Source organism: Cygnus atratus, chromosome 2 (genome assembly GCF_013377495.2).
Source record: "Cygnus atratus isolate AKBS03 ecotype Queensland, Australia chromosome 2, CAtr_DNAZoo_HiC_assembly, whole genome shotgun sequence".
Lineage (NCBI taxonomy): Eukaryota > Metazoa > Chordata > Aves > Anseriformes > Anatidae > Cygnus > Cygnus atratus.
The window spans coordinates 86,834,927-86,979,105 of record NC_066363.1 but is presented as its reverse complement, the minus strand read 5'-3'; the positions used below and the strand labels follow the sequence as shown (position 1 = coordinate 86,979,105).

Genomic DNA, 144,179 nt, shown 5'->3' with positions numbered 1-144,179 from the left:
TAAAAATGACATGATGTCCGACATGAATGTCCCATATAGAAGTGAATTGGTATAGTCTGACCCCAATTTCCAGGAATAACCTCTCTGCTCTTCACCTTTCCACTATAGTCTAGCTTGACCTGTGACGACTAAAATTAACAGGACTTTTATCACTTATTTTACAAAGGGAAAATATCAAATGTTAAGTATCTCTGTCTTATGGGCATCACTAAATAATGTTGGGGTGGGGGAGAGGGAGGGAGATTCCCAGCATCTGTAATACTTTTACAAAGCAGTTTCACAGAGTGATATAATCCTCCACCTTAAGTCAGTGAACACTATCGTACTCCCAAAGTAGCTGCAGAGAAAGTAAAAAATGTCTGTTGCAATTTTCCAGCCAGGGGTACTAATTTCAGGAGAAGGTGCCATTCAGCTCAGAAAGAGTGTGGTAAAAGCTGGTCTGCAGTTTCTGGGTGTGACCTTCAAAAAAGTCAGAGGATTCTGTCCTGGTTCTAGAAAGACTCCATTAGCACAAAACAAGAACCCTACTCTTCCTCTCCACCAAAAACTAACAAAATTCATCCACTTTGAACAACACCCACAGTAACACCTGTAGAAAGTAAAATGAAGTAACAGATGTGTTTTCCTTTCTTAGATCGCACTGGCATCTGTCTTTTTGCTCTTGAAATCTGGTATCTGTCTGAAGCCTGTCAATGATCCTTGCTGAGATGCCTTTGCCTTTTTATTGTCTGACATTTACAAGCAAGTTACTCTTGCATCGAGCTGCTCTGAGTTCAGCTTTATTAGGCTATACAGTCTCGAGACTGTTGCGTATTTTCATTCCCTGTCAACAGGGACTGTGACTACAGGTGACTGCCTATTTTCTAAGTCTAACCACAAGAGAAAAAGAGCTGAAGTGAATGCATGATGGATAGCAGAAATGGAAGTCAGTGCATTGCATTTTGCACAACAATGGAATAGTTGACAAGGTGAAATTCTTCAAAAGCCAGGCAGCTCCCTAAAGCTTCTCAAGCCTTTTCTGGACACTTTTCGCTGGCAGTGTTAAAAAGAATTGAAATGTGTTGTGAACAGAATCCTAAGGCCAATTAAACCGTTTAATGGAAGATAAATTTATCAGGAATACATGGAAACTTGGATAGTGTCTCCATGTCCTAGATCATTCTGGAAAATAAGAAATCAGAATCTAAAGAGAAAATACAATATCATAAAAGAGGGAGGGGACACAAATAGTTACTAAACTATTCTGAAGCTGGGAGAAAAGCTGGTTTGGACCTATGACTATGCTAGGAGCTCTTTGTTCTCATCAAAGGACTAGGGTTTTTCACCTGTTCTGAAGTGTCCATCTCTGTTTAAATTAAGAGGAGTTAGACACTTACAAACTTCGGAAATGTGGCCCATAGTTTTAACAGGCCTTGAGCAGGCCAAGAAAGAGTAAAGATTATTAATTCAGTTCATGAAGTAGTCACAAAAGTGATGTGAGGGAACAATGATTTTATAGTCACAGGGTTCTGGGCTGCCTAAATGTGGAGGTATGGCATGATGGCATCTCACTGCCTTCTGAGTAAATCCAGCCATTTTTCACAACTATTTTTGTATAGCAAATGCCCATTTCATGAGAGTCTGGTGACACCATTGTGGAAATGCCATACCACACAGTTTTATTTTGGGAATTTTTAGTTTGGCATTCATGGGCATCTTCCAGAACACACAGACCAATCAAAAAAAAAAAAAAATAATGTCCCTTAAGCCATGACTTAGCCACCACAGGTAGGCAAAATACATCTCAATGTAGAAACATTTAGAAATCATGATTTACCTTATTAAGATACCTTCCCCATACATACTTTATGACATTCCATAAAAATTAAAAAATCTCAAGATGCTTTCAGATTACCACGTCAATAATGTGGTGGGATCCAATGCCAACTGTTCTGCATTTTTTAAGCCAAGGGAATGTCATACTTAACACTTAATTGTTCTTTAACTAAATAAATGCAATTAGGATTTTCCCTGTAATCTTTATGAACAAGCTGAGAAATATACCTCATACCTACCCATGCATTTGTGCAATTATTGATGGGGATGTTGATGGAAGATTAGAATTTGCAAGGTGGGTTGCTGACCAATGAACCTTGCCAGTGTATCCAGGGATATTTGGAGTGCTAAAGAAAAAAAAAAAGTTAAAAAGCGGGAGGCAAGAAAGAGTAAATTAAATGACTACAGGCTTGGAATATGACTTACAGATCAGTTTTAAAATAACTAGTGTTTCTCTATCAAAGATGGATAGGGTAAAAATTCATCATAATATAATGAGTAATCCTTAAAATGTATAAACTGGCATAGCTTCTTCAAGATAAGTAAAACAACATTATTCTGATCTCATTGATTGATCCCAAACCCTTGTGTTAGATATGGCAATATCTTTTTTTTTTTTTTCAAATTTTTTAAGTACTTGGAGTATCTGTATGATCATTCATTATCATAAGCCACATTTCATCACTTCATGTCAAAGAAAATATGGGGTCATGTGGTTCACAGAAAAGCAAGGAAATATATATATATTTTTAAATGTGATACAGATTTAGCTGATATTACATTCCCCATTAAAAAAGGAATTGAGATAGTAGGCTTTAGGCCAACAGGTATGATTTCTTGTGCCCTAAAACACAAATGATTTCCCCAATGATTCTAAAGTTCTCTAAATTTCCTCTAGAATTTATTTACATGTATGTGCAACATCACTAACACTGCTAAGACACATCAACTTAAAATTTAGCTTGAGTGCACTAGAGGACTAAGTATGTTCAAAATTCTGGAAAACTAAACCCTTTTGTTAATTCCGAACCTAAGTTTTAATGTGAAATCTAAAAAGAAAGTTTCTTAAAGAGGCTAAGGAAAGTATTCTACTTATCTGAGGTATAACAACAGAAAATTTTACTAGAAATTGGAAGATGAAACAGAGATGGACCAATACCAAATAAATAAATAAATAAATAAATAAAGTATGAATACAGAATGATAATCCATGAAGATTAAAAATAAAACAATCTAATACTCCAATACGACAGCTTTTTTGCAGCACAGTTATTCAGAGAGTACCATCAGTACTGTTCTATACTGACAGCTCAAAATAGGACTCCACTGAATTATAAACACATTCAGCCTCCCCATATGGGGGTAAGTGCCCATGGCAAGCTGTTTCATCCACTGAATCAAGAAAATAGTTGGGATTGTAAACCTCACCTGTATTACTTTTTGTGGGTTATTTGACTACGTGAATGGTAAATAATCTTAGATATTTTTGGTTCTGCTGTATTCTGGGCAAAAATAAACAGTTCATTTAATTATAAAGTGCATAGAGCTATTTGTTCCAGTACAGCTGATTATCTGCTTCTCTGCAACTAAATTCAGCACAGGATGCAAAACTGGACATATGTGGGAGATGCAGTTTATCAGATACTTCTTTGACTTGTGTACTACAAATCCTGGCTTTGAAATTCCTCACCAGAATAGCGGAGGTAATGACAAAATGCTGTATTGACCTACCACAGTTACAAGGGACTACACTTGTCACAGGAGCATTGGCAGTAGATGTTGTAGTCTGCACCCATAGCTGGCAGAAGGACAATCTAGTTTTTATTATTATTATTATTATTATTAATTTTGGAGTAACCTTGCATAAACCCATATATCCACACACTGCTACATTCTCTGCATCACACTGCATGTGTGCACACTGTGTGTGACCCTCCAGAGAAGATGGCTTTGTAGTATCAGTACAGCAGTTCTGTAGCACTTAGGAAACTGTTCCCGATAGGGAATCCCCAAGTAGTTGGCTGAGCAAGTAACAGACCTGCTGTCTGTCTTGACAGCAGCCACACAGTGGCAAAAAACAGGCCTGAAAATCTGGTACAGAAGTGAAACATATTTTCAGAATTAGCCAAAATGGCTTGCAGACAGAGTTGCCTTTTCATGTCAAAGTAGACAGGTTATGTGCAGATGAAGTAACGTTGTGTAGAAAAATTCATTTCCATACACAGGGATCCCACTGAGGTACTCAATGGACATTTAGTGTGTGTGAGTATAAGGCCATGCATTCAGCCAAGCCAAACTTGAAAATGTGGTATCATTCTGAGGGAGTCAGGGTGTAAATAGTTTTACTACTCTGGCAATGCATTATAATAAAGATATATCTCTCACATGTAATAAAGAAATTCCATTGATTTCTTTGAAATTGTGTGAGCATTGCAAAGAATAGATCACAACAAGAAGCCCCATATTATCTTGCAACATTTTATGAGCCTATTAGGAGTTAACTCACATAATAACTATACAACTGTGGAGATATTCAAATACATTAAGCACTGTGAGGCATCTGACTGATAAAATCTTCTGACGTTTAAAGCTTGAAAAACAAGAAGAATAGAGAAAAGTATAATAAATGACAAAATGTGACCCAAAAATCAAGCCTGAGAGATGACCAAAGGGGAAGATTTGTTCTAGACTCTCTGTTTAGAAAGGTTTCACAGAAGTTGTTGGCTTCACGACATGTGGAAAGAATGTAGCTCTGAAAGAGAAGAGAGATGTGCAGAGAGAAGCCAAAAGTACCAGGATAGTAAGAAAGCTTAGACTACAGTAAAGCAGCTGCTGTCCTGGGAACCTGCAAAGAAGATGCAAAAATGTGCTGCGGTTATGTATGTGATAAAGCAGAAGAAACTGAGGTTAAAAAAATACCCCTTTGGTTTTTTGTTTTTGGATCATGCTGTCTAGCTCTTGTGTGTCTTCTCCGATGAGCTGCTAAACTAGATTGTTGCTGCTAAAGAAAACAACTAAGTGCCAGGCTACCACTGGGCAACATACAAAACTCCTCTGTGGTTATGCTGTCGTCATCAAGCTTTCTTTCTGTAACCATGACATCTCTCTTGTTCATATACTTCCTTGTTATCATCCTAGCAGCTTAGTCCTGATGGTGGGAAACATACTATGCTAACAGCTGAATAAGCTGTAAGACTTTTCAAGTGAAATGTAGTGATTCTGAATGTCCTCTGCTTTGGTGTATTTCTGTTTTGTATGTCCAACTCTGGATGTCTTTGAAGATTATTTCCTAGTAGTCTTTAGGAAAAACATTGTGGATCTAATTTAGTTACCTGCTTGCACTGACAGAAACACTTGAGATGCCTTAGGGTATCTGAGATATCCCTCTACAGTACAGGACCCACAGAAGACCCATACTGTTATGAAGCAGCAGCTGAAAGAGATGTTGTAAGGTCCACGGGGTTTAGATGCCCAGGTTTGCCACATAAATTGCAACCCAGCTGTCTTTAGGGGAGCAAAATCAAGATTGCCTCAAATCATTTTTAATTCTTGAAAACCTTGGATCTAGAACTTCAACCTGAGCAACTGAGTGAGGCATGCAAATTTGTTGTGCAAAATTTCTGTCTCGTGAAAGCAGCCCTGAAGATTCGTATCTTGCACTCAAGAGCAAAGAGTTCCTAACATCCTACTCTTTCTTAGAAACATTGTTTCATAAATCCTAAAGAACAAAATCACCAGATAAAATCATTGATTAGCTTTTCTGGTCAGTGCAATTACAAAACGGGCGAGTCTCACAATACGTAAGACTTGCAACTGGTTTCCACCTCAAATTCCCTGGCAGGAAAATCTACATGTCACTCATTTGTGGTTCCTCTTTCTCTCCATGATCCTATTTGCCAAGTAGAATAACCCATGGTAAAAATACCTCTGATGTGATGTTATGTCAAGAAACTCAATGCATACAGACCCGGTGTTGGGAAAGAATATACCTGAGAGAATTTGTGAAGTCAAAACAAGGTGATCCACGTAGAGTGAAGAATGGGACCAACAGGATTTTTGAACAGTGCACTCTTGGCTGCATTTCGTACCCTTCTCCCTCAGCCATCAAAGCAGTATAGGGAATTTACAAAAGGATTTGAGATTTCTAAAAGGATTAAAACACCCAAATGGTGATTTCCCAGAAATATTTTGGACCAGGTTGAGCTAGACCATTTTGTTTCTACAATTTTGGACAATTTTAATTGTTTTTCAACATTTTCAAGCCCTTTTTTTCCCTTTTTTTAGTATAAATATATCTATTTTTCAGAAACAAGAAATCAATTCCAGCCAGCAATAAAATCTAATTTGGAAAATGTCAAATGAGGATATTTAAGCATCCCGCCCTTGCACCACCCCCACCCCCACCCCCCATTCCTGCCACCCCCTGAATGACTCAAATTGGAAAACCACTAAAAATACGTACATGGTGGACAAGCTGTCAGTTTCTGAAGAACAGACACATTGTGGGAAAGCTCTTAGGCAGTTCATGTAAATGACTTTGCAAGGTGCAAGGCAGCAGAGGGTCCTGTCCCCAGCTAATTGTGGCCTGTGAGGTTTCTGTGGTAACTTGAAATGATAAGGGATGCATGCACACAGTCAGTTGGAAGCTGACTGTACACTGAAGAAATATGACTGAAGTCACTACAGATACACTGGTGTGATAGTAGCATTTTGCCCAATGTGCTTGGGAAACTGAGAATAAAGGATAGTTTCAGAGAACAGCTTTGCGCAAGAACCAGGACTTGAAACACTTAGGACTTTATCTTCCTGGAAACTGTGTGTATTAAGTTCACATTTCAAACAACCGCTCCCAGAAATGGACTTTGGTCAGATCCTAGTCTCTCTCCAATATAGAGAACCTCCACGGCCTTGGCCAAGTCGCTTCAGCTTCCTCAGCCTTCATCTTTCAGAAGTAAGTGGCATAATCTGCTTTATCAGTGTTAAAAGCATGAACCAGCTGATGCTTCAAAAGTACTGCTGAGAAAACAGCGCTCTGGTAGATCGCACATGTATTGTGTAAGCACTGCCCTCTACTGAGTATTATGAAAGCCGATGAATTATAAGTAGCAAGTTTTAAAATGCAAATAACGGCCAGATTTTTGTTTAACTCTGGAGGCAGAGGCTTTTAACGTGGAACAAGAAAATGTAATCTCTGTTCTAACTGCTTCTGTCAAATTTCAAGAGGTTGCAGTAAGTACCACAGTGGGAAATCAAGCAGTGGTTGTACTGTAATAGAAGAGACACACAAAAGAGAAGAGCACGAGGCAGATATAATGATCGATAGGAATTGTTGCTGTGTATGCTGGAATGCACTACGTGTACTGCACTATTACTATACTAAGTACTGCTAACACATAGAGGGTGTAAGGGAGTACTAACAACGCCAAGAAGGAGAGTTATTTGTGTCTGTCAGGCTGAGCACTTACCAGAGCCCTGCCCATGAATGCTGCAGAGGAAATCCCCATCACCAGCGTGGGAGGCTTTTTTTCCATTGACCCTTAAAACACCTGCAGAACTAAAATACCACATCGAGCATAACCTTGCTTCAGCAGTTGAATGGGGAAGAGGTCAACTGAAGGAAAAAGCTGGTGACTATGGACTGGAGGAGGATTATACAAAATTACATACTGATGAGGATATTTAAGAAAAAGAGAAGAGCAGAGATTACGTTGGGAATCCATATGATGCAGTAAACCCAAGTTCTGTGTGGTTTTCAAAATTACTGATTTAAAAATGCACTTCTGAATAAGAAAGATTTTTTTTTTTCGAAGTAGTTGTTAATAACAAGAAAGAATGATTGGGTCACTGCTTATTTTCACTTATTAATAAGATGAAGTCAAAAGTGCGCAGAGAATTTAGCCATCTGAGCCCTCCTGAAAGTCACTGTAGCTGTGCTGCAAAGTCTCCTCTCCTGTGCAACTTGCCCAAGTGAGCTGAAAATACAGTGTTTCCTCTGAATTCTGACTATCCTCCTTTTCCTTGATACAAATTTGGGTTGAAGCAGCAGTTACATACCAGATTTTTCAAGCGCTCAGTATCTAAAAGTTTCATTGTGGTGTTTGTGGCCAGATTTACACAGGAGCTTAGCAATCAACATACACCCAGAATGTGAGCTCCTTCTGAGTTCTGGTTTTCAAGTGTGATTGCTGAGCTATTTTCAAAAGCTTGGCTGCACAAAACATACTCTTTAGCTCTCAGTTGCTTCCCTACCTGGTATATGGTTAGCTATGTGACATACAAAATCAAGTGTGCTTTTCATTTCCTACAAATGAATAAATAGTATAAGCAAATAATTAATAATCAAATCAGTAAGAAACAACAACAGACCAAGGAAAATAGGAATAATCATTTCAGATTCCAGAGTCTTCTAAAACAAAATAGCAGAGGTCTCAGTTCTGCAAAGTATATGAACACATACTTAATTCCATCCTGTTCAGGAAATCTTGTTAAGCAAATATCTTCAACTCATTAATTCCAGTGGAATTTATACTTCAGGGGTTTGAAGGAAAAGAAAGCAAATACAAGGAGAGAGTTTAAAGTGGGCAGACAAGAAGAGAAAGTAGGAAATAAAAAACATGTGAGAAAAAGAAACTATGCAAAAAAAATAGTAAGTTCAAAAATACAACAAAAAATGCCACTTAAGCCTCTGGAAGTATGTTGGCCAGTATGCCTGTAAAAAATTGCGCAAGGAACATTCAATGCAAATACATGAAAGTATAGAAGTATTCATTTTGAAAGCTTGCTAGTTAGTGGCATGAAAAGACAAGATTCAAGCCTGCAACTCCTGTACTTTACCAGTGTAGATCGGTTGATGCAGCTTTGAGCAGTAAAATGAGATCATGATATGCTTTATAAGAGATTTTTGGAGATCTACTGGTGAAAAAGACTTTATTAGAGTCGGAATATGTTTAAAAGATATTTTCAGAGGATTCCTTCTTAATTTCCTTATTTTTTTTGACTAGCTTTTTATTTAAAATGTTTGTGTGACATCCTTGGCAAAGAAGTGATACAGAACTGGAGATTTAATAAAACTATCAAAAATGTGAAATAAAGATGAAAACCAGTAAAGTATGTATTTGAAATTATTTATTTATTTATTTATTTATTTATTTTTGTGGTAATAAAGCCAGATCCATGTGCTGCTATAGAAATGTGGAGGTCAACTGAGGTGATTGTGCCCCTCTGCTCTGCCCTTGTGAGGCCCCACTTGGAGTCCTGCATCCAGGTCTGGGGCCCCCAGCACAAGAAAGATGTGGGGCTGTTAGAGAGGGTCCAGAGGAGGGCCACAAGGTTGATCAGAGGGCTGGAGCACCTCTCCTATGGAGAAAGGCTGAGAGAGCTGGGGATATTCAGCCTGGAGAAGAGAAGACTCCAGAGAGACCCCATTGCAGCTTTTCAATACTTAAAGGGTGCTTATAAAAAAGACGGAGAGCAGCTTTTTACTTGGTCAGATAATGTAGGACAAGGAGGAATGGTTTTAAATTAAAAGAGGGGAGATTTAGATCAAATGTTAGGGGGAAATTCATCACTCAGAGGGTGTTGAGGCACTGGCACAGGTTGCCCAGAGAATCTGCGGATGCCCCGTCCCTGGAGGTGTTCAAGGCCAGGTTGGATGGGGCCCTCAGCAACCTGATCTGGTGGGTGGCATCCCTGCCCATGGCAGGGGGATTGTAGCTAGGTGATCTTTAAGGTCCCTTCCAACCCAAGCTGTTCTATGATTACGAATTGTGATTGTGAATGATTGCAGCTTTTAGACACACATTACAAGATTATGAAGGATGGAAGAGACAAACAAGTTCATTCTAATGCAAATTTAGGAGTCAATACACAAACCAAAGATATTAAGAATGATGCTGCATTCCAGAGCTGGAACAAACCTCAAGAGATGATACAATCAATCCCTTTCCCCAAGACAGGCTTTAATGAAAGCCTGAGAAAGAATGAGAAGAAATAAATTACCATCCAGGATCTTTGATTAAGTATGAAGATGATGAGCCTGACCTGAGAAAAGTATTTCCACAGCTCCCTTATGGAAATTCCCACTGATCACCCTAGACTGCCACCAGATCATAAACAGTTTTGATTAGTAAGTCCAGATTTATAAATTTAGCCTTTCCAGCTGAGTCACAACACTTATGACATGGCTTTTTACATGTGATGAAGGCTCCAGCCATTCTGTTTCTGAATCACAGAGATAAAAGGCTGGATAAAAGATAACTTAAATTCCTAAGTCTTCACTTGTGTGTCAGTCTAACTTTTAAGAACTGTGGTCAATATTTTCTGCTAATTATTATTTTTTCTAATGAAGTTTAAGCAAAGCACTGTTTCAGTTTAAAGATCAGAGTTTTAAAAAAAAAAGCCACAACCAAACAACAACAAAAAAACGCACAGGCTGGGACTCTGGATATATGAAGTTTAAATCCTAAGTGTGCTATAAATTCTCAGTGGCATTTGGCAAGCCACTTAATCCCACCTAGATTCCCATCTGTAAAAGTTCCAAATTGTACAGTAAGGACTTCAGTGTATTATCCGGAGCACTGTGTATATGCACAAGGCCTTTAAACAGGGTTGATCTTATCCTGGAGGCTCTTAGGCTCAACTGCGGCATAAGTCATGACTTTTATCTTTTTTTCTAATTCCTTAAAAAAAAATGAAAAAGAAAAAAAAAGAAGAAAAACAGAAGATGGTTTCCTGTTCTGCCAAAAGGAAGAGAGGGTGGGCACAAGGGTAACATACAAAACATGCCCAGGTTCACCACTCTTCCTGTTTGTCTGTGCAAAATAACATGACAGATGACTCTTAGCAAGTTTCAGCTTTGCTAATTATTTGACTGGCAACCACTTTCTTGCATGGTCTGAGGAAGAAGAGTGTCTCCCTCCTGAGTACTGCCTGAGTGCTGTTGCCTAAGTGCTAGAGGCAGGAAGTGCAACTGCTAGTCCATGAAAGAGCGAAAGTGACTATCTCCAAAGAGATTTTTACAATTCACAGATTTACAAAGCATACTTATGCTTCTAAATCCAAATCATGTATCTAACATATGTCTAAGATTTCAGTGGGAGTCTAGTAGCCTTTAAGCCTTTTATATATCTGTCCAGAACTACTGTCGAACACAAAAAGCAAAACAATATAAATATATATCACAGGAATCACTTTTATGTCTTCTTTCTAACTTTTTTCTTCCTTCTGCTTAAAATCATAGCAATCTTGATATCTTACAGTCATAGACGTAGTGAACAAATATACTTTATGAAGACCTTTCAGGAATAGAATTTTTCAGGTGGAGTTGAGTTTTTCACACCTTTGAGATTTCTGAATCTTTAAGGTGCTCTTGGTCTCAGTGCTCTTGGTCTCCTTCTTGCCAGAAATCAATGAAACTCATTGCCTCACTCACTAAAAACGAAGAAAATGACATGGAGAATACTGGAGATAGTAATACAGAACCTGTTGCTCAAACGTATAGATCCATTATGATACTATATGCTGAAAATAGCTCCAGCCAAGATGTCTGTCTGTTTGCAGCCCAGCATACACATCAGCTTCTATTCTCCGAAGCTCAACAGCAACAACTGCATGATCTGGCAGAACTAAGGGTTAATATCTCTGCTCACTTCAGAAATCTCTGTTCAGTACTATGGTGTGTGCTATGCGTGCTGTATTTCAAAGCACATTTCTGAGGAATCATTTTCTACTATTTTCTGTTCTAGTTCAAGCAGAAGTTGCAAGTTAGATGAAGCCTGTGAGAAACCATGCCTTGTGCAGGAGGTGAGATAAAACAATCAGAAGGGTGCATTAGGTACATTCACAGCTTGGTATTAATAGTTTTGGTTGCAGTAATATGGGTCAAATTTGGCTATCTTACAATGCTCAACACCTTACATTGCCTGTGAATCTACTGCCATAATGTGTAGGGCTGTATGAAGGATGATGAAGTTCTTTTCAAAAAAGTGTGGCAGCATGTAAGGCATTGCAAAAGGATAGGTATTCTCCTTGAAACTGACGTGAGAAGGAAGTGAACAGACCCAAGATGGAGCTCAGAAATTGCAGTCACATCCAAGCCAGTTCCCAGCAACTGGGACGTTTAGCACATACAATGCCATATGTGAATAAGGCCCAGCATTCTGCCTTTTCTTCAGAACTGAGAGGGAAATATTTTTGCAGCTTCTCTCCCTCTGCTTTCTCCAATGACATATCTCCTTTGTTGTTTTTACGCAAACGTGGGCTATGCAAGATCACTGAAAGGAAAAAAAAGGAAAGTCCTATGCAAAGAGAAAATCTGATAAGGTAAACAGAACAGTCTCTTTCCTCTTTTGTTTCACCATATTTAGCTCTTACCATTATGTTGTTACTTTCACCATTTTGCTGTCTCAAAAGTTTGCAAATAAATGCTTCATATCATCTCAAGCTACTAAGAATACTTTAGGAAAGGCTTAAAATGAAAATCTTTCAATATCAAAGTTTGTGGTATAACTAATACTAATGTGGTGTTCCTAACGGCATTCAGAGAACTTTTGCAAACTAGAAGGCCATCTAGTGGCTGAAGTTAAAAATCACATTTTTATCGTTCCAAAAGTCATACTGCCCATCAAAGAATGCTGTAGTCCCTTATTCATAAATACAAAAAAAAATAAAAAAAAAATAAAAAAGGTGTTTGAAATATCAAAATATCCCATAGTTTGAAAATAAACACAGCTTTTTGGAAGTAAGAACTTTGTTCATAATGGTGTCAGCAGAAGTTCCTGGGACCCACTGAGCTCAGAACATTCTCTTCCATGTCCTCAGAACGTGAGCCTTGGATGTAACACAAATCTCTTTTCTGCTGCTGGGCAGTTATAGGAATGCCTGTGTTCAGTTGTCTGAGCATCAGTAGGAAACACAGGTTGGGTGTTTTTGGGTGTGATCTAGAAGATGTGTTCAGAGTTGCTTCACATACATCCTTTCTAGAATGAGAACAAGGGAAAGATATCTGCCCAGTTCTTAAACCTCGATTGTGCAATTAGTCTACCAAGGTTAACAGCAAAAGTGAGAGAATACTCCAATTTTCATCCCAGCCTACGTCAGAGCCTGCTGATCATGATGAGTTCATTTGACCAAGACAGTATATTGCACTGGTGTTACCACAGATAGCCTGTACTTCCCAGGATAATGCAGACTGAGGACAGATTTTCATCTGGCAGTCAATTACTGTCAGGCCATTATGACCATGCTGTACTAGATGAATGTCAGGGCCACTTGGGCCACAGCGCAGCTACCAGATTTTGAAACTCTAGCCTCAACATCAGAAAAATAGCACTGATGGAAGGATATGTGAACATACAAGTTTCATTAACTACTGCCAATATGTTCCTGTGACAAGGACATTTCCCTGAAAGCCAGGGGGAGACAAAAAAAAAAAAAAAAAGTTTTGAATTTCTGAAAAAATTGAAGAAAAACCTAATCAACATTTTTGGTTAGAAAGCATGATGCTGGGTGTTAGGATTGTGATTTCCTTGAAACTGTAACACTAATGCAATGCAGTATAGAATCAGGTCTTAATGTTCTATGAAAAATTCATATAGAGTCAGAATAGGTTGCATTTAAGTTTACCATAATACAAGTAGATGTATAAAACTGGTTATACCATCATTAGTAGACATCTCTCTGCTCATTTTGTAAGAGCTGCCTTGGGCAATTTTGTGTATCTAGACTGAATAGGTCCCTTAGATTTATATAGACCTACATTGATCACTGTAAGAAGTTACCACTGTAGGCCATTTACTATTGACTCAGTTATTAAAAAGGACTTTCAAGCTCAGTCTTGAACCTGAAAATCCACTGTGCTTCCTGCATTAACAGAACCTCATTCAAATTATTCAAAACTATAAGGAGTGTTCCTCCCAAGTTTTTAAATTCTTTTGAACTCAGGCTAAATCAGAACTCAAGACACAGTATCAAAATCATGATAATAAGAGAAACATACTGTGCAGTGCTTGTGTAGCAAGGCTTTGAAGTTCGCACACAGTTAAACATGATTAAGTCTACGTTGGCATTGTCAGTGTCTTCAAAATGTACTGCACCAACACAGCTACTGTTTGGATAGAAAGGAAATCAAAGATATGTACATTATTCATAAAACAGATGGTGGAGGCAGCTGAACCTTATACTGCATACTCCAAAATTCTAGTTATTTATTAAAATGGTCCACAAGAAAAAAATGTGGAGATGAATTGCCCTGTGTGTTTGGCATATCCCAAGATGAAAGCAATCATTTGCTGAATTTGCAGCACATAACAAATGACAGCACATAGTACATATGTGCAGAGAAGAGGATTGTGAAGAGCAGAAACAACATTGAAATCTGTCATTCCCTGTGCTTTTGGCTATGCCAATGATCAGACTGGGATATTCTTTCAAAGAGGACATAATGGGTCCTACTTCACACTTTACAGGTAAAAGGCTGGAGTCACCCACAAGCAGAGGAGACTCAGCACACCCTCCCCCTTGGCACCAGAAAACACCTTAAGAATAGAACCCACAGTCTATATCTTGCTTCTTGCATCATCTACAATTGTTGCTTGGGCTAAATCAAAAATATAGAAAGTAGAAAGAACCCGAGGACATTGCACTCACATATACAAAGGGATATGACAGATTCGAGAGCTTCGGCTTACACTGTTAAAAGACAAAACACATCAATCACCTTTTTTTACACCAGGCAGAATATTCTGACAGAATATTTATGAGGTCCCAAAAGAGATGTGGTGACAAGCCAAAGTTTTGCTCTTGGAGTGATGCAATGCTCATTTGAATTGTGGTAGAAGACTGGTAAATGATTATGTTGGCATATATGCTAAACGACTTAGTTTAGCATACAGAATTTTGCCTTTTAACCCTCATCCTCAGATGCTGGGGCTTCAGGCAATTTCCTACATCTGTATATGCAAGTTTTATTTAAACATGAATTGCTTTTCTACTTGTAACACTTTAATCAGTTCTTGAGAACATAGGAAACCTTAACATCAGGTCTGAATTACTCTCTTGCTTTGTCTCTGAAAGCTGCTCTCACTGGCCACATCTATGCTCTCTGAAAGAGCAACTTCCAAGAAGCCAGTGATAGTATGCTATCTCTTTTCCACTCTGGAGAGGTGCCTGCTTGACTTTGTATGCCTGACTGCCTAGCAGTGCACCCGTCCATTGAGTTTGGCCAAGCAAAACTGCTTGCCATGGCCTTGAAAGCAGGCAAGTTCTAGCTTTCCTGCCTTGCTTTGACCACACTTTTCATCCCCATCTCTACTTGGCTCACTATCTGAGTAAGCCCTTCTGAACTTCCTGTCAGCCTTTTATTGGCCTCATTTAAAACTCTGAGGTTGTTTGGGATTCCACTCAGCAGATAAAACTTCAAGTTTGTAAATGTGTATGATTACTGTGGGATTTTCGTAAATGTCAAATCTCGATGAAAACATCAGATGTGTGCAATCATGACACTCATTTACATTGCAGAATTCTTCTGTTCTGCTTTTTCTACTTAACTCTCTCACAGGAAAAACATGTTGGAGGGTACATTTAATATAGGTATTGACTGAATATCTTTACTTCCCTAGTTATAGAATGCTGCTGAATTTAGTCTTAAGAATTAATTAACTGTACACAGACTTCCTAAAGGAAATGTTCAGAGGACACTGATATTCACACACACAAAACAAAAAGAAACTTACAGACAAACTGGTTTCTGTGGAGAGGTAAAAGATCTTGTCTGAAATCTGTCCCAAAGGTTTCCAATAACCTAAAATCATAAATAGAGGCTTCTTGTAAGGCATCATTACCTAATTAATTTGGCTTAATAAATTCTTATGCAGCAATACACCAGTGAAATAAACTAGGGAAAGGATGACCTGTGCAGAACCAATTGCAGGACTGAATTTTAATTTAGTAAAAATAATAATTATTACAGATAGTAATTACAAATAATCTAACTTAAGACTTCCTGTGCTACAGCATCATTCCTATCAACCAATTTATAATCAATACCATTGTCCTCTTTTTTGGTAATATGTATGAGTATCTTCTTCTGTGCCAATTTACAGAGGGAAAAAGGGAAAACATATGAAACAATTTGAGGAAATTACTTGAGAGTGATGTTGACCATAAATGCTCACTTGGGACTGTTTTTACTTGAAATCATTATTGTAGGTTTGACTGCATGACCTATACAATATATAGGCTACATTTCACTAGCAAAACCAAAAAAAGAATTGGCAAGAAGTTGTTCACTGACTTGGCTTATTTCAGATTCAGGATTGTATCTCCTTTTTGTGAAACACTGGGAAACAGGATCAGCCATCACTTCCACAGTTGATTCTGGAAGCTGGATTTTGGATGGTAACATATTATCCCAAGGAACTTCTTCATATGCTCTGGATAACAATAAAAAGGAGGTAAAAATCCTCTAATATAATCATTACTGAATGAAATCTGTAGCTAGATAATAAGGAATTCTGTGACAAAGAAGAATGTGGTAAAAAACAAAGGTGTATATTTCTATTTTAAAGGGACATGTAAAGACTGGAATTCTATGTTGCCTGTTGGGGAACATGCAGCTATGGCAGAGTTTCACAGGCTTCTGCTCTTTAAAGATTTCTCATTTACTAATTGAAAGAAAATGTTTATCTTCCAAAAAGCTTATGGTGATGATAGGATTTATTTTGTCTAAGCTTGAAAAATCAGTTAAGTGATATAAACAGAGATTAGACACCATGCCTGTGGCAGTTGTTCAAGACAGATGTACAGCATGTCCTTTAGGAAGCTCCAGTTTCTCTTCACTGCCTATAGAGGAACTGGAGATGAATGGCAGTCTGGGTGCAAACTTTTAGATAACTACAGGTAATGAGATGAGTCCTATGATAAGCAATTGCTGTTGCAAGACAAGAAGTCCTGAGTGATGGAAAAAATGTTTGTCGTCTCATAGGCTCTGCTACCTAAAGGTGCAACAAAGCAAAAAGAACATGAAAAAAATGAAGCAAAACACAAACAAAAATATTTTTAAAAGAAATGGTGCCTCACTTTTGAATACGTGACCTGTAGAAATAGTTCCTTGCTTTTTCTTCTCTCCAGCTCACAGAAGGATCATTTAATTCCTAAGAGAAATCAAAGAAATGGCAGAAAGCAATAGTATATGATAATATGATTTCTTGTTTAAAAAGTGAATTGAATGTATCTGTATTTTCCTAGTTTAATATTTTCTTTCATGTAAGAAAGTGAAACATGCAATCTCATATTCTTCACCAGCCAGCACTGGAGATTTATTTGGAGAGTGGATATACTTCTGAAAAGTTTTACTTAGGAAGGAAAATTTAATAAAGTGGATGTAAGCTTAAAAACTAGTAGAATGTCCTTGCCTCTCTACCCCTCAGGAATGTAGCTTTCCATTTGTTATGTTATTTATAAAATGGCATAGCAAATGTACTTTGTAGTCCTTCACACTTGCCTGATATATTTGTATGATATTCATAGCTATTAGAGGGGGTCCAACTTAAAGACCTATTTAAGCATGTGCAACACTTTAAGGGCTACGAATACTCTTATCAGTGTAGAAGGATGAAAGATACCATTACGTTTTCAGTACAGGAAAGACTTAATTAGACTTGTGCTATGGACAGATTGATGTCTTTTTATTTACTTTTTTCTTCGGGTCTTGCACCAAATAAGGTAGAATCATAGAATCATCAAATGGTTTCGGTTGGAAAGGACCTCAAAGATCACCCAGTTCCAACCACCCTGCTGTGGGCAGGGACACCTTCCACTAGATCTGGTTGCTCAAAGCCCCATCCAACCTGGCCTTGAACACTTCCAAGGATTGGGCATCCACAACTTTTGTGGGCAACTGGTTCCAGTGCCTCACCACCTCATGGAGAGGAGTTCCTTATATCTTACCTAAATCTCCCCTCTTTTAGTTAAAAGCCATTCCTCTTTGTCCTGTCACTACAATCCCTGACACAGAGTCCGCCACCCCCCCCACCTTTCCTGTAGCTCCCATTTAGGCAGTGAATGGCTGCTATAAGGTCTCCCCAGAGCCTTCTCTTGTCAAGACTGAACAACCCCAACTCCCCCAGGCTGTCTTCATAGGAGAGGTGCTCCAGCCCCCTGATCATCCTTGTGGCCATTCTCAGGTCTCACTCTAATAGGTTGATGGGGGTTGATTTCCTGCCTAGGCTGGGGGTCCTGGAGCTGAACGCAGTGCTCCAGGTGGTGTCTCAGGAGAGCAGAGTAGAGGGAGAGAATCACCTCCCTCAACCTGCTGGCCATGCTGCTTCTGATACAGCCCGGGATATGGTTGGTTTTCTGGGCAGCGAGTGCACATTGCCAGCTCATGTTGAGCTTCTCATCCACCAACACTCCCAGGTCCTTCTCCTCAGGGCTGCACTCATAGGTAGTGCTTATGTATTAAATATATGAGTATTTATAGCAAATATGAGCTGGCCTAATTTTTAAAGTAATAATATAATTTCAATTGTAGTTTTGGTATCTTTTGTATGTTCTGGTATTTTTGCTCTCAGTCTGTCTTTAGTTACACACATATGACATGAGTAATATCAGTCTCACATTACAGTCTAAATGAATATTTACATACAAAAATGAATATTATTGGAACAATGGCTCCCATTAAAATTTGATCATGCTACAGGCATGCACTTATTTGCTCTAATTAGATGAAGAAATGAATAAGTCCAGTTTCACTACACTACCATAATTACTGCTAAAAGTACGTCACATGGAAATCAGGGTTAGGAATGAAATGATTTGGCTATGTTTTCCTTTATTACAACAAGAGCACCAGATACTTGCCTTGAGATTGGGATCCATACAAAATGCAAAAATATGGTTTTGGTCAGGTAAAGCAGGAACAACTTTCACTGGAGCTGTCCAACCTGAAAGAAAGGGCTTCCTGTTGTGTTAATCCCTTTGCAGCAATCCTATTGTTCTACACTGGATGAAAATAACTCAAACAATTTCCCATAAAAATTGATGCACCGATGTTCAGGTACCTGTTAGTGCTCTGAAAGGAATTACAAATGTCCATAAAAATGCATTTTCATGTATACATATTCTACATTCTTAATACATGTAAGACATAAAACTATTAGGGAGTGTTCAAAGGAGGGCTACAAAGATGGTGCAGGGTCTAGAGGGCAAGACGTTTGAGGAGTGGCTGAAGCACCTTGGTTTGTTCAGCACAGAGCAGAGCAGGCTGAGGGGAGGCCTCATGGCAGCCTGCAGCTCCCTCACGAGGGGCGCGGAGGGGCAGGCGCTGAGCTCTGCTCTCTGGGGACAGCAACAGGACCCGAGGGAACGGCATGGAGCTGGGACAGGGGAGGGTCAGGCTGGGTGTTAGGGAAAGGTTCTGCACCCGGGGGGTGGTCAGCCACTGGGACAAGTTCCCCAGGGCAGTGGTCACGGAACCGAGCCTGCTGGAGTTCAAGAAGCATCTGGACAAGGCTCTCAGACACATAGTCTGATTTTTGGGTGGTCCTGTGTGGAGACAGGAGTTGTACTCAGTGATCCTTGTGGGTTCCTTCCAATTCAGGATCTTACAAGATTCTATGATTCTATGATTCTACATTAAATTAATTACATGGAAGCTGAAAGTAAAAGATAGATAATATCACAACATACTTTGCTGTGGTTTGGCCAACTTCACATATTGTCATGTACAGAATTAAATGTACAGAATTAAATTTGTGGGACGGTTGGACCAGATGATCTTAGAGCTCTTTTCAAACCCTGGTGGTTCTATGGTTCTATGAAATGTATAGAGAAAAATATCCAAACTCACAACTATTATAATAAAAGCTTGCTAATGCAACCCAAACTAGTAATTACATATTGCATTTCTACAATTACATAGTGTTTGCCAACCTTGTTAGTAATAGACAAGCTATTCCATTAGCAGTAGGTGAATGATTTCCTGAAGGTATTTCCCTCCCTCCCATCATCCTCCCAGCTTCATATTCCAATAACCTGAGCTCTCCCTGACCAGGTCCTGTAAATTAGGCTTACTCATCAAGAGGCCATAGTCTGCAGTTAGCAGTTAGTATTGAGTCACATATGTACTGACTAGTAAGCCAGCATACACTTGCTGGAAACCAAGAGAGTTGCAGCCAAACAGAAAGATGGTATAATGCCATAGTTTCAGCTCCCTTAAGAGGAACACTTACTTATGCCTTCCTTTTCAACTTGCTTTTCACTTCCAGACCCCCTAAAAATTTCCGATGCATGTGAAGCTCTAAGTAGCAAGTGTAAGCTAAACCAGAATAGAGATACTTCTCCTATAAAGGTATACTTTGGAGAAGATTGTTCAAAGTCTAAAAGTTAGAAACCACTGTACAGAATGAAAAGTTAGCTCTTGCAGAACTAGTCACTAAAAGTATAAAAGAAAATCACAGTCACAGGCAAAAGTCACTAGGTTTAGTGTCAAAATGTTGTATGTAGATAGTGAAATAATACAACCTGCTTTTTGAAAGAGCTTTTTGCCCAGTATGCTATAAATTTAAGTTGCTGTTTTTGAGAAGCTTGAAAGAATTTATGGATATTTGTACTGTGAAGAGAGCTTTTGAACTGAAATCCTCTCCAATTAAAACAATTCAATTGAAAAATGTCTCTTAAATAGGCAAAGTGCTTGCAGTAAAGATGGCGTCTGCATCTTCACTGCATCGGCCTGGTGTAAACTTTAAATGTTATCTGCAAATATATGACTTGCACTCATATGGGAATGCTTCCATTATGTTTTATGTCTGAAATTTTGTAATTACTTCATGGATATGTGTGTACTAGTGCCCTCTACAGTAAATAGATAGACTGCTCACATATATGCGTATATTTTAGTAATTCCATAAAAGTAGTCTTCCTCTTGTTCATTGATTAAAGAGCTAAAGGTTGCAACTGTTGTTCCTTGCGCTGTATGTGTAAAACTCATTTCAGCTATAGTGTCCTTAGGAGGATCTGTATATATTTTTACATTTGCTTTGGTAATTCTACATATGAATCTCTACAGATCTCTGCTCTTGGCACTGTATCCTGTAATTAGCTGTCTTGATTCTACTGTCCTGCTGCTGAGATGATTAGTTGTCTGACATTTACTTCTCTTTTTGCTTTCAGTGGAAAACTCTAGCATAAAAGCTGCAGTAGTTATTTTCTTTAAGTTAACTTTCAGGAGGTTTCTGTGCCCTAGTGATTTGCTTAGTCCACATTTTAGATTTTTAGTCCACATTTTTAGTTTTTAGATTGAAAACAGCATGATTTGTTCTTGTCCAAATTGGGCCATCAATGTCTTGGCTTTGTCACTTTTAACTATCAAGATCATAATAATGTTGCCAGTGTCAATTTATTACTTAGACTAGTCTCTAATCTGGCAAAGCAGGATTCAGTGATAGATAAAGAATGTTGATATTTTCTGGTTTGGATTCTGAGTGATTCTGAGTGAACTGAAGATATACTCATTCACTTTTCTAAGCCATTTTCCCCAAACCATGAAAACTAGATTTTTTTTTCTTGTTTGTTAAAGGAAAAGCTTCATTGCACTTCACTGTCAATTGAAAACTGTTCACTTTTTGACTTTTTGTATTTTAAAATTAGTAGTAATAATGACTTCAGAGGGTCTAGCAAGAGACAATAATGCCATCTGAAGGGTGTACAGATAACTCTTGCAGATGCTTTTGCTAAATTCTTTGGTGAATTATTCTACTTCTCTTTATGTATGAAAAATAAATATGACTAATTAACATCACTTCTTCTCTTTTCTTTTACTCCTGTGAAAGAAAAGGCTCAAACCACCCACTGAAAACTGATTTTATGTAAGCATAAAAACAACAGTGTAGATTGGAAAGACGTGTGACAAAAGAAGCAAGAGATAAAGAACAAAGTTGTCAAATAAACAAACATCTCTGCTATTGGACATGTGAAAAACAAATGTGCAGTGAAATACATGATTGCAGAGACAGAAAGTAATAAAATCCTTAGCAAAACCAAAGTTACCATTTACACAATGGCAGTCAGTCCTCAAGAGTTTGTTTGGGCTTTTTATGCAGTATTTTCTGGATAACCTACCAGTTTATTAGGCAGTATGCTATTATTTGGCTGTGTTATGGAAAATTATTTAATAGAACTTCTTACCACAGGCAGATATTTTTCAGCCTACTTGCAGGCCAGTTTGCATTCTTAGTTGACTTTGTTTATATGCTGCAGTAGTTATGAGCTATGCATGTTGGTTATGAGTACTCTGAATTGTCACTTTTATGGTTTTTATGTTGCACTTTTTTTTTGCTCTTTGCTTATCATGTTGTAGCCTCCGACTAGCTTTTCTTCCTTCTGCAGGCAGGTAAAAGGTCCTGTCTCACTAAGTACCTACGTTACACACTAAGGCAGCACCAACATTGGTTACACTCATTTTTTAACACCATTTGAAAGGTGGGCGAGGCTGATGTGCCTCATACTCAATGCGTGGCTTAGTCTTGGATGATCAGTGCTCTGGAGAAAATGCTTCTTGCTTCTGGGCTGGAAGCACTGTGAACTCTTCCTAGTAAAAGGCCATTGGGAAGGAGTTTAACATGACCACAATTATTTCAACAAGCTCTGCATAAAATTCTCGAACAGAGCATCTTAAAGCAACACCAGAATGAGGATAATTCTTTAGATCAGAGAAAGAGGGAACAGGTAAATGGCCAGTTTTCGAGGGGGATGGAGATATCTGAGAGAGACCTGGAGGTAACCCATCTGGTCTTAGGATTCTGTTGCTTAACATAGTCACAAATTATCTGGAAATAGAGGGTTGGGAGTTAAGTTATGGATTCAAAAAGCAACTGGATAAATCAATGAAGACAAATTATGAATCCACAACTACTAACTACAAGGATACCACCTCCTGGTCAGGAATCCCTGGTGCACAAATCATCATGATAGGAAAATACACCAGGGAAGAACAATGGCATGCTTGCTTGGTTATAGAATCACAGAATGTTTGGGTTGGAAGGGACCTTAAAGATCACCCAGTTGCAACCCCCCTGCCAAGGGCAGGGACACCTCCCACTAGACCACGTTGCTCAAAGACCCATCCAACCTGGCCTTGAGCACCTCCAGGAATGGGTCCTGGGTTCTTAAGTTATTTCCTTTCATTGGTAGGCTTAGGTCTTAAAATGACCTTCTTTGTCAGCTTCTCTTCATGCTTTGATACTACAGAGCCTCACTGCTCCATAAACTTGCTTTGCTCAGTAGATGCAAAAAGGCTGGTGGGGAAATTCAAAGTAACAGTGCTGACTGCCAAAGTCAAAGCTCTACATTTTCTCACTATAGAAAACCTCTTGCATATTGCAGATGTTCTATATACCTCAGCTCATCTGTCCCAAAGGCTGCTTCTGTCTCTGTTTTTTTTTTTTTTTTTTTTCCTTTCATCACCAAGACAGTGCAGAAACTGACTGTACCATTTGCTTGCAAAATGCCTGACTGATCTCTCTTTCAGTGCAACTTCCCTAAATGACTTAGCAATGGAATGTCTCAGGACTGATGTCTAGAGAGATTAGCAACTTTTAAAGCATCATGTGCCTGTGGGTTGGTATCTAGGCTCTGAATTGAGTAGCTGAAATCTGGAATTTTTTTATGCAGTATCATTAGGAATAGTAATTTAAAACACATCTACTTTTTAATCTCTATTTACACATTTGTAGTCAATACCTCAGCATCACAGGAAAACTTGTAAATGAATATTAGCTTTGGTAGAACACTTGCAGAGCTTTCCCTGATACATTTATGGTGGACTCTATCTGTTTCAAGGTTTTGTACCTGAGTTAAGTTTGACTTTTGTAGACAACTTCAGTGCAGTCAGTATTTCACTCTAATAGTTAACTTTACCCAATGACAAATCAACAGAAAGTCACAGGCAGTTTCTATCTGTTTTCCGGAACTACTCTACATTCTGGGCCACCTTCTTGATAGTAACCCATATCACTGGTTTGATGACATTCAGTTTCAGATTTTGTCTGTGTTCATTTCAGGAGTGTCTCTACATCTGCCACAGTATCTCTACCTCTGTGTCTGTCTGCTTTTCTTTGAATTGGAAAAATTAATGACCAGATAGAAACACATATCTCAAACCTTCCTTCCACTTCACTTTTCCAGAGGCTTGAAGAAAAAAACCTGATCAGTTCTGACTGATGTCTGAGATCTAATTTCTTAAGTAAATAGAAATCACAGAAACTGAGAAACCAGAGCAAAAATGATATGGAATGATTAAGAAAAAAAAAATGAACAAGAAAAAAGAAAGAAAGTTACAGGCTCTTATTTTTCTATCCTCTGTGCTTTACTGGACTGCAATAGGCTTCAAGCAATTTAAAGTGAAAACTTCTTAGACAGAAACAAGAAACCAAAAACAGTGCCTGAATTTATTGTATTTAGAGACTTCATAGTGACAATAATAGGAACAAAGTACAGTTAACTATGAAGTTTGTGTGTTATCTCTGTATGGTAAAATGGAGCCAAACAGTTTATTTACATTTCTTTGTCATGTTCTAAGAAATGCCTACCCCATCTATGAGATGTAAGCATGTTGTCTGAGTTCTCTTAAACTTTTGTTCTAGCTGTAATAACCATTTCTCTGTGAAAATTGTGGGAATTGGCCTAATCTTCAGAAAAATTCAACCACATTGCTTACTACTACTGATGTCTGCCTTTAGAAGCCCCGGATAGATATACAAGCTTTCCAGAATTTTCATCAGAGCATGGTTTTGAGTATTAACCATCAACCCAATTTTGTTTCACATTAGAAACAGTAGATGTCCACGTTGATGTTGTAATTAATATGAAATGATCAGACCCACCTTGACATTGAAATAAAGTAAGAAGGTAATATGTACTTTGACCAAGTTGTGATGGTCAAAGAAGTCCTAAAGGATTTCTGTTCTCCCATCAACTAGACATTGAACAACGTCTTAAATACTCTGCACTGCTATTTGTCAGGAAATGCCGGAAGTATTCAGGGGATTTCCTGACACTTTGCAGCGACTTGTTATTTCAGGTTAAAACTCATTATGGCTACTGTGCCTAGCTTCACAATTTACACACATTCTTTAAAACGTTATATAGCTTCAAAGATTTTTTTTCTGGAAACGCTCATTAGAATTTGCTGACTTGTACCTCTTTGCTACAGCCATGACAGAGAATCAAACATTCTACAGCAGTTACTGAATTGAGTTCAAATATCCAGCACAAATATATTTCATAATGGTGTTCTTTCAGAACCTCAGGGATGGTGTCCAGAAACTAATTTTATTTATTTGTTAAACATCACCGATTTGTTATACATCACCAATTTTTTTAGTGATTAAGAAAATAGCAGCCTACTTTACCTTCAAGTCGTGCCCTGACCAAAGCAGCTGGCACAGCCTTGGAGTTCCACCGTCTGTCCTGGCTGGTTTCCTCCTGGAGGATCATGTGCCTCCTGTGGGCAGTCTGTGCCCCCTTTCCTGCAACGGGAACCCACTGCTGAGGTTTCACATCGACGTAGTCCACCAGGGATTCAATAGCTCTTCCAGTATGGGGCTGCAGATCAGCATCCCCTCCCACACTCACAAAACCTGAGCAGGGATTTACTAAAGGCACATCATCTCGGTGTGGGAATAAGGGGTAATTTGGCCTGACTGGAGGGGAGTGTGGATGGAATTTAAGGAAGGAATTGCTGTCTTTCTCTTCGAAGCTGGCAAAGTCATGTCTGTTCTCAGGACCTCTCTCAAGAGGCATGCACTTCTTCTTTGACAAGTTTTGGTACTGTTGGTGACCTATCCTGTGAAGTGGTTCAGCTGACATGGCGAAATTCTTAGACAGTTGCCTGTCTTTCAGATCCATGGGACACCGTGGTCATTCTCCTCTATCTCCCTTTATGTGGCAGTAAGTTTAACAGACTCCACTTGCTCTGTTTCTCTAAGTTTCTCAAGTCCTAGCCAACAAACCACAGTAAAACTAGAGGTTATCATCCAGTGTATCAGCAAAAAACAACTTCAAAGAGCAAGGCAGTGGCTTAAGTAGGGAATTCTTTCCTGGAAAGGGATTTATCAAGTAAGGTGCAAAAAGAATGGAGCTGCTGAATTAGCAGCGAGTCCTCTTGTTGCTCAGTAACAACAGAAACAGACTCACGATTAAATGTCTCCTGGTGTGTAACGTGGCTCAGGTGTCCCACAGCTATCCCGTCCCTCACAGGGATGCAGATAGCATCTTGAAATGACAATACCAATCACTTATTCATCTAGGAGAGGCAAAATTAAGGAGCTTTCAATTTTACTACAGATTAGCTGGAGTTTTCATTGATTTATTTTAAAATAAACTGTTCTGTCCATATCTAGACCACAAATATGAATTACACTGAAACACAGATTTAACACAAAATTTATCAAATGCTACTGCAGATAAATGCAAATACAGGAAACTTATAACTTAGAATAAGTCAGATGGACATCACAATATTCTGTGCAGCTTAATTTCTTGCAGTTTTGCCAATTGTTCCATCATTTGTCAAACCCACTAATATTCCAGGACAGAAAATGCAGCACTCATTGCCTAATCCCAAACTCAATAGTCTTCATCTAGCAATCAAAATAAAGCAGTCTGATTTATAGGGGCCCTCTCTGCATAAATTCAATGCTCTCTGAAAAGGTCTGGCACTTAAGAAAGATCCAACTACGTTTATTTGGACAGCTCCTTTCACACTATGGAGCCTTTATTTTATGGGCTTGTCAGGATAAATTAGGGCACAGACTCTGATCACTCTCTCATTTATGTTAGTGTCCCAAGGACATAACTTCCTGGAATTCCTAACTTGCTCTTGATTAACATGAAATCAGAAATGGGCCTAACATTTACTACGCTACAAGTTTATAGCAATAAGAAGTTGTGTTCCGTAATGCAGAATTAAGGTAGTTTTCTTTTGATTTTTTTTTGCTGATGGAGGGAAAAAAAAAAAGGCTCCTTGATGACTATGACAGCTTTCATATACTGATCACAAGAACTAAAATGTGTAAAAAGTCACAGCTGAGATCATTCTATGTGCAGCAGTGGCACTGTAAGGCTCAGATAACTATGAAAAAAAAAACAAACACAAAAGACCAGAACTCTTGGTCTGACCCAACTTGTGTCCATTTTCTATAATAATTGTACATTCCAGTTAGTTACGTGATACTTCCAAAATTCGACTTTTGCCTGTAACAAGCCTTTAAAATGCTATACTAGTGTCTGTTACTTACAAAGTATCTTACTGATACTTTGTAATCTCTGTACCAAATATATTTAGTTTATATACTAGAGATAACACGCAGGGTTGCAAACTGACCTGTTTCCCCATTGCTTCCTTTTTTTTTTCCGGAAAGTTTAGCAAGAGATGGCAGGAGAGGCGAAGACACAGGACCCAGGGAAGGCACGGGATGGAAGCCATTCCAAGGATACCTCATGTTTTGTTGCAGAGTGAAGTGCAATTAAGGCTTTACTCTGGATTTTGATGACAGAGTTTCTGTCCAGATTATCCTGGGAAATGAATTTGACAACTAAGGAGGCTGAACGATTTCTACTGTACATTTTCAGGAGTAATCCGTGATGGAAGAAAGGACATGTAGGAGGCGGTGAGATGTTTGTGCAGATGTTCTTTACTGGCTGTCTGCCTTTTACCGTACTCTAAGATTCCTATGGAGCAGTCTTTTTCTTTCTTTCTTTGACGTGAACAGCTGTATTTCTTCCCTGGCACAGTACCAACATGCCAAATTTCCCAGTCCAGTGACATTTTCCTGCCAGACTTCACCTCCTTCCTAGATAACCCCCACAACGAGGCAGTCCTGTCACAGCACCGCTACCGACGCCCACCACACCGCCTAGACCAGCGCCGCCCGGGGTTCATCCTGCACACCCCGGCGGTTGGCGCTGGAGCTGCAGCCGCGGCAGATGTTTCCCCGGGCTTTGAGGATGTGAAAGCCTCCCCCCTTCCCTCGCCTCGACGGAGCTCGGGGAGCCCCCGGGGAAGCCCCCGCCGCCACGGCAGGGGAGGAAGGGCCGGGGGGAGGCGGGGGCCGCGCGGCCGTTGGGGGCCGCTAACGGCCGCCGGGCAGCGGCACCGGGGCAGCGGCCATGGGCGGCGAGGGGCGCCCGGGGGCCCGGGGCCGCCTCCGCCTCGGGCTCCTCCTCGTCCTGCTGCAGGCGGCCCCCGCAGGTACCGCGGGGCCAGGCCCCGTGTGGGGAGGCGGTGCGGGTTACGGGTGCCATAACCATAGGCAACACCATAGGCAAGCTGGCAAGGCGGTGAATAGTTGGTAGCCTCGGTACTGAGCCGAGAGAGCTGCATCTCCGTGCCGAAAGCTCTGAGGAACTGAAATAGCTCTGCAGGGGGATGCCAAGACGGCACATCTCTGGTGTAATACTGCAGCTGTCAGCTGGTGCAGACTGGGAAATTCGGTTGTACAGCCTCGACCCTAGGGCTGGGATTGCCCCAAAATGCCAGTCTCTGGTTCTTTGTGAGGTTTGGAAATTTGAACGTAGTAAATCACTTAGGCTTCCTGCTAGTATTACATTAGCTTATTTAATTTGTACATTATTATGCATACGTGCCAGATCTTTTTATTTGCCAATCTAGTTATGATCAAGTTTCACTAATGCCTTTATAAGGCCTTTTCCATAAGCAAGATTAAGGGTGAAGTTCAAAGTTGTGCTCAAAAAAAAAAAAAGGGGGGGGGAAACCATTTGCAGGATTTCAGTATATACTCACTGCAACATTGTTGTCATATTATTTCTTCTGTCCTAGATCACTGAAACACTGCTGTCATATTATTTCTTCTGCCCATGGTTTTAATAAGCATAATAGATATTATCAACTCCAAAACAGACATTTAATTTTGTTGCATTGGGGAGTTATTAATACAGTCTGAGTATAGTTTGATGTAAAGAATATACACCTTTTCAACTATTTTTCTTTTGTTTTGTTTGCTAATGCTTGCAGTTTGGGCTGGTGTGTTTTTCCATAAGTGAATAATTAAACTCTTGGAGGACAACGTGGAGCACGTTTCCTAAAATGCCTAAATTACATTTGACTTGCCTGAGTCTTCTGAAGGGATAGAATATTTAACTTTTGCTAGCTCCACAATAAGAGAAACTTCACTTAAAATTAGTTAAAAAATGACTTTTTGTTCTAAATTATAAAATGCTTTAGTGGTGTAACTGTCAGAGGGGAAATATAAAGGCCAACTTGAAAAACTTAGTATAGTTCATGCAAAAACATTGTATACTTTATGTATTACAGGCTTTTTTCAAAAGGTTTCAACACACTGAGACAGATTGAAAACCGAAGTTCAGTTTTTCCTATATAACTTTCATATTTCTAGTAATAGAAATGGTAATATTTCTGCATAGCACTCACTATCAATAGGCTGCTTGGAAATGCCAGCTGTAATTAAAATACTTGGAAAACACTTGAGTATTAGCATGATTGAGCAAAAATAACTTAAGTAAGTAGCACTGCTATTTATATAGTCTTTTGGTGCAGAAACCTCTTTACAAAAATTATCTTAAAACATAATTACTTTGAAAAAACTTTTAGCAATCACCATAACTTAAATAAACCTTTTTTTTTCTATCGCATTGTAGAATTTTCATTTCTAAATAAATGAATTGAAAATATGCCAATTGAACATTCTAGCAATACAGTCTTTTATTCATTAGCAAATTGATTAATTAATTCCTTGAGTCTCATTTTAAACTCTAATTCCTGTGCTTTTCAGACCAAATTTAATTTTCTGACAAATTAACTTAGAAGATGACAAATTTTGATTCCGTAGCATTCGTTTGAAGGCTAAAAGGTTTGGAATAAAATATGTTACAGAACGCAGAATTACTGTATGTGACACTCAGCGCTGGGGAGCGGCATTCTCTTTGGGTGTGCTGGGCGTATGAGTTGTTGCTCGTGCAGTCTGTGTTAACCAAACCAGCCTCTGTAACGCCCCTGGGGCAGGGGCTCAGGGTCTGCAAGTGTAGTCGCCCACTGCTTCCAACCCGGTGCAGAGACTTTTCCCCCTATAGGCTTTATTGCTATTTCCCCCTTACCAATATGTGAGCTTCATTTCTCTCTTGCTTTGGGTAGTAGCTACTTCTTTGGGTCAACTTCATACTCTAGCCAAGGAGATTTTAAATGCATCAGAACAGGTTAGCATTTTACACTTAAATTGAACTCCCTGTGGAATCTTTGGCCTACTTCCGTGGCATAAGTTAGCAGTAAAGCTGTTGAATTTAACTCCAGAAGATCTTAAAATTGCCTGATGAATCCTCAAGTAACATAGATACTTCATGTGGCAAATACATCCTTGAATTCCAATAATAACCAGTCATTTGGAATGGCTCTTCTGGCAGCTGAGAGGCTTTAATCACCCTGGACTTGTGGGTGAATTGTCCCATTTCCCTGTGTCAGATAGTGACAGAAAACTATTTTTCATCATCTGTTTTCATCTGCAAAAGGATCCATTGCTCGCCCATTGCACACTCCTGTAAGAAGTACAGTACAAGGAAGAATCACATGCTATGCTATGCATTTCTAGTGCATTGGGATGCTTAAAAAACTTACATGGGGAATTAATTAAGAAGCCACATTTATTTTTCTCTCTTGAAAAAAACCCAAAAACAAAACCCCCAAACCTTAGCTTTTCCCACTGCTTGTTAAGTGCAGTTGCAATTTGAAGAGATTTGGTTGTGCATTTAATGTCTTTAAAATGCAGTAGAAACACTTCTTTGGTCCTTTATTGTTTTGCTGCTCTTTCTGTGGAACATAATGACCTCTTAATACTTCTTTTCTATGATAAGCATCTGTTTAAACTGATCATAGCACTCTTAAAATAGAGTGAGAATGAGAATATCTTTTATGCTATAGACTGGTGCAGGAAGTGCAATTTAAACCAAAGTGATTAGGAGAAGAGCAAAGGAATTCAAGTAGGTTAACCTGAAAAACGGTTTGAAAAATGTTTAAAGGCATTTTCAGTATCAGAAAGTGAGGGAAAGGATGTTGAGGATTCAGATTCATATGTGGACAGAAACATTATTGACTGAAAGGACTGCTCTGCAAATGAAACGTATACACATGAAAGAGCAGGTAAGTTGACTATCTCAGAATCTAGCATGTGATGTCATTAAAGATACCAAAAAATTATTTCAGTAGTTTTACATTATCTTCCTCCAGTAACTAACTCTGTTCCTTTAGCTTTTTCTAGTTCTTCTCATATAAGCAGTTCAAGAGCTCCATCTTTGGGTGTAAATTATTATTGTAAAAAAATATGTATATATATACTACTTGCCTCTTCTGCTTAGTGCCTAAACATCCCATAAAAAGCGTTGTCAGTTTGCAGTGCTTGACTTAACTTTTCTAGATACGTAGATTTCATGTGGACAGTTAATAGTGGCAGAATTTAAAAACAGGCTGTGTTTCAGGTAGGATTTATAATTGGATATAAATCAGTATGCTTTTATTGAAATAAAAGCACCTGCTGATATTTGCCCATGGAGAATCAGATCACGTTCTTTTGTGAGCTGAATTTTAGTGAAAACTTAGTTTAGTTTTTGCCAGTGTAGCAGAATTCAGGAAGACAGTATAAATATTCCAGTGAGAAAATTTTAATCCACTTTGTTTTTTAACAAAAACCCCTCTAATCTTTCTTGGAGGTCTTTGGAGAAAGCGAAGTTAATTAAAAATTTTTTGCTCCTCAAAAAAGTTGAAAAGTGGTACTTAGTGAAGAAATATTATGAAGTAAATTAAACCGTTAATCGCAGTAATCCATCATATATGAGACTACTCATGATGATCTTCTCTCGATTTTTTTTTCCTCCAGCAAGGTTTTATTTCTTCCTGCTCCCTAAGTTTTTTGAATAGAATATTCTGCTTATGTTCTCAAAGATGAGTATAGGCAGTTCTTTTAACTTACCTTGATTATCTCCACGTGCCAGCTAGAGAGCCTGCCTTGCTTCTGTTTTCTATAGCAACACTGTATGGTAGAGGAGTAGAATTACCAGCTTTATAATAGATGGGGTGAATTGATAATTTACTGTTATTGCTCAAGTCAAGGTAAATCAAATCATCTTTCTTGTGCCTCAACAAATGCCTTAATCTAAAATGAGTTTACCCGACTATTTGTTGCCTGGTGACTGTTGAAACTAAGTTAGCAGCAAGCACTGATTTGGTGCCACATAACTATTTAGCCCATCTTTGTAAAATAGTGGCTACTAATTACATGTTCGGTATTTTATTGCCATTTTTTGTGTTCAAGACTTTAGAGTCCTATGTTATTTACTTTCTTTCACAGATTTCTAAAGAACTAGAAACCACAAGCATACCTTAATTTACAGTAACCCATGTTCTTTCCAAACGGGAGGTGGAGACAAAGAACGCAAAATGTTGAGATGTCTGCTAGCCACTGGTCTCTCTGCTGCTTTAAATTCAGTGTATCTGGAAAATCTGTAAAAGAAACTCAGATCTGACTTGCACGAGAACGTCCACCTGATACTGCCCACTGAAAGATCCTTCTTTACAGTTTTCTTTTGGAAGACTTGTGTGCCTTGTAAAGCTTCTCAGTTGTTATGGAAGTTTTTGAAATCTCTATTTAAAATAGAAGAAATGCAAATTAAAGTAGCCATAAAACCCTTTGTATTTTAATTTCATGGGGAAATTAGGAAAATCACAATAATATCAAAACCCAAGCTCATTACTTCGTTAATGGTCAGTATACAGATTGATTGACTTCCTGATGGTGTGCATGATAACAATGCAGTTAAGTTTTATCCCTGTTTTGGACAGCACCTAACCCCACTATCCTCATTATGGACAGCCTTAATTTAAATCGTGATAGTTCTTTTGTAAAACTTACAAATATGGTTAAAGCTAAGCCTAAACTTAAGTGTTGTTCAGAATGCTTTTCTATATCAAACCTTGGTAATTTCTTTTTCTTGCCTATGTAAGGAACAGGCCTTGCATAAGACATTAGACAGTTACTAAATCTGTTGAAGAGCAAGTCTAATAAAGGGTTTAGATTGCCTGAAGTATGCTGTTGGCTTTTGAGAGAAATTGTGTTGTATTAATGTCATTGTTTTATCTTTTAACAGTTCAACCCTCACAGGGATTTTTAAGAAGTGCAGTGCCAAGACACAATAGCTTAAAAATAGTGGGATCCATCATATTTCCAGGTACTTTTCTTTAAACATAATGTAACAAATTTCAATTAAAATATACCAGTTTTGTTTTTACCACAGAAATGCCCTTCTCCATCATATTACTTGTTATTTAATTGTTTTAAATGTTTTAATTATTTACAATTCTGAACTGACAAGTATATTTAATAATAGGTCATAAAAGCACATATTTCTACCATTGAAATGTATTTTTATTATAGTCATTTTATAATTTTATGAGACCAAGATAGATAATTATTTTCCATAATTGTTATAAAAATAACAATGTTCTTCGTATTCTTCATCCTGGCTGTAAGACTTTTGCCCTGAAATACTGCTTTCTTGCACTGTATGCATTCCCACTTCATTTTACTTTTTCTGTACACAGAACCTGAGACTTGAAGCTTATGTTATGTTCTGCAATAAAAATGAAGAAGTGTTAAGAATTAATTGTTCATTAAATTAAACCCATCTAACTCCAGAATATAGTATAATCACTTTCTTTTCTTAATAAATTAAACAATTATTGGAAAATATGAAAATTAGATTAAAGAGGCAGTTCCTCATGCCATATGCTTATTTGTGTTGCTGTCTCTGTAATGCACATTGCCTGATTTTAATAAGGCTCTTCCCCGTAGTTTTCTCTATCTGTGTTTTACACTTACAGCTTTACTAGTAGCATACCAAGAAATTATGTGCTCTAGTCAGTATAAAATATATAAAAAAGTAACAAAAAACCCCACCACCAACAAAAAAACACTTTTCTACTGTGAGTACGAGAATAGTAATATGTTTGTTTCAACAGGGCTATTACTGTATAAGAAAGAAGAACAAAACTGAGACAAAACAAAGTCCAATTCTAGAAAATGTACATTGGTCTTTGCAGGACATTCCTCCAAACTTGAGTATCATACAGGAAGTTAACACAAGTAATTTTTTCAGACTGAGCCATACAAAAAAAAGCAGAATAACTTTTGTCAGACAGGGAGATCAAACAAACTTAAAATTGGGAATTTAGCGATGAAGTGTCTTTAGACAAATACTTTTTTTTTTTTTTCTTTTTTGAAAAGCAAACTTCTGTGTCTATTTCTTCAGATTCAGGAAAGAACTTCTGGATGGAGAAAAAGCTATCCTTAATGGAGGCAGTTGCCTGGTGATTATAGCGCTCAAATGTAAATTGAGAGATACATTTTCAAACTGGTGGTTAAAACTTTGAAAATTCTTGTTCTCACTCAATGCAAATGTAGACGAACTCAGAAACCTGTGTAATTTTTTTCCTGTCTGTGAGTTCCACCTACAGAAAGTATAGTCCTTTAATTTCCCACCTGTTTCTTTCATCATACTGCTGGTAGTTAGGAAACATGCATAGTTTCTGGAATATTTTCCTAATTTCTGTTCCTTTCTCACATCTGGAACAAACATGTCAAAAACAAATGAAAGCACGCCTTTCAAAGGTAAACAAAATAAAATGTACTGTAAGGCAAAGCATTTTTCATGTATTTAGAGCTAGAAAAATTAGCTTCTGCTCTCCCTCTCCCTCTCCGTTTCCCTCTCCTTCTCCATCTCCTTCCTCCATTCTTCCCTCTTTTTCCACTATTGCATTTAAATTCCAGATGGAGAAAGGGTCAAGTTTCTTCTATTTGAACTAGCACCAGAACGAAAGACAATATATTAATATCAGGGAGATGTTGTACTATAGCTGGGCAGCAACATACTGGATAATCAAACTTACCTGACTGAGATAACATCGTTGTACCTGTACCACTGGCTAGCTCTTGGAGTTCTGCACCTGTTTGTGTAAACAAGTTCAGCAGTGTGAATACCCACAAATAATCTCCAAAACTTTTGTTTTATAAGGAGAATGTAAAAGATTACATTTTTTGATATTGTTTTGGATGCGCAGATTCTTAGATGTATTAGCTTTTGTCGAAAGGTAAAAGATTTCTGGAAAATAATTTCTTCTTAAAGGTTTCTGATAGTAGCTTACATTATGAAATTATTTAAAGATTAATATTAAAGATTAATATTAAATAGTATTTTTTTGAGTGGTATGAAGGTTTCATCCTTTTTGTCTAGTTTTTCTGTCTTCTGATTCTGACTTCTGATTCTGTAAACTTGGCTATAATGTGACTGCAAAAGGGAAATTTGAAAGTTAAGAAGCAAGATTAAAATGTTTTTCTCAACTCTGTTTCTAAACCATTTTGTATTAATAAAGACTGTTTACACCTTCCCTTTGATACCCATTGTGAGTACACGTGACTTGGCTCCAGTGTTGCTATGAGATACTTGGCATTATCTCGTATTTTGAGTTTTGACTACCAAAATGTGGTTAAATACAGTGCTACACTATTCAAATCCTGAACTGTGGAAATACCTGACATAAATTCCCTTTTTTTGATCAGTTTCTAAAGTGATCTATTTCTATTTTTATAACAGAAAGAATATGAACAATTAAGAAAAAAAGCAAAGAACTTTAATTAAAAATATAAGATTTATTTTAAAAGCAAGAAGGCTAAATTCATACCTGGTAGATATTTTATCAGTCATTGTTTTCTATCAGATCCCCTACTGCTATATTGTTCCTACAACATATGTTTACAAAGCTGTCATGGAAATTTACAGTGGTGGGGAAAAAAATTACCATTTGGCAAGTCACAGTAATAATGACACCACAAGTTTGTTACTTTTTATTATGGATATATAAATATTTTTTAGATTGCTATAAGACAAAGCAAAATGAACATGAGGAAATCAAAAACAAAATACAAGGTGGAAGAGATATGCAATCTATATAATTTTTCTGCAGTATGTTAGTAAATTTTGAGAAAAAGTATTAAGGATTTACAATGAAAAATGCTCAGCACACCTGCAATTGCATTGATATGTAGAGTTCATATTAATTTACATGCTTCTGGGTTAAAACCTGAAATTGCACCTGTAAATGATATTTATTTCCATGATATGCTATTGGAAATTAAAAAGATATTCTTCTGTTTTCTGCAACAGAAGCTACTGTAACAAGCGAATTATTAGCTGGGATGGAAATACCTCCTGTTCTTAAGACTATCAAAATTCTAAATTTATTTTTTTCTGTATTAAATGATAATATCTAAGTCTGTATTCTGTTTAAGCAACTTAATGTTGTGAATGTAAGTGGCTCTTCATTCTTCAATGAAAGGAAACAACCATACTTGAAGGGGAGAGAAAACTGGTGCCATCGCTGCCACTTGCCATAATGGAAAAGTGGAAACTGTTTTTCTGAACGTTAATCCCTTCCTGCAACAAATAGCTAAACTGCTTTCCACCACCTGCGGGGAATCTGAAATAGTCAGTGGTAAAATAAGCAGTAATTTGTTTATTTGATTCTGTTTCACTTATTAGTCAGATTCTCTAAACCACAGCGGAGAAAATGGTAGTGATTTTATACTAATTGTAGCTTTTCGATGGCTTTAGGATAGCCTGATACATTCAAGTTCAGAATACTATAGAGCATAAATATCTAGCATGCTTCTGAAGAACACAAATGCTTTGCAGAATGTCAGTAGGAAAGGATAAAACAAATTGTACACTGAAATCATGTATATTATGGGAGTGATTATGACCACACCGATCTTGAAATTTTTAGAAGCAATTAAAGATCTGGAAGCACCTGTACACTGCAAATCTCAGGTGACATGCACACCTGCTTTACTGGGGGAAAAGACTAAGTACATCCTTACTTTACTCAGTTTTCTTCCTAAATCGTCATCTCTGAATTGAAAAATAGCTCACCATTTATTGAGGTACAGCACTAAAACCTTTTTTTTTTTTTTTTTTTTTTAAATATGTAAGCATATATATATATATGTGTATGTATGTAGTGCATTGGTAAAAGGCAATTGAGAATAGAAAGTAAACAGCAAGCTTCCAAGTCTGAGAGTTCTGGATTAACATGCTGCATCTTTACTCTCTCTGTGTGTGTTAGACACCAAGTGAGACAGTAAACTGCAGAAGCCCATGCTTATGAGAGCCTACTAAGAGACATACTCCACTCAGGAGGAGTGCACTGTGGTTCTCGTTTACAGAACCATATAAACCTAGAGCTAGAAAGAATTATCTTAATGTTATTGTCCGGAGGAAAAAAACAAAACAAAACAAAACAACAACAACAACAAAAAACTGCTCTCTATTTTTATATCTTATTTTGATGTAGATATAACAGGACCAGTGCCAAAATTAGAACTCCATTCAAGATCATCTGTGAACTACTGTGTTAAAATTGCATAGCTCACTGTTAGGATAGCATTGGTAAATATCTGATGCTAATGATAAACTTCTTTCAGTGAAAGTTTATGTCAAGCTGGATCACAACAGTCCACGTATTTTATGTGTTACAAATCATTTGAGAAACTCAGAATTGATTGATCCGATATTCCGGTGGAATGGACCAAGTGGTTATCTTTCTTCGGGTAAGGACTTATGTTCTTACATGGCCCCTGCACCCTCTCTCTTCTCTTCCTCTTCACCTGAAAAGAAGCATGATGTCTACAAAAGTGGGAATGTAAATGGAGGAGACCTAACTGAGGATACTTGGTGCTTGTATGTGTATGATACATTAACTTTCTATTTTCAGAATTCAGGATAACCAAAATAAAACAGATCTGCAGATCTCTGTAGAAGATGTTGCCTTCTCTAAAGAGTACAAGGCAGAGCAGGGCATGCTGGATACAACAGATGCTGAGGATGACATCCTTTGCTGCCTTGAGAGACAGCTGGGAGTGTTCTGTAAGGACACAGCAATAGGGTCATGGCCTGTGAGACTGAGCCTGACCTCCTGCTCAATGACAGGCTGCCTTCAGATATGAAGTTGCTTATGGGCTTGACCTCTATCCATGGAGACTTTTGTCCTGCCTGTGCAACTTGTTCCATTTTTTTCTTATTTTCACTCATAATCTCCTGTATTGCAACTTGTCATCATTGCTACTTATCCTTTTGTGATGTACCTCTTAAAAGGTACAGCTTATTTTTCTTGTAACTCCCCTTAGGTAGTGAAGCACTGCAATTGCCTCCTTATACTTCTCTAGGATAAAAATCCCAGTTTCCTCTGCCTCTTGTCCTCTAACTCCTGAACAATGTCCCGGGCTTTCTGCTTGACTTGCTCCACCTTGTTAGTATCTATCTTGTCTTGAGGAGTCCAAACAAGATACAGTGTTCGGTAGTGCCCAAATAAGTGCTGAGTAGGGAGAGAATAATCACTTAATTTAAACTGCTGATTATACTCTTGCTGATGCATCTAATGAAGTCATTGTCCTAATCTGCTAGTATGGCATGAAAACTACTAATCACTGTTTCTCCATGGAGTGTGCTGGGCTACTTGTACATTTACTACTTTTCTCACATAATAATGATTCCTTAGAGGTTATGACCTGTTCTGAGTTATGTTTTTTATTTCCTTCCATATATATCTCATTTATTCTTTAGTACAAATTCCATGTAGTTTTAAAGTATATTGTACATTATGATGAATTTATTAATCTGTTTAATCTCCTATCCTAGTTTATTGTTTAGGTTATGAACTATTCACTCTTTTACAATGGCAGTGCTACCAAATCCTGTTTGCTTTCCTGTTAGTCTATATTGTTGTCTATCAGAACTCTGTCCCTGTTTTTCATATGTTTTCAAGTAACTTTTCGTGTTACACAATCTGAAGTACCATTTGTACCATAGTGATTCTTCATTCTTAATCCTCTACATGCCAGCCTTCACAGTTGAGCATTTCACATTTTGTAACATCTGATACTACACTGTGTTTTCGCTCTGAATCTGACAACGGGCTTAGCCCTCAGTATGAATTTCTAGCATTCTTTTTTTCAGTGAGGTATAGATGTTTCTGCTTATAATTAAACCTGTGGTCTATGTCATTTTAAGTGGAACTGTTCATCTCCCTTGGGATAGATATATCCTGGTTAGCTGTGTCCTGCATTGTAAATGATATATCTTGATGCCCAGTCTGTGATGCATGGCAGACGCAGTATCAGGTATATTGTCGTGTATAAGTACTGAGCTTACTGTCTCTGACCAGACAGAGGGCAGCCTCCTGATTCACAATTAACAAAAATTGCCCTTTTGACTCCTTTGGCTTACCCAAACCACAATTTCAACAGCATTAACTATGTAGAAAATGTTTAAACCATGGAGACCTCAGACTTTCATTGGACAGATTTAAATCTCTTTCTGCAGATTGCTTCAGTAATAAATATCCCAAGTTGCTGTGCCAACCCTGGTTGACTAGTAAAAAAGTTACAGTGACAGGGGTTCTCGGCTCAGCAGAAACTTTAGGTGTACTAGAATCAGCAGCAGGAGGGCGAAAAACATTTCTATAAGAGAAGAAAACTTGTTTTCCTGACATAGCTTTCTATAGAGGTGGGAGAGGTTTTAGAAAAAAAGTGTTTAAAAAAGTGGTAATGAGAGAACTTAGCCTTCAGCCACCACAATTTTGGGTAAATGTCACAAAGAGAGTTCTTAGTCTCCTAGGGATGTCACATTCATTTTCTTTCAATTCAAGGAAAGTTTAAACAGACAAAAAGCTATCTTAAGTTTCTAACTTATGAAGTATTTGTTGTATAAAATAATTTGATTGCTTGGATGCCTTTTAGAATAGGTCCAATCCCATTAAGTGGTGAAAATTATATGGGTTTTGGTGTGACTAGTTAGTCTTCTAGTATCTAGCATAGTGAATCTCCATAATAGTAGGAAATTAGGATTCATAAACATTGCATGATATTTTATTTCATAATTTTTCAGTGTCCACAGAAAAGTGGGAATGTGGAATTGTGAATCCAGTCTTAGGAAAGACTAACAAAATCATGCTTTTCAGAATGCTTCAAAATAAATACAATTATTTAAGCATAAAATCTACAGGCAAAGAGCCTATTTTTTCATTGTACTAACTGTCATAGTTAGAAAAATTCTAACTAAAAGATTCTTTTTCAGGCAGACAAGCCCTTGACACACACCCTAAGAAGGTGTTTGGCGCCACAAAAGTTTGTCTGACTATATAAATCGAACATCATGACTAAAATAAAAAACTCACAAAGAGCAGTAAACACTCTTTTCTTTCTGTGGCCATTAACAAACAGTTCTATTTTTTGAACAAGTCGCTTTGGTTACAGATAGTTCTAGTCTAGTTATGTGTTGTTGAAACAGTAATGAAAAATTAAATACTACACGATGTTTAATTTAAAATCATTACAATTTTGAAATTAACATGCTATTTTTCTTCAATTAGTGTAGTGACTCCTCTGTATTAAGGTCTGGAAATTGTACTTTGAAGTTTTTAAACATCAGCTGTTGGGCTGGCTGACATTAAGAGTATTTCAAAATACACTTTAAGTGGATGAAAAAGATTAAAAATAATTGCTTCTTATGTTCTGCATCCTAAAGTTTCACTGCATAAAACATCACTTTTGGTGGTGTCCTGAACAATTAAATAGAACAGAAAAGATGAGAAAGCATCTCATTCTTAGACTATTTGCTAATGCAAATTAGCATTGAAAGCTTGTTCTAGTTTTGTGAAAATGAACCTAGGAATTTGGACTTAAACATCAGTTTTTTATACACATTGCTACCTAATGTACTCAAAGAAGTTTGGGAAGACTGCGACTATGTCCTTTGACAGGCCAAAAAAGAAGTAAAAAAAAAAAGTGTGTACTATATTTTTTTAAAACAGAGAACCTCAAAAGCAACCCCCCCAAAAAAAAAACACAAAAGCAAAAACAACAACAACAAAACCAACCAAACAAAAAAAACCCACAGGCTTTTGATTTTGTGATCCAATAGGAGATCCTTTACACACAGACATACAATTAAAATAATTGTATTATAAATTGTAAATATTTAAAAAATCTTTTTTTTTTTTATGTGAAGCATTCATTCTTCAAGGTACAATAAAATTCTAAAATAAAATCAGTGAAGACTTCTAAGAAGTCTTTACTATTTCTGCTGATGCATTTTCAAAAAATACTTGTGACCAAATCTCTTCGCTGAATTTCCAAACTTTGTCTTTTGTGAACTTCTTGACGTCTTTTTAATTTAGTAATAGATTTTGTAAGTATAGCAAAACTGTGATATATCTTAAAAGTGCTCCTGCTATCCAGTCAATTAAAGGTGATGCTGCTTTTGGCCCACACAGGGCAGGTGAACATGCCAACAATTAGAACTACAGTTCTTAAATCTGTGATGGTTTTCTGACAATATTAATCTGTTAGCTATTTCAGCCTACAGTAGCAAATGTTATCCTAGTTTAGAGACACATCAACTACATCCTGAGTAATTCATCAAGGATTAAAAACCTCTTCATCACCCAAAAAAATGAAAGACAGTGTCTCAGTAGTGTGAAAACCTAATATGGAATCCCAAACCTTTCTTGTCAAAGAATTTGCACTTCCAGTCTTTTTAATAGTACTCTTTTTTTTTTTTTTACCAGTGCTTAAATTTTATTTTAAACATAGTTATATATGCAGCAAAACTAAGTTGATTAAAAGCTTAAATAGATTCTTGAGGAACAAAGTTGTCCCACAGCCTGCTGCCAAGTGTGTAAAAAGATCAGGGTTGCTTTTTTTTTTCTTCTTTTTTTCTCTCTCTCTTTTTTTTTTTTTTCCCTCAGTATCTTTCTTAACATTGCGTCCCAGGAAAATCAGTGTGCATCCACACTAACATGTTAGTTTGAATAGGATTGTGGCTTTGAAGTGAATTGCTTGACCTCTTACATTTTGTTTGGATTGTGGACTGGTTGTTGATTGCACAGACTGTATTCCTATTGGATGAAGCTAATTGGAAAGGTTTGCTTTGAGTGATAACGCGTGGTCAGTTTGTAAAATCAGACTAGGACTGATCTGAAGCAAAAAACTAAGATGTCTGTAGTATAGATCTCAAGTCCTTAGCATTGATTTTTTTCAGTCTAAAAATATGTTTTTCATACCACACTAATTCCATGCACTAGATAAAGGTCTAAGTTACTCAAGATACTAAATATAGCGGGTTTTTTGTTTGTTTGTTTGTTTGTTTTTTACTCCAAAAATAGAACAAAAAATCCATTCTCAAAATATTTTATCAAAGTGAGTATTTTACCTTTAAGTCTATTCTAATCTGCTCTAATCCCAAGGTTTACTTTGACAGCTGCCAGCAAGATAGGCTGCATGCTATTATTTGAGAGACCCTTATCTGTATTGGCACTACCTGAGGACTCTTAAGTCAGGAAAGGGCTCATCAGCTGTCATCATGTAACCTACAAGCCGACTACATAGGACAAGTGCATGGCTCAACATCAGTGCCCAAAGTCTGACCTCAAATATTGCTTTTCTTTTTCCTTAAAAAATTGTAGCAGAGTCATGTTTATAATATGTCCTTTAAAGAAGGATTCCACTTCTCTGTCTTGAGCTAAGGAGTGGTGTTAAGACTTAGGCCACTATAACTGTGCATATCTTTCCATGCAGAAAGATTACTTTACAATCTTAAGCATATATTATTCTAATTTTGGCATATAAATACGATGTTTTTTTGGAACGTCTGTCATACACTACTTGCTTAACTTGAACTTCCTGTCCTGCTTACTTACTTTCAAGTTTACTGCATGCTAAACATTGCCAGCTGGTAATTAGTTGATTGGTTGAGACTGAAGACTGAGAGGCTACTACTCCCTTTAACTATATAAAGGTAAAATTACTAAAAACAAACAAACAAACAAACAAACAAAAAAACACGACAACAAAAAACACCTTTATTTGACCACTTTGTCTTTTTTTTTTTTTTTATCTGGGAGTTTTTTGCTCTTGGAAGTGGATATTGTAGAGAATATAATAGATGCTGTAGGTCAAATAAAAACAGGTTTCTAGGACTGCTTCATGAACCAATACTTAAAAACACAGTAGCAATAAGGAATATTTGTGTAAAGCTGAAGTAAATGACACCCTCTAAGCTCCAGTTTCTGATTCCCATGCCTTCAGCTGAATCCATGTTATTATACGGTTTAAGAGTAAATAACCATTTGGACTGTTACTTTCTGCATTTTCTCATGACAGCTAAAGTTATTTTATTACTATGTTTACTAGAAAATAGCAGTGTGCAAATATCACCAACGGGAACTTTAATATTGAGACACTTCAAATCTCATCTGAGTGGAGTTTACAATTGTTCTCTTCTTTATAAGTTAACAGCAACGCAACCTGATAAAAAACTCATTTTAAAATATCTTATTTATGGTAAGTTATCAACCTTGGTAAGTGTGCTTTTACACTGAAAAAGATTTTATTTTAAAATGTGTTGCTATTTATAAATAAGTAGTGCTTACTTAGAACTTAACTTGGGGAGGTAAAGATGTTCTGTTTCTTTGGATAAACTGTTTTTATTAGCATTTGCTACCAGGCAGTTCATTTAATGGCATTTACAGAGCCTTACATGAAGCTCACTGGTGTACTGAGAAATTTATGAACACAATTCTTTTTAAAAAAGAAACATAAAACATAATGAAATGCAACAAATTGAACAGGCAGTAATCTTTAACAACATAAAAATACTCTGATTTTAAATTGAATTATTCTTTAGGAGATTAACTTTAGCACAGACATATGGATTTATTTCACACCAGATTAATGTCTTAATTATTACCCAATTGTGTTTTTAAAATATAAAGTATGTACCATTTAATTATATAATATTCGTAGCTCATTCTTTCTTGTTCTGATTACATAGTTGTCTGTCAGGAGGTAAAGTCTTTGATGAAGTGAAAGTGAAATATTATAAAGGCAATGTCATTCATTACTAGCTCTCTCTTTCTTCCCTGAAGTATAGAAATTTTTTCTTGTGGAGATGTAGGCAAGAGTTCCTATTGCCTTAAACAGAATGGTGTCTGATCTTAAATTTGAAATGCATACCAGTGCTCATTTAAAGGCTTGGTAGAGCACAATAACCTAAATTAACCTCCAATGTAAATTAGAGTTTGGCCTCAGTAGACTTAATGTAGAATACCTATGTCTTTTAGCAATTAGCTTGCTTGACAGAATTGGATAGAAAGCAATTTATTTGAAGCAGTTTTGATGGAAAAGTTTATTGTTTTCAGTAATGCAGTCTTACATTTTTCAATAAGGATCCAAATCTAAATATTAGCATACAAAACTCAAGTTTCATACAAATACAAAAAAGTCTAGAACATGCAGCAGCAAAGGAAAGGAAAAGGAGGACGCAAAAGCAAAGTGGAGGATCTTCTGAGCTGTCTTAATTGGATGTTCTGCAGCTATCCTAGTATTCGAAGGGATTCTGTAGGAAAGCTGGGGAGGGACTCTTTGTCAGGGAGTGTAGCGATAGGAGAAGGAGTAATGGCTTTTAAAAGAGGGGAGATGTATATTAGATGTAAGGAAGGAATTCTTCATGATGAAGGTGACGAGGCACTGGAACAGGTTGTCCAGAGAGGCTGTGGATGCCTCATTCCTGGAAGTGTTCAAGGCCAGGTTGGATGGGGCTTTGGGCAACCTGATCTGGTGGGTGGCATCCCTGCCCATAGCAGTGGGGTTGGAACTAGATGATCCGTAAGGTCCCTTCCAACCCAAGCCATCCTGTGATTTTCTCTTTTGTTTCGGCTGGTTTGGTTTCTCTTCCTCCATTCTTTCTTCCTTGCACCTCTCCCTGCTTTCTTATTTCTATGATTCTACCCACACCTTGACCTCTCTTCTTCATTCTTTCACTCCTGTTTTTAATTTAACAACTTAGCATTTTGTTCTGTTGGTCTTAAGCTTTGTGTAAGTAGAGTGGTTACCATGAATAAAATATGCATTTTATGGTACATCAATATATTTGTAAAAGATGTCTGGGTATGCATTTAGCTTCACAGTAAAGTTGAAATAACTGATTCTTCCTTAAAAGTAAATTTCATACCTGTATGGTAGCTTGTTCAGGTACTTACATTGATAGAGAAGGAATTTCTGTTCAGTTTTTACTTCTTTTAATATACTTAGGTGATAGCTGACTAAGAAATGTAAGATACACTACTATAACTAATGATAATGGATGAGATGAAATACTGCACAACAAACTACAGGATATTTTGTAACATGCTTCTTAACCTTAACTTTCATATTCTTGATGCCTCTACTGTAGTTTCCTGTTGGTTTAAAAAAAAATTACAGTAATAAACAGTAAGACTTACCTATGGATATAATTAAGAATGTGGACTTGCATAACTCTCTCAAGTGTTTCTAAATAGCCCAGTATATGTTATGTATCATTAAAAAATCTTTGGGTGTTCAAAGTAGGTTTTGCTTATAAATTAAGGATTTCAATTAATAATTTAATTTTCAAGTATATAAATTACTTTTCTTTCTTCTTACTTCATACATTTTCCTCATCATCTTTCGTATTTTTTTCCTGCAGCTTACTCTGATCCTCAATATTACTATGAATTGACAGTACGGTATCACGCAGCCCCCTGCAATAGTTTTCATAATATTTCTTTCAAGAAGGCCTTGATTCAGATACTAAACAAGCTTGTTGCTGAACTTTCTTGTGAGGTTATGTTAATTAAGTCAGAATGCCATCATGTAAAAATGCAGAGAGGAGGTCTACAGAATGAAATGTTCTTTACATTTTCAGGTAAAAATCTGCCTTACTTTTAAATAATAGTTAGATTTTTTTATAGCTAGTGGAATTTACTGCTTATATGCTGAAAGTATTGTAAGTATTTAAAATTAAAGTTTTTCGATTGTTCAAAGTATTGTATGTGAAATTAATGTCAAAAAAGATAGTTATGTACTCAAAAATGTGTCTTTTACATTATTTCATAACAGCTTCAGAACTTTTTATGGTTCTGGATAGATCAATATGTTTTTTATTTTTTATCATAAAACTTTATCATGCTCCTTAATGCACACTAACATGGGAAGAAAAGTGATACAGTGTATTCCATAACTCCCTAGATGACCTTCCTCTAGGCACCTATTATAGGTATGTAAATTCTTCCATGGATGTGCTGTGGGGTTGAATGAGATGAATCTCAGTATCTTTCCTTCTTTAAGTGGCAATAATACAAGTGCGAAATTTAGTGTTTTTTTTTTTTTTTTCTAAAACAAAAACAGAAAAACAGTAGGAGTGTAAAGGAGATCCAGGTAAGAATAAGTTACCAAATATACTGGGTTGACTTTGGTATTTTCGGTTTCCTTTAGTCACGATTCAAAGCAAATAATTAGGTGGCTTAGAATCAGAATCACTGAATGGTTTGTGTCAAAAAGGACTTGAAAAATCCCTTCCCCGCCCCCACCGTGGGCAGGGACACCTCCCACCAGATCAGGTTGCCCAAAGCCCCATCGAACCTGGCCTTGAACACCTCCAGGGATGGGGCATCCACAGCTTCTCTGGGCAACCTGCTCCAGTGCCTCACGACTGGCGGTGGTAAATATTGTAAATAATTTTCAAATTATAGTAAATAATATGCATAGTAAATAATTTTCTCCTTACATCTAATTTTAATCTCTCCTCTTTTAGTTTAAAGCCATTACTTCTTGTGAGTTGGGGAGGGCAGATGTCACTAAATTATGGAGGATTTATTTAAGGCTTCTTACTGAGTGTCATTATATATTGTAATAATTATAAAATGTTATAACTGATATTTGAGTGTCTTTATACATAAATGACCTTACAGTGTGTTAGTTACTTATCATCCCTGCATAAAGTTCATGTATTAAAAATACATTTTCACTTTAATATAAACTTTTTTTATTGAGGTTTGTTTTCAGAATATTCCTTCCGAACACTGAAACCATATGAAAAGAAAGTCTCAGCTCCTTTATGCTGTGAATGAGGTCTGAAAGAACATGTGATGCAGTCCCTATATATGTGTAGTTCACCTGAATTACTTTATTTTATTAAAAGAGATCTCTAAAACCCAAAGAGATGCAGTTGGTAATTGCTGAGCTGAATATATGTAAGAGCATATGTAAAATTTTTGTGAGCTTACTCTAATTATTTCAACTCTAAAAAGGCTATTCTTTCATTGTTTTCATATATTGTATTAGATTAGTCACTATGTAGACTGCAGACATGCAGTTTGAGGAGATACCTTTCTGAAAAAGAATACCAATTGCATGTTTTCCACTTTCCACTTTACGATTTAAATTTTCTCAAAAATTAAATATAACTACTTACAAAAATAATGAAACTATTAGTTAGCTGTGTTTGCCTGAAGACTGTATTTGTAGTAAATAGCACTGACGTGAAGAGTGTAGCTAGTTTAGGTTAATTATTTATTGAGATGACATAAGTGAGATTTAAACAATGTGCAAGCTTTATAGAATGTTTGCACAATGCTTTGAAACATTTCTACAATCAAGGAGGAGAAATTCTCCAGTTAGAGATTTTGGTCAATTTAAACTTTGATACAACCCAGAGGTAAACTACACATTCTTTATTAGCTGGAGGTATTAGCACTTTTTGATTTCTAAGCAGCTTTTGGCATTCAGAATTACTTCTGTGACAGAGGTAGGTAAAGCTTATAATATAAGGAGTGAAATTAACATGTTAACAGATAATTTTCTTCTTACTATGGCAGGTTAATCTAATGCGAGTTCTGGAGAGTAGGCCAGCAGCTTCTAAACTATTTCTTGGGCCTTTAATGTAACATGTTAGTCAGTTGACAAGGAACGTGGACCCATGCAAATGGATTACTAAAATGTAACTACAGTTTTCATTCAGTCTATACTTCCAGGTTTTCCTTCTGTTCAATGTCCCATAGGGATTCCTATGAGGATGGACAGGGTTGAGTGGGTGAAGATATGGAATTAAGATGTGTGCAGGGGAGAAGACCAGTGGGGGGAATCTTTAAAACACTAGATATTGCTGTAGTTGTTCTTGAGACAAAACTTGAGTCCATTGTTTGGACAGTCAGAAGCTTGAACTGTTAGGGTTCCTAGCTAACTGTTTCAAAACTTGTCTTCATAAATGCATAATAATAGCTAAGTAATTAGGGAAGAAGTAGATTATTTCTTCTGAAAGGATTCAGATGCATATAAATCTGGGAAGCATCTAGGATTACACATTTCCTTGCCATCAGAATTCACAAATAAATGGCAGTTCCCGTGAAATATTTAAGTATATGGAAAACTAGACATAGACATATTGATAATGTCTGGAAGAGGAAAGACTGTATGGTTTCGCTAAAATGTTGCAAGTCAGACATCTGAAATGTGGATATGTTTCAACATTCTTGCATCAGAAATTACTAGAATCTTAAACCAGTAAATAAAAAAATGTTGATTTCATTTACTGTTCTTCTGTAAATAGATTGTATTTTGTTACAGTTACTTGCTTAGACAGAGAAGAAAACAACAGACTATGTAAGCGAAGTGCTTGTGATGCATCTCACAGATTAAACAAGGTACAGTAGATGGAGGAATAAAATGGCAACTAACATAATAAGCTACTCTAATGAAGTATAATATCAACATAAAATATGAAGCATAATTTGTTTAATGAAGAAATCAATGTAAAAGTTTTAGTGGATATAAATTTCATTAAAAATACAAATTTGGTTAAAATTGTCAATATTCTGTTGCCCTTGTTGCTAAGGCAGATCACACTATTGGTCTGTATTAAGTCTGTTAAACAGAGTATGAGAAGTAGCAAGACAATCAGGAACCTTTGAACATACACTGTCTTATAAATACTAAACATGTTATTTGTAATGGAGTGCCTTTCCATAACTTCAAAGTGATCTTACCACTAATCTGGTAAAATTTTAGCTGCTTGCAGATTTTTTTATTTTTTTTATTTTTTTTTTTAAGAATTTCGTCTCTTCCAGCAGTGAACCAGAAGCCAGCCTTTTGCTTACCAGGTTAACTGTTAATTCAGAGGTTCTTAATGGGGAAAGGAAAAAGAGAACGGGAAGTACAGGAGGAAGATATGCCTTCTGCCATAGGAGGGGAAGGGAGCACCTCTCCTATGAAGACAGAAGAGGCTGAGGGAGTTGCGGTTGTTCAGCCTGGAGAAGAGAAGGCTCCAGGGAGACACCACAGCAACCTTCCAGTACCTAAAGGGAGCCTACAGGAAAACTGGGAAGGGACTCTGTCAGGGAGTATAGTGACAGGACAAGGGGCGATGGCTTTAAACTAAAAGAGGGTAGGTTTATATTAGATATAAGGAAGAAATTCTCCACTCAGAGGGTGCTGAGGCACTGGAACAGGATGCCCAGGGAAACTGTGGATGGATGCCCCATCCCTGTAGGTGCTCAAGGCCAGGCTGGATGGGGCTTTGGGCAGCCTGGTCTGGTGGCAGGTGTCCCTGCCCATGGCAGGTGAGTTGGAACTGGTTGGTCTTTAAAGGCCCTTCTAATCCAAGCCATTCTATGGTTCTGTGGTTCTACGATAAGCAAAGAGAAAGGAGTTGGAAGGAAGGGCATGAAAAGGTGTATGTTTGCTGAAGGTATCTTGGAGAGGAGAAATGAGTTGTTAGGAAACTAACAACTCATGCTGTGAGGAACCTGTTGTAACATAGGAGATAAACACATGCTGTCACACTGAGCTTCTGTTGCAGTACTTAGGCCGCTGCATCTTTATACTGGCAGTCATTTTCCTGCCTCGTTTCCATATTTAGCTGCTCCATAACACCCATCCATAGAAATTTGATACTGGTTTCATCTCAGAAACATGCTGATGAAGTCCCCTACTGTTCATGGATTTAGGGTCTGATAGGTCATGTTTTCAAAGAAATGATGGGGTGGATAAAAGAGCTTTTTTATTTGCCCACATTTTGAAGAAAATTTTGTGGATCATGAGTATATTCACCTACAATGTGGATTAAAGTACTGTCAGGACATATAAAGGAGAGCTCAAGGCAATCTTGACCAGTGTTTTTCTAAGCAAATCCTTCACAGTATGCCAATTATAGGTGCTCCCTCTATTCAGTATAGTGTTGATTTGAATGTTGTTCTGAAGCATCTGCCTCTACCTCCCCATTGTGAAGAATATGCATGCAAATCGTCCTTTGGGATTCCACTAAAGGGGCAAGGGAGGCTAAAATATGCAGTCCTTGTTAAGCAGCTTTTTCCACTGGAAGGAAAAAAAATGAATCTGTGGGGAAAGCTCATGGTCAAAGCTAATTTTTTTTGTGCAGACAAGAAGATCAAAATAAGAGTGTATAAATAAATTTGGTTTTGCCTTTTTTGTAATCTGTGTGTGTACTGAACTTTGCAAGTCTATTAAAGTTTTTTCACTTTTTCTGTTCAGCTTTCTATATATATGATTAATCCCTGTATACAAATGAATTGCTGTCTGGACATGAAACATTGAGACTTCTTACTTTGTCAGGTTGCTAATCAGTCTATTTTTTGTTACAGATTTTATATCATTTATTCAGTTTAACTACTATGAACTAAAATCTTTGATATTCCAATGTCATGCACCTATTAAGAAAGTAAAAAAATGAGAGAAAATAAGGATTTTTAAAAAATACACATTTCTTTTGTCTAGGGAGTTGGAGCAGATGAGACATAACAGAGCTCTCTTGTACCCTAATATTTCTGTGACTCTATGCTGCTGGTTCTGCACTGATTGAAACAAATATTTATGCTATATAGGATTCTATTTGTACAAATCTTTTTGAGTAACAGAATTATTCTTGTATGGTTATGTTTGATTGATTTAATAATCTCTTTATCTAACTTGGTTGCAGGAGACCTTTGGCATTTTTTTTTTTAATTGAAGAGAGATATCTAATATGGATGGAAAGTATGAAATCTAATTGGACCTAAATAATAGTACCTGTGTAGGAGGGAAAGCTGCAAAACTATTGATGCTGAGCTACAGATGTTTAATGCTGGCAAAATTGCCATGGATTAGCTTTAAAAGTTGTATTTATATAATCCTGAAAACTTTCAGAGATATTGCATTAATTGATCACGGTTTACCTAAAATAAAAACAATGTATTCAAGAATATCAGATTATCCTGTTACCATTCCACCTCCCTGCTACAAACAAAGGGTTTAGTAATATGTCCTTTAAATCCTAAATCATACCCACATTCCTCAGTCTTTCTATTCTTGCCTCTTTGCATCAAAGACTCTGAAAAAATATTATTTGTTTCAATTTAGGCAAAATACCTCATAGAGAGATTTTTTAAGCAAGAAGTAGAAGTTAGGAAGAAGACTGCTGAACCGTTGCCTGAAATATACTACATTGAAGGTACTCTGCAAATGGTGTGGATTGATCGCTGCTATCCAGGATACGGAATGAATGCTCTAAGACATCCAGGCTGTCCAGAGTGTTGTGGTAAGTGACAAATTCATTTATCATACAAACATTAAATACAGTTACAATGCTTTTTGCTCCGATTGAACAGAATATTGGCTGTGATCCTGACAAGTCTGTCAAGGTAGCCAATACTGGGTCAGATTGGTACTTGGGTAAAACATTTGTAAAATCTTACGAATTTAGACTTTAAGACAGACTCACAATTTCTGTAGACTGATTTAAATTAAAATTAATCAAATTAATTTCAGACCTCTAGATACCAGTGTTTTGTTTTTTTTTTTTATGAGTTAGTGTAGAAAATCTGCAATCTTACAAGGTATGTTTCAAGTATTGTTTTTCAGGTCAGGCAAAGAAGACAATTATGTTTATCCTTAAAAGCAGGAATATTAGTTAATGCTTTAATGTAATTACAAACTTAAATGCTTTGTTCCAGATCTGAGATACGGAGATCTCAGTGAGAATAAAGTGAGATTAAAATAATGAATTAGTAAATATCTGTGATCCATTTGGTATAAAGAAAAGGGAGGACTGATTGAATTCTGTTGATTTTATTCATAGGAGTCCTCATATTAAAACAAGTGATAAACCTTTATCCTAGATGTTCAGGATCATTGTTTTGAAAAGTGGCTTTGCCAGATTACATTTCCCCTGGCAAAAGGTTATTCATATGATTCCCAGATATTGAGACTGAAGTCTCAAGGGAACATCGGAAGACAGACATGTAGAGAATAAATCTGTTGTGATGCTTTTGACACGGATAATTCCCTATAGAGCTAGAAATGGTGAAAGAAACACTGGATTACATATCAAAGACAGTTTACAGTATGGACTACACTTTAAAAAGAAATATTAAGAACATGGAAGAAATTAGAAAACAGAAGGAGACAATTCTAAAATTGCAGGATATGGCAAATGCTTCCATGTGCTATTGCTTTTTCCAGTTTGTTGTCTTCATGAGAGAGACGAATTTTTAGTCCATTTATTCCAGAAAAAAAATATAAATAAATATATATATATATATATATGGAAGGGCAAGATATATATCAATTTAGTACATTTATTGCAATACAAGGCCCTGTTGCACAAAGCACCATTGATTTCAAGGAAAGGTACATGAGAATCAATTTTAGAAAAGCATATCTTCTTTTTAGGATGATTTGTTATGTACAGACTGCAGTTTTGTTTTCGGCTTTCTAAATCCATTCTTTCTTTAGTCCATACTAAACTAATTTATATTTCTTTTCTCTTCAAAATGGAATTTTTGTCTTATCTCTGATGGCCGTTTAACACCAGCAGTGAAAAATAATAGTGTTTTCCTAGCTGACATCCTTTTTTATACCCCCCTGCACTAGACAGAAATATTACATAGCTCTACAACAATTTTAGCCCAAGAAGCTGATTCCTGTTCAGCTGGGATCATAACAGACGTATCTTTGGCTGATACAGAGGCAAGATTTCACATCTGAGGTACACAAGAATCTGAAACAGCCAGTCCTGAAACATGCCTACTTACTACTTCCCATAGTTGCACATGTCATTCTACCAGCATACTCAAACATATATTCTTTTCCTTTCTTGACCTCTTGGTAAAATTCATCTTTTCCTTTCCCAGAATCCAAAACACCCTATCATAGGCAGTATAACTGAAAGGGTCCTCTGCTATTGACCAGTCTATCATTCTACCTCAAAGCAAGATACCAGCTTCAATTATTCCTGACAGATGTGTCCTGCGTGATCTTGAAAACCTCAGAGGACAGACTTCAGACTCCAAAGGACACACAACTCAGTACTCAAAATCATTGCTACCGGAAAGCTTTTCTCTCAGAAACGTTTGTAGTTTCCCTTGATATAGTTTATACCTGCTACTTCTTGTTATGTCTCAGTGAATCTGGAAACAATTCTGTCAACTCTATCTTTGCAACAGCTTCTGTACATCCTTAGAAGACTGACCGTTTTCTTTTTCTGATACTGTCTTCACTGAACTAAGTTCAGTCTCTTGGGTCATATTTTGGGTCATGTTTTGGATCATGACCTCTGTTCAACAATTTATTAAATTTATTAAAAATTATTAAAATTATATAAATTTATTAAATTTATTAAATAAATTATTATCTACTACAGGTTCTCTATGTTTCTTTTCTATACCTCAGACTTCATGAGTAGTTCTCTAAAGACCATGCTAACATGGGAGAATTACTTTGTGTATCTTACATACATGGCTAGTACTACTCATTATGACTTTTTTTTTTTCAGCAATATGAAATGGATTCATAATCAACCGTGATTTGCTACAATCCCTAAATCTGTTACAAAAAGAGAAAACAAAATATTTTCCCATTATTTTTCTTAGTGGGAAAGCTTTTTCTAAAACATGCACTTACTCATGGAAACATTTTGATAAATACATTTTCATGAAAAAAAACAGCAGAGTTATCCAGTAATTTCCTGTGTTGTTGCAGGGACCAGCTCATATAATCCAGTTAAAACAGTTTTAAGATCCATTTTAGAACATTTTGGGAGCTTTAATCTCTGTTGTTACTCTTGCTTTGTAGTTAAGACGATTCAGCTTTTAATCTAAATTCATGGAAAGTTTATATTCATTTGCTCTGATGTAGAGACTGCCCTTTAGCTTACATAGATTTTTCTTCTTCTCCTATTTTATAATTGGAACATGTCAACCACTTTCTATCTGCTTTCGTAAGAATCTGCATTTGACAAACCTTCATCTCCCATGCCCCATTTTAAGTTTAATTTTCTTGCACAGGGATGACTAGAATTTAACAGGGTATTTCAGATGAGCTCTCCCGAGTGCCTTTTACGTCATCAGTGCTTTTATTTGGTCCAAAGAACTTCTGATAATCTTTTTAGTGAAAAAAATTACTAAAATTTGTCTAAGAGCAAGCTAATGAGTAATCCCTTTACCAGTTCCTCTCCAACTCTTATTTCCCTTTTAAGCATCATTCAGTACTCCTTTTTTAATTTTCCTTCGAATCGTAGTTTTCTGCAGTTTATTGAATTTGCATGTGCTGCCATATCAGGTGCTTTCAAATTAATTAGGTATTTATCTTCACGGTAAAACAATCTCAGATTGTATTATTTTCTGCTTACTTGCATGTATTTCAGAGTTCATGAAGTCTTTACATTGCATTTAAGTCTGATCAGCTACTCTATAGTTTCTATGATTCTTTTTCCCCTTTCTGACAATTTTATAATACTTTCTTACCTACCAGTCATAGGTTAGCACCAGTGATATTTTACCCCCACAGATACATTGAAAACCTCAGATAATTGTGTTACCCTTTCATATGCCAATTCTATTTTGGAATATGAAACCAGATGTTTCTAGTCTCCTGGTCTCAATATGGATGTGACAGAATTGGAAACATTACGGCATAGGCTCATGAACATGGAGAAATAAAAAAATATATATGTATATCCTCTGCAGGATTCATAAGGAAAAACCTACTGGAGTTCTGATACATCAAAATAACTGGATTTTAGTTTCATTGTTCTGTAGCCTTTATTATTTTTATAATACCTAATTTCATGTCATACTTTACTAGTCCTGGTTCCTCCATGTCATTGCGTAGTGCTCTGTGCACAATGCATCATTTATTTTACACTGCCATCACAGAATTTATGCACTAAACATAACCCTTTCACTTAACTGCATCATCTACCAATCCAAATCTCCTGTATTAGAACTTGCTTTCATCTTCTTCCCCATACTCCACTCTAACATTCTTTTATACAACATTATGTCATCATTCTTTTTTTTCCCCATTTGCTTTTATATTAAAATGACATTAAATCAAGACATTGCTTTACCTTCTGTACCGTTTTTCTAGTCTAAATCTCATTCTGATTTATTTCAATTATTATTCTGATATATTTCAATTAAACATGTTAACCTGATTAGTCACTGGGTGATGCATCTATCTCTAGAGAAATCTGTTTGGCAAAACACACTGGTGGTGAAACATATCAAAACCTTGCTCATCAGGTACCAAACAAGTGATTTCGTAGAGGCAATGACTTAGAGAGGAGTTTCTACTGATTACTAATTCCATTTAGTCTCCTGCCTTTTGTAAAAGTGCCTTGAATATACAGAACTGGTGAATACAAACACCTTAGAAATTTTCATATAATTTCATCTTGATTTTACTGTTTTTCTGCTTTTAAAGCCCATTTTACATTAAATATTCCACAGTATTACAGGACAATTGAATTAAATATTTAGTTATCAGATACATGAGGTATCAGTTTATAGGATATAAGAACAAATTAAGATGTTACGGGTTTTTCAGTTTGTGTGAAATGGCAAGTATATAAATTATGCTGTAAGGATAGAATATTTTGCTCGGATGTTTATACTTTCAAAGCAATGGTATACTGATAGGAGTTTTTTGTCACTGAAAAAGATTGAAAGTTTACCAATTAGTTTTCAGCAGCTGGCTAAGTAAGCTACAGACCTCCTTGCTAAGGTTCCTTTCTCCTTTTCATGCTTTCCCCTAGGTAGCAGGTTACAGTACTGAGAAATTATAGAAGTAATAGTAACTGCAATAGAATTCCACCTTGCTCCCATTAAACTGAAAATTTGGAAGAATTTACTAGAAGCATACTTATAATCTTAACTAAAAAGCATATAGTTATTCCTCTGGTACACATGCAGAGGAATGTGCTTACATGTATTTGTAAAGCTTTCTCTTTGCTGTAAAGCCATCTTGGTCTGCCTGTACTCATGTACTAAAGATGCAAGGTGTTGATGTCATCTGCAAAGGAACCTTTCTTGCTTACATTTCATAAGACCTCTAAAGCCCTCTCCAGTCAATAACAGTGGCAAAGAATGCTAGGCAAGATAATAACAGCCCACTGAGGATCAAGTGAATCCTGCCAGCCTCAACAAACGAAGGTAAACCAAATACTGAAAATCCTGCTGAAGGTTTGTGCATTAGTGACTAAGAATTCGTTATTAAGCCAGGCAAAACCAAATACCCAGGTAAACACAGACTCCGCAAAAAGAAGGAAGGTCTTAAATACCTTTGCATACTGAATACTAATGCTGTTCATTTAAGATCTTTCCTGAAGAACGGCTAACATTGCTAAATTGACCTATGATTCACGATAGTTGTAGCCAAATAGCTCAAATTCTGCTTTCATCAACTAGCAGAATGCTGGGTAAAAAAATAAATAAAATTATTTTTTTCAAATAGGTAAAGATACATCTTTAATTTATCATTTCAAATGTAAACAATTGTGTATTAATGCCATTTAAATTCCTTCTTTTTTTTTTTGGTGTCCATATAGTTATCTGCAGCCCAGGATCATACAATCCTAGCAATGGAATTCACTGTCTTCAGTGTGACAGCAGTTTGAAATATGGAGCAACAAAGTGCTAGTGGTTGAGGGATTTGCAGTGTTGCAATAGCTCTTATGTATTTTAATGTGGTAATATTAATAAATATTTTTACATGTGTACAGTTTGTCGTGGTTACATTAATAGGATACACTTGTTTTTAAGAAATAATGATTAATCTGCATATTGTTAAAATATTTTTGGTCATATCACTTAGGTCTACTTCATTTTTAAGGTCTTTGTAATTATCTACCAGCTTAATATCAGTAAAGACAATTAACTATTTAAATCACAAGAGGAAAATATAAAAAGTAGAGCTATTTTTCATAGTTAGTCCTTTGCTGGTAGGCCTCACCTCCTTTTGACACAGCCTAGCGTAAGGATTCTGTGCTGTAGCTTTGTCTGTCCATCCATTCAGTTTTTGGTTAGCAGGATTGTAGTGAACAGCTCAGGGTGTGCATTCACACTCGGAGGTCTGGAAAGTTGCAGTGTAGCCCCAAGTGCAAAAACATCTTCCAGACTTTCTTTCCATCTGATATATAATATTAGTAGTGACCTCTTGGTAACTTCACCCCAAAGAAAGTAAATTTTTACTTAGGTCATTCATCTGTTCTGCCTTTAAGGGCACCACTCTGAGCATAACACTTTTGCTCTGACCTGAAGAAAACAAACAGTAACGTAAAATACCATGATGCTTTTTATGACACTCATTCATTACTTTTGCATGATTGTCAAGAATTAGTAAGTGGTTCACTCAATGCGTTTCTTGTCATTGTCATTCATTAGTAGCTTCATTTAAATTGGTATTCTGTAACAGAACTCTGTTAAAAATCCCATTTATACCTGTTTCCTTTTATGTCTGAAAATGAGCTAGATCTGTAGGTCATTTTTAGCTCTTTGTCATCTAAAAAATGGGATTTGCAGGTATTCGTGTTTTCAAGAACAAGTATGAACCACAAGTTTAAATATGTACATCTTCAGGTATTGTATTCTCAAAAAAGGACTAAAAAATTCTGTGATACTATTAAGAAGTAATTTTTAAATATGGCATATCATGTAAAGATGCTAAAAAGATATAAAGATATTAAAGATGTAAAGCATCCCACTAATAAACTGTTTATGTGACAGCGTGAAGCTCCACGTATATTTTGATGTGGACATGAAAAACGAAACCGACACATTTAAAGTAACTAATATGACTATGATTTGCTTTTCCAGTTTGAGTGAACTACAGTAAATTTTATATAAAACAGACACAACTAAGGCATTTGGAAAAATGGAAAAAAAACATTACTAGGATTCTACAGTGACACTGTTTACTGCTTGAACATTAGTATAAACAGCATAACTAGCAGAATATATAAAATAGCTATTTTTATCAAATGTCATTTGAAAACAAATAGCTGGGAAAAAGCACGTTAAAAAAAAAACATTTAGCAGTTAGTTAGGAAATTAAACTCTATTTAACTGTAATCCACAGAATGACTGAAGGCCACCCATTCCTTATTTTCATTTGGTAATTAGAAATAAACAGGCCGCAAATGGGAAGGGTCATTACATTAGATTGAAGCACTGCACATCCATCCGTATGTTATCTCCATAATTTCCCAATCATGGCAGCACTAAATTAGTTAGCATTAGTTTGAATTACTAATGGCTAGAGAGAAAGCATGTTATGCAGTATTGTCTTTGCAAAAATAGGGACTTCGTTTTCATAAAAAAAACCCCACAACATAACAAGTAATAAAAGCACATGGAGCTTCCTACAGTATGGGCAGCAAATTAATTTGAGAACTACCTTCTCAAATGAATGCAGATTTTTTAAGGCAATAGAAATATAAATTAAGCAGCATTTTGACATTTTTATATATTTACCTTTCTATTGCACATCAGAAACAGAAAGCTCTGGTTGGCTTTCCAGCAATCTTCAACCATTCCAACAATTAAAGGCATTCATAGAATTGTATCTGTACTTTGAGGGAGAATAATAAAAATGATGTGCTTTTTAATTGGGGCAATATACATACTAAATTTGACTTTCTTCACTAAGCATACATTTATGCATTTTAGCAGAGCACAGAAACAATATCTTTTGGTCCTCCCAATAAGTGAAATTCACTTTAATTCCCAAAGTTCACACACCCTTTATGACTTGCTGGAAAAAGTAAAATAAGTGGTGATATGGGTTTGCCTTTAACTCTGCCTGTTACAAAGAAAAGCACTTGAAATGATCTTCGTGAATGTTCTCTCTCATTCACTGATTGCAGCCAAGTTCAGATGCTTTATTATACCTGTATTCTGTGGAACAAATCCTGATCTCAGTTGACAGTATTGACCCAGATGTCTAAATTACTCTTGATTTATGCTGTCTTAAGAAAAGAATTTTCATTTGTCAATGTATACATGCTGTATATATACAAATATACATCTCTCATTGCTAAAATATTTTAGGTTTACCCTCCTGTATGGTTGGAGACAGAAGAAAGAAATTTCTTTGCATATAAAGCCATGGAAAAAAAGTTGTACTTGTTTTTCTATTCTCAAAATTATTGAATGTAAAACCTACTTTCATTCATCACGTTACATCTGCCATATGTTTGCTGTTTTTCCATACTGTCTATGAACTGATATATGCATTCCTATTTTAAAAGCTTTCCATTAATTCACCTCTTTCCAACAAGGTAAAATCCGTGCATGCAGAAATACTTGGCATACTCCACTTTTGGAGATGTTCCTGCAGTTTGTACAAAATCTGCAGCAGTGCTCTATAATTTGCGGAAACTGGGGTGTTTACTGTTATATGTGATATTTTTCCCCTTTTGCCAAAGAAACATGAAGTGGGCTATCATCCTGAGCTCTAAATTGACAAGAAGATTGCTGACCTGATATAAGCAGCAAACAACATTTACCATGGATACATTGTGGACATTTACTTCAAGAAGACTAACTTGCTATTCCATTACTATATTCTGCCTATTCTTTTCAACAATAGCTTTTTTATGCAGCGTATTTCTTAAAAATAAAGGTCTTTTTAAAATTAGAAAACTTACATGTTACAGAAATAGCATTACTATTAGCTAATAGCACAAAAATAACCTAATATGAATATAACAACATTTCTGGTAAGTTGACAGTTGATTGTTTTTAAACATTAGCTTTTGTGCTGCTAATTATGTAAATATTTTTCTATTACTGATTAATTAATAAAAATTTTTGACTTCTCTGTAACTGATAAATGACGTGCATGTTTGGATTTTTCCTCTACATATTTTTAAAAGGATATAAAATGAAAGAGTCATAAAATATACAAGCGATTGGAAAGACATAGTAGGTTGTATTTATTTTCTCTCTGTTATGATTCCTGAGAGGAAGGGGGGCTCTGAGGAGTGGCTGTCTTCTAAAAACTGAACAAATTCAAAAAGTGATGAATAATTTGAATTCTTGGATAGCCAGGAAAATAGTCTGTGATACTCAGTTCAATGCTGTCTCCCCAGTTTGTATTTTGTTTCTAAATGCAGCAGGAATACAGGGCAGAATGTGTATTTTTGTAGACAGAAATCCTGTGGTAATGTAGGCTGTGAAAAAAAAATCATTGGCTGATAAGGAAAATAAATGGGGTGTTCAGCTGGATTATATTAGATCATTAAATAATATGTGTCTTTAAAAGCCTCCTATGTATTATGGATTATATGTATTATAGTTTAGATACAAAAGTTACTATAAAAAGTAGTATCAAATACTTTACAAATCTTGACAGTATAGTTTAGCCCTGGAGTGTGTCCAGAGCAGGGCTACGAAGCTGGTGAAGGCCCTGTAACACAAGTCCTGTGAGGAGCAGCAGAGGGAACTGGGGTTGTTTAGTCTGGAGAAGAGGAGGCTCAGGGGAGACCTTATTGCTCTCTGCAACTACCTGAAAGGAAGGTGTGGAGAGCTGGGGATTGGACTTCTCACAGATAACCAGTGATAGGACTAGAGGGAATGGCCTCAAGTTGCGCCAGGGGAAGTTCAGGTTGGAAATGAGGACACATTTCTTCTCAGAAGGAGCAGTCAGGCATTGAACGGGTTGCCCAGGGAGGTGGTGGAGTCATCGTCCCTGGGGGTGTTCAAGGAAAGGTTGGACCTGGTGCTTAGGGACATGGTTTAGTGGGTGACAATGGTGAGAAGGTGATGGTTGGACCAGATGATTTTGGAGGTCTTCTCCAACTTTAATGGTTCTATGGTTCTATTAGGCCATATGTGAACAGAAGAGACTGTTTTCCAAGGTGGAACCTTTCATCATACTTTTTTTTTTTTTTGTATTAAAGAGCTAAATTAAATTTCATTTTAATCTGGCTTTCAATTTTGCACCTCTGGAGATCACCTACTCCAATTCTTTGCTCAGTGAAGGACCAGCTACAGCAGGCTGCTCAGGGCTGCGTCCACTTGGGTTTTGAACATTTTCACAGGGGGAGACTCCACAACCCATCTGTGCAACATCTTTCAGTATCAGGCTCCTTTACACTAAGATTTTCTTTCTCATTTCCAAATTGAATTTTCTATATTTCAATTTATGCCCAGCTACATTTCTTATTTACTTTCCTTAAGATATGCTTTGAAAATCTCCCTGTAAAACACGTTTATGACATTGTAGTTAGGTTTTTCCCTCTCTTACATTCCCACTGTCATGTTCAGTTTCTCTGTTTCATATCTCACGTCTTTTCTCATTTTCCCTATAAAATCTTGCCCAAGTTTTTAGGTGATTGCCTGCACTTCCTTTTTGTGGTTTAAATGAGTAGTATAAATACTATCGTTGCACACTACCTGCAATTTTATAATTACTTGAAACCATCTAGAATATCATCTCTTCAGGCACCTACTTACTCAGGTTTGAAGCCAAATTCATGTTTAGTACACTCCTACAAAAATGGCCAGAGCCAAAAAAGAATACTTTGGCATGATTTCAACTGGGAAATAAGCAGAAGCAAGTGAAGCGGAAGCAGAAATCTCATACTCATGTCAATGCAGCCACATAAGTACATCTGAGAAGAATATTCATTTTTCAGGCAACAGACCTTCAAATACAAAATTATTCATGAGCTATCAGTGTGTCCTGGAATTCAGCTTTTATGGACACAACCACCTGCAAAGTGGAAAAATTCAGATACATAATCCTCGTATGTCTGCACTGAAACAAAAAAATGTCTGAGTTCCTGGGCTTCAGGTGTGGCTCCTTTTGGACAATATACTCAAAAGCCAGAAAACTTAGCTTTATTTTGTAACAACTGTTTATTTATAACAGCTTTTTATTTCACTAACATGCACCGTACTTGCTTAACTTTATAAATAAATGTAAAATTTCCAATAATTATTTTCATTTTGATTTTTTTTTCATTTTACTCTGTTGTCAGAGGAATGTCTCAGTAGGTCTGCCAGTGTTGTCTGCAATTTGGCTCACTGGAAACAGTGTTCTGATGCAGATGGCTTTACTCATTTTTTAGGGTTAAATATGAGTAGCTATATTACTTGACCAAGCCATAACATTTAGATAAATACACATGGCCACCACAACATCTGTTTTTTTCACTTGGAGATCAAATGAGTTTAAAGGTGGATGGTCTCTAACTGCATCCTATATTGGCTATTTTTCAAATTTAAATCTTTTCCATATTTTCACTTTCCACTCCTACAAAGAGAGAGGAAGGTTTCTGTTTCAAGTGTCTGTCTCTGTGAAGTAACAGTATGAAATGGGTTGCAAATCGCTCTCCAACACCATTGCCAAAGGCCCACAAGCTGCTTGGTGCAGCCACCTGTTGGGAGCTTGGCTCTTTGCGTCATTTGGGGTCTGTGTGCTGGGGTTGCTGACAGTATCACTGGTCTGGCTGGGATGGGGTTATCCTGCACAGTAGCTTGTATGGTGCTGTGTTTTAGATATGTGACCAAAACAATGTTGGTAACATGCTATGTTTTAGGTATTGCTGAAAAGATCTTGCAGAGTGTCAGGGCCTGCTCTGTTTCTCACTCTGCTCCCCCAGTGAATGAGATAGGGAGCGCGCAAGAGTTTGTGAAGGGTCGCAGCCAGGCAGGTACCCAAACTAACCAAAGAGATATTCCATACCATACAACACCACACTGGGCAATGAAAACGGGGAGGAGCGAGGTTTAGACAGGTTTTGTTCAGGAGCTGGTTGGGCATCAGTCTGCCTCTGGGAGGTGGTGAGTGATTGCCTTTGCATCACTTGCTTTGTTTTCTGCCTTTTTTTCTTCTACTTCTCCTTCACTTATTAAATGATTTTTATCTTGCTCCATGACGTACCTTGTTTTTGCTCTTCCTTTCCTCTTCCCCCATCCCACTGGGGGCAGTGGGTGGGTGGCTGTGCGGTGCTTACCTGCCTGCCGGGGTTAACCTGTAGCACAGAGTGGGTTATTCACTGAGCTTACTGCATGCAAACTCTGGTTCCACATTTGGGTGAGCCTGGTCACATCTGTCCACGAAGAGCCACTCAGCCCATTTCCTCATCATCAGGAATGGCCAAAAGGCTCTTGTTGTAATACTACAGGCCAAAGCGGGATGTGGCCAATGACCTTAGCATACAGAAGGTCCAAAGCTCATTACGGCTTTTATCTTGCTACATCTTAAAAAAAATAAAAAAATCTGAATCTCAAAAGACTTGAAGATTATACCTTAAAAAGAAAGATTGATTGATTATATCTCAAAATATCTCTTCAAGAAATCACCCACAGAGCTGGCTCTGAACATGAATTTGCCTAAGAAATTCCGTATCAAATGGGAAAGGATCAACACTAAAGATGATATGAATATGCTGGTATCAGGACTGAAAGATGGAAAAATCCTTTGGAAAAATATGCAATAGAAAAGTTATAAAAGTTACACAAGAAACACACACTAAAATATCCTTTAACCTTGTACTCACTACTTCAGTAAAGACAGAACTTCCCAAAAGGACATCAATTCAAGCATAGAGGCACAGTATAAAGCCTAAGAAGAGCTTCAGTGAAGGAGAAGAAAAGTGTAACTAGTCCAAGGTGAGATTAATAAAAAGTTAAACATTATTGGCTATACATTGAAAGACAGGCAATTTCAAGTTTCTCATAGTTTCACTGAAAACATGTGTCTCTTAAGGAGACACTAACCAGCCTACTTCGGAAAGGAATCCCACCCTGAGCTGCAAGTCCACCTCTGCTCTCACCCATGTTGCACTGTGGCTTCCTACATGGGTACCTCCGCTCGTCTCAAGGAGATCTCCATGGAAGAAAATCGTTGCTCTTGGCACCTTCTCAGCACCGTGCGGATACTCGACTTCAGTAGGCGATGAAGACATGTTAGACACACACTAAAAACACAGACTTGAGGAGAGAACTGGGATCAACTGAAGTCCCTGGCAACGCTCCCATGGTCTTCAGTAGTAACAGAAATTGACACTGGGTATGGATGCAAACATGGAAAATAGGTTACAGCATGGCAGTAAGTCGCAAGGGGTAAATGGGAATTCAAGCAACATTATTCATTTTACAGTATTGAATCATTAAGTCTTCCCTCTAGCAAAAGCTTAAAAGTAAGCACCCATGCTTGTGTTTTCTTGAGCCGTTGTCTTAACAGGTATTCAAAGCAGATGCAGTCCAGGAGTTGGAGATAAACTAAATTAAAACCAACATGAATCCAAACAAGGGCTGTTAATGGCTGAAGTGGGGAGATGTGATTCACTTCACATGTTGTCAGGGTCAGCCTCTGCACTACAACTCCTGTGATGGATTCAAAGAGCTGGCTCAAAACCTCTCTCTTCAACATACAGTGTCACACACCCTGTACAGACGGACAGACAGACTGACATTGAATCAAAATACTGAACAAGCACCAGCAAGGTATCAAGAGCAGGGTCTAGGGGATGGTGCAACTCCGAACCAGCTCTCCTGCAAATCCAAGGATTTGCAATGTGCAGCCATGCCAGTGCTTGGCTGCCATAGCCCATCCAAGCTGCACTTTGCCACATCCATTATGCATGACATTAACGATGCCACCTGCTTACTTACCTCATTTCCACCAGCTCGGCGAGGCTGTTTTGTTTATGTCACAGAGCAATGTGCCCTGCTGTAATGTCTTATGTCTGAACTTAGTATTAGAAAATGATTTTGTCTGATTAAATTTTTATAGCAACAGCTATAAGAAACCAGTTCATATAACCCACTGCTCCGAGTTATCTCAACTGTGGATCAGGAAATACGTACCACTTGAACAAGGCCGGCCATCTTTCATACTACAGCAGTACTCATATGTGAGCATATATTCTCTAAAAGCATATTTTAAGACATTTTTTTCAAGAGTGAGAATGTCAAAACTTTGTTGCAAACTGGCTCTTTCCTGGCCCACTGAAACAAGCAAACAAAAACCAAAACAAAATGAGAAAAGAAAAAAAATTATAAAACTAGAACAAAAGTGTAATGTTTTAGCCATGGTGCATGTATACAACAGGACAGGCAATGATACAGTACTTTAATCTGTATTGTCTATATAAAACATTTATTTTAAGCTCTATAATGGCATTATAGAAATACATAGAATAATTTATAGAGTGTATTTTAGTGTACTCACTGTGAAAATAACACATTTATTAAGACAAGTATTCTTATGTCCAAACTTTTTAAATATATGCACTTCCTTCTCTTGCAGTATTATGTTACTTTGAAAAGCAAAATATCAATAGTCTAATCTTTGTTCCTCACCAGAATCTTCTCATTCAGATTTCCCTGGGTCGCTTAGGGTGCTCACTGCTGTGAGACAGTTTATAAAAACCACGAAAGTACTTTGACTGGTAGATTTCCTATATTTGTTTGCATTCATGTCTAGTGCACATAGCTTGTCGTTCAATTCTCCAAGTGCCTTCTTCGTAAGTACAGTGACATATAGTGCATTCATCAGTTTTCACCTCTCGGCCTGCTGGAATGACAATGGTTTCTGCAAAGCAGTTCGGGCCTAAAAAAAGGAAAGAGTTTATTATGTGATGCCCATAGCATACTGCAATCCAGCAAATCCAGCCCAGCTTAGTTTGTCTCAAGTCCTGAAAATCTTAACACAAAGTCAGTAACACTGGACACATTAAACAAACGTGAGCATCGTGCACAGAGAATAAGGAAACCCTGCCTTCTGAGTTGGCTACATTCTGATTTTCCTCTGGTTTTCAGCACGGGCTGTCCTGCCTTCTGCAAGTGAAGGTGCAATAAATCTCTCGTACAAAACACCCATGTACGACAGCACCTGGGCACAGACTGGCCAGATAGCTGAATACACGTTTAAGCGACAGAAAAATCTGGCTGTCAACAATGAAGTAGTGCTACTGTAGGCTATTAGGGAGCGGATTATAAATGTTATTACTTTTTCCCCATTCAAAATATACACTGCATTTCATGTAGTAGTCAAAGTATCAGATTAGTTTATTTTCCATTTCATGAGAAAATTGGCTTTTTTTCCACCAGAACTGAATAGCTCCGGCCTCTTCTGAATAAAGTCTCTTTTCAGGTATAAAATGAAGCATTCATTTTATATAAGTCAGCAAGTCTACAAACACTTATTTTCATAGTACACCAAAATAACTTCATTTCCAAGGACCAGGAGGGAGAACAAGCCACCGGCACAGTGTTCACAAGACAAATCTGATTCCTTCAAAAGGTGACATCCTCACATCGCTGCTGATGGCTGCACATGCTGTATTACCTACAGTTCTCCTAAAAAAAAAAGGTATTTCTGCCTTGAATATCAACACACGCTTGTAAAGCATAACTAAACCCCATAAATTGCCTCGTATCCATGCATGTTCTCAGAGGAACTGGTCCTGCTGTTCCCCAAATACAGATCAGGCTTGGGCAGAGCCTGGCTATCTAGCAGCACTTTGGCACCACCAACCACCAGGACAGGACACGCAGCATGGGCTAGCGTATACTGACGTGATACAGCTGAAACTCTTGACAGAATATGGGTGTGCCAAAAGCCTGTCAACTGTCTAGCTGCTTGCCATGCTAGTAAATAAATCATAGATGAGGTTCAGCCTTCCGCTGCCAGGGATCTGCTGTCAGAACTAAGCCAAACAGCGTGGTTGCAGCTTCTAAAGCTTTTTTGTTTTTAAGTGTTTTCTCTGAAAACCAAAGGTAGGTGCAAGCTGTACATTTTAAAGCAGAAACTACACAGCTCAAAAATCAATTATAATAGTTTTCTCTTCGGATCAGATGGCGTGTTTGTGCACTGATGAAGCTGCCTGAGAGGCAGATGCGAACTGACAGCAGCGAAGGCCCTTCCTCACCGAAGAGTTACCCCTCTACGGAAGAGACCTGCAAGGCTTGCAGAAGTTTGGTTCACCTGATTGTACCCAAGAATTCTCTGAATATCTAAGGCAGCATTTTGTTTTAGAACTGAATGTTGAGGAATACCTCTAACATGTGGCTTGTCCTGTAATTTTGGGTGGCTTCTCATCTGTTCGAGGTTTTGGAAGCAGAACGGATAGCAAATACAGATTTCAACACAGCACATCTCAGGTAAAGTTACCTGCTTTACTCCCCTACCCTTACTGTGGTGCTTTTCTGTTTGTGGCCCCTCTGTCTGCCCGTGCAAAGCGTCACTGGGCTGGACAAAACAGGGAGGAGGACTTCAGCAGGGCAGGGGGAAAGACACATGTCTGGGCCCCTCTGCGCACCAGGAGGTGCCGAATCCTTCAACTGAGGTAAAGCAGAACTATTAATTAACTACACTGTACTCAGTGGAGTTTAATGAGATCCTACTCTAATCTTACTCTAATCTAATCTATATAATGCTGTTTCAGCTAACTACGGTACCTTCTTGTGCATAATAAGCTTTCTTCCATCCGTAGATGGGTTCGCCCTCCCATTAGAAAAAGATACCTGAGTGTTTTGCAAACTGGCCTGCGATAGCCTCCTGGTGTACAAAGCTGTACAGCACAAAGAGTTAAAACACTAAAAGTGGAATCCATTTTCCATGGAGAATTTGTCCGAGACCTACAAGACCGCTTGAAATTTAAACACTATTTAAAAGGCACAAGAGGAACGTAAGTGATGTCAATGCCATGTGCAGGATTTATTTCATTCTGGGAAAGTAAATGTTACAGGCTATACTTGGTTATAAAAATCAGACAGGGAATGAAGTAAAAACCGTGCAACACACGTAATATAAATCACGAGGATTCAATATGCAAATGCCTCCACTCACTACTAGCAGTACTTTAATGCTGTGCGTGACAGTCTTTCCTAAATCAAAAAGTTATTAAATGTAAAGATAAAACAAGTTAGCCCTGAATTGCTAAACTATTTAATATGTGTTGGGAAATGTATTCAGAAATGTAAAAAAGGGCAATAACTACCTACTTGAGAAGGGGACCCTACAAAGCCAAACGACAGCAACAAAGTACATTAAATCCAGCAAACTGGATTTTTTTAGTCTCATGCAACTGTTCCACAGAAAACTGGCAATTTTCTGGTTCTGCACTTGCACCCATCATTACTGTACCTGCAAATCCTGTCTAGTGCTCAGATTGGCAATAGTCAACTGGCATCCTTGCCTCATCTCTTTCTTTGCAATATTGTGCATGCATGATGTTGTGGTTAACGTTACAGAAAAGGGCATCAACGAAGAGGCTGAACCAACCGTGTTACAGCAACCCCATGCACATAATGCCAGTACAACACAGTGCCCAAACACTGAAACAGAATTCCACAGCTCTCCTTGTACCATTCCTCCAAACCCGAAGACTTCTTCTTCTGCCCCAGCTGTTCCTGTGCCTGCCTCAGCCCTTCCCTGGCTCCATCCCAGGAAAGGCAGCAGGGCCAGGCAGGAGCTGCCAGTCAGAGGGACAACGTCAATGAAGCAGCTAATGATGCCATTCTCCATCTGCCTAAGAGGACTGTGGGGAAGCCAAGAAATTGAAGATTTTAAGCAGGCAGTGGGATGAGGAGGCAGAGTGGGCACAAGAGGGCTAGTTTTAGATCAAAAAGTGCCATTTGCTCACTCTCCTTTAGGAGGGAGAGACAGAAGAAACAGAAGCAGGTGTCTCCTCCAAACTCTTATCCAAGTGGATAAGCTGCCCCGAAGGCATGGCATTTGCTGAAACTTCTGCTTTACTTAAAACTGGGCAGTTTATATTGATTTAGCAAGAGTTACAGCTTCCCATCACAAAGGGCAAGACATTTTGTGAGTTTTAGTCTGTAAAACTATTTCACTTAGCACATGAAAAGCATTTCGAAGTAAAGGGGGGCTGCTCTAATGCCAAAGCAGCGGTGGATTTTCTGACTAGATGTTAGGGGTGGAAGGGCAGTGAAGAGTGATTCTCCTCCCTAGTCTACAAAGCGGGCTGCCTGCTTTCTGAGCTGGTCCTTGGTACCACCTCTCTGCCCGAATTTCGCATCTGGTCCTCCTTCCGTGCAGCGGCAGCTTATTAGAGATCATTTGATCTATAGTATAAACCTCCCAGGCCACATCCCCAGCTGCATATGTGTATACAGCTCTGAGGAAGTCAGTGATGCTGCACATCTTCTCAGTAGATTAAGATCTTGCCGCATCACTCTTAAATCTGGCAGAAAATTCAATATGACATATTGTACCAATTCCAAGCACAGTTTGAAATCTACCACGACATCATTTGTTTTCCTAAAGTATATCCTGGCGCTGTCAGGCTCTGCTTGAGCTACACCACGCTGGTATCAACAGAGATTTCTTTCCTAGGGCTAAGGCATAACTGCTGCTGCTTCAGCGATGCCTTGAAGCAGCGGGTTCAGTGCAAATCCTCTGTTATCACACTGAGCACCAGCTTGGAATGAGGCTCTAGGTCTTCCCCTGCTTGAAACGGCAAATCCTAGCTTCCAAAGCAACATTTGTATTGGGATCGAAGCAGCTAGGAGAGCGAGCCTATTCGGTGGTGAATGCACCAAGAGTTTATTTGTAAACGGTTTCTCATCTCTTAAATATTTTAAAAAGTTCAAAAATATTAGGGGGGTAAATGCAACAATTGTGAGTCTTTTTTTTTTTTTTTCCAAAGTCCTTATGCCGATACTGTGAAAAGCTTCCGGTGACTTGTGTTTTACGCTTCAGTGTTGATAAATGCAACAATTTAATTAAAATGCAAATTCTGTTATCTCAGAAGAAAACAGACGATCCAAATTATCAACAGAGAATGCCCAAGCCACTCACCTACAGAAGCAACAGTACCTGTAACCTTGACAACCTTGCAAGAGACTGTCGGAGGCTTCTCCTCCTCCTCCTCCTCTCCTTCCACAAAAGCACAGCCGTACTCTGCAGAGCTGTGCCTAGCCCCTCTGCAGCCTGCCCCTGCTTTTGCATAGGCCCATCTTCCTATTAGTTCAAAAATACAAGTCAGATACAGTGACTCGGTAAATCACGTTTTAATCAACTGTTTTCATCGGGCATTAAACCAAATTATGGACAAAGGAATCTGTTCAACTGCAAGTTAATGTGTTTGCCTGGAGAATAAGTCATGGCAAATTTTAGCCAATTAGAAGTGCAGTGACAACCTCTGCAATGTAACACTTTGATGTAAGACTGCTCTGGGCTCGGGTTTTTTACTAAACTCCCTAATAGCTGCCCTTTTAATAGCTCCTTGCAGCAGTCAAATAGGTCACTTTTAAGGTATCTGATAGAAGACCTGATAGTTATATTACATTCATCACTGGGGGATTAGAGCACTTTGTAAGGGACATAACCTCAACATTTAGCTTAGCGACTATTTCTATATTGTTTTTTTTTTTTTGTTTGTTTGTTTGTTTTTCACATTTCACGGAGAGATTTCCCACAGTTACCACATGAAAAGGCAGATCCTACACTTTGCCCGGGAAGTCTTGAGAACCACAACATCACAGAAGAAATAGCTGTGCTGTGAGAGATCAGAGGTTCACCCACACCGCAGCAGCCAAAAGATGTGCAGGGCAGTACATGGGAACAGAGCAAACACGGGTCCTAAAATACACGCCCAGCTTCTAGTTCTCTGAATCAGAGACTTTGTAAAAAGCTGCTCTGTGCTTCGTAGTCATTACTGGACTTTTTTGTGATCAGCCTCTCCAAAATCCTGGTGAACCTGTAAAGCCTTCTACTGCACTCGGTAGCAAGGAGGCCCACAGCTCTTGCGCACGGGGTAAGACAGTTTTCTTTTACTGCCTGGTGCTTTCTGCCAGCTACCTGGGCTTCGGTTCCCCAAATTGCCACAGTGGGAGAGGCAATGACAGCCATCCCCAACCCGCTGTGCCACTCCTCATCTTGTAGACCTTCGTCAGGCTTCCCACCCGTCCCACCAGCAGGCCTGCAGACCAAGGAGGCCAGTCCTGCCCCCTGCCGCCCCTGCTGACCTCCCCTAGCCCTCCGCCAATTCCCCTGCATCATTTTTGGGCTCTGAGGACCAGCCCTGCCCACCCCAAGCGAGTGGTAGAAGCACCATGGGCTTTTACAGTCCCAGAGGTGCTCCCTGTTCTGTTCCCTTCTCCCTGATCATCCCATCAACTGATGACAAAGTTGAGCTGGTATTTTAATTAAACTATCAGTTTTACATCAGACATAAAACTTCTAGAAACAAATGCTTCATTATTTTCAGAGAAATTGTCCTGTTGCCTTTCTGTGTTACGGAAAACTTTCATTTTCCAGCAGTAACACTTGACTGCCTCCCACTGCTATTCCAGCCGGGTTTCAAGGCATGCCAGCACAGCACAGCACCCCAAAACCCGGCTGCTCCATCCACGGCAGTGTGCTGAAGCAGCCCGGTTTTGAAGTGCTGGCATTCCCTCCCTCATCCCTCTCACATCTAATCACCTCCTCTGCAGACGGTATCTGCACGTACTTTGTGCCCTTCCAAGCTCTAATCTCTTCTAAAGGGTCCGTATCTCCCCGACTTGATTTTGCTTCCCTCTTGTGTGGATATATATAATGCCTCTATCTCCCGCGAAACATCAGCTTGGAAGATAAAGCACAAAAAGCAGCTAGCAAAAGCAGTCTGTGGCCAGTGCCTCTCATTCCCTGGCAAAAATAAGTTCATCACCCCTGCTGCTGTCAGCATGCTGACGGCTCCCAGTCCAGCACAACCTTTTACTTGTCTCGGTACCTTTGGACGCTACTGAACCAAATCCAAAAGAGAGTTTTCAATTACAGAAGAAGGATTCGGGTAGACCCAATTTTAAGAGCAATTTGGGACCCCGAAGAACCATGAATAGTTTCTTGTGGCTTATCAGCACCTTAAGATACGGACAGCCAGAGAACCATGGCAAATATCTTAATAGACTCCCAGTAAGTGTGTATATATGACAGGGAGAATAAAAATAAAGGTATTCATCCATTTGCTATTTTACCTAGCTGCGACAGGGAATAATGTGCTATCTTTCATAAAAGCAGTGTTTTGTTCACGCTAGACAGAGCCTTTGTGCTTTTAAGAATAATAAACCCCCTCCCTTTTCTAGGGTCATGTTTTGTTAGATGCACAGGGAACTGACAGATTGCAAGAAAATCTGCCAAAGGCAAAACAATTAAAAACAGCATTTTGCCATGTAATTTAGAAGGGTGGGTGCAACAGCATCTGTGGAAAGGGGACAGCCAGAAGAAGCTGAATGAAGTTCTTGTGTAACAAAACGGGCTGACTGTGTCCTCAGTGGCACTCGTGCCACGAAAGGGGTAACACTTTTAAGCCGGGGCACTCGCTGCAGTCTGTGTGCGGGTGGTTTAATACAGAAGGCAAAAAAGCTACGATCTTGTTTACAGCTAGGTTTTAATATTCTGCTTATGAGACTCACAAGCCCTGCATATGATCACGTTCTGTTGGTTTACTTTTTAATTTATCATACGTCTGAGCACTACTGAATCATGCTTTGGTCTGGCTCCAATCCTAGAAATGGGAGAAGTGTCCAGAAATTCAACAGATCATGAAGCACAGCAATCACAGCCGCTGGGACAATCCTTTCCACCAGCGACCCTTCCCAAGTCCGATTCTCCACTGCCTTGCCCTGTGCAGTGACATTAGCACCTACGGAAGCAAAGTGCAAAATGCTGCCGCGAACAGGGCTGTGCAATTACTCTTGCACAGACAGAAATGGCTTGCAGGAAGGGAACAGTCCATAATCCTGACAACAGTGCCATCCCCGTGGATCTTCACGTGTATTTAGAGAAAGGGAATTTAGATATTGGCTTTTTGTGTACGGAACAAAAAGCAGCTCAGGCACATCGAACACTCTGCAATCAAATACTGCACGAGGCAAACAGAAAGCCTCAGAGCATAAAAGGGCCCAATTAAATAGGGGGTTTGAGTGCCACAAAAATAAACTACGTCAAACAACTTCCTTTATCAGAGAAAATATGGAAGGACTTTAATACTCTGCTTACAACGATTTTCAGAAGTCCTACGGCTTGTAAAGGGATATTGTGTTCCACCCAACACCGGCACCAATTAGACATGAGCTGAACATTGTGTCTATCTCACAGCAAATTATATCAATGCTTAGAAGCCAGCAAGCAGCGTATCAATTTTGCTCTCAGCTTTCTTGCAACTCAGTCACCACCCAGGCGATGAGAAAATCAGAGGCGTGCTGGGAAAACGCATGAAGGATGCTTTTGACACGGAAAGGCTCGGGGCTGCCGGGAGCAGTGGTGTTAACAGGGCAAATCCTTCCCCATCTCACCTGTTCCTTCATGCCAGTGACTTGGTGAGGTTTGGGGGTCTGGTGAAAGACCGTGCACCCTGCTGCACAGCCAAACCTTGCCAGCCTCGCTGGGACACGTCAGCCTGTTCCTCAGACTCAGAGAGCCGTGTGAAATGCCGTTGTCAAGAGATCCTGAGCAAGTTATCCTAAAAAACTATTATGCAGATTGAAATAGGCTTTGCACTTCCAAAAGCGTGTGCTACAGGCCAGTAATTTAACGCATCGGAGTGCTGTTGCAAACGCTGGAACTAAAAGCACTTTTAATTAGACAAACCTCTGCAGCACTGCTCGCCATACAGTCTACCAGCCGGGTTCGTCAGGTCACCAAGAGGTGTACAGTAACCAGCTGGTAAGGCGCAGGACTGCATGCATCCTGACAAATGTACTAAATGCAGAATGCTAATGGGTGCTTGAGAATTATTACGGAAAAATCCCCAAAGACTACAACTAAATTGAAAGTTAAAATGGAAGTGAAGTACAGTGTAATGCTGCTTTGGCAATCAAGTGGAATATAAATCAGTGTATTTTTCCAGTCACTATAAACCACTGGAGAGTAAGAATATGTACACAAGAATGACCAATGGTTACTGATTGCTTCAAGGAATTATTCAATCAAAGCAAAACCAAAACTTCATTGGTCAAGAGTCAGACTTTTTTAATCCTACTTTAGAGTAAACACCCTGAATGTTAAATCTGAGGTTGTTTTTCCTTACTGAGAAGTATTTACATCTAAATTCTGAGTCTAGAGTATTCAATTCCAGAAAGACTGTCACAGCAGATTGTGTCAATTTTCAAAGTCACCTAGTCCTCTTGCAAAATGAGGTGTTTTATAAGGGTTTGGTTTGCCTTTTTTTGTTACTTTTTTTTTTTTTTAGGGGCTTGTCTCCACATACAGATTTCTAGTCACTCGTCCAGTTTCCCCAGAGGTGGCTGTCTCCAGTTAATCTACTGAAGCGACACAGACGAAACTAGAAAAAGGCAGCTGTACCAGAGGACCAGCAGTTTGGTGTCACAGATGCCACTCGCGGTGTAACCTCACACAGACAAGCTGTGCAAAACTTGGTTAGCTGTAGACACAGGGATTAGAAGTTCAGATTCTTAAAGGGAATAAAGTTTGTGCAATAACAGAAATAAATGGTCTGAAGCATCAGAAGTGTCAACTTCATACCCAGAGACTTGTCCTGTGGCAGTTTCTAGAATATATGTATGGAGTTGTGCACACTTAAACAATTTCCTTTGAGTTGCATGTCAAAAGGTGAGAGCCCTTTTGAGACTGACTCCAGCACACGCATGTCATCGCTCAGTTGTGGACACTTGTACGATGAAGCACTATTTTAGCCCGTGATGATCTCTTTGAAAAGATGCCTGTGTGACTGGTGCAGGAGTTGCACAACAGATTCCCCGCCGAAACAACACAGTCACCTTCTACCACCCAAACTTCCCCACTCAGGACACCACTGTACTTTACTCATCACCCCCTCAAGCACCTGTAATCTCAGTCATTGTCAGTATTTCCCTCAGCAGCTTCTCTCCATGACCCAGTTACTCCACTTCTGTCTGTGCTCCACAAACACTCCTAAACACATTCTGGCCCTGCCTGCCATGCATTTCCCCATCGTGTCTTACTCCAGACAGACATCCACCAGCCTTCTCTGCCTCTGCCACCGCCTTCTTGAGACAAGAGCTGTAACATTAATGCTAACACTACATAATTTTCCTAGTAGGTGGTGCAGGAGGCAGTGAATGAGTTTAAGCAAAGAGAAGGCGCTGGTGAAAAACTGTCCTAAAGCAAAGTAGACTAAGATTTATTTAAAGTATAACAAAACAGTTTCACAAAAGGCTTCCTTTAATATATACTGAAGGATGACCACTTTTTCTCCCACTTCCAGTTTTCTCATTTACAGTATTTCCAAAAATCTGCCTCCTAAGAATAGATAAAAAGAATAGCCTTTATTACAGGGAGAGAAGCAACATGGATCTATGCCAAAAAAATATTTACAGTTGTTGGCAAGTCATACATCAATTTAAAACATAATGGATTCTAACAACATCCTTTGCCATGCATTTTTAGCTTCATTCACTGAAATAAAAAGCCGTATTTCTCAAAAAAAAATCTACTGGAAGAACAGTTCTAGTGCATGGGATTCAGAATGGAAAATGAAGAACCTGTTTACTCACCAGTCCTAGTGAATTACCACTGTCTTTAGTTGTGATAATTTTCAAGGTGTACAGTTGTAATTGTGGGTCATTTTAACTTGATGCCAACATTATGTGTATCTGTAACTAACAGAGATGTTAGGTTTTCCCAAGAAAAAATTCTTTGGGAAATTTAAGATGCACCTACCTAAATTACTTCACAGCTGAGAAAAAACACAGTATTTTTATGAGCAAAGGAGAAGTTATGCTACGCTTCCATGCTGCTAAATCAATAATTCTACCTTTTCTTCCACTTTAATGATTTTCCCCTGGTGGTTATGAAACACAGCGCTAAGACAGTTTACTTTGGAAAGACTGTATTTTGTACCCGCTCAGGAAGATGAAGAGAAAATACCATGGACCGAACAAACACGATGCTCTGAAAGGGCACCCTCCTTTCCAGGGGTGCCCCTGAGCAGCTCTGCATCCACAGGAGGCCAGGATGCAACCTGGGGGAAGCCTGGCGTGGATCCTCCCTGCTGGACAGCCTGGCTCTAAGTGGCTTGGCACCCAGCTTTAGCTTCCTAAAATTGAGGGATCTAGTCCAAGGCAGCCATCCCCTGTCCCTCTGTGTGCCGAAGGAAAGGAAGAGGTGACTCCAGAGGGACACTCATCTCACAGCCTTCAGACACGGAGAGAAGCAGTGATGGCTTCATCCGGACAGGTGGCAGCTCAGCCTGCCCACCCAGCGGCTCACAGCCTTGCTAGGCCAGCTCAGGGGAGCTGTGTGTGCCACCTCGCCCTCCATCCCCTCAGGGGTGACCGTCCCACACACCAGCCATGCCCGCAGACTGTGGTGCCAGCCAGCGTGCCACAGCAGGGGTGAAATGGCCGCCCGCAGCCTCAGGCCACCGGCAGGTGCTGCCATGGCGGTTCGCCAATCTGGTCCACAGCTTGTCCCCTTCCCTGGCACACAGAGCTGCTCCTTGTGTATCAGCCTTCAATTTCTGACATGGGCTCGAATCACTTTCTTTCTTCCCTTAGTGCCACATCCACACGTCTCTTAAATACCTCCAGGCATGGGGACTCCACCACTTCCCCAGGCAGCCAGCTCCAATGCTTGACCACCCTCTCTGTGAAGAAATTCTTCCTAATGTCCAATCTAAACCTCCTCTGAAGGACAGGAAGGGGTGCACCAAATAATAGCTATTAATCTGTCAATCAGAAACTGTCAGCAATTCAGAGCTGCAAATTTAAGGCCCCATTCCTGACAAGACTTCACTTAAATTAGGACCATGTCTCAAGACAGCTTCTTAGAAATGCAACCAATTGCTAAATTAATCTAAACATATTAAACTGCAACTTAATCCAGTGTTGGATATTTAGAAATCCATCACTGTCTTACACAAGTTAATTTTCTCCTGTTTCTATTCGTATCACCCTTACACAATTCATGAATCAATAACTATCCAAAGGGGATGCTTTGGCATAGGAAGAGGGGGAAACCAGAAGATATAAGGATGATTCACTGCAAAGGTAAAACAGTCAGAATCCACTGGTGTTGGAAGAAACCAAATTAGTGGGAGTGCAAGCAGTAAGGAAAAAGGCAGGAAAGCAGGCAGGGTGACTGGTAAAATGATATTAAGGGATCATCTCTTTGTGGAGATGGAAAGACAGGTGATTTGAAGTGAGAGACATGAATTATGAAAGATTCAGGAACCGGTTTTGTTAAATGCAAAGATTGTCTCTGTGAGTTATACAAACCCTTTCATCTTAGAGAAGTGCTGCAGCACAGAAATTGCATGTCATTCACAGGGGCAGACATAAAAGGTTGTGCACTACCCAAAAGAATTCTTCTACATAATATTGCTCAACTTCTTCATTTTTGGTGTCTGAGTTCAGCAGTGATTCTTCCATGTGCTGCAAAGTTAAGACCACAATTTGATTTTGCAGCTCTCTTCTCCCATCATTAGTGCATACTTTTTCTCTCCATTACACAGGTGTCTGAAACTGGGAAGGAAACAGCAAAGGAATGAATCCCCTTGGATTAGCCACATTTGTGTGTACATGGATACATTTAATCTGGGTAAAGTGAAGGAAACTGAAGATGATGATGTTAAACCAAAAATTACCATCAACATTCCCACTGCAACTTTTTAAGAGATATCAATGAATCTAGTTTGCATATTTAGCCATCAACGCTAGTATCTCAGGGAGGGCTGCTTGGCTAGAGAGAGGCAACAGTGCAGACCAGTCAACAGCAGGACACAAACATATCTTCAAAAGAAATCAGGGCTCATTTAGTAAATGCAAGCTCACAATCTAAGCAGCAGAAATTCAGATATGAAGGTTGCAAAGCTGTCTTTTCCTCTAAGTGCTAAGAAACAGGGTACTCCCTGTCAGTGGCTGTACCATTTATGTGTTCTAGCACTAAGCCATGAGCTGGCATTACGAGTATTACTGAAGCTACTGTTCACAGGAGTAGTCAGCAAGCTCCAGCAAAGATGCTCTAAAAAAATAACAAATCAGATCAGGCCTTTTATTGAAGTGATAGTCCAGAAAACTGTCCTGGCAAAACCAAACTGGCTTCCAGGCAATGGACCCCAAAGATGGTCAAGCTGGCATAGGGTCAAGCTGGTCTGCTTCCAAGATTTCTCTTCTTTTTTTTCCCCCAGCTCATCAGACCTCAGGAGCAGTTACTGAGGCATGAAAGCTAGTCTTTGTATTTACAGTAACAGAATTACTGTAAACCTATTCTTAAATATTTCCACATATTATATGTTTCTTCTTGTAAAATTATCTCTAAAGGCAAGTATTATGGATGTAAAAATTCTGGAGGAAAAACAGCTGGTGCTTTTATGTTTATCTGAAAGCTATGTTTGTTTTCTTCTAGGCAAAACCAGAGCCTTAGGAAATCGTAAATGATTCCCAAGACTCTTTGAACTGATTTTCATAAAACTCTGATTAGTGCACTAGAAAACGAGTAGTAAATAAAATGGAAGTGGCAAAACTAGAAATTACATTTTACTTTTCTACCGAAGCTATTGCTCCTAAAAATCCCACGAACAACAATTAAGAGCTCAATTTATGATTATAATGTTAGCCACCCCATTTGTCTTTAGGGTATTCTTCTACTCTGTGGTAATAAAAACGATTACTTCTCACCTGTAGCATACACAGCGCAATCAGAAGGAAAACCAGCGAAGCTCGTGTGGAATACAAGTTATTAGTTTACATAACCCCCCTAGAAGGCAAAACTAAATTAAAAGCTGGAGCTCTTAATTACAGAGTGGATCAAAGTGTTGTAAAATACGTGAGATTCTGAGTTGTGGAAAAGGAATGCTTTCTGGAGAAGGAATGTCCTACTGCAGGGAGAATAAATATCAGTCCAAGAGGAATAAACAACCAGCTCCTCTGACTCATTCCCTTTTGCACCGTGTGATTTATCCCTGTCTTGCTCAGGAACTTAGCTTGTAAATATTCCCTTTGCACTTGATACAAGAAGCTTTAGTAGCCCAATATGTACTTGAAAGTCTGCAAACATTAATGGATCAGTAATTTCTTCTCTAATTCTTTATTCCAACTTTTCAACATATGCATGTGCCACTGAAATCTGTGTATTACATTGCATGAAAATCTGTTTGGTAAGAAATCTTTGCAAAATGAAAGCTTTGGATATGTTTTTGAGAGAGAATTGAGAAGTGGTCAGGAGAGGAGGATTTTTAAGGGGAATCTCATTTCTATCAGCAAATGCATGAAGACTGGAGGAAAAATGATTCAGCCTGCAAGTACCAAACAGTTTAAGAGTCATGTGGTACCTTCTGATTTCCTTCCCTTTTTCTTTTTACCTTTTCTTGCTTATTGCATTGTAAACTCCTCAAGTCTGAGACTGTTTCTTGCATTTTTATTTTTCATTTTTTGCACAGGACCTTGCATATCAGAGCCACAATCCTAATTTGGAAATTAATCATAATAATTACAATCAATAATTTTCTATCTATCAGAGCATTTAGGAGTTTGCTCCGCAGTCCAAATACTAAATGCTAATTATTTGACACGTCCATTAAATCGTGAAGTAACAAATCTAATCGAACAGTGAGGAAAAGTTAAAACATAAATGAATTCTGTCACATTAGAGATGAAGGAAACAAAGGATGACTACAGTCAGAAGACTCTAAGAAGACTCGGCTCTACCATGAATAATACAAACACACCCACACGTGGTAACTCTCTGTAACAGGAAGGTGGCTCTGCAGAGATGGAGTTGCAGAGGTATCTTTACCCACCAAACACTAAAAAGCCACTGGTTGCAGTGCTGTGGGATCTGGTAAATAATGGTTGGGACTTGAGCTTCCTCACAGACTCTGTGACTCTAGGAACTTTCATTATATTTCCCCTCTGTTTTCTTTCCAAAAGGAAGCCTTTTCAGTCACTTCTTGTTAGCCAACTCCATGTGACCATCCGAAAGGGCTTAGCTCCAACTAAAATGCTGGAAATCAGCTGCATACTCCCTTTTACTGGGTCACTGATGGAGACACTGAGTCCCCCAGGAATCAACACAAGAATGTTTTGACCCACAGGATCCTTACGTTTTCCTTAGATTTTCTTTGCATGAATTTCTCTATTTTTTAAATCTGTGCAAGCTCTTGGCTGTCACAGGAAACTGTGGCAATGAGTTCCACAGTTTCATCGTGCCTTGTATGAAAAGGCACCTACAGCCCTTTGCTTCCTTTGAGCCTTCACCTAATAATTTCATTGAGCTAGACTAGCTCTTACAATGTGAGAGACAGCAGAGGTGATATTCAGAGGATGAGCAACCGAAGTTCTCGATAATAAGGATTTTCTCCTTTACGATGCCTTCTAGCCAAGGATTTCAAACCATATCTCAGGATTTACACGCTGTAAGATTAGCCAGAGTTCTATGAATTTATATTTTGAGGATCTGTACACTTTCTTAAGCACAAGAATAGCAATGATTTTTAATACGTTTCTCCCCTTTTACTATGAAAAAGGGAAAATCGCTTATGTCCTTTAGAAGAAAGTGACAGTTTTCCTTAAAATTGCAGTGTAGAGACACCAGCCGATTTCTAACGAGCATTCAATATATGCTTGCTGTCTAATGTGCAAGTGGAAATAATGTTTCCTCTATTTAATTATTTTACAGGCTAACAAGGCATCATTTTGTTTCTAAATTGCAATCACAAAAAAACAGAGAATAATTTTTAAAGGAAGCCCTGGCTATAACGCTGTAAACAAGATCACTTAAATGCTTTAAAACAAGCTAAAGCACTTTGGAATGGAAACTTAGAATTTGTATAGTTCTTGGGAAATTACATCAAGGAGTAAAATACATCAAGCAGCCTTCCCTGAAGCATGTGTTGATTTCTACTGTATTAGGAACACTGCTCCAGGTAACACCACACCACCAGCAAGACTAAATAATCCAGTTGGAAAGGTAAGATTCTCTGAGGGAATTGTATGCAAACAGAAGCAACTGCTCTTCAAAATGCCTGCCATAAAAGCTACTCTTAAATGCATCTTCATCTTCAGCTAATGCTGTAAATACTAGACCTGTCAAAGGATACTGCAACAAAATGAAAATACCCTAACCACAGTTAAATAATCAAATTGATAAATTTAGATTCCAGACTTTAAGCCTTCCTGGCATGTTGTTTCATTTTCCCTGGGCAGAAAGTCTTAATAAATAAAACAACTCTACACCTGTAATTACAAGACCCATATTTTAGCTAATTATGTCATATTTATTCATGCTAAATAAAACTATGTTGACAAGTAATGACTCAGTGCAGATACTGTCAGAAAGACGCAAACTCCTAAAATAGGATAAAATGTCAGATACAATGGAAGGCAGCAGGAAAAACTTTGTTTTTTTATTTCTTTGGTACTTCCGTTTCTCAGCCTTCATTTCTTTTCAAAGTGGAGCTTTTAAAAGCCACACTCAGTCACTTATTTTTTCGCAATAGCTCATCTATCACAAGTTCTTCCTGCACAAGACGTTGCTTTTAAAAGAACATTTCTAACAAAGGATTCTGGTGAGAAGTCAGATTCCACTTCCAAGCGGTTAAAAAATGAGAAAAAATGTCTAAGGGAAACAACTAGCCTGCCTACCCACATTTCACAACATTCATCTCCCATTATGGACAGACTTACTAAGCCTAGGTTTCCTAATTGTTTGTTTTTTATTAAATAGATTTTAAGAGAGGCTTCCCACCTCATCCCTGGTGTTTATGGGAATTTATATCAGTTCTGGCAAATTACATCAAGGAGTAAAATACATCAAGGAGTCTTCCCTCAAGCGTAAGTCTAGGTTTAAGATGCTCCTCTGCCCTGTGTTTGGATTTCAAATGTGAGATGCACAAAAGGATAGCCAAATTGCAAGAAGATTGTGCAGGACATTCAACCATCTAGATTTAGAGAGAAGAGTATGCACCTTGGCCACGTGGCAGGAGGAGGAATGGGAATGTTAAAAGAAATTGTGGAAAAATGAAAGAGTGAAGAAATTAAACAACAGAACTATGGGGTATCAGTTTGAAACACAAATAAATTTCCCATATGTTCAAGGTATGAAAGAACTTTCCAACAAGCCCTTTCCTTTAATGATGAAGAAAATACCTGGGATACTGCATCTAGGAAATAGAGCAAAGCCACATGTTCCCATTAGAAAATCATCCTGAATGCAGTCAGCACAGCTGAACAAGTGCTGCATTTTCCTGTGGAGTTACTGTTGCACAGGCTTGGGGAGACAAAAGGTTGACCTTCCCGGGGGGGAGGGGGGTCTCACCCAACCCCCTCTGGGACACCCAGCCCATCAAGGCTTGGAGCCTGGCCTGAATGACCTGCCAGGAGCACGAGTAGCAAGGCTCCCACACCGAAACCTGCATGTCTGCATGCTCCCAAACCCAGCCCAGGGCATTACAGACATTTAAAAGAAGTTCATATAATATAAATCAAACAAACTGAAGAACGCCCTTTCTTCCTCCAGATATTAGGGCAGGAACACCTCACATCTAAGTGAGTTTTCTCAAATCCACTTCCTTTGTGGTTTGCAAAACAGACCCAGGTCTATGTGCATCACAGTCCTCAGTGTCACCCCATGCATACATTTTATTATACCTGCATTATTTTTCTGGCTACATAAATTCCCTGCCCACCACATGCATACAAGAAATACCATCTTGTATGCAATCATACCAAGCTGCAAACCAATTTCAGTAGTACTGTGTCTTAGCTAGGAAATCTGCTATCTCACCATGGGTGCCGCATTTTTTCATTAGAGGAGTGCACATTGCATGAATTCACTTACACATCTCCTGAACTCCTGCAGGATATTGATAAAAATGCTAGTTCCAAAGTTTCAGCTGTCCCTAACATATCCGTGTATGTCTAATGCAGACTCAAAAACACTGCTACCACTTTGGTACTTTCCAACAGCAATATGTAAAACATGGAAGTGTCCTTCTCATACAGTTTTTTTTTTTTCCTCCAGCACAAAACAAATTGTCGTATTAGAATTCTACTACTGGAAATCTAGAAAAACACACCGTATATATTATCTACTGTTTTTTTTTTTTTTCCACAAAACCTTTGGGTTCTTGAAATTTCCATGTTTCCAATTCAGGCTAGACATTCGATAGCCCTGGAAGAATTCGGCATTTCTTCATGCCATTTTTTTTGTCATTAACATTTTGTTTTAAAGGATTACCCAACTGAATATCTCTAAAAAATATATATTTTTTCTCTATCCAACATACTATGTAACTTCATAGTTGGTGGTGTCCCGTGCTTGTTGACTTTTTGCCTGTAGCTATTACAGTTTTCCAGAACGAGCTCAACTAGTTTAGGCACTAAGTGTCTTGTGACCCTTCACATTTTTGCTCATATTTTTGCTGTCTTTGGAGAGACTTTTCTAAACAATCTGAAGGTTCCCCATGGATTTCCTAAGACTATACATGCAACTTCCAAACCAAAATGTTGATGTTGTGCTGCTGGGAACTGCTATATCCATGCACATGTGGACACACTCGTATAAACTAAAATATTAACTCCAAACAAGTTCAGCCAACTGAGTTTAACCAACTGAGGAGGACTCCCATCTATTCTCCCAGACAAAACGACACTGAAAAAAACCACCGTAGTTAATTACGGGCATTTGGTCATTGCTGATCTATGATTTTAAAATATTTTGGATGTTTTCCTAATTCATTCTTATAGAGTAATGGTATACTTGCACAATTGATTGACCAAGCAGATTGTAAAACATCTTTCAGATACATGCAATCTTTTAAAAGAAGTACATCAAGTTTCTTTCGGTATAAATTTAATACACCTCAGACTGCAGGATGTGTGAGAGCACAAAGAACACTGAAGGATGAACTCAAGTAAGAACAAACTTTGCCCATGTGAATCTGGACAGGGGACCCTCTTGCTGTTTGGAGGGCCTTTCCTAATGCAGCTGCAGGATGCAGCAGAGGCTCTCTTTCCTTCCAATATGATCAGGGGATGAGAAGGCTTCTTTTTCTGGTAACTCTTCTCTAGCAATGACAGGATGCACTTTACCTGTTTCCTTTGCCAATATCCCAAACTGCCACATACTGCAAAGGTCTTTCAGAACTGTCACAAGGCTGTCTGAATGTGTGATAAGGATTGCTCTCCTGTGCAGAGAAATACTTCAGGACATACTTATTAGCAAGCTCTTATAGCTAGGAAGAACCTGCCTGGATATTTTCCTGACTTTTGGTTTGCAAAAGCTTTACTGATCTGGTGAAAGATTTGGAAAGTTCTCTAATCAAAAAAAAAAAAAAAAAAGACCAGGTTTTCAGGCTATTTCCATTTCAGAGATTTAAAGAATGAAGGTTTGTACAGCCAAGCCATTGCTTTTACTGTAAAAAGCAATGATGTGCAAGCAGAGGAGCTAGATATGTGAGCAAAACTGACTCCTTTCCTTCACCATGGGTTTGTATGAGTCAGACCAGGGACATCAGCTTTATGCCTGAAGTCTGCAAAATAGGAACAACTGCTGTGGGCTGGACGGAGGTAGAACCAGTCTGAGGTAAACCAAGTGCACACAGCAATGGGGAGCTTCCCGCAGTGGCCAGCTAAGAGAACTATGGATGCTCTGTGTTGATTAGCTCCACAACTTTTTGCAGGAACTGGATGATTGCAAAGAAGTCTGCAATAGCTTCTGAAAGTGAGGCAGTAGCACCAGGATGATTTTTTTTTTTGGTAAGGGCTTGAGATGAGACTTCACTATCAGTTACCTCTAGGAGCAAAGAGTGAATATCAACCATTGTTGCAAAGCTGCAGCCCACAGAAGCTGGGAAGGGAAGGGTTAATTTATAACTTATGATTAAAAACTTGAGCTAGAATTTAAGTATTTCCTTAAGAAAACAGAAGAAAGGCGGGGGATGAGCTTTGGGTACCAAGAGCCTGTAAAGTCTCAGAGTCAAGCTTTCAGACACTTTGGACCACCTGCAGAAGCCAGAGAAGCTCACAGGCTGATTCACCTCAGCTCTATCCACAGCAGATGCAGACATGAGTTGCAAAAAATTCTTCTAGGATCTACAGTTGACAATTTTTTATCATGTATGTGTGTGGACCTGGATGTTTGTCTCACTAGCACTTACACATTTCGAGCTGTTAAACCTCTGAGGCTCTACCTTTATTATTAGAACAATTTATTGCAGAAACAAACTTTTCTGATTTTTTTTCCCCCAAAATCATTCCCCTATCCCCATCAGAGGTTTGCAGTGTCTGTAGAAACTACATTAGCACTAGCTTCTACAAAAGTGGATGGGAATTTAGAGAAAAATACAGTAATCACTCAGGACATCATCTCTGGACATGCTGGACCACAGTGGTATTTGATTTTCAGTTCCTGCTTGCTCAGATGATGCAAATAGGCACAGATGCCAGGCAGTTCTAGCGGTTGACTATAAACAAAAAGAAGTCCTTTGAAAATATGTCTGCTCAAAGGATTAAAAGAGAAAAGACTGTCTGGAGGATTAGAAGAGAAACACTAGCATGACTGAAATAATGTCACATCCCTTAAGCTGCATGAGTCAAAGTGCAGGCCAGGGACTTTTAAAACTTGAGGAAAGTTTTACTCAGCTGGATGTGTAATTAAACATGTCTGAAAAGCACATTTTAAAAGCACCTCAAGGACTGCTCTTGGCTGTATGAGTTTTGTCCGTCTTGCTCAAAGCATGGAAGCTGTCCAGTCGCTTCCAGAAGAAGGCAAAAGGCAGAAAGTCTGCTCTGCAGGCACAGCAGGTACTCGCAGATCTTCTCAAGGTGCTAGCTTGTAATTTCCTGAATCACGGCTCTGTGCTGGATCGTGCTCTCACAACAGACACGCACAAAGCAAAGTACACAGTGAAGGTCCTTGCCGTGGAAAAAGCTTTTACTGAAAGCCAGCATCCCTAGGTCTCACGCTCTTCTACTTGCCAAAAGGGGACTTGGTGCCACAAGATGTCACTGAGATGAAGGTTGAATGCCATAGCATCACTTCAGTTTTGTTGTACTTTGGTTACTACCAGCCCACAGGTGCAGGGAAGTCTTTGTGCCAAGAAATAAAGAAGAGACCCGTTTGAAGTGGATCACACAACCATTTTTCCAAACAGACGTGCAAGACATTAAAACACAAGCTACAGAAGATGCAAATTTCTGCTAATGTCACCACAGGACATATCTTTGTGGAATATTCTTCCACATTTTCTGGGCAGTGAATTGCCCAGATCTGCATACACAGTGCAATTCTTGCTGTGAATTATTAGTGAATAATTATTAGTGAACAATTATTGACTATCTCAGGGATTTACACAGATATACCACAGTTTTTTTGGATGTCAAAGCACTTGTCCAAAACTGGTGAAGGACATGCTGTATCTGAACAATCTCGAAGGACAGGTGCAAGTTGGGCAGATATTTTAAGATCCAAGAAGACCACTCAGACATTGAGGCACTTTCCTTATAGTTCTTAAGAAATCTGTAAAAGAACAGAAACAAAAACCAACAAGCACTGCTTGAACAGTGTTAGTCTGCTGAATCATCTGTTAACCCTGCCAGATGTCGCCAGTGATACACTGACTGCACAAACTAGAAAAGCAAACATGCAGTGACTTTGCTAAAAATCACTTTGAAAGCAATTTTCCTTCACTTAAATGTCATGATCACGTGTTCCAACAGAAAACACATGTTCAAAGCACCACAGAAAGAGCTCTTCAAAGATCTAAAGAAATTAATTCAGACCAATTTATAATGCTCAAAACAGAAAGAACCGAACATAACAAAGTCTCTGACACTCACCTTGGACCTTTTCTTACAGTGCTGGTAACAACAAATGGGACTTAATTAAAAAAAAGAAAAAAAAAAACACAAAAATGAGCAATTTTATTTAGAAGAATAGTACAGTATGAGCCCTACTGAAAACCTTCCAAGGCCATCTATCTCAATTATTGATAAAATGCATCAGATCCAAATAATTAATGGTGTTAACAAAACATTTATAAAGTTTGTGGAATGCATCCAATTATCAGCTCTAAATGAAAGTGCAAAAATTCTTTGAGCTTGCATGATGTTAAAAGGAGATTTGGTAAAATGACATGACATAAAATACAGGATGGAGCAAAAACATTCATATGGAGCTGCTGGTTACAACAGAGGAAAAAAAAAACTTTCATCAACATTTACTGGAGGCTCATAAATGTGTGGGTCAATGAAAGGTATCCTGACCAATCTACCAGTAGAGAGATGCTGGAAAACAAGATTTCCATGCCTTCGGTTAGTTCCTTTGCTTCCAGAGAACCAAAGACACCGCAAGAAAATCCAGCTTCTCAAATCATCTCTCTATCACAAATGAATGAATCACTTGGCTTGTTCTTCATCCTATGCGCAGCAGACACTGGTCAGTAATTTAGAGCTCAATCCACAAACACATGAGGTTCTACTCAGGCTCAGAAACATGTTAACTTTTCCAGTGCAAAAAAAATTTAGAACATGCAAAACAAATTAACCAAAGATTGATCAAGTTGTTAATGTATGGGCTCAAAACTTGCAAAGCACTGACAAGTACCTTCTTCGTGTGCTACTTGATTTGTGCACTTGCAGGCAAAGAAAAATGGGAACTCAAAATATCTGGACAGATGTTTGTTGGTGAATAGACTCCTTTTTATGTATGTGAATGCACACAGTACGTCTACTGTTCATTTCCAGAAATTTCAGAAATTCATATGCCACCTCCAGGTCCCTAAAAGTAAAACTGTTACCAATAAAACTGCTACAAACTCTGCTGTGCCAAAACAAAAAGTGACTCTTTACCATACATACAAAGATTGTCCCATCCAGCATAAAGGAAACAGAAAGTATCAGTTGGAGACACCTACTGTAATGCAAGCTTCTCCTCCAGGACCAACAAGTTGTGGATGGATGGATGGATAGCTATATACTAAAAGGAAGAATGGAAATTCAGTGGATACCAAAGTAGCCTGAAACTTTTGAAATGAAGTCTGCATACACTCTTGCCAAATCCATTACAGAATTATTTAGTTCTCCCCTGGTATTTCAAAGTTGTCATCCATGGATACCTGTATTGAACTTCTTTTTTTTTTTTTAAAAAAAAAGACATATTAAACTTCTGTTTAATGTCTCTAGTATGTATATTAGTGGGTGCCATCACCAAGAAAGCATTCATCAGTCCTAGGCTACCACCAAGAGCTGGCCATCAAAGCCAAACCAGAACATACAAACAGACATTTTCCAAAAATCCTAACAAACCATGTAAGTCGGTCACCTCAGGATGTAACAACAGCTGAAATTTCTGACCACATTTCAATGACTAAAATAGTGGTGGAAGACGTCTGCCCTTTATAACCATGGACTGAAATACATACCCCATGTATTATGGCAGCCTTTCGGTGGCATTTTCTGTGCTCAGGAGAGCTGGAAGACAGAGCATTTAAAGCAACTATGGAGTACATACCATGGGACGTTACTAAAGGAACTAAGCTGTGATCCTGCCGTTTGCTTGTTATAAGCAGGTGATTTTATTCACCTTGTCAAAGAGGTATTGAAATTACACCAAAAGTCACTGCAGGAGCAGGGTTTTCAAAACTAGTAATATGTGTATGCACACATCTACATGTATATACACATATGCATGTGTGTATTATATAGTACATTACTACATATCACATGCTGTACGTTATATATTATGACTACACTGTGGAAAGTATTAGGAGAAAGACAGCATTGTAGTCCCAATTAATTAAGTCCCAAGTCTTTTTAATTTTCTGAATCAGAGATAAAACCTATGTATACAGTTAAAATATTACAGTACAGTAGAAAATCAGTCAGAAAATCACTGTCAATGAAAATAATTTCTTCTTTTACGTGCTTGCCAAGATCCAGGTGTGGCGTACTGTGCTTCTTTAGAAACAACGGGAACATTTTCTAATGCGACAGCAGTGTGCAAGTTGCAGGGGACGTACACGTGCTGTAGCTGCCCACTAATCAGGCAGAGAAGAGGAACACCAGACTCCCTGGAAAGGTTGCTCCAGGCCACCAGCTCTCCACGGTTCACTGTAAAGTCATTACTGTAAGAGAGCTCAGCTCTGCCAGAAGGCACCTGTCCACGCTGCAAGGTGAACACTTGGTACCGGCAGCAAACAGCCTTGTTTCATCTTGGATGAAAACTCAGAGCAAAGGAAAGTCAGAGAAAGAATGACAAAATCTTTATTCTGCTAAATGAAATTTAAAGTTACAGATTTTATCATGGCTTGTTTTTCTTTTTATTTTTTGTTTAGAGAAGACTATGCTAGACTAGCACACCATGTTGGCTACCTCCATACAGACTGTGTCATACTGGAACTAAACTGACTGCACTTGAGTGAGTAACAGAAGGGCAACTTAGATAAACCTGTTCTTAGTTCTTTAGCTCCTTCTCTTCAGCATTTGCCTAGAAGAGAAAAAAACCTGCAGCTTTGACAGCTTTTTCAAGGAGCAGCAATTCCATCTGGTTCAAGACGGCATCTTATGGGTCTGATAGGTTCAGGATTTTCTTGAGCTGCCAAGCAAGAGTGGGGTCTGTTCCCTGCAACCAGTGGAGCTGCTTGCTCTTCAAACTCAAGAAAAGCAATGAACTGGTCCAGAGCACTATTACAGTTGGGCGTGGACTCATGGGCAACTAATACAGAAGAGATGATATCTTAATACCACCTACCCAGAATCACTATCATCCCCAGAAGACAAAGAAGAGTCTATGGTCATCTTATGCTAATTATAAAGTGTACAGTTTAATTCCCTCATCTCCTTTTAAGGGAGATAAAGAAGCAGTTTAATAATTAAATTAAAAAAATAAACAGTGCAACTGTACATGCCATGTAGGGAAACACGTTTGTGGTTCCTCAGCTCTAAAAACTATTTACTGACACTCAAATCACCGTAACCATTACCTTCACACAGGATTTGAACATAGCAATGCCATTCAAAGACAGCTGCAAAGAAAGAAATAATTACTCACAGGCTTCCAATTTTAATTAATGCTTCCTGATGTAACAATAAAGTATGATTAAAGTATGCCTGGCCAATTGAGTTTCATACTGCATACTTATTTCTTACAGTAGCTTTTATCAAGTTTTAAATTTGAAATCATTAATTGAAACCCTTAAAATGTCGACACAATATGTTTACTACCAAGTCTTAAAAATAATTGGGTCATTATAATTAAAGTTCCTTAACTGACTTCAACTTGAAAGTGTTGGGAATGGTTGAGATATGATGTATAAAATGAACATGTTTTTAATCCAATTTTTAATGCTATGTGATCTAAACAACCAAGACATCAAAGACTGCACACTTTTTACCAGAGGATTTTTCACTTTAATGACATCCACTTTTCCATTCCATTTTCCCCTTTGTCCCCCTCCATTCAACTTTCCCATTTATTTTAAATTATATTGAACATGCAGCAAAGAAAGATGTGAAATCCTAAACCTACTGCTGGGGGCACAGTTCCTGCCGTGGTAACTCCCTCCCATTCAGCTTCACTCAGAGGCCACTTTATTTCCTTTTCAAATAGCCATTAGGTTTGCAGTGAGGAAAAGTGATTCAACAAATCCTCTAATTATCAGTAATCCAAAGATGACTTCCATTTGCAGAGAAAATGACAGACAAACCTGGCATGCCAATTCTCCTAGCCTTATATGCTACGAGTGGAGAAATAATTGCTCAGATATTACAAAGGATGCCAAATGTGAATGGAGAAGCCTGCAGACATGAGAACTGATGTCCTCAGCTCAAACAGTATGTTGCTGGTGAGCTTTTGGAGGACAATAACTGCACGGAAGTTTTCCACTTAGTACGCGTCCTCTGGTAGCACTGTACTGGTAAGAAAGGAATAACAGACATCTAGGGAGGGCAATGGAGAGGCATGTACTTCAGGTGCACATTCATGCTTGCAGAGCAGCAATTCAGGCTTTAAGTGTCTCAGCAGTTAATGGTTAGACCTGAAGATCTTGAAGGCCTTTTCCAGCCTAAATGATTCTATGATCCCACTGTCACTTTGGTCCTCTTGGACTTCCACCCGATGTTAGCAAAGCTTCCACTGACTGAAGTACCAGCTGGCTTGATGCCACAGCTGACTGTCACCCTGTAACGTGCTAACATATATTCTTTAAATTGCAAGACATTTTAAAGATGATACACTTCTGCAAGTGCACGAGGCTTCCCGGTGCTGCAGCCGCGTCTTACTGAGCACAGCCAGCCAGGCTGGCTCAGCCCCAGCACAGCAGCAGATCACTTACTTCCCGCACCTGGCAAATGGGCACCGTGGGTGAGGCTGGCTTTCCTCCCTGAAATCCTGCCATGCTCATTTTCAGGGGCGGCCTGCTTTTTATCAATTCAACAGCACCAGGGATCGAGCCAGGAAAACGTTAGGTACTGAGTGTGCTCTTCGGGTTCGGCTCACGAAGGGACAATAGGGAGCAGTTGGTAGGGAAGCTTCAAAACGTTTGGCAGCTTGTTTTAAAATAAAATAACCCAAAGCTGATCTACAGCTTATGCACAGTCCCATGGGGGCATCTCAGTGACCGAGCTTTCCTTGGCAAGTGCTCACTTTGGGCATCGCCCATCTTTCTGTACCCCGAGGTCCTTAAACCACTACTTCCTTTCCTCCCACAGCTCTCAGGCGTGTGGTTTCTCCTCGCGCCTTCAGCTCCAGCCACATATGCAAATACTGTCTACAGTCCATTTAGATTTCTCTTGCGTGTTGCTTCTCTAACATCAATTCTTTCAAGCTACATGAGCTACAGAGACTGAGGTTCACCCTATTTGCTAGCCAGGACACCTGAAAGGCGGAAGAGGGAGCAGCAATCCACATGTGAAGGGCTGAAGGGAAGGGGTTTCCTGCCCTGCCTACCCACTGCATCTCTGAGGGTGAGCAGGAGCTTGAAAAGTGAAGAAAACTGCAGGCCAAAGATAAGAAACTAAGAGGCTTGAACATCTCAGAGAAGAATGGGCAGCAACAGAGGGAATCTGAAGCCTTGCTCAAAGGGAGCGGGGGCTTCTTCATTAAGCCCTTCAGAGCCATCCACATCACTAATAAACACAAAATAAAATAACATAACTTTTTCTTCTCTGTAAAGTGGGTGTAATATATACATTGACGTGAGTAATTTCATTGTTTTTCTATGGTGAAATGCAACTGCTGATGCTTATTTTGGGTAGCAACAGAAGACCATTTCCTAGATCAGGATCCCGATTCAGTGCAGTTCTGCTGTCTTGGTGTTTTCTTCTTTTTTTCCTTTTCTTTCCTCTTTCTCCGGAGATTAACTTTAGAAAACAGTCTATCCTAATTTCAGCGTGTTAGGACTGCATGCCCACAGACTGTGAAACACAATCAAATCAGACTTGATAACTCTAGGCTTTTTTATTCTATCTACATGTCCATATATATATTAAGGAAATCCTTCCTTACAGTTGTGCTGCAGAAAATCTGTAAGATTATGACAGTGGCAATCTGAATTCTCCAGAACTTCCTCATTTCACATAGCAGAAGCCCACAGTAACCACTTATAATTGTACACACAACTTAACACCTGCTCTATCTATTTTGAAAACACTATAAATAGGCAATGACCCAAATCTAACCTGGCTACAGTCCAAGCCAGGGAGTCAGAAGGTTGGCAATTAATGTTATATAAAAAGACAAAACAACCCGAGAGATAGTTCACCTTTATTTGGATGTAAATCCTCATCTAACAATAGCTCTTACACTTTTTTTCCTCTATTCTTTTTCCCTCCAAATAAACCAGACAGGCAATATAGACGTCATTAATACATGCTGAGTACACACATCCTTATTAAATAGATTGGACAAAGAAGTGGAAAGTTCCTGATTTACTTAAACATCTACAGCTTCTTTATTGCTTTAATGAAATCAATTAAAGAAAGTCAAGTAAGGGTCAAATAAGCAAACTTATTAAGCTGAAGTAAGCATTTTAATGAATAATAATTACGTTTAAAGGTGTCCTGAATATTCCTTGCTTCATTTACCGGTCAAGCTTCCAGATTAATGATTGATGGTATTCTCTATTTTTTGCAGTACTTTTAAGCTTTATGTTGGTGCAGGAATACTAACATACTGTACTGAATTGTCCCATTCATGAATAATAATCAGATATTTTCCTTCCATCTTGATAAACATTTGCCAGAGGTAGCCAAATTCCTTTTGTTCTGTGGCAATAAAAGGTGACATGTCAGGGGGAGAAAACCACTATGTCTACAAGATATGCAACTGATAGTTTAGGGATTAATGATTTGGGCACCGTGGAACTGAGAATTTTATTCACAAAAATAGCAACACACTCCTTATGGCAAGTACGTATTTTGATTATAAACTTGTAAAAGCGGGGCTTTGGTTTTTGTTCTTCACTCACTTAACTGTTGCGACCTAATCTAGTCCTAGTTTCTGGACTCAGTGTATTTAGTACTATTGACAAGCAAACAATACAATCACAAACATAATGAAAGCTGCCCAAACTGGAAGTCTTTCCTTAAGCAAGAAACTTTTTTGACCACGTTTATTGAGGAAGGAGGCACTGCGAAGTCATGAATTTGCCTGTTCTGGTCAAGAAATCTTTGCTGCAAATCCTTCTTGATGTACTTACATAAGCAAATTTAAAACCATGCAAATACAGCTAGGAGTTCTTTTATCCAAACAATGAGTCCATTACCACAGCCAAAGCTTCACATTAGCTATAGGTGTCACAAGACAGATCAGAAATTATTATTTCAGCACTTCTCTTCGAAGACAGCAATGTTTCCTTAAAATTAAAGAGGAAGAAAAAGCAAACCATTCCCCAAACCTCAAATATTTTTTTTTTCCAGCTGACACCAGCTTTGACAGTGGCAAACAGAATTAGGCATCTCAGTCTTCCCTCAGACTATGGAGCACAGGGATGTCACTGACTCCTACTGGATGAGATAGCCTCAGGTCACCATTGCCTGGGTTTGTCATGTTGAGCATGCCGTTCCTAGACACCAAAAGCCTAAGAGTGCATAAAGTACATCACTGAATTTCAGTATGATAGAGGATATTTTACTTTACATGTAGGACTGCATCTTGCAGCTTCCCTTTCTCCTTCCTCCACTCTCCTAACAAAGAACAATTTCCACGTGGCTTTTGTACTTGCAAAAGACAAAACGGTGTCTTCACAACCTTTAGGACTGACACCTTATGCCAACAACGAAAAACATAATGTCTGTGTACCCAGGAAAAACAACTTAAGATTGAATAATTTCACTTCTAAGTTCCTTAAGTTCCTCTGCTGCTCACAATTAGTTCCAACTTCATGAAAAATCTATGATGACTAAAGGCAATAACTAATTAAAAATATATATATATAAATGGATTTTCAGCTAATAGCTCTATTTCTGGAATACTCCAGTGCCTCTACTGATTACAGATTTCTACCATCAACTTCTTTTTTTTTTTTTTTTTAAATAAACATTTAGCTGTGCCAAGCCCCCACTTTGTTTCCTACTTTTTAGATAAAATTCTCCTGCCAAAGCAACAGAACCATGCTGTGATGGAAGCCACTGTCAGATGCATATACAATCTCAATAAGCTCATCAATAAAATGCCAGCTTAACTCCTATCCAAGGAAGAAAGTTTTAAGATGCTGATGGATGACTTCGTTGATGATGATGAAAACAATGAACTGGATACGGTGCTCATGGGAGTAATTCAGGGAAGACAGCAAAGCAGCTATCAGGCAATTTGCTCTGCGGGGTATAGCCAGCCAAGAAGGCACAGAGGCTCTGCACAACATATAGCCACCACTGCCCTGCTTTCCATGCCTCACACTCCCTAATTCTTGACTTGCAGACATTTCAAAGTGACCCTGTGGCTGGGTATACTCTCCACCCCCACACGTAGAAAACAAGAAAATACATCAGACTAAGTTAAGAATGCCTCTTGCTTACCTCACTACAGGTCACAACTTTTTTCTTCAGTGTGGCAGAGCCTGGTTTTCCCTCTCCCATCTTTCTTGACTCGTTCTCCACCCTTTCTTCCTCTTCATTCTTCTCATTTTTTTCCTCATTCTCATACCTTCCATCTCTTTTCCCTAAATTACTTAATCACTATTTCAACTAAGATGTTGGCAGAATAAAAGATCAGCAAAGATGAACTAGAAATGTCTGGAGTTACAATTGCTCCAATCTACTGGACCAATGTGCCAAACCAAATTTATGGGGAACGAAAACAATGTCACATATAACTAAGGTATCCTTTTTTTTTTTTTTCCCTCTGAATCATCTTCCAAACAAATGGATGAGAAGCTTTTTGTTGACAAATTTCACTTTTCAATTATTATATTAGAAATGCACCCTGGTTTTCATTCCAGCATCAAAAGAGATGGGCTCACAGTTTCTACATGCACATCTATGTTTACAGACACAGACATGACAAGGGCTAGCACTCTCTGGATCTCTGAAACTGCTGTTTTACTCTTAGGAAATTATTCTACAGAGAGGTGGGGAAAAGAAAAAAAAAAGCAAGCTTTTCCTTTGAGTTTCCTCTCCCTTATTCCTCTACATATCAGCACATGCATGGGATACAATAATATTTTGTTTTCTTTTATAGTTCTAGCACATATAATCTCTATCACTGTTTAGCACACTTGTCTTCTGTTCCTTTGCTAATAGATATTAGTTCATACCAGTGGGAAAATAGCCAGTGATGGAACTCAAGCTACGAACCTGATACCTACAGACCTATCTCAATCCTGCCAGCAGTCTCAAAGCTCCCAGAGAAAACACAAAGACTGAACGCCTGTTTCTGGTTAAACAAAGAAAATTGGATTTTTATCAGTTTGACTGTCACCTTTTACATAGCACTGTTTTGTCAAGAGCCACTAATGAAAGAGCTTAGCAGCAGATAAAGGACATGTGGCTTTGACCGAATATCCATAGATTTATCTAAAATATTTTACAGCGAGAATTATATTCCATGCTTTTCAGAGCCGAAATAGGATTACAAAGCATGGAAATGGATGTCTTAAAATATATATTATTGCATATGACTGAGCAGCTTCATTAATAACGCTGTCTCGGAAGATTTCAGTTCTGCACGTAGACTTGGTGGAACTTTAAATAAACTGCCTGTCTGTAATCCATATACATTTTGGCAGGCCTTCTGAATGGATGCCGCAGGAAAGAATGGAGGGTTTCAGCAGTTTGCATGCTAATAAAGTATCCTGAAAGCTAACACGATCATTTCCCTTTTCATCCACATCCTCTGTGTGTGTGTGACCATGGACATGCTACCCCCTCTACATGTGTTCTCCGGTACCATCCTACATGTTACAAAGGCACTGTGAGGGTGGACTGCCTTGGAGATTGTAAGCTGACTACATACTGAGCTCGTGGAGGTCCATATAAAGACTTAAAATAGACAAGGCTAGCTGCACAATGCTGCAGCTTGAAGGTCTGAAGGTCTTGCTGAAAATCCCACCTAGTATTTCACTGCTACCAGAAGAATATAAGAAACTTCTGGAAATTTGAAGAAAAAAGATCCAAATCAGCTCACAGCTTGTCCTCTGAGACCACCAACAAATGAGTAAAAAAGCCATGATGAAAATGAGAGTCACAACAGCAGAGCAGCAGAGGAAGCCCTCCCCATAAAGCGGGAGGTGCAAACTTGTCTCCTTTTCCAGAGCCATAGCCAAGGCTACCTGTGCAATGCAGCTGCCAGCAGATACCTTTCAGTTCAGCTGAGGAGTCAGAGCTAAATAAATAACATGCTAACTACATCATTTCTTTGTGCACATGAACTGCAGGAAACTTGTGTGCCTTAAGCGCACTAGCCAGATGGGATAATTAGGCTCAGACAGATCATTGACCTTCCTAGGAAAAATACCTCAGAGATGGAGGTTGACTGAATAAATCTGTGTCACGTTATGAAACTCCCAGACAATCCATGGAAACCCATCCGTACTGACTCATGGTGTTCCTGCGGGTGCATCTCGTGAGGGCTGGAACATTGGGGTTTGGGTATTATTCGGGATTTCTTAAATCTTCTCTATGGAAAACAGCACCGAGAGTTCACTGCTGGGAACTACTCAGCTGTCTTTCTATGAAAATGTTGAAAGCACATATATATGCATTTATGCTAAACAATTCTCTCTTTAATTATCACTGAGGCTGGTTTGTCACAGTAAAACAATTTTGAGGAAGTCAAGGCTTTGAGACAGCACAAAATGCAAATATCATTTCACCTTCCCTAAATAGAAGGCATGACACCCATTTAAATCATATTATTTTATCTTGAATTATAAAGGCAAATATAATCAAATAATCTTCTGTTTGAAAATAAGTTTGTTATTTTAGAGTTACAAAGGCCACATGGTCTCCCTGAAATCAAGGGAAGCTTTCTTTTCCTTTCTGCACCAAGTCTAGTTTTCCTTCCTCAATGTGTACCTCCATGTTCAGACCCACACTGATGAAGAAATACTTTCACGGGAGGCTACTCTGCTATTTTCCAGGCGTTTCCATGTCTTGTAATTCTTTTCCTAGCCAAAAAAAAACAGAAAGGATCAGAAGCACGACCTGCTATGAACTAAGCATATACCGCAACCCCAAAGACAAGCAACTCCAGGAGGAGTTCACAGGCAGAAGGTAACAGCAACTCCTCAAGAGTCCCATCCTTCCTGTAGAGATTAGGGCTGGCTCAGTGAGCTGCAGTGACTGGTAGCGTCTTTTCCTGTATCCCTGTGGCCTGGCATTCTCAGGGAGCCAGAAATTAATATTATCCAGACACTTTAAGTGTACCGACTGCAAACATATTACATATCCCAACAAAAACATGCAGCTCCACTTGGCCATTCACTGGACATTCCTGCATTAACAGATCCATCTTGTTATTTGAGACATATCCACATAAGCTACATCCACAAGGGACATGGGGCATCAAAAACTAGTCCTTATTTTAACAAAACACACGTATTTAAATAAATCAAAATAAAAAGCTAAACAGCTAATTTCAACTCATAGCAAGCTCTGACTTCAAAACACAGTTCTTTTTTGTCTGGGATCTTCAAAAGTGACCTATGCCCAAGTTAGGGCCAGGGCATTGGTAAGGAAGATTTATGACTTCTGCTCCACACAACACGCACTCACACGTGTGGACACCACCCTCTATACACCCATCGTGTAAAGAACAGCAAATCTCAACGGTATCACAACAGTATCTGTATGTAACTTCTCTTATCAACCCCCTGGCTGAAAATGTTTTTAACGGCTATTCAATTGGATTGCTGCTAATGAACACAGATTTTTAATTATAAAGCAAGCAAACAAGCAGGGAGGGAAAAAGAAGATAATAGATCAAATCATCTTGCGATTTACATAGAGGTAAATCAGAAGTCACTCCATTAGAAGAAGAGGGATTATAAGAACGTATGAAATGACTTGACCCCACTATTTAAACTCGCTGTTTTACCCATTTCACACGACTTCCATGATCTCATTAGTGCACTGTTCTCCTCTTAGCAGCAGTATCCATCCATTCTTACTTGCTGGAAGACACTTAACATTGCCACAGACTTCACAGCATATAGGCCAGTCACATCACACTACACAGACACAGAAGTCACAGGATTAAGACATTTACAAAAAGTTCTTTCTTGATGCTAAACTTCCTGAAAAGCACGTTCACAGAAAAGCTTCCCTACTGCTATTCTGAATCTGTGCACAGCTGTGGCACATGCAAGTCCCACCTTGCCACAGACAAAGTCCTTCTGAATTTACAGACAATCCACTACACGGTAAGAAGAGATTTGACCTTAAAATTACTTTAACACTGACATCTAGAGACAAGAGGTGGGAATCTATCTTTTAATGGGGTTGCCCAACTGGGCAGAGTTGAACCTCCTGTCCATAGGGACTCAGTAGGTCAAGTTGCGGGTTGGACTTGATGATCTTGAAGGTCTTTTCCAACCTAGATGATTCTATGATTCTACAATTCTACTCCCCTTCCCAACACCAAGCAGCTACAGATGCACCTCCAACTCAGGTACATCAGGTACAGTCATGGGTGAATTATGGCTGGTGATGCACCATCCCCTGAAGCAATTTCATGATTAAATCCAGACCTCTGTTTTCACTTATTAAATAGAGGAAATGGGAAAGAAGGTAGATTTCAACTCTCCTAACAAATGAATTGCAACATAAGCTAAGCACACCCGAAGATATGGCAGCTGCCCACATTTTCAGGCAGCCAGACAAAACACTCTCTCTCATCTCAGGGACTGTAATACCAAGGCAAACTCTTCTCCTCTAATGCTCTGTAGCAGAAGTGGCTTTGTAGCTCTTGGTACAGTACTCCTGGGGCTTTCTCTGCATAACAAGGGTGCAATGGTCCATGCACCCACAGGAGCAGCTATTTTGCCCCTGTATTCATTTCAATATAGTCCAGATGGAAGAATTAGCCTATCAGAGTCAGCTGCCAACCGACTTGTCTCAAGAAAGCCTGTGAGGAATGCACAGCTGCTGCTCCAGCACACAACCCACCTTACTGGCTCTGCATTTCTGGGAGGTGAATTAAGGGGATGATGGCTTTCTACCCCTGCAGGGAAGTGTTTCAAGAGGGAGCTTCAAGCTGCAAATGCTTTTCACTAAGCATGGTGTCTGATGAGCCCCTGTAGCGTACGTGCATGTATGTGTATATGCACACATACACACTGGAAATCTCCCAGCTGGACCTCAAAGGGGAAGATGAACCTTTGAAGCTAATCCCAGCTTGGGGTAAATATGATAAATATAAGCAGGTTTTATGTCATCTGAATCTATACATTTTGCATGGTCTGGATTTTGTAATCCATGTATCTCACTGACACTAACATGACTTGTGTCAAGGGTGATTTTCACTTTCTTTCACCTATCCATCCAGAATATTCATCTCTGGCAGCAGTCTGCAAAATCAGAGTGCAGATTCACTCTCCTCCTCAGTACCTTGAAACTTGCTTCAAAGACAGCAAAAGGTTCCAGACTGCTCCTCCACTTGGCTGACATCATGGTTTTTTTTATGGAAGTTACTGCTGGTGTATGGTTTTAGCCAAGGGACTGCACAAACAGCAGCACTGTAGGAAGGAGAGCACCAAAGCCCTGTGAAGGAGCAGACACCACAGCAGACCTCAGAGCCAAAACCGAATCAGTCAGAGATATGCACCAATACAAGCACATATATTTCAAGATAATTGACATGACTCTCCAGTCATCTTCCCTGGAAATAATCAGCTGTCAAAATGAACTTAACTAAAAAGACTAAAGAGTACACCCTCCACTGATGTGAAATTAAGAAGTCCTCTCATACTGACAAATGCTTCCCCTTCCCGTAATGAAAACTGTGCAACGGATAAAAGTCCTCTGCTGAATGAGCTGCCAGCAAGAAAATCAAGACGAGTTATTTTTCAGCATCACAGGCACACAAGCGGTTCGCTCTAGGAAGGCATGCTTGCCAGCAAGGCAGGCAGTGTTTGGCAGCACACAGACCCCGCTTCCCCTAGTGCTCGGACGTTGGTGGTCTTGTGTGTTTTAGCAGCTTACCTGATCACAACAGAACGCAACAGCCACACCAGAAGGGGAACATGCCTTATTTAAGCACACTGAAAAGAAAACTCAGCCTGTGGACTGAATGCTTAGGCTACAAACTAGGTAATGAGATCTTCTGATGTATTCCAGATGTATGCATGAATGCTTAGGCATGTATATGGATAATTAGATATAAATACCTATGGGAAAAGAGAGAGAGAGTGATACACTAAAAAACGGTTGCAGAATTGTCTTGGAAAGTTGTCATAATCATTACCTGCTTGGACTTCAGCATCGGTGAACTGGTCTTAAAAACAATCATTCGCTCATGTTAGTGGCTGCCAAACCTCTATCTAATCCGTTCATTAGCAATATATCAGGTTAGCAAGCTGCCATGGCAGGAAAATAATTAGCTTTCCATTGCGGGGTGGCACATTTCTCTATTGCATTGACATAACAAGTAACTCCATAAACTGCTATCATTTCTTTGCTTCTGAGGCCTCTTTTTTTAATTAACCCTTTAGTAGATTGCTTTCAACACACGCGAACTATAACTACAGAGAGCCCTTTGACCAACCACAGCTGTCTTAGCCAGCGTGAATAGCTATTATACAAGCAATTTATGGGTGACCTACCTTTAGGTCATTTAAATACAGCTTCATAGAATAGCTGAAAGCAGAACATGCCAAAAGGCATCCTCATTAGCTCTTTCCTCCATCATCTGCATGCACTGAGTAGCCTGAAAGCATAATTTTTGACGGTACTATTGTGTCCCAGCAAACATCAAAATGATTGTGCAGTGGTTGTGCGGGAAAAGGATTGCTGCTGTTTTAGAGATTTCTTAATTAGGTTTGGCTTAACTAGAAGATATGTGTACTTCCAGGATGTGTCTGGGTGGACTAAAGTCAAGGTAGCCTAGCCCTTTTTCTGCAAAGTGCTTTACAAAGAGGCAGTTCAAAAAGGAAATTCTAAGATGTGGACAGTATGAAACAGTAATGCTGAATTTCTGCTCATGCAAAAAAGAACTCCTGTAAACAGATTTCTTCCAGACTACAGCATGTCACTCCAAGCAGTTTCACTGTAGCTACATTTAGGCTGGTATTTTATTCCCCCTATCAAAGATCCAATCTTTATTTTAATCCTGGGAAAATATGTATAAGCGCTATCTTGTACAGTGTGTTACATGGGTTAATTACATGGTGCATTAAAGACCTTCCTATGCATCATGACTTTTGATTTTCTTGCTTTTCCCTTGATTTTGCCTTATGAGTACAGGGAAAATGTTTATTGGCACTATCCCTCTCCCCCAGTAAAACACTTTACCCTGTGATTTCTGATTCAAGTGCTATGAATACTAGAGCCCTAATCTGTTCTCTCAGGAGAATATTCAGCAGTGTTCAGAGCTTTCTTGCTTCTCTTCTCTGTACTTCTGCAACCTCTCTTTGCTGAGTGCTCAGCAAACACACAACATTATACAAATCAGGTGGGAGGAACCAGTCTTTATATAATAGCACACTTCTAATAAATGCACGCCTTTCTTAATGAAGCCTGACAGATGTTTACAGAAAGCATTTCACATTGATATTTAACTAAAACCCCTTGGCAGAAATCTTAACAAGAGGTCATCAAAATATCCAAGCAATTTCTTTCACTACCTGACATATGGGTATGGTGAATTACATTTACCATTGTGCTGTCTTGCTGCTTGGCTTCATAAGATATCACTAACAGTCATGAATCTCTTTATGTTCTATCTTTAAATGAACTCAGTAAACTGCGTATCTCCCCCCAAATTGCCCAGCTTAACCTGTGATTTCCATTTTGAACTCAAAATGTTCCAGCGGGCTTTAGACCAAGGGTTTGGGATCATATTATCAAAACAGAATGGGAACTATTTTGGAGCATAGGAGACAACACCTTTACTTTTTCTGGGAAAAGCAATTAACACCACACTCATGTGGAACTACCTTTGAGAAAAGACATGACACATGGTGAGTAAGTATTTCAAACACAAGAGGCCCCAAGCCAATTGCTTGGATATAGATGTTCTTTACTCAATGCTATTCACTCAACAGTATTTTGAGTCCTGCTACAATGCACTGCTTCTTTTTTTTTCCCCTGCCACTTGTCCATCTGATCCATTCCATTGGAAAATGAAAGAAATAAATCACATGTTGGGTGAGCATGAAGTGAAAAGCTGCTTCCCTTGTGCTTCAGCTGCTAAACTGAGTGTGACTTATGGATGGGCTGCTTGCAAGTGCTTCAAAGGAAGGTGGTCAGTAGCCAGCGTGCCACAGCAGTGTGTCCCAACACTGCAAGAACCAAGAGGAGAAAAATACTCATCATCCGCAAGACTATTAGGTAAGCTGGTTTTATGCATGGAATTTTGAACAGGCTGGAATTACTCTCACCCAAGGGCTACCAGCACAGAAGCAAAGAGAGCTAAAGACTCAGCAGGAGAAAAGGGCATTCAGAAGAAAATGGTGGTTTTCATTAGGAAGTCATTCCTCTACTGAAAATTTAACTAGCGCCAGTGTAGGCAGCAAGAAAACATTATAAGGTTTTCCTAAATAAAAACAGGAATCAAAGTTTTTGGTTGTCTATCATCTTTGGAATGCTAACCATTATGATAACTGTGCTGGTGAAGGTAAGGAATTATTTTAAAACTGTTATTTTCTATTTATTTTTTGAATCACATCTGTACACCTGAACATGCTCAAGGAAACAAAACTGCATAGATAATTACCCTCATGGAAGCAATCCAAAGGTTCACGAAGTGAAAGCTGCTTCCAAATTAAAAATCAAGGTTTTAAATTGGGAGAGCACTTGAGTTTCTAGCTGATAAAGATGTTTGACCTGCTGGGCAATGGTTATCGTCAGGGACTTTATTCAGCACTCTCACAGCACACAACATAGGGGAGTTCCCCAGTGCAGTGGGTTGAAACAGTAAGGCACTATTTACAGCAACAAGCCAAAAATTAACAAGCACTGCAATCTTACAAATATTAATGAAAATAAAGTCTTTTAGCCTCTTCCCTAAGAGCCTGTCACTCCTATTCCTTCAGGGACTTTTTCCAAACATATGAAGAGGCATACAAGTCATCCCCTAGTTAAAATAACGTTGGGAACAAATTTTCCTGTTCTGCATCACATCTGTGCTTCATTTAAAGTGTACAGTTTAAACAGGACTGGAAAAAAAAACCTTCTGAAATTGCTGTCATGCTCATTTAAGAAAGAAGACATCCCAAGGGAGGAGGAGTTATGACGAGTTAAGGCAGCATTTGCATTACTAGTGCTGCATTGTGTGGAAAGGCCACCTTGGTTAAACAGAACAAACTATGGAATAGCAACGTGTTAAGAAATGAAGTTTGGAAAATTTGGTTTAACAAAATCAGCCAATTCTCTGCTTCCATTCACCAGTAAGTCACATGGATCAATTCACATCTTCCTTAACTGTTACACCTTAACTTTCTGTGAAAAAATAAGCACAGAAAATTGCACTGCATTTAGAAGTAAAGGGAGATTTTGAGCATATCATTGTCTTGGATTTACATGGCAAGGTTGTGGTAGCAGGAGGGCTGCAGGGTTGGCCTCTGTGAGCTGGGCCCAGCAGCTGCCCCATGTCAGATCAGAGCCAGCTCCAGCCAGCTCCAAAAGGGACCCACTGCTGGCCAGAGCCAAGCCAGGGAGTGACATTGGGTGGGCCTCTAGGAGAGCAGATTTAGGAAAGTGGAAAAATAAAACAACTGCTGCTCCTGCAGCCCGTGGAGGAGCCCCCGGTGGAGCAGGTGGATGTGGCCTGGAGGAGGCTGCGGCCCATGGAGAGCCCCCGCAGGAGCAGGCCCCGGGCCGGAGCTGCAGCCCGTGGAGAAGAGCCCACGCAGGAGCAGGGGGTCTGGGGGGAGCTGCCGTCCACCTGTGGGGGACCTGTGCTGGAGCAGTTTGCTCCTGGGGGATGGACCCCGTGGTACGGAGCCATGTGGGAGCAGTTTTTGAAGAGCTGCTGCCTGTGGGCAGCCCCCGCAGGCTCAGTTTGGGAAGGACGGCATCCCGTGGGAGGGATCCCATGCGGAGCAGGGGCAGGGAGTGACCGAGAAGGAGCGGCAAAGACAAAGCATCAGGCACCGACCACAGTCCCCATTCCCCATTCCCTTGTGCCATTTGGGGAAAGTAGCTAGAAGAGGGTGAATGGGTGGGGAAAGGTGTCATTAGTTTTGCTCCTAGTTCTCACTGCTCTAGTCTGCCAGTGATAGGTAACAGATTATATTAATCTGCCTACACTGAGTCTATTTTTCGTGTGACAATAATTGTTGAGCGATCTCCCTGTCCTTATCTCAACCCTAGAGCCCTTTCCATCATATCTTCTCCCCTTCTTCCTCTGGGGGGGGGGGGGGGGGGGGGATTGTGTGAAAGCAGCTATACTAACATACCACCACACTTCACTGTAAGACTCCATTTCCTTTCAAAGCCACACAAATTCTTGGATGCCTGATTTAACTTAATAAAATAGAAATGTAAGAAACCAAGTGAATATAAAGCCAACACACAAAGTGTACGTCTTTCTTCATTGCTCCTTTTAAGCACACTGCAAAATACTAATCAGCCATGTACTCTTATTACTGTGTTGCTGTAGCACCTAGCTAGTAAATAGCTTCTATTTACAAATGGAATTATTTGCAGATAGAATACAATTGAGAGCTCACGTGGACAGATGCTGTGGCTCAGCTAATATCAGGCAATATATTAACCTATGGTAACTCAATCTTGAACAAGACAGAGTTTTAGAATTTAAGAGATCATAATTTAATCAAATACTATGGTATTCCACTGGTACAGAATTTTATTCCAAGGATAATACAGTGAGACGCACACAAATATTTTAAATATGCCCTCTGAATCTTTGCCACAATTTCACTTAGTGACGTATACAGAATCAAAATAGACATCCAAGAGCAAAACATGGGAGCAACCTTAACACTGGGATTTCTTCTCTAATGAACCAGCGTAAAGAATAAGACTGAGTATAGGAAAACTTCACCTCCCTTAATATTCATTTTCAGAACTTTCTTCAAACACCAAAGAATCAACACTGGATAAAGTATGTGGAGACCAAAGGGGGCACAATATAACTCCAGGATATCTTTAATTTACACATATACAGAGAGACAGATAAGATATAAAAAAAAATTAAATAAACTGCAATACAAACTCAGGGGATACCCAATTCACTGGAAAATAAGCAAATCCCCAAACATGCCTTTCTGTAAAACAGAAGCTGTCAGGCAGGACAAATCAAGCAACAGCACACTGTTCACTGCAATACCCTGGTGGATATTAGCATGAAGTCACTTTCCTGCCTGAACCAGAACCAGCACCCAGGACTAAACAGGATGGCAGGTGTGTGAAACTGCCATGGTGAGCAACAATGTAAGGTACGTAAGGTAAATCAGAACTTTTTTGTAATCATGAAAGTTGACAGAAATTTTATTCTTCTCCCCCACATCCCCAAGAATTTCAGTGTTTTTTGTTGTTGTTGTTGTTATTGTTTTGTTTTGTTTTGTATTTTTAAATTGGCTTCCATCTTTCTGCTCCTGGAGCTGAAGCTAAATACCTCTGAAGACCAGAGGAGCCATGACACACTGAAGCAGTGTCCTGACTGTACTGCGAGGAGCAGGCAGCTTGTTTCCCCATGGTCACCTGGGGCCATCCCTGCCAGTCAACTGTTTGGGGCATGTTCTCTCAGTCTTTTGCTTCAACCCACAGCAAAGCAACAGCCCTGTCAACCAGCTGCCATGAGTGACTGATAGGGCAGAGTTTAGGTGTGACACATGAGCTAAGCCTGCAGATAGGAGAAAAACTGGCTGCTGAAGAAAAGCTGCTCAGGCTCTCTGCAGCAGCCTGTAATGAGAAAATATTGCAGAGTGATTTCTGGAATGCCTATAGGATACACTGCCTTTATATTTTAATAGGCTCTTCTGCATCCTCCTACCTAATATGAAAGTACTACTTTAAACACTAGTATAACTTCTGATTGCCCTCACGTGCCTGAGCAAAACGACAGCGTGCTATGTACTCAGGGGCAGTTACTGCTGCCTTTCAACAACAGAACTCCCTGCTGAAAGCATTTTGGCTTCTTAGTGGAAAAAAATGTATATACACTGTACATATATGCAATAAATATATATACAGTATGTAGAGAGAATTGTTCTTGTAACAGATTTAGGCTCAGTATAAATGGGTAGTTTTGCCATGTCTTCAGGCAGATCCTTCTCATCCTCTGATAGCTGTTTATCATGAGATAAACCAAATAACTTGGAAGTTAGCAAAACACACTAGAGAAATGCCCTTAGAGGAAACAACAGCACCTGCAACTACTTAGCCAGCTCAACATGAAAACAAGTCAGCACTGTATCTCAAATGCATGCACATTCCTGCACATATATGTGAGTTGGAAACAACAAAGACTGTGATTTTGGGATACATTTTTGCTAGGCCCACTTTGTAGTGTTGCACATTACATCAGATCCAATCTAAGAGGAAAATATGGCCCAAGAACAAAATCCTGTGATTTCTGTGCTAGAAGCACATGTTGCTTGTGTTGCCACCAACTTTCCAGAGTAAAGAGACAAAATGAGAGGCAAGCACAGAGATACAGTAGAGTTAAAGGAGTCCCTTAAATTAAGATGATGCAGACTGAACTTCATCTCAACTTTGTTAACAGCAGAAAACAACACCAAAAATTACTATTATTAGTTTACTGACTTCAGCTACCAGATTTGGAAGCCACTCTAAATGCCCAAGGCAGCCATAAAGGAGCAAGTCTGATATTTCTTTGTTTTCAATATATAGCTGCCAAAATACCTGCTGCAGTTTTTCACCTAACTACCTATTCTCTAGGCAATTTTTATCACATACAGCTGTTCATGCAACTTTAATGGTGTTTTTCCCACTGAAACATTAATATTTCCTGGTTAACAGTCCTGTATTATAAATCATTTTATGAAATACAGCCAATTAAAGCAGAAACTTTGTGCAGAAGTTTTTGCTAAGTGACTGATACACACAGAAACACGGAACAAATACTACCTTCCACACACAGGCATATGAATGCCTGAACTGAACACATGAAAAGGGAACACACCATGTTGGTGCATAGAGCACAGGTGGGACAGGAATCAGGGTTAAAGGATTTCTTGTTCACTATGTTATTTTTTAATGAAAATTCCTTTTTTATAAATGACACACTATTACAATCTTAGTAACTGGACCCTACAATCAGTTTAGGATTCCTATATTTTACATATAGAAGACCACCACAACCACCCGATTTGATACCTTGCTTCATGCAGACTGAAGAACCACCCTCAGACTTTGAAACTTCTGTGTTGTCTCTGCTTTATATAAATTAACTGCCAAGGCATGACTGAAGAAGGTAAATAGAGAGAAGAGAGGAGAATCAAAGGTACTGCTTATTTAAATTTCACAGCAGTTAAATTTCTGATGTTTGCAATAGTCCTGTCTCGACCTCTACTGGGACAGCATTATGATACTTTCTCCATTCCCGAGACCAAGCTATATACGGTTGAGGGAATATCATATTTTATTTAAACACACTGCAGAAGGACATTAAATTTTACAGGTCAGATTCTCCATGGTGCTTGAGTAAGGCTGGGGCTACAGGAAAAGCAAACACGCCGCTCACTTGAGAACTGCAAGGTGAAGCTTCATTGGATCTGCCCTTGGCCTTATCATGGCGGGACAGGTCCCTCAGCCAACAACACACCCTCTTTCCACCATTTTAAAATAGATTTGAGTCCCACAGTAAGACAAAGCCATGTTGTACCCCTAAGAGCACCTCACACAGACAGAGCTCCCCACCTGCTATTCAGAAGCATTCCCAAACCACCTTACATTAAAGTTGTAATACTACATAAAGGAACTAGGGCAAATTTCAGTAAGTCCAGCCTCACAGTAAGGGTATACAAAACCATGACCACTTATTCCCTCTGCCCAAAAAGATGATGATAGACCTGCACCTTACTAGCAGCAGCCATTTCAGCCACATGACGCATATTTTCAATTTAAGTACAACCCCAAAAATGAAAGGAGGTCCTGACGGAGTCTACCTAAGGCACCTGAGATGACTCCATCCGGAGCAACATCTCTCCCGCCACATGGTCACTGAAAACAGGCAGGACATCCCCAGTGGATGACACAGACCTGACAATAACCATGACATGTGGTCATGTTTTAGACTGAGCATCTCTGAGCCTTCACTGACAGGAGACCTGTAGCTCCATCTGTTGCAGACGCAGAAACACCACCAGTGCCCAAACAGGTAAGTGCTGAGAAGCCACCAGAACCAACTTCACTTTATCTGGGGCAATCTTTCAGCCGTATAGAGAAACGAAAACCTGTTGGAGACCTTGGAACAATCTGGTTGTGGTTTTTTTTTTGGTCTAGCAACCGTTCTTCCCCTCCAGGCTCCGTCTGGACTCTTGGCTTAACCCAACATACCTACACACACACGCAGCTCCCATGCCCGCTCTGCAGTGGCAGCAGGCTGCAAGCACGGCTGCATCCAGCTGTGCGCGCCTACCGGGGCTCCGACACTGAAAACAGAAGTGGAACGGACAACCAAGGTAATTCAATTTAGGAAAATAATTCACTTTCAGTACTAACCACTCCCCTTGCCACCCAAACGAATCACTGGCAACAAATGCCCAGCCTTTTTCTAATGGAGAGGGAGCACTATGCTTATTATCTTTATTCTTCACTCCCTACGGACTGTAGAAATGTTTGTGCCAGATTCTGTACACACCGGTATCACTGTAAATAGGACCTGCCTCCACAGGAGTAGCTAACTACACTGCCAGGACTGTAAAGCAGGAAGGAGATCGGCACAGGGCACTAGTTACTCCATGTAGCTCTCTAAAGTCAGATTGAAGTTTAAGGAGGATTTTTCTTGGTTTTGCTGCTGTTGGTTACCTGAAGCATGAAGCTCAATCCCCACACAAAGAAATCCTCTCTTCCATTCCTCTCTGTCCCCACACTGCTTCCTTGCAGGGCACGTAGATGAAATAACCATAAAATGGTTCACTTGTAGTGACTTGTGACATAAAAAGCATGAAAATTCCCCCTACCCAAAGATTTTCTCAGTGAAGTGCACCTTTTATCCCTTCTGTAAGCTACTTTTCCGAACAGATACTTCTTTAAAGTACTACCTGTCCCTGTTCACAAAGAAGAAAACATCTTCAGCTATGAAAGTATCTAGGCTCCTTCTTGACAGACAGGCTGTGATACAGAAGGTTATTAATTCCTACACCTAAGACTGTTCCTCACTCTGCAAGTTTTCCATTCACTTCTAATGCTGAAAATAAGTGAGTACCTATGCAGATGCACTGTTGCACCACAGTCTATCCATCCCTCCTTTGAAGGGTTGCCAGCACTTTTGTGGAATCAGGTTAGAGAAGTCAACTACACCCCTTCCTTCCCACAAGGGATAACGCACAGTGTCTCACATCTGCCAAGTGACTGAATTCACTCATTTCTAATAATGAGCGGCCTCCATGAGATTTCCTCTACAATTCTTAATCGGGCATTTGTCCGTGGTCCTGCTAGGGATGGAGGCACTTTCCTAGCTCTTGCTGGTTCACCACCAGCAACCCACAGGCCAGGCAAGTTGGGAGAGCATTGCATGTGATGAAGTGCCAGGAATGGGAGGGAAATCTGAGAGCAAAAATTGTGCATTTTTAGTGCACAGATTTTAGTAAACACATAGAACCCGAACTTCACCTCCTACCTCTTCTTGCTCTACCAAGGGCAGGATGCTGAGCGCGAAAGCAGCCATCTATCTCCCTTGCATGCTTTCCATGGCCTCCCTGTAAGGCAGGCCCCACCTTTCCCACCATGCATGTTATGTGGCTGAGCAAACTGTGCATCTCCTACGCTCTTTTGGGTTACTGACATGATGTCGTCGAGGTCATCTCTGCTGCGATCAACCCTGAAGCACAGTGCTGGGATTGTTTCCCGTGACTCACATTCGCAGTGCATTTGTTCCAGTAGGCTTGAAAATGACGGGGACGAGGCAGGCTAGGTTTTCCTGCTCAATAGGCTTTTGCTCCAATCTAATTAAAACATTTAGCAATTCACTGAAGTTCCTTGCAAACTGCACAGATCCAATACTTTAAAATAAGCTCTGAAAGCAAACAGCCTGGTATTTTAAAAACAACTCTCCAGATGGAAAAGGATTCCTCAGGAATTTCTTTACTATACTATACCAAAGCTGCTGAACCAGAAAAGCCAAGCTTCTTTTGAACTATCTTGTTTTTGTTGTTATTGTTAATGGCTTTTTTTTTTTTTCCCCTTGTCTAAAAGCTAACAAGGAAAACCACTCTTGGTTCTCTGAGATGCACAGAAGTGACAGGACAGCTCAATGGAAACAGTCAGCTCTGGTCACCTTGGTTTGAAACTGGGTCAGTGATGCCAGCTTGTGGGTATACTGAAGGAATATGCAATTAATGGGGGGGACTCAGACGCTGAGGACGAGAACACCCTTTGCTTGCAGGCAGGGCTCAGGTTATTCGGCTTTTGTGCTCTGAGAGCAGGCAGCCGTGTCATAACTAAGGCATTTTTATGCATGGTTTTTGAAACAGGCCCTCTTTCTGCGAAATGCATCAGGGAATCTATGGGAACAGCCAAGCCAAGCCCCACACTGCCGTACCAGCTTAATTCAAAGGCAAGCAACCGCAGGAGATGGCCACCACCACAGTGCGGGAGCACATGCACTGACAGGAAAGCCAGGGGAGCTCCAAACAGCAGCAACACCCCTGGAGACCTTCAGTGGGAAAGACTACGCAGACTTAACGTGGTGTGCTTGTAGCTCCATCCCCAGCATTGAAACCAGACCTCCTGCCTGCCAAGAGTGCCCTCTGTCCTCCATGCCTCAAAAAATGCCTCTTTTCACCTCTGAAAGCAGAGTGCCCTTAAGCTGCACCACCAGGAACAAATTCCTTCAGGGTTGTAACGACCAATTAAGGGATAGAAGGCAATTACTTCTGTACCCATACAAACGAAACTCCTCCAATGCAATTAACTGTCCCTTATCATCTGCTGTTGAATTTGTGGGAAAGCACATGCTGTACACTCTCTCCTCCCCTAGCCTTTCCACCGTTTTAATCCGTTTATTTTAGCTAATGTAACGGAACCTACCTATTCTAGAGAAATAATGTATGTCTGCAAATTATCTGAATATTTTTAAATGTCTTTTTTTTTACATAGTTAAAATATAATTTCATTTGAGATTTTGCAGCTTTCATTTCTATTAATAAATTATCATTTCTTCTTTATAAGTGATGAGCTAGTGTGTCATGTAATTTTTTCTTCTAAATAGACCAAGACTTTGATCTAATGCAAGCCCTTTCTGGGAGTAGAGAGACTTTCTGTCTAATTTAGTTACGAAAAGTATTCAATTAAACTTGGGAGTTTAATTCATTTAGTTATGAAAATTAAATGAGCTCAATAAGGTGCATTTGATTTGCCTCAGGGAAAAAAAAAAAAAAAGAGAGAGAAGAATCTCTGAAAGGGGAACAAATAAGAAGGGAGAACAAAAGTAACTTTTATTGCTCAGATTGAAAGGTGGATAATATGAAGAGCCTGCATGCATTTTAGTGTGGATACATAAAATGTATCCACAGTGGGTTTATGCAGATTTTCTATCCAGAAGTCACATGAATATCTGGCATTAACACTCTGATTGTCTCCTGGGTAACAAAAATCCATGTAGGTCATAACTGAGTCCATCCCAGTCACGAGGAGATCTGCCTCCTCACATGGGGAAGGCACCTCCCACACGCAATCCTTCTCCATCTCCCTTTGGGGAAGAAGGAAGCAATGGAAATTTTTTTTGCAAAAACAGAACAGAGCCATTTGGATCTCTCTGCGAGAAACCCCCTTCTAGTTCTCCAGCAGTCACTTACCATTTTTGCAGATGGGACAGCACTGATCAGGCTCATACACTGGATCCACACACTCGGTCTGGGGACAAGCTGACACAGTGCACAGCACTTCTCCATTGGCTTCACAGCGACACTTCTCACACGGAGAAACCTGAAACACAAATCCACTCGTCTTTTAATTCTCTCTTGTTCTTTCCTCGATCTCCTTCTCCTTCCCTTTTAAAAACCAAATGCTTTTTATAGCCTGAATAACACAAAGGGCAAGGCCAGGCTCCTGCAAAATTATGGGACTGCTGCAGAATGAGTCACAGGTTCTGCTCTGAACCTGTGCCCCAAAGAAATCAGTCAAAGGGATCTTGGGTACAAGAAGTCTTTATACTTTAACACAAATAAAGCAAAAAATTCCCCACCCCTTTTCTAATGAAATTCCAGCATAACAGGTTCATAATTCAGATGAAATTTGGTTAAGTTCCATCAGAAGTTCGAAAATTAATTTAGCAAAAAATATTGTACTAAAAATAAAGGATTTTTTTTCCTCAATGAAATATGAAACTTAATGTAAAACCTTATTGCAATTTTTCCAGTTTTGAACGTTTTTGGTAGCAGGAACTTGCATTTTATTGAAAATGATCATTTTCATAGAGAGGTCAGCAAAAACATTCTGTGAATTCATGTATTTCCCAGAAGTTACCTATTCTTTTTGCAATATTTGAAACTTTCTGAAAAGAAACTGCAATTCAAAGAAAGGGGTGAAGCACAGAAAAGGGTCATCCCTTTTTTACCTTCTGAAACATTACTGGTTTTTGAACACTTCTACAGAATAGAAGTACCAGGAGATAATTACTTAAATGACCTACTTCAGTGAAATTAATTCCAAACAAATTAGAATCCGTATTTAAGAAAAATACGGACTTTAAAACGCCTGTATTTGCTAGATGTCCTCTTCAGTGTTCCTGAGAAGGTGCTGCACGTGGCATCTGCAACATCCTTGTACCACTCGAGGAGCTGGAGGTGAAGGGAAGCCACGGTGCTAAGGAGGAACAAGTGGTATACTGTAAATCTCATCACAGCACTGCAAAAACCACGCTGCAATCCGTGCTCAGAGTGCAGGATGACAGTGTGGCTGCATGTTATTACTATGATCCTCTAAATCCATAATCTGTGCACATTCTAGGTTTACTTAAGGTCAACAATTTGACAAAGCTGATTTTGCTTGGACTCCTTCCCATTCCAGATTCCAGCTGATGCCAAACAACCACCTTCTGCATTTCTCCAACGCAAGCAGAGTAGCCACAAGCCTAAAAAAAAATCCTTTTCTGTGAAAAATCATGCAGACCTCTAACTTTTAGATCATCTGCTATCTTCCCCTATCTCTGAAGCAGCCTGTCACATTTTTTCCTCAAGTCCGTTCTCCGCTTGCTCGCCACTTTCACATCTTTCTCACTTCCAAAGTCCAAACATGCTGATGCTTGCACAGCATCATCTCCAACTAAATGCTCATCCATGCTTTGCCACTTCTCTTCCCACCTGCCAGGGCTGTCATTTGTTTATGCACTCATGTATCTTTTCACGCCGGCCCCTCTGTGTAGAATGCCTAAATAGGGTCTGTTGCTGTGTTGCTTTCTGCTTTTATTGCTATTATTTATTTCAGACTTCCTTCGCTAGCTAGTTGCTTCCAGATTTCTCTTTGCTTTGTACTCTACCCAGGACAAAAACACACCATGCGTTTATAAAGTGCTACAAGCAGGCTGATAGCCCGGTACTGCAGATTTTTATTGCAGGCTTAAGGACAAGAACTTTGTCTTGTAATTGCTCATAAACTGCCATGTTCACTTGCAGTGCTGGAGTATCAGCAGATGAGGAGATTTCTGACCCAGCGTTCAGTGTCAGCTATCTCAGGCAATCACTTAAATTCCACGTGAAATCTTGAATGTAAGCAAACCTGAGCCCCTCGTTATTTGCAAGTCACTGGTAAGACTCCTTCCCTCTGGAGTTACACGAAGAGAAAAATACTTACTAAATTATAAAAACACGTTTGCTTTTTAATTAGGAAACCTTCTTGATCAATGCTACTAGAACTCAATTTCACAGATATGGCTCAACGAGGCGAATCTATAGCTTTCAATTGGTTTCAAAATTTCATGGCATCACTTCAAAAACATGCAAATTTGTGACAAATCGCAGTTCAGTGAGGCCTGGAACTACAACAGATATTCCCTCTCCCACAACTTTACTTTGTAGCTATGCTGTTCAGTATTGAAAATGATGTAAAAAATAAAACATCTACTAACAATCAGGAAACAGTAACAGCAAAAAGATGTCATTCCTAAAGTCCCTCATCTGTAATATTTAATATTCTAATTAAGTAGGTTGTTTACTAAAATTCCAAACAGAGATAAGCCTAAAATTTCTACAGCAACAAGCCATTAAATAAAGCATTGAAAATGTTATAAAATGATAAAAAAAAATGATCAAATTTTTGTCTAATAATGATAATTTGGAACAATGGCCTTCCCTCTTACACAGCACATATGGATGAAGACGACATTTTTCATGAACTGAGCACTCCACCCATGTGATACAGTAGTTCCTGTGTGATAGATGAAGGGCTGCTTCAGGGGAATGCAGACAGAATCACAGGATCATCAAATGGTTTGGGTTGGAAGGGACCTTAAAGATCACCTGCCATGGGCAGGGACACCTCCCACCAGACCAGGTTGCTCAAAGCCCCATCCAACCTGGCCTCGAACACCTCCAGGGATGGGGCATCCACAGCTTCTCTGAGCAGCCTGTGCCAGTGCCTCACCACCCTCTGAGTGAAGAATTTCTTCCTTCTATCTGATCTAATTCTCCCCTCTTTTAGTTTAAAACTGTTGCCCCTTGCCCTGTCACTACAAGCCCTGGCAATGACTCTTTCTCCATCTTTACATAGCACACCTTTAATAAGCACTGTCATCTGTCAGGCACTATTTTGTCCAGCTTTTCTCTTACTGGACGAGACGAACACTCTCCTCCGACTTCTCTGTCACAGGCAGTTACGCTTGCTGTACAAACAGCAGTTTGTGACTCTCTCCACTCGTTGGCCCAAGGGTCCCTTCATCCACTCAGCTAGGAACATAACGAAACCCAGAGGTACGCTTGGTGCAGTTACTTCACGTAAGAATCCATGGGAAATGCACAGCAAAACCTCCAGCCACGGTGTTACCCCAAACCAGGTACAAGCCACAACCAAAGACCAGATTCTGATGCTCATAAATCCCATTTTGTCTGACACCACTGTTTTCCCCCCACTGTTACTTTGCCACTTTTTATACTTGAGGGAGTTCCTGCACGGTTTCCTGAAGTCAGCAGAATCACACGTCTAAGTGCAGCCCTCCAGGACAAGTAATGGCAGCAGAGTCGAGGAGGTTCTGCATATGTTTGTTTTCACGTAGCTCTTTTCAGGCATGTAAGCAAAATGTAGCTGCTAAAATGGTATTAGTGTCAACCTTTATCTGTTCGTCCTCGGACTAAATGGTAGAGCACTGCTTTTCATATATCATCATGATGTAGCGGGAACTGGGAAAAAACACCATTTCTTTCCTCATCTTAATGGCAGCTTAATACTTGGAGACATAATCATCACTAGAGACAATAAGACAGCGTATGTGTAACAGTTAAATAAATCAGAATGAAAAGACACATTTGGTCCTTCATTTCCTCTCCTCCATTCCTATAACGCAAGAACATTCCCTGCGGCACAGTTTCTAATGACAGCCAATGCAATGAGCATCCCACTCATTCATTTGGGAAGCTACCAGTTTAGCAGAACTCACACTTAGCACATTTGACATAACCAGGCTGGGCTGCAAGCAATATGACCTAGCAACCTCTCTCTGAAGTGTGGTCTACAGATGAAGTTATTAACATTAACTACACAACACAAGTAGCTCCGCCTAGGCAAAAACCATGCAAAGACAACAAGAGGCACAGAAGTCTTAAGTATTCACCAGACAGCTGTAAAAACCTGTAGAAAATAGAGTACAGATGGAAAAAAAAAAAAACAAAAAACAAACACCTTTCTTTATAATTGTTTAAAGGGAAGTTTATAAACAGATGTATAACTGTTGTACTATGAAGTTGCAGATGTAGGGAAAACGCAAGCACACAAATGTGTAAACTGGTAGATTTCCCGCTACCGGGATATGAAGAAAACTTTATCTTAGTAAGGGCAGTAGGTTTATTCAGCAACTTAGTATAAATTGTCATAATTAAGAAGTGACAAGTCATTTACACTCATTGAAGTGATTTGAGCTTTGTCTACCCTCTTTCCACATGCCAAACAACAACAAAAAAAAGCTGAATAAAAAAGAACCTATAAATTATTTGTAACATACATTTTCTCCTTGAGCCTTGAAAACATCTAAGCTTAAAAAACCAACCAAACAAAAAAAACCATAATCACAAACTGATTTACTATTCTACTGGGATATGTATCAGTATTTTCTTTCCACTTATACAATGTAGGAGAACATGAACAGGATTAGGCTGACAAGAATAAACATACCAGCCTTGTTTTTATTTCTGTATCTCTTCACAGACATTTCAAAATCCGCTTGGGTTTGTTGACTTCCAGATTTCCAAGTTATTCACAAAACAAACAAACAAACAAACAACAGTTCTTGGTAGCACAGAAATTCTAAACAAAACACACAAAGCAACAACTTTCAAAAATGTATGTCTTTCCCAAATGATAATACACTTCTGAAGATAATTTATGGTCCTTTAAGACTATTACTTTATAAGTCAGTCTGTATTTTCGAATGTTACTGTAAGACTGAAAAACACCTCATGGGGTATGTGCTCAGCAATCCCTAGCTGTAGTGCACAATTTTTTCCTAATTGCATTTCACCAGCTAAGGCTTTTGCTCCAGTTTCACCTGTACGGATCCTGCGATGCCTTTGCCATACTGCATCACTATACCCACCGGAGAGCAGAGTGGTGCTGATGAAAACAGCTTTATGAGACCTCATCCTTCTGCTACACCTGTGTTATGGTTTTGTATTGACATCCATGCCCTTTTTAAAAAGCTGAAAAACACGTGTGCACACACACACAAAGTCTGCGGGAAGAGCTGCCAATCAGAGAAGAAATGCATCAAACCTCCCATTCCCTGGCAAACTCAGATTGTGAGTTAGCACTGGCTCCTGTCGAGGAAATGGTTTGCTACGTCAAGCCATACATGAATTTTATATAAGCAAACTCCCAAACTTGCACGTGTATTTACACATCTGTACATAAATGTTTGTGCAAGTAACTTCACTTGAAGGTTAGGAGGTCACCTTTTTCTTCCTTCAGTGGTGTCTGACACTCTTGGCCACAAACTGAAGATAAATGGGCAGAGAGAAAAATCAGACTGCTACCCATTTAAAACTCTTTCCGTGACCTTAATCAAGAGGTAGCATATTAGCAAGCTCTGTAAGACAGTCAACTTTAAACGTGTAAAATGGCTTTTGAAACTGAGTGCGATTATTTGCATTTGCAATTGCTTCCACTCAGCAGCAATCTGACTACATCGGTACTTTCCTCAGCCAGACATCTCAGCTGATTGCAGTGGCAGGGGTAAATGCCTGCATTTACACTTTTGTGCTCGTATTATTGGAACCAGTGTGGGAACCCAACTAAAAACCAATGACCCCACATTCCGAAACACGCAGGCTGCAAACCCACTGCCTGTGCTGATAACTTCCCTTGAATTTCTGGAGCAGGCACCTATTCTCCCTACTTCCCAAAGCTGTCTAACACAAAGAAGTAAGGAAAATGATATTCCATTACAGGAGGGCATCAACACAGCTAGCTGCTAAAGGCCAAATAGGATTAAAAAGGAAGTTGAAAGCCAAAGCCTGTGCAGAACAACATTTCTGTAAGTGTCACTGTTGGGCATTCCCTTTTTACTGAGGCTGCCAGCCACGTTCAAGTATAACAGGAAGCCCTAAGGTTTTATCCTCTCGGCACACACTTAAGGTATTTCAGATTACAGCCATTAATACAACAGCACTGTATACAGATAAAGAAGTGCAACTTGTCAGAAAAGCATGAGCAAACAGTGAGGAAAAGCCTTTAAAACTTCCATAAGGAGACCTACAGAGAGCATGTGCAGAAGCATGACTGCTTTGGCCACCCTCTAGAATTAGCTGTGCTGGAAAGGAAAGGATCCCAAAACCCACCTCTGAAAACGTCACGTCACACCAACCAGCCCCTGTTAAACCTAACTTCTTCCTCTTAAACTGGAAAACTGCTGCCCCAGAGCTGAATGCAGTCCTTGAGGGCAACACGGCAAAAGGGAGGACACCATGTTCCCTGCCACGTTTTGAAAACCACGGCTCTGCACTTGCCTACCTGAAGAGGCCATGGGGAAATGCTGGAATTTACTCTGAGGGGAGTCTTTCTGCTCCTTTATTTATTTATTTCTCAGCAGGTTGAAGAATGTGGAAAGACATTACAAATTGAACTAAGTTTCTAAGAACACGTAAGTACCACAGAGAACAGAGGTGGTAACTTATTTATGGCCTTCACTAATGCACTTTCTTTTTCTCCACCTTGCAAGGGGCTCAAGCTGCCGGAGCTCTGAATTAGATTTCACACTCCCCTCAACCTATTCAATTCTAAAATCTCAGGTGTGTTCACACTGGGGTTTTGAATCAGACCCGTATCTAACAGTCATTCCCAAGCACATTCTTAGAGCCTGCCTGCAGATCTCAGCCACTATAAAATACAAAAGGGAAAGAGTCAAGATAAGCAACCAGGAAATTGGCCCCAACTCTTGAACTTTTCAGTACAACGTAATAAGTTGCGTTTTCAACAATAATGACCTTGCACAGTGATGCTTAAAAGGCCCTGCTCTGAAAGCTTTTCTCTAAACAAAGCTTTTCAAGTCCTTTGTTTAAGCATCACTGTAATCCAGATTGTAAGCCATGCTCTTACTAAAAAGAAGGCCCATAACCATTCTCAGAAACCAAGTATTACACAACCTTGGCAGCCCAATTCAAGCAGCAAATAACAAGGAGAAAAGTAATGACTTAGGAAAAAGGTATCACCACTGTCTGATTACTAGGAGCGGGAGTCAGCTCCCCAAACCCTGCTTGACCCCTGCAAGGTAGAAGTTTCACTGTTAACAGTAGACTAAGGGAACACATGCAATACTGGAAATTCTCATAAAATCTACTTCACCACCAAGCAGCATCCCTTCCAGTAGTATTTTTTACTGTAAATACCAGAGGAATTAATAAAGATCAGCCCCCTCATTTAAAAATGTTACAGTATCACAGAACAAGAAAGGTCATGTTTGAGGGGAATATTTTACAGCACTGCAGAAGTTGCATTAACACAGAAATGAAAAGGGGAGGGGGAGGCCCAAAACACCCTCCGAGAAAGCATTTTGAGACCACCACGTCACTTCAAGTGACAGAAGGACCCACGAAACGACTTTCTGCTTCGGCCCTTACCATGAACTCCTCCAGGGTCTGGTAGGTTTTCCCCCGAAACTCACAGTAGTTCTTCCTCTCCTTGCACTGCGGGCAGCACTGTGTGGTGTCCACATGAACGCACCGAGGGTGGAGCCTGGGGCACTCGGGCTGTATGCACAGCGGTCCCTCTTCAGTGCAAAGGCAGGGGCAGGCGGAGGGACCCGGCGCAAACTTCTCCCCGATGGCGTAGACAAAGCCACTCTCGTCCACGCAGCCCTTCCCGCGGTAGTCCGGGTAGGCATACTCCTCCGGAGGCTCAGGAGTAGCGCTCGCCACAGCGGCCGGGAGAGACGAGTCTTCAGCCACCCGAGGCTCCTCGGCAGCCGCGTCCCTTTGCTCTTGGACTTGAACGCTCCCGGATTTACCTCCCGTGCCCTGGCTATTCCAAGCCTGCTTTTGCTTAGTCCACGACTCCTTGTTCGAGTAGGTCCTGCTTCCTTTGCTCTTCCAGTCCCTGGTGCCCTCCTCCCTCCCGCTCCTGCCGATCTCATTCATCTTCCCCGGGCCCGTCTGGCTGTCCCTTGTCGATGTGTGATCCCTCTTTTCCTGGCTCGCTTTTATCTCCTGTTTGTCTTGAGCCTTGGCCAGTTTTTGCACGGGTATGGTGGAGCTACAGAGGGCAACCATGAGGCAGCAGGTTACGAGGAGCGAGCTAGAGAGAGCTCCAATTGCCATTGCAGTAGAGCTGGGCATCACCTACTGCATCCCACAGGGGACACTGCATTCACATCGGAGGGAAGCGCTCCGCAGATCCACGGTCCCTAGGAAGAGAGCGATTAGGAACACTTCAGCTCGCGCGCCTCTCTCCCCCCTCGCGCCTCCAACATCTCAAACAACACGCAACCTGCCTCGGCGCCTCACGCCAGAGGCAAACAACAGCCTGGTGCTGCATCCCTCCTCCAGCCCGGCTCTGCGATGTCTCATAAATTGCAGGGCTCTGGGCACGGACGTCTTCGGCTCGGTACAAGCAGGACGCGCAGCCCGGGGCAGTGGCGGCCTGCCGAGGATCGGGGCGCCGTGGGGTTACGGCCACACGTCGGGGGGGGGGCACGCGCCGAATTAAGCGGAGCTCCCCAAAACGCAGCGCGGTCCGGAGCCGAGATCAGCCGGTTGAGCCCTGCTTGCTGACTGCATGCCCGACGGTTTTCACTAACCTCTTATTCAGAATGAAGTTTTTTTTTTTGTTTTTTTTTTTCGGCTTCATACCCACCGGGGAGGACGTTTGTTTTACGGACAACTAAGAGCGAGCCCGTTAAAGCGCGCAGAGCCGAGCCGCCCCGCTCCTCAACTCCCCGCACAAGCACACACCGCCTCCACCTCCTCCTCCTCCTCCTCCTCCTCCTCCTCCTCCCGTGCTCCTGAGGCCAGGCAGAGCCCCACGGAGCTCCTGCAGGGGGGCACGTTTCACCCGCACCTTCCGCACTTTAGCGGCGCTCCCGGCTCCCGCACCGCCAACCGGCAAAGCAAACCAAAATACCTGCTCCGGCCACGGGAAGCCAAGGCGCTGCCAGCTGCCGGCGCAGCCCCGCGGCCGAGGTAGGGCTCCCCGGAGCCATTTAAGAGCACCCCCCCCCTTCCTCCTTCCCTCCCCGCCCGCCTCCGGAGCCCCGCGGGCCCTGCCCCAAACTTTCCGGCGGGCCGGGCAGCACCGCCCCGGCCCCCTCGGGGGGCTCTGCTGGGCGCCGGGCGGCCCCCAGCCCGGCCGCCGCCTCCCTCCCTACCTGCGGGCTCGGCTCCGGGCCCCCCGGCCGGCTGCCATGGCGGGGCTGCGGGCTGCCTGCCCTCCTTCCTCCCCTCCTTCCTTCCCTCCTTGTCTCCCTCCCTCCCTCCCTCAGCCGGAGCCGAGGCCCCGCCGCCCCTGGGGGCGGGCTCGCCGCGGCCCCGCTTCCCTCACATGGCGGCTGGGGGTTTTTTGGGGGGCCGGGGGGCTCCGGGCCTCGCAGCAACGGGAGGGAGAGGGATGGAAGGGGGTCGGGGAGCTTTGTGAGGCGCCCTGCCTCGCCAGCCTTCCCTCGCCGTGCGGGGGGGGGGAGATGGGCGAGTTGGGAAGTGGGGTTGTGCTTCACAGCGGCTGGCAGGTGCTTCGGCACGGCAACGTTTTCTCCCTTTTGCAGGGGAAATGGGCAGAAGCGGCTATTTTAGCAATAATGGCTGAAGCGCCTTCAGTCCGGCTGCTGGGATGGAAACGCCAAAGAAAAGCTGGAGAGGGGTCTGTAAGCATGGTGCTTTCCTTCTGGAGCCGGGCAAAGGCTTGGGACCCAAAAGGTTATTTTCTTATTTGCTCGCTTATTTATTCCCTGTTAACCTGCATTAGATGACATAGCAGTGCAATAATTTATGGGTTTTGCTGTATAGATGTTCCAGAGCGGTCCCAGGTGCGCTGACCCCGCTGCTGCAGTGGATCCCTGGCAGCCTGCGGCGCCCTGCTCCTCCTGCTCATGGCTGGATTCCCCTGAGTACTTGGCACTAGAAGAATTTTTTAGGCTCGGCAATGTTTTCAGAAATGTTTTCATTAAAACTGTAGCACTGCAGTATCCGCACTCAGGAGAGCAATGAAAATTTGCTGGATATTAATGTTTCACTGGTAAGTACCTTCACGAGTGACTGTTACTTGTGAAAACCCAGGCACTTAAACTGCTCCATGGGAGGATGCAGGTGCTAAACTCTTTGTCAGCTGGGTTCTCTGAACATCTATGAGTCTGGCCTAGCTTACAAAATTATTTCCGTTAACACCATCTTATATCTCTGAGTCGAATATTCACCAGACAAATAATGGTTTAATCTTCTAAAACTTTAAGATACAAGACTAAAGCTCTGAAGGATGCAAGGAAGCCAAATAGTTACACTAGTAGAATGAAATTCCAGATTGCTATACAGTTTCTAGACTATATGTCATAGAGCTAAGCTAGACCTTTCTAATTTCCTACTAATAATCATTAAGAAGTATTTGTCTTCTAATTATCCTATCATTACCTCTGAATAATGAATTGAATCTTTGCTTTTTCTTAAACAGTAACTTTATGCCTGATATAGGTTAAACCAGGACATGGGCTGAGCAACCAGTATGCAACATCACTTATTCTGTAAGAAAAACTTGAACTTTGCACTTACAAGTGTGTAAACTTTGCTTTCAGGCAGAAGCTAGTGGTGGCTAGAGCAAGACAATGAAATAGAGGACCTGGGAAAGTAACGCTGCTTCTGATGAAGGGGAGGGAAAAGCTAATTTATGGTTCTGACATTTTCACATGTTCCCATGTGAAGCTCTGGTATGAAGGCTGAAAGGATCATGAGCATTCGGAACTCTCTGTAGGAGACCTCTGCCTCTCCCTGATCTAACTATTCAGCACATAGATCAGCCAGGGCTGAAGGTTCAAGATACTGCTGTGTGAAAGGAAAGGCAAACCCTTAGAGCTTTCAGAGGATCAAACTGCAGCTCATCTTTGTCTCCTTGGCCAAGTAGGAAGTGAATAGCCTCTTCTCTTCATCTTAAAGATTTCTTATTGAACTTCAGCCTCTGTGCATTCTGCTTCATAGATATATCAAGTGATGGATGGTACCTAGTGGTAGGACCTTTGCAGAACTGAGACCTGACCACTTTGTAGTGTCATAGTATAAAATTTAAGAATACTATAGTCAAAATCTTCCATATCTGCTAGTGGACCAAATGTTTGGTGTTTCCTTCAATGTGAGTTCTGAACTAGAAAAGAGAAACATGAGACCCTTACTTCAAGGCCACTTCTAACAACTTCTTGTGGTATAAGAAATGCAGGTCCAGGTTTCCCCATTCTGCTCTTCCACTAGGCAACAGTAGCATCTGCAACTGCAGTAGCAACTGCATCTCTGGATGAGAATCAAACTCTGCATCTCTGTTCAAGACACTTTCCCTTCTGTTCGTCTGCCTGAGATTCTTGCATTAGCTAAAACAGTCATGATACAGTCATCAAACTTCTTTTAAAACAGCCTACACTAGTTTATCTTAATTCTGCTAGGAAGCAGTTAAAGGTAAAACAAAAAGGCTTCAGTAGCTGAAATAGAAATGGTGGTGTCAGGGAATGATTTAAGTTAAACTGGTACGATGACCGTTTTCATTAGCCCAGGCTTGAGAGAGTGCAAAAGCTGGCAGTTAGACAGGAGACTTAATTAAACATCTGCCCTCTAAGGTTAGGGATACTGAAATTTTGAAAACTTTTTTTTTTTTTATGAGTAGCCTTGGTGTGAAGAAAGAGACCCCAAACATAGGCTATATCTTTTACGAAGTTAAAAATCAATTGTCTGCCTGTTAATAGCCACATGAAAACAAAACCTCACAGCTATTCAGGCACTTCATCTGGACATCTAAGAGCACTGAAGACAACCGTCTTTAGCCTAACACATGAGTAGAGTGAGGCCTGGAGTATGTGCATGCTCACCCCAATGCAGGCATACAGCCTCCTGCAGCTTCCATTCACCAGGGGACATGTAACGCGTGCTTCCCTTCACCTGCTCTCATGCAGGCAGCATGCCTCATCTTTCCAACTGTAATAAAAGAAGTTTCTCCTGGTATCCCCCTGTGTTCAATGAGAACACATAGAGACAAAAAAGGAGGAACCTCTGCAAGCCTGTGGAGTGAGAGGTGTTCCCGTGCAATGGCGGGGTGGGCTTTGGTGATGTGGTGTCACTGTGAGTACGGGGCGTGCTCAGGGTGAATTGTGCAGCAGGATGTGTACGCCACTGAGCATCTCTGAATGTCCAGAATTTTATAGGGGAGAAAATATCCCCAAAGAGTGACTCCTCCGGCTATATGCACTGTCAGATTTGCTACTTGGGGAAACGGATGATCATTCCTTTTTATTTTGCTTCGTTTCATTATTCCTCCTGAAAGGAAGAGAGTTGTTATATGAAAGGTATTTTTTATTGTGGTGCTAAAGTGGCAGTTGTTCAGGCAGGTTCACATCACAGCTTTAGAAAGGTAGCAATTTGTGGAATAGTATTAGCCCAGCTGTATAAAATAAGGCCTTCAAATAGCAGTCAGTCTGGAAACAGAGACAAAGCCAAGGTACACATTACCCTAACAATTCATGTATATTTGAGAGGCTGAATTATAAATAAGCAGTTTAAACAACTCTTCAAGAAAAAAAAAAAGCAAGCTTCCATAACTATTTTAAAACTAGGTTAGCTTTCATCTTTTTATTTTTATTTCTTCTATTTTCTTTATGCCATGCCACTTCTCAAAGGCTACTGTGCACACACTGCTCTAGTTCTTTCTTTTTCACTACTCTGACGTCTCTTTAGTTGACTGATAAGTAGTTGTTGAAGAATTATCACACAAGCTGTAGTTGCAATTGTCTGTTGTCATTAATTGTTTTTAAATTATTCATCATATAATGATATGTTACAACATTATTTTTTCTGCTTAACATGCAAGAATACAAAACTTAAAAATCCCTTTGTCGTTTAGACTGTGGGCTCTTCAGTACAAGGACTCTCCTCACACTTCTGCAAATCAAATTTTTACATGCTTGGAGATGCATATTGTTTATTATTATTTTTACTTGCAATACAAAAATCATCTCCATAGACCATGGGAAATTTAAGCTTTAGAAGTCATCTGTTTATGAAACGTCTTTTAAAAAAGATCTTTGCTGCTACTGACTTAAGTTCTGAAAAGCCCGCCTTTACCTTATGATTTGTCTCTAGTAAACTTTAGCAAAATCTAGGTAAAATAGAAATAAAACACATTCTTAATTAAAAAAAATAATAAAAAGGCTTATTCTAAACTGTGGGAATGAAGATTGGTTTTGTTTAAAACAACTCATGGCTCAAGTAAAATCATGAAGAGAAAAGCTCTCTTTCTGTGGTGAGATCAATTTCTCTGCCCCTTTAAGCTCAGAGGAAGCTAATGTATATATTCCAACTCAGCAACAATTCCCTTTATGCCTATTAATGCATCATTAAAGAGAGAGGGAAATACATGCTACTTTTTTTTATACAACATGTACAAGTTCTGCTGGTTTAAATCACTTTTCTTTTATATGCCTGTTGCAAAACTGATGGAGGTTTTGCAAATGTAAACTTTAGAGAAGTGTTATTACCATCTTAGCCACAGTAGCTAAATAATATTAAAAATTGAGTAGTGAAACCTTTGGAGAGGGAGAAGGAGAAGCTGAAACAATGACCTGTGCATATGGGCTCATTCTGAGGAAAAATAATTGTGTATTCAAAGCACAATATTTTGTGCTTGTAATTACGGGACACAAGAGTGATTATAAATGGGTTTTCATGCGCCTATTTTCACCCCAATTTTAGTTGCCCAGGGGAAATTTAATTTTAATAATAGCTCACAAGCTTATTTGATGTTACTGCATTTTTGCTTGAAAAGAGGTAACAAAGCATGTTTGTATGTACATATGCGTGGGCATGTACAAAATAGCATGGAACATTTAAATAGAGTATTTTCTATAAACATAGTATTAACAGTATACCTCATTCTTTCCCTTTGCAAACCAAAGGATGCACTTTGGTTTTTGTTTTTGCATTATTGTTGTGTTACAGAACTGAATGAAGTATTTCTAAAGCTTGTGCCTAGCTCTATTCCGATGGAATCTGAAATTCAGTTGAAAGTACAGATCAGTGTTAACTTTTGCCTTTATTATTTATAATTACCTTATTTTATTTGTTACTCAAGTTGCTCTAGATACATTTGTGCTCACAGTAAATTTCAATAGAAGAATCATCAGCTTTCACAGGTTTTATGAAAAAAAAAACAAACACTGCTCCATATTGTTTGACATTTTAAATTAGTATATCTTATCCTTTCATAGTTTTTTAATATTACTGGAGGAAAAAGAAGCAACCACCTGCTCCCCCAGACAAAAACACAACTTTCCTCTCCAGTTTTCACAAGATTTCTCAACTGTTATGGTATTAAACATTGAACTAGGCTTAATGAATAAGTGGAAATAAAAAAAAAATCTTCTCAACCCTACAGGAAGATAATGAAAAATAAAGGCTCTTATTGTCAAAACTGATTTAGTATTATAGCTCAAACCAATATTTAATTTCATTCTTTAATTTTCTTTAAAACTTCCATAACAGGAATTATACGGTTTAGTATTTGTTTTTCTTTAAATTATTTGTGAAATAACATAGGTTATTTTCAGAATGATGCATACATATGTATGCATCTGAAATTAAAAAGAATGTTTTAAAAAGATGTTTTTTCTTACTCAAATACTCATGACAACGTTATTAATGTATAATAAGACCATGGATAGTTGGTAATTATAACTCAGGTCCCACAAAGACAAGCCCTTAAAATCTAAAAAAAAAAAAAAAAAAATCGATCTTCTACAGCATTTGCATCATCAAACATGTAAAATGCTTTGTATCACAAGTGATTTTTTTTTTCATTTGTATTGGAGAAGCAAATGAAATATATGTTGAAATGAAGATTGCAAATTCAAATCTTTGAAAGTTTAGGGATTCACAGTAATGTGTGTGAAAGCCTGCATTTCTCACTACAGTTTACAGAATTAAAATTACCACCAGTCAGCTGATCCTGTAATGTAATGATTTGCAAACTCAGAGAACATCATGCATCTTAGGGGATAATCCCCAAAACTCGCTGAGCGTGCACCTCTAGATATAAAAGCTTCAGTGAAATGCTTTCCAGAGTGCATCTTCAAACTTTTCCTATTTTTTGCCCTTCCTTTGTTTCATTATTACTATGTAGTTTGTAAAGAATGAATCTTTTACAATGACATATACTATATAATGCACATGCATAGGGTCCTGTTGCTCTCCTTTTGAACTTGTTGGTCAGGCTCAGCCAAGCTTGGTAGAGGAATTGAATCCTTAAAGCTTCACAAAAATGGCTTGGTAGAGAAGAACAGCCTTTTACTGGTTGGTACTGAAGGTGTGCTGTGACCTTGTCCCTTACTGCACACCAGCGACTCTGTACGACGCAGCACCTGCATTAATGCCCAATGTATGCTTGACACAATCAGAACTTAAACCTATTATTAAGATATCAATCTATAAGAAAATTCTGCTAATTCTGTTGTTCAAACCCCTTTGCTTTCCCAAGAGGGTGGTCACACACTGGAACAGGCTCCCCAGGGAAGTAGTCATGCACCACGCTTGTTGGAGTTTAAGAAGCGTTTGGACTGTGCACTTAGTCACATGGTCTGAAATTTTGGGTAGACCTGTGTGGTGCCAGGAGTTGGACTCGATGATCCTTATGGGTCCCTTTCAACATGGGATATTCTATGATTCTATGAACATCACCCTTCCCTACATTATTATAGAATTCTCTGTACCTCTTAGCAAGTACTTCTTATACGGTACCAGGTATGCAATGGATTATTTTGTTGTCCTTTTTTAAATTAAAAGCCCAGTAAGGCCTTTAAAGTCATTCATATAAGTTTGATAATTTCATAGTTTAAAAAACTGCACAAATTACAATTTGTAACATTGAAACTTTCATGAATTGCACATTCCCAAGTGTTCTGTCTTTAGATCTAATTACTGGAGATGATTACATTCAGTAAGTTCTGCAATCACAGAGGCTGCTGATATAGTTTTCTCTCTGTTTTTAATGAAAAAAAGTTACATGGCTCAGAAATTATGATTTAGACTATGAGCTATCAGAGCAGAGGAAAAGAAAACCACCACTAACAACAACAAAAAAACAACAGAGTATGCAGTCTTTGGGCTAAAACTTGAGCTGGAAAACAGACAAATGAAAGTTATTTTTCTATGTTTGCATACGGGGCCTAGAGACCCCCAATAAACTGGGACCCCCATGTGTAGGCATGTGTAGGCACTGCACAAATGCTTAAAGCATTAGTATTCCTAGAACTGCACATCCTCCAGTGACCAAGAAAGAAGGGAAGGGAGAGCATCCTGAAGTCATACAGCAGGTCAGTAACAGAGCTGAGAGGGAAATACAAAGCTCCCGGTTCTCTCTCTTCTTCCCTTCTCAGTACTCCATTTGCTCCACGTTGCCTTTGTTCCCTAGTAAGATACTGAGTTCATAGCTGAATAGCTGATATACTAGGTCCCTTTTATGGGTTCAAGATTTAGGTGTTCATTCATGCGAAAGCTTGATGCCTTGTTCAGTTGTTATCACCAGACCTTGCTATACTGATGTCATTAGAACAACAGCAGCAAGCAGGGTGCTAATGGTACCAGGTCTGACAGGAACGAAATGGACACGTTGTGTAATTTTGATAATGAAAGTTGGTTGTGCTGCTTTAGTTTACTGTTTGTTGGAAGAAGATAAGAAACAAAGCAATTTCCCTGGCTATCCACAGTCGTGCCAGAGAGTTATTTCCGGCAGAGTCTTGTAAGTAATGGACTTTTTGCATTAGGTGGTTATAAGATAAATGAAGAAGGGGAGAGCTTAGATGCTGCCAAGATCTCCTCTGTGACACTGGTGACCAGTAGATCAGGGAGTGAATGCGCCATGCCAAGCTACAAGATCACTCCCTCCCCTGCCTAAGCGTATTTAACCCCATGGTCCCATCTTCCCATTAAAATACCCTGACCACTGGTCTACCAGCAATTAATTTCTCACATGATACCATTCTGTTTAATACACATAACACATTTTGTTGGAGAAGGAGCCATCACCACTTTCAAAGCAGAACATCTCCAGCAAGAAGAACTAAGCAAATCTCGTCTCACACTGCCCTACAGCTCAGTTCAGGGCTTAGAAACAGATGGAAGAAAACGTGGCTCAAATCCTAATAGTTCCGTGAAATCTAACCCTAACTAGAAGGTATTCCCTAAACATGACCCAAACAAAATTTCACATAAACAGGGCCTTGTGCTCCAAGGTGTCAGCCCCTGCTACTGCAAGCCTATTTAACTTGTTTGTAGAAAGGCTATCATAGAGCACGAACCAGCAAAGCTCTAGCTGAAAAAAGTTAAAAGTCAAGTCTTGCTCTAGCAGTAAAACAGTTGTTGAAGACCTTTAAGAATATTACACCAAATCAGCCATAAATTGGTTTGGTTGAACCAACCACTCCTAACTTGGCCATCCTCATAGGACATTCAATTCTTAACTTCAAAGGTTTTCAAAATAAAACCTTCCTTTCCCCATTAGTAAAATTAAATGAGGCTTTAGCACAATTACTGACTCCTCAAGCAGACGCAGGCTGTAGAACAAGTGCAGTAATTTCATAAAGAGCTGTACCCTGGGTCTGCCTAAAAACAGCAGCAGCAGCAGAGAAAAAGAACAAGCAAATCAGTTAATCTGGTGGCTATAAGACTCGGGAAGTCTTTCCACAGTCCTACCTAGCCAAGCAGGTAGCTAGGATAGCAGTGAACAAGATTGTCAAGGGACCTGAGCCTACTGGGCACTTAACTGCTCTGAAAAAAATGGCAATTAGTGTCACGGGGGAAACAAACGAATGTCCAGGACTTCTGAAAATTTAGCCCTTACCATACACTAAAAGCACACTGTCCAGTTCTTTTCCTTGGTTCTTAACTGCAGTTCAGCCCCCATCACTATTTTCTGCAAAATAGCTACCAGCTGAGAAAGCAATCTAGGTGTTGACGTTGAAATGAGCTTTGTTCCACTAGCTGTTTGATTTCTGAAACTTAAATAATTAGAGTTCTTTGTCCTCATGTCATCTTTTGTCTTCCTTTTATTACAATGCTCCAGTTAAATTTCTATTTCCTGACAGATTTGAGAACAGATGTTTATTTGCACATTCACAATTTTCATGGACTATTGGGATGAATTCTAGAACTTTTATTCAAGAAATTAGGTTTTGTTTCACACCACTAACTTCTACATAAGGATCATTCAAAGAACTGGGAACCAGTTATTCCCTAAAGATAAAGCTATCATACCATTCACTGTTTTATGTCTGATATTCTGTTGGGGTTTCATTTTCCCCTGTATCAGATGGAAATCAATCATTTACGATTGCTTTTTTTTTTTTTTTTTAATTAAGGAGAGGAATAATTGAGATGAGTTGTAGTCACAATGTTAGATTCCTTGCCACCACTCCCATCAAACGCTAGCTGGGGCCTTTGGAGAGACCCCCTGACACGCAACCTGCAGCCACCTTAACCAGTCACATTTCTCTCTGTAAGTTAAATTTCTTTAAAAAATCTCATTTTATCCTCAGGCTGAATTTCTGTTACAGTAAATTCTGATCTACAGAGATATCTACTTCCCATTGAAGTTGATCAGAGCTGCAGGTGACCGGAGCCTTTATAGCTCAGACCCCTAGGCTGCATTTCTCCCAGAGTATGAATGTTATTAATATTAGCTAGCTGTCTTTGGGTAAAAGCCTAGTGAAAAACACTTTTGGGCCTTTCACAGAAGTGACATAGCTGATTATGGCACAGGCTTGCAACTCTCTTCCTCAAAGTCTTTTGCCTGGAGTTTATTTTAAAACTTTTTTTTTTCCCAGTGATGCTGTAAGTAAGGTGTAAACGTGTAAGAATAGGCTCTCAGAACTTTTTTACTTTTTCAATTAAGCAGAATTGAATGAGATAAAGGAAGGAAAAAAAATCCTTCTTTCTCCAGTGCTTTTTTTTCTCAGTTGGGATTAATTTTTCTTTAGAAAAATGGAGAAGGTTATATCTGCTTTTGCAAAAGAAAATATCAAGCACACCTGAGGTCTTAAACAAACAGTTCCTGCTGTTAAACAAATCCATGGTGAATTGTAGATGGAAGAAAGTCCCTGGAGCAGAGGCAAAACTTCAGTAGTAGTTCACTGGGTCTGTATCTAGGCTCTTGCTTTGGTTCTAATGGGATTTCTTTGACAGGTTGACTCGGGCTTTTGATAGAAGCAAAATTTAATGAGAATATGTTCACGGCTTCCTTTGCTGCCTTAGTTCATACGATTGGTTTCCGGGTTTGGTGTTGTATATTGCACTTCAGAGTCTGCATTGCACATATCACAACTGTAATTTAATTTCTATAGTCTTTTGTGCTGCAATACTCAGATTACACTATCAACCTACTCTACTTTGATGTGTACCTGACAGATATTAATTTGCCAGGAACTTGGGTTCAAATTAAAGAATACCATTTTGCCCTCAAGCTTTATGATTGTATTAATTTTACGTGGCATGGTTTTGGTAGCAAGGGTCTGCAGGGTGGCTTCTGTGAGTAGAGCCCAGTCAGATCATAGTCAGCTCCAGCCCAGCTCCAAAAGGGACCTGCTGCTGGCCAGGGCTGAGCCAGGGAGCAACCCTGTTGGACCTCTGGGAGAGCAGATTTAAGGAAGGGAAAAAAAACTGCTGCACCACAGCACCTGGGTGTGAGAAACTGCAGACCTCAAGGTCAGTGCAGTAGGAGGGCAGGAGGTGCTACAGAGCAGCAGTTCCCCTGCAGCCTGTGGAGAGGCCCCTGGTGGAGCAGGCTGTCCCCCTGCAGCCCATGGGTCCCACATGGAGCAGATCTCCACGCTGCAGCCCGTGGAGGAGCCCCCGGTGGAGCAGGTGGATGTGGCCTGGAGGAGGCTGCGGCCCATGGAGAGCACCTGCAGGAGCAGGCCCCAGGCCGGAGCTGCAGCCCGTGGAGAGGAGCCCACGCAGGAGCAGGGGGTCTGGGGGGAGCTGCTGCCCGTGGGGGACCCGTGCTGGAGCAGTTTGCTCCTGGGGGATGGATGGACCCCGTGGTAAGGACCCGTATCTGGAGCAGTCCTTGAAGAGCTGCTGCCTGTGGGAAGCCCATGCCGGATCAGTTTGGGAAGGACGGCATCCCGTGGGAGGGACCCCACCTGGAGCAGGGGCAGGGAGTGACCGAGAAGGAGCGGCGGAGACGAGGGGTCAGGGACTGACCGCAGCCCCCATTCCCTGTTCCCCTGCGCCACTTGTGGGGAGGAGGTGTTTTTAGTTTGCTTTCATTTTCTCACTGTTCTAGTCTGTGAGTGATAGGCAAGAAAGTATATTAATCTCCCTATGCTGAGTCTGTTTTGCCTGTTGCAGTACTTGGTGAGGGATCTCCTTGCCCTTATCTCAACCCTTGACTTTTTTCAACATATTTTCTCCCCCGGCCTTTTTGAGGAGTTGGAGTGAGAGAGTGGCATGGTGGTGCTGAGCAACCTACTGGTGTGAAACCACTATAATAATTTAAGATTGCCAAACACGCCACAGGATAAAGAAGCCACATGGGTAGATACGTTACTCTTTTACTTGCCAGTTGGCAGCTGGACAGTCAAGGGCTCTTGATGTATTAGAAGTGTTTTATTATTTGGTTGTTGAGTTTATGGCAAATAGGTACCACAATTCTTCTTCATCTTCAACAGAGGTTTCAGTAGGTGATTCAGGAAGAAACCTGCTTTAAATGATCCATTAATTTTTTTGTCCAGAGGGGAGAAATTTAGTGTTGTGCTGGAGTGAGGATCCCTCAGTCCACAGGGTTAATTAATACAATTGCTGAAGAGGGCTGTCAAAAGCCAAACAGTCGATTATATCAAGGCTGTAGGAGCTTGATGACGAGCCTCAGGTCAAATTTCTCGTCACAGATATATGCAATATATTGCAAACAGCACTGATGCTGCATCAGGGACAGAATGTAGTAGTGACACAGGCAAAACTGGAACACTGTATCCAACTTTCAGGGGGGGACGAAACTTGGGTTTTACATACTCAGAAAAGAACTAGCATAAAGAAATAATGATTCATTTTAACTATAAGCATATAAGAAGAATCTGGAAAATAGACCTAAAGGGGTATATGTCATCCCAGAACTGCACACTATAAAAATAAAATAAAAAAGTACACACAAAACCCAAGCCAATAAATCCTCTTCCTTCGTCTGATCTGTTCCTGCCCCCTCACAATAAAGGCTCATTGGAATGAAAAATAAAAGATATCTCAGCTCTGCCTGCAGAATTGCTCTGGCAGTGCAGTAAGTGGCCTGCCAAGGAGAACAGCAGGGAAGAATTCAGAGAGTCAGTGGCAGGTTTTGGGGATGGGTTGGGTTGGAATTTCAACATCATTACACTGTGTTTGCAGATCCATAGTAAAGTATGGTTAGAACATTTACTGAACTATCCCAATCTTCTTTCAGAGATTTTAGATTTTCTCGATTTAGACTTACGTTTGAGATCATCACACTATGAGTTAGAATATGAACGGGTGTGTTCAGGAGGGAGAAGACATCTGAGAGAGACTTCTGAAGTGTTTCTGGATCACTGACATATGATAAGTAAAGTGATTTTCCATTCTTTTTAAGGAGTAGAAAGTTGAATTGTGCTCAAATTAAATAATTCATATTAAATTGTATTTGATGATAAAGAGCCCAGAATATCTAACTTTCATTCCCAAAAGCCACGGTTATTCCAGTAGCATTCTCAGTGCTGCATCTTATATTGCCTAGCCCAGTATCTATGATTTATAGATCTCAACATCTCTCTCCAGATCAAGGATTATTTACATAAGTGTGGAGAAAGAAATACATCCATCAAAGATCACCCAATGGGAATGACTCACTGGCATAGACGTGGCAAAAGCATAGACGTGGGAATTTCCTGCATCCTATTGAATTGGCTCAGCCACTGGATAACAGTTATTGTCCTGCTGCCCAATTGCCCCCTTTGAAAATTCCAGTGAAGCAGCTACACTCCCATAGCTACGTCCAGTTTCCCTCAAGGGGTACTGCTTAACAGAAACTCTCATCAAAAAATTTCCATCTGGCAGAGTGCAGAATACAGGCAGCCTGTATCAATCTTAAAATCCCAGGTGAAAAATAAAAACAAAACAAAAATCTGTCAGACTTTTTAACTGTGTACGAAACTATTTAAAAGCTATACAGCAAACAGGAAGTTAGAGAATTTACCTGTTTCCCAAAGGACTGCCTTCAAATAAAGTACATCACAAACACAGCCTTGTCCTTGCATGCTTATTTTGTTCCACCTTCAAAAGGACTACACCAGTAAAGCATAGTCACAACTGGTACGTATCATAACTGCTAAGACTGTTGAAATATCTGGGATGCTCTTCTGAGGCTTTGATTTGGAGGAGAAAAGTCACTTCTTTTTGCTTTCACTTCTTGCTCAGAATAGACCTACCAGACCTTTTCTCTTCCACTGTTCTTTGAGTGTATGGGCTTCTCTTCCACAGTATCCAAAATGCAGCCCAAGATCGTGTGTGTGTGTCAGTACACATATGTTCTTGGTACCGACCAGAAAATATTACCCAACATATTCTGTTCTTTGATTCCTGTCACTGAAGAATAACATACTTTAGTTTTGCAAGGGAAGAAGAAACCTAGCCATCTCTTTGAAACAAACTACATGAGGAGCTCTTGGAGGAAACAAGGCCATAACAGGGAAGCTAAATGAATTCTTTGTGTCTGTTCGCTGTGCGAGAATCTTTCTTTACAGTGGTGCGTCAAAGCATGTGTCTCAAATTGAAGGTTTTAAAATAAAATTGACATAAAAATCAGCAATGATTTCTCAGGATTCTTCCAAGATATCTAGCTTAATACTGAAATAGAACAGTAATGTGCAATTTCTCACATCAGCCTTGTTATCAGAAGAATGTAACATCAACTGATTTAAGGGTTTCATGGGGTTCCAGAGATAGTAGTTACAGAAAAGTATGACATCTGTAGTGCGAAAATCTATAGAAGAAAATCTGACTTATACATATTGGCTGAAAAATAATGATGAATAAAAATAGTAGGCATATGAAGAAAATAATATATTATAGGAGAGTCAAGCAAGACATTTACGCTTCACAAACCTGTTGGTGTTCTTTGAGGAAATCAACAAGTATGGGGATAAATGTGACCCAATAATCAAGAGGAAAGAGATCTTATAAAAGTCTTTCCTAGAAGACTTTAATATGTCTGAGAAGGAAGCATTTCTTATGAAATAATAAGTACTTGTAAATCAACAACTTTCATTTGGCTGACATGCAAATTTGGTGAGGCCATAAAACATAGACGAATTTATAAACTCATGGCAAATATGTTACAGCAAGGAATGAACCATGCATCACAAATTTCTTAAAATTCTTAAGTCACTGAAAATATGGTGAAGAATGACCCAGCTAGTGAAATGGACTAAATTGCAGTTTTACGTAAAACTTTAGACAAAGCCTTTCACCAAAAGACACTAAAAATTGAATTGTTGTGATTCAGGAGAAAGATCCCCTCATGTACAGAAAACTATCTGGAAGGTGGGAAACAAAGAACCTGTTTTTTCCATGGACAGATAGGAGTGGTAGAATTCCCCAGAGTCAGCTTTTTTTTTTTTTTTAATTTCTTCTTCTTCTTCTTTTTTTTTTTTTTTTTCTTTAACCATAATATGAAAGGATCTGGAAACGGGGTGAAAAGAGGAATAACAAAGCTTCATATAATATGACAATCAATGTTTAAAAAAAAAAAAAGTTAAACAGCTGACAGACTTAACATTAGGTATACAGACATAGTTTGAAATCTAGTGCCCCAGGCTAACTGACAGTCAAAAAGAAAAAAAAAAGAAATATTAGGAACTATTAGGGAAAAGTAGAAAGCAAATAGGAGACTATCATCATGGCACTGCATAAATTTACATCTTGAATGTTTTGTATGGTTCTGACCAAATGTACCTGTGAAGATGCAAAGAAGAGCAAAATGATATTTAAAGGTATTGAATGATTTGAATTTGAGGGAAAGTAAATATCAAAGATGACAGAGAGCAAGGGGAAACAGAAATCTGCCAGATAACTATGTAACAATATGAGGAAGAGTAAGGGAACAATTTTTCTGCATTTGTTGTGCTAGAGGAAGTAGGGACACCCAATGATCAAGTTTAAAACAAGTTTGAGCAAGTTTAAAGTGAACCCAAACCACGTTTTTTTTATATAATACATACCTATATGGTGGAGTCAATTTCTACAGAATATTTCGTGTTTAAAGAGCAGTTAAAAATTATGAAAGAAATGTCAAAGGTTATTAAATAGGATGGCCCAGATGCAACCTCTGGTTTAGGAAGTCTCTAAACTGCAGACTGCCAAGAGCAACAGTGAACACCATGAAAACTTTATTCCATTTCTGTCCTGTTTTTACATTTTTTTCCCTTGCTATCTGCCATGAGCTACTGTCAGAGACAGAAAAACAACACTAGAAATGAACCTCTGTCAGGTTTCTTACGTAAACCTGCCTCATGGTTTGGGGGATTACATGTGGCATCTCATTTGCTGTACATGTTTATTTTTGAATTCTATTTGTTAGCATCTTTTCTGCAATTTTCACAGATTCACTGCAGCTGGCTACGAGTTTAATTAAAAAAATAACAGCCTGTACTTGATATTATTTCTTTCTCACAAATTTTTACTTTTGGATATTACTCAGGTTTTTATTACAGAATGTCAGCTCTAGACCATTGTTTTCTAAAAGGACACCACCAACTTATATTAAATAGTTTTAATCTGCTCTAACTATTCCCTATTGTCCAGCACATTTTCTGAGATACTAGAAAAAAAAGCATTTCTTTCCTTATTGATTTTTTCTTTACTATAAAACAAAGCATTGATTTTTTTCCTTCTGTCTTGTGTTTCTAATAGTACCTAAATTAACATGGTTCATTTGTATGCCACCTTACCAGGACTAATGCATCCTTCTTGTCAGACCAGCATCACCAATAATAGAATGTAGGAGCCTCCACTTAATCAGCAACCTGATAAATGGTGCTTCAGTTGACAAGAGCAATGGTTAGACTCAGACTTCCTCTATGCCCTTGGGCAAGTCTCTTAATCTAGCCTACATTTCAATTCTACGCGTACAGAATAGGGAAATTTTTTATCTATCCCATATATGTTTGAGGATGACAAAGACGGATTAGTAAATGTTACATATGCTCAAATACTTCCTGCAAAGACACAATACATGATCCCATTATTTGGTTTCAGAAGAGTGAACATATCAGAGTTCCACTGGCACAGCCTTCTCTTGTTGCTGCAGTAATAAATACATTCTTGAAGCTGTAACATTTATCCTTTCTTGCTGAAAAATCTTCTACTTTAAAGGTACAATTCAGCATCACTGAATAGAGTTTGTTTTTGTAGAATAGGTGGGATTCTGTGATTCTTGGAGAATTTGCTACCACTTATTTTCCTTCCTATGAGTTTCAGCTTTCTTGCTCTGCAATAGCTGCCAAATAGACCAACCTTACCATTATGCCTTGCAGAATTATTAGATATGTTCATGTCATGCTTGTTCTCCAAACCATTCTCCAACAAAAACTAATGCTTAACTACCACTTATTCATTTGCTCCATTTTCTTTGTTGCTTGGAGCATCTTGTATTTTGGTGATGGCGGTTCTACTTTGGATTAGTTTAATTTCAGTTTGGGTTTCTATTTTTTTTTCCCTTCTGTATAACTCCAGAGCACAAATGTGAGAGTGTTTGGAAACAATTACAAAGACTACCCATTGTTCAAGGATTTGACAATAAAGTAATGACTTTTTCTATCTTAGGACAGGATTCCACAAACTAAAAACTCAGAACTGAGTGCTGGAAGGAGTTTCCCTGATAATTGAAGTGCTCTTGTTATCAATATAAGCCCGGCTAGAAGAAAACACCTTCAGAGCTGGATTTGACTCCAGCCAGTGCTTAGATCCTGGAAGAAGATCCAATGCTATAGGATTCTTTCATTCCATACAACTGAAAACCACATGGTAAGTGCACAAAGAAAAAGAGTCCATTGACCATGGCATTAAAGATTGTCTCTTTAAATAGACTAGGCTCCTCGGTGGAAGAAGGGAGGTGTGAAAAGTATACTGTTCTTATGGATGAGGTATGAAGGGAATAAAAATGCTCTAAGTGATAGAATAAAGCGTGTTAATGTTTTTATTGCATTACATTCTCTGTCAATTCAGAAAAAAAAATATGTAAGTAATATTGAATGTGGTGAAGAAAACTAAATTCAGAAGAAATCCATGTTAGAAGTAGTCTAATCTATTCACACAATGTTGCAATACAGATTGTTGTATATCCAGGTAGACACTCATTTGTACTCTTCAAAGACAATTTTGCCTGTAAAATTGAGTATCAGAAGAAAGGAGCACCACACAATAGAAAAATACAGTGTAAGTGAATCATTCATACTTGTCAGAATTTGCTGATTCTGTGGAATGTCTCCTGAGCCTGAAATGTGTTCTTAAAAACTGAAAAGAAGTCTTAAATACTGCACTCAAATTGACAGTCAGCACATTATCTTTTTTTTCTTTTTTTCTTATTTGAGCAGTAAAAGGAAGTTTAGAGTTCACTAGTTACAAGTACTTATTAAAAGGCTAATGGAAAAAGGCGGGGCTAAAAGTGAAATAATCTCTAAATACAAAGGCTACAGCTTAAAAAAAGTAGTTACCTGTCTTTCTTATACACAACGGCATTGGCCATCTAAGGCACTTAAAACCCTTCGGCAATTTTGGTGATTGCACACAAAGACAACTTACAGGCAAGCATTCCAGAGATGTGCAATCTTTTGGGTAGACAAGGGAGTGGGCAGCATGCAATGAAATTCTCAGGATGATAACCGTTCAATTGGAAAACTTTATTTATTGAATTGCATAAGGTCAATATTGAGCTGTGAGACTTTTGCAGATGTCTTAATTTTTTCAAAAATAGATTCAAACTCAGGAAAAAAAAACACTATATTGATAAACTGTTGTGAAACAGGTTGGTGATTTTCATCGTGGGAATGAAAATCCCATACTGGATAAGCCTCCATTCATATAAACTGCCATTGACGTTAACTGGCATCCTTAATTATGGTGTTAGTGATGACAGTAGGGATTCAGCTGGCACTGGAAGCTGAGTGGCCTTCTCATTTTGTGTATGTCATCTTCAGCCAGGCAGAAGTATAGGGGTGTAGTGGCACGTTGATCTGTTATGCAGATTAAAAGGATTTTTCCATATTATCCTGAAATGTTACACCAAGACTAAATCCCTATCAATATTTAATTAAAGGCAAGCCATATATGACAGCTTTGTTAATGGGCCATGAAGCACCTCTCGCAAGTGGCTCTGGCTGCTATACATAAGCCTTATGCTTTCAAATGTTTGTAGCTGCACAGAAAGCAGCTGTGTTAATGGAAAGCTCTCAGCTAAAAAACAGCACAACTGTTGGAAAAAAAAGTACCACCTTGTGTCTGTAAGGAATGAAGAAATAGTGCAGGGTGTTGCAGAACCTGTAACCATTTGCAGCAGCAAACAAAGCACATCTCAGGATAGTAGTTTATAACCTTGACAGATAGTATTAAAACAGACAGAAGAAAAAATGCAGATGAGTAAATAAAGTGATGTTCCACTTGTCAGCAGTCTTACCTAGGGAAGTCCTGGGGGTAGAGACAGTCCAGGCTAAATGATCTCCTCAGATCTCTACCAAGCAAACTGATTTTTTCCTCTTCATGCTGCAGGTAAACTACACACAATCACAGCTTTGATCGGGTTAAAGCTGAAAGCAGTCGATTCATTTAAAGAGAATGAAGTCCACTTGGAAAAAACTTCACAAAGTGAGAGAATTATGTAGCACAGAGAAAGAATCAAATTAAAGTGGCAGAGCTTTGTAATAAAAGTGGGGAAGTCAGCAGCTGGGAAGCCAGCCTGTGAAAAAGGAAAGAATCAACACTTTTTCATCTGGGACAAAAAGAAAAGAAAAGAAAAAAAAAGATAAAGAAAAAACAAGTTACATAATATACTGCAGCACATTTGATTTTTCTTCCCTTTTCCAGCCAGAAAATCCCTATAGGAAAATAAAAATCTTAGTGAGTTTCATTCTGCTTCCATAGGTAGGCAGAACATTGAGGCTCTGAAACTGAGATTAAGTCATAAACGTGGGGTGTAAATACTTGGGTGTTTCAGTCCACTCTGGTGCCCACGCAATTTAGGAAACTTTGAGGATGTTTAATCTTCAGTCATCTCCCTGGTGCTGCCCCATGTAGCACTTGGCCCCATGTGTACTTGGCCTAAAAGTGTATACTTTGATGCCCATCTGTCACATCCTACACTTATCACTTCCATGTTTAAACTCGCATGAAGTACTGACAAGGCAATTTCATGGCTGTTTTCTACTCGCAAGGCTGTTTCATGGCTTTCAAAAAGGTGCTGGCAGTGCCAGGTACCCAAATCTGAGTTCTGTCTTCCTGAATGAAATACCTGAATCCTTTGGCTCATGTTGAAAATATTCTTTCTGTGCTAGGCACAAGCATGTGAATGTCTTGCCTGCATTTTGAGCTGCTCTTCTCATTACAGGTGACACAACCCAAGACCAAGAGGTTCATTTCCTGAAAGCTCAGAGAAATGAGAGGATCCGGGGATGCTGTGCATGACCCAAAACAAAGTTTTTCTCCTCCCTGTGCCTAAACAAAACCCTTGATAGCCCAGCACCTCAGGCCATACACAGCAAATCAGTTGGCACCACAGGCTGGTTTGGCAAAGATTTTCTATGGATGCTACTGAAAATAAAACTGAGAAAAGCACAGCCTCAGCAGGCGCAGTCCTACACACAGCCTGGCACAACAATCTGCCATAGAGGGCTGTATACCCTGAAGAAATTCTTATACATGTATTCACTTTCAGCATGTTTCAGTTCATCTTCCTGTCTGAAATAGACAGCTATTAACCCTGCACAATCTCATTTTTTTCCCAAAAGTTAATCTAGGTTTACTTTTACATAAAGAAACACATTTTCCGCACAAAACCTGCAGGGAAAGGGTAAAGGAGGCCTTGCTTTGTGGGAAGCATCGTTCTCCTGGTGCCTAGCCAAAGCTTTGCCAAACTGAAGCATTGACGCTTTAATTTTCTTGTCAGCAGAGCTCTGAAGTCGTGGAGGGAGGAGCTGATCATCCCTTGTGTGCTTTTCTCAACAGAGGGCAAAGTGGAAGCTGCACCCCCTCGTTTGGGCAGCTCCTCAGGGCAGCCATGCTGAGCAACTCATGCATATTTGGGTGAAGAGCAGGTCCCTGCCTTCCTCGCTGCAGGGCAGCATGGCTGTAACACATGCTGGAGGCACAAATCTCTGCTGTCATCAGGGCCAGCTTATCCAATTTGCTCTCCAAAGAATTCCACATTGCTGTTCCGTTTTTATTATATCCGTGCTAGGCTGCAAAACTGGCCCCTCATCTCGGCAGCATCCCCCAAGGAGCTGACAGGTTCTCAGGATCTCCTCGAGTGCCTCGGGGGCCAGGGCCGGAGCAGCAGTGAAATACACTGCTTAGCTCCTGACTCCCAGCACAGCAAAGAGCATGCATAATGAAAGTAGAAGACATCCTTTCTTTGCGCGCAGGAAAATCCCTGTATTCAGTAGACAAATAGCACCATGAGAAGCATTCCAGGGGTTGTCTTCTTTATACAAGGAAAAAATAATGTTTTTCTAAATGAATTTGCCTTCTCATAAATGCAAGCTTGGTCTAATCTGTGCATGTTTTAGCCTAGAGAGAGGCCCTGCCCTCTAGGAAATGCTGCTCATTTGTGCAGAGTAAATTAGCTACATGATATGTTGCATTTTCCAAATGCTGAAAAGCTTTGGCTCCTCATTTCCTTTTAACTGGAATATTTTCTCAGGTTTATAAGACCAAATACTGTATTTTGCTCTAGTCTGTGCTTTCAGATGTAATATGCTCATGCTATTTGAACTGAAGCCACTATGTCATTACTGAATACCCATGTTAAAATCTGCATATATAATAAAGGTATACACATGAACTTATATAAATATTATGCATACATGCATTAGATACATATGTATCCCATTTTAAAAATTAATTGCTAAGGATCCTTTTATTTTTTCAGCCATACAGAATGTTCTATCTTTAATGAGTGCATTTGTGTAAAAAAGAATGTTTTAAATAATATAAATTAATAAATATGTTCCAATTCCAAACCAGCACGAGACTGTGAACATTATTTCATTCAGTACTAAACATGTTGTCACACTGTTTCATATGCAGATTGGCATCTGTGTAATCTTTTTATAAGATGTTGACTGTGATTGTACCTATACCCAAGTAATTTCGTACAACCAGAGCAGTAGGACAGGTGACCTTTTAGGTGGAGGAAGTAAGCACGCCACAGTTGAATTCGTCCCTTGTCACAGAGTACTGAAGCAAACCTCCTTCAAGACTTCCCAGTCATGATTTCACTGTGATCCAGAAGTTTTTTGGAATTTCCTGGAGGCAACAGTGCTCCTTCTGTTCTGCAGCATATGCTCTCAGACATCAGTAGAAATCCCGAATAAAACATGTTGAGCTCAGTCTGCACAGATACCTCCTGATTCTGTTCAGCAGGGGTCGACACATGGGACATCAATGTCTTATACCTCCAAGAGAAGGTTCATTTAGTTGTCTCTGCCTTACATCTTCCCTGCCACAGGTGCTCACAGTTGCTCTTGTGGTCCCAAAGCAATAAAGAAGCTGCAGCTCTACATCTACAGGAGGAAGTTTCTCCTCATGAGAATTCCTACTCAGGAAGCACAGCTAGCTGATATTTTTAGCAATGGCTTCACATCAAACATCCCCATCAGACTGCAAAGGTGCATATCATGTACTTAGCCCCCTAAGCTGAGACTTAAAAACCCTGATCATTTAGCCAGTCCTGCCTGGTGGCATCCAGGCAGCAGCTGCTGGATCTAGGGGTGCCGGGCTGAAAAGATGGAGGGAAAATGGCCATTCATTGAGCTTTGGTAATTAACTTTTTTTGGGGGGGGGGGTCTGGGCTGAGGAATACAGAGCTATCGGTTGCATTTTCTTTATCTCTTCCTTTTGTGGATGTAGTTTTATGAACAGGTGGTTGATTCTAAGTAGCACTAATGTGTTATAAAATAGAATACTGGAATTAATTGATGCTACTGACCTGCTAGCTCACTTGCAGAAATCAGTGAAAGTTCATCACATGCTACGACAGTCTCTAACAGCTACTGACAGAAGGAGTAGAAAGAGGAGAAAAATACAGGATAATTCAACCACAATAAGCTATTGAATTTTAAGGACAGTGGTATTATCAAAACCTTTATGTGAAGGAAAAAGAAAAAAAGCTATAATTGGTGACTTGAATATGTAATTCTTTAATTATGCCAGTCATCAGTTTAGAGTCTGAGGAGCTTTGTATGTACACATACAAAAAGAAACACAACACCGTGGACCAGAACAAAGAGGTGTGGAGTTGCTACAGGATGCACTGGCATAAG

General features: G+C 39.5%; 3 protein-coding genes and 1 long non-coding RNA gene across 6 annotated transcripts in view; 2 read left to right on the top strand and 2 right to left on the bottom strand.

The window, feature by feature from the left end:
* Window positions 1–25,732, bottom strand: part of SPATA48 (spermatogenesis associated 48) — a 26,982-nt gene extending 1,250 nt beyond the window's left edge. The window contains 9 exon segments of the mRNA XM_035552692.2: window positions 2,055–2,162; window positions 13,811–13,918; window positions 14,461–14,502; window positions 15,546–15,613; window positions 16,106–16,244; window positions 16,891–16,964; window positions 18,673–18,755; window positions 25,221–25,695; window positions 25,697–25,732. Of these exon segments, the coding sequence (XP_035408585.2) occupies window positions 2,055–2,162; window positions 13,811–13,918; window positions 14,461–14,502; window positions 15,546–15,613; window positions 16,106–16,244; window positions 16,891–16,964; window positions 18,673–18,755; window positions 25,221–25,695; window positions 25,697–25,732 (1,133 nt within the window).
* Window positions 25,733–27,978: 2,246 nt separating this feature from the next.
* Window positions 27,979–56,711, top strand: ZPBP (zona pellucida binding protein). Its single transcript, XM_035552693.1, has 8 exons — window positions 27,979–28,060; window positions 32,980–33,060; window positions 37,368–37,493; window positions 43,134–43,283; window positions 45,448–45,666; window positions 48,366–48,442; window positions 51,153–51,330; window positions 56,620–56,711. The coding sequence occupies exons 1-8, from the start codon at window positions 27,979–27,981 to the stop codon at window positions 56,709–56,711; spliced, it is 1,005 nt and encodes a 334-aa protein (XP_035408586.1).
* Window positions 56,712–65,177: 8,466 nt separating this feature from the next.
* VWC2 (von Willebrand factor C domain containing 2) lies at window positions 65,178–121,902 on the bottom strand. 2 transcript variants are annotated; one of them, XM_035552801.2, is made up of 4 exons: window positions 121,779–121,902; window positions 120,037–120,818; window positions 112,573–112,702; window positions 65,178–65,636 (listed from the first exon to the last, which is right to left on the bottom strand). In XM_035552801.2, exons 2-4 carry the CDS (start codon window positions 120,748–120,750, stop codon window positions 65,485–65,487), a joined length of 996 nt encoding a protein of 331 aa, XP_035408694.1. In that variant the 5' UTR covers window positions 120,751–120,818; window positions 121,779–121,902; the 3' UTR covers window positions 65,178–65,484. The 2 variants fall into 2 exon arrangements, with proteins under 2 accessions (XP_035408694.1, XP_035408695.1); XM_035552802.2 differs by lacking the exon at window positions 121,779–121,902 and adding an exon at window positions 121,535–121,645.
* LOC118251056 (uncharacterized) lies at window positions 121,424–142,879 on the top strand. Of its 2 annotated transcripts, XR_004779641.1 has the most exons (5): window positions 121,443–121,593; window positions 122,172–122,322; window positions 122,413–122,641; window positions 138,472–138,672; window positions 141,248–142,879. It is a non-coding gene; the product is annotated as an uncharacterized LOC118251056 (long non-coding RNA). The 2 variants fall into 2 exon arrangements; XR_004779642.1 differs by lacking the exons at window positions 138,472–138,672; window positions 141,248–142,879 and adding an exon at window positions 123,192–125,810 and having other exon boundaries at window positions 121,424–121,593.
* Window positions 142,880–144,179: the final 1,300 nt, after the last annotated feature.

Coding starts and splice junctions, on each gene's coding strand:
- VWC2 (XM_035552801.2), bottom strand. CDS start 120,750: ATGCCCAGCTCTACTGCAATGGCAATTGGAGCTCTCTCTAGCTCGCTC. Junction 112,703..120,036: donor AGACCCTGGAGGAGTTCATG/GTAAGGGCCGAA, acceptor TTTGTGTTTCAG/GTTTCTCCGTGTGAGAAGTG. Junction 65,637..112,572: donor CTGTCCCATCTGCAAAAATG/GTAAGTGACTGC, acceptor TCCTTTTTTTAG/GCCCGAACTGCTTTGCAGAA.
- ZPBP (XM_035552693.1), top strand. CDS start 27,979: ATGGGCGGCGAGGGGCGCCCGGGGGCCCGGGGCCGCCTCCGCCTCGGG. Junction 45,667..48,365: donor AATGTTCTTTACATTTTCAG/GTAAAAATCTGC, acceptor ATTTTGTTACAG/TTACTTGCTTAGACAGAGAA. Junction 51,331..56,619: donor AGGCTGTCCAGAGTGTTGTG/GTAAGTGACAAA, acceptor GTGTCCATATAG/TTATCTGCAGCCCAGGATCA.